We start from the raw sequence: 140,590 nt of genomic DNA on the forward strand, positions 1-140,590 counted from the left end.
GGGCCAGTCAGCCCCAGGTGGGCCACAGCCCCAGGCAAGTTAAGTAAATGTGTCACTTTAATAACCTGCAGAGGCGGCTGAAGCCATTAGTGAGAGGGGAGGATAAATATCGCTAGAAGAAGCTCCAGAATTGCTGGTTTTATCACCCGAAATTGTCCCTGTGCTATTTACTTTCAATTTAGATTTTCAGGAAAGTGGCTTTGGGTACAGTTATGTATGAAGGAGGGCGACTGGAATTGAAAAATGACCAGATTTCACCATCCAGGACCCAAATGAGCCTCGTGGTGGCTTTTGAGTCACTGCCTATGAGTCTACTGGGGACCTCACACACTGGGTGCTGAGGCTTGAAAGGCCGCTTGACATGCTCCAGCCTCAACTGGTTTGCTGGTGGGGAAACTGAGGCTCAAGGGAGGTCCCTGTGGACAGTGTCCATCTCTGTTTCTCAACCTGTGCTCACTCAAGAACATTCATGGGCTCCCATGGTCTTTGGGGAGAAACCCATTAAGGTTACAGTTTACACCCTGGGTGTGATGGGTGAATGCCTGTCATCCCAGCACTTGAGGTCAAGGCAGGAAAATTGTGAGCTCAAGCCCAGCCTGGACTATGTAGTGAGAACCTAATTCAAAATTAAAAGGGAAAATTGAAAGACAGAGCCGGGGTCTGGTGATATGGCTCAGTGGGTAAAGAACACCTGCCTGCTCTTCCAAAGGTCCAGAGTTCAAATCCCAGCAACCACATGGTGGCTCACAACCATCTTGTAACGAGATCTGACTCCCTCTTCTGGAGTGTCTGAAGACAGCTACAGTGTACTTACATATAATAAATAAATAAATCTTAAAAAAAAAAAAAAAAGAAAAGAAAAAGAAAGACAGGGCCGGGCGGTGGTGGCGCACGCCTTTAATCCCAGCACTTGGAGGCAGAGGCAGGCAGATTTCTGAGTTCGAGATCAGCCTGGTCTACAAAGTGAGTTCCAGGACAGCCAGAGCTATACAGAGAAACCCTGTTTTGAAAAAATGAAAATGAAAATGAAAGAAAGGAAGGAAGGAAGGAAGGGAGGGAGGGAGGGAGGGGGGGGAGAGAGAGAGAGAGAGAGAGAGAGAGAGAGAGAGAGAGAGAGAGAGAGAGAAAGAGAGAAAGAAAGAAAAACAGGAATAAGAACTGAGAGATGGCCCCATGCATAAAGGCATGCAACACTAAGCATAAACCCAAGTTTGATCTCCAGGGTGAACATGGAGGAAAAAGAGAAATGGGATGAGTGAGGATGAACTGGAAGCACAGGCTCACGAATAGCATCTCCAACACGAGGGGGCAAAAAAACCACCAGGGGAGGTTAGAAACACATGCACATATGACATGTGCATGCCACATCACAGTGTAGTGGCGGGCAGGAATGGTCATTTGTCAGGGAAATGGGGTTGCAGGCCACAGAGAGGGATTGCTATGCACCTGTCAACAAGCTCAGAGGAAAAACAGGGCAGACAGAAATCCTGGTGAGGAGGAAAGAAAGAATCGTCCATACAGTGGTTAGGAGATGATGCCCACAGGAAGGGTGATGTGCACAGCATGCAGGAGGAGTTGCAGGTGTGTGCTCATTGTAAGACTGGAAAAGCTCAGTCCCCAATTGGGCTCCTAGCCACCCACTGGGGCATTCTCAGTAGTGGGATATGAGAGAGGCTCACTTTGTCTGACTAGGTTGTCCTTGAACTCACAATCCTTCTCCCTCTGCTTTTCAAATGCTGTGCCTGTGCATGCACAAGAGCATGGTGTGGGGTAAAAAATGGCGTCCCTTGTCCATTCCGGGCTAGGGCTACTGCACGAGGTGGACGCGGGGAGTTTGACTGCGCAGCAGACCCCACAGAACCGCCGAGCGGGCATTGGACTGTGAGAAGTCGCAGGATCCCACTCCGGGGGTGAGGAAAGGGCACAGTCTGGGGTCCCTGCGGAACTGCTGGAGTTGAGCTCTGACTCTCGGACACCACAGACCGCTGGGCACCACGGAAGAGTCAGTTCTGGGGTCCCTGGGCCGCACAGAAGCCAGGGACAAAAGGTTCTTGCTCTCATACAGCTCAGATGCTGCTGTACGTCTTGGAAGAGCTGAGAACAAAGTGAGGACCTTCGGGCTGACTCTGGCCTGGGGCCTGAAGGAAAAAGGGCAGGAAGGAGAGCTCTGGCAGGTTACCAGGGGGAGGAGAGAGTCTGGCTAGTTCAGGCGGCTTGCTTGATGGGCAGTTTGGGTTGGTGGTGGCCATGGCTGGAGCACAGGGAGACTTCCCAGCAGTAGGTTAGATGTGCAGCTCATTAGGGGGAGACCTGTTCCATTACTCCAGCACGGCGGATCCTGATGAGAAGAGGCAGTCCATGGTTTTAAGGCATTTATTGTAGAAAGGCAGAGAGAGGGAGAGAGAAGAGAAGCAGAGGCCGGCCATGGCCACGTGGAGGTGGGGAGAAAGGAAGGGAAGAAGGAGGATGAGGGACAAGTATAAGAGCAAGAGGGTAAGAAAGGAAGCAAGAGAACGAGGAGGGGGTAAGCAGTTCCTTTTATAGTGGGCTGGGGCTATCTGGCTGTTGCCTGGTAACTGTGGGGAGGAGCATATCTGGCTGTTGCCAGGTAACTGTGGGAGTGGAGTCCGGACAGCTTACCTGACTGATGGCCACAGAATTATGGAGCTGGGGCCTCTTGTCAGTAGCCTAGTGTCTGGGAACATGGCAAATGGGCCTTCTGTTCCTTGCAGATTAATCTGCTGGGTCTCCAGGGTTTAAACCTAGCTTGACCAGAAAAGAGGCTGCCTTTCACCATCCTACAGCATAGAAGTTTTTTGTTTTGTTTTGTTTTGTTTTGTTTTCTGTTAAATTTGTGTCTCACAGCCTGACACCAGTCAGATACTCACGAGTCTCCATCAGCTTTCCATTGCTGTAGCAAAATACTTAAAACAATTAGTTTTTCTTAGAAAGAGAGAAGCTCACCTTGGGTCACATTGTGAGGTTCTAGCCCATGGTCAGACAGTCACATTGTTTTGAGTATGTGAAGAGGCCATGAATCATTACAAAAGAGTGTGATAAGGAGAGTTGATGACCTCATGAGAGCCTGAATGGGGGTGGCAGGGGGAGAGAAAAATAAAGAAATACAGGACAGACAAGAAGAAAAGGAGAGTGGAAAATAGACAAGAATGAGATTCAACAGGCTGGGAAGATGGCTCAATGCTTAAGAGCACTGACTGCTCTTCCAGAGGTCCTAAGTTCAATTCCCAGCAACTACATGGTGGCTCACAACCATCTGTAATGGGATCTGATGCCCTTTTCTGGTGTGTCTGAAGACAGCTACAGTAATACACACACACACACACACACACACACACACATTTATTTATTTATTTATTTATTTATTTATTTATTTATTTTAAAAAGAATGGGATTTGACAACTGTCTTCAAGGGCAGTGACTCAAGTTCCCGCCCATTGGCTCTCCTTAAGTAATGTTGTGGGTTGAATACCACAGCTCCAACGTTTGTATCTTGGTTGCAGTACAGCATAAGTGCCCAGTGTCATAGGTTCCACCCTTGGCCTCAATTCCTTCTATCTCGTGGCTCGGTCTTCCAGGGCACAAGAGGCCACCTTTTTCAGCAGGTGTTTGAGAATGGCAGCATGGAATAACTTCCCACCAGCAGCCACACACTGACAACAATCCCATGCCAGCTGAATTGTGGTCCTTCAAGATGTCCATATCCTAATCTCTCCAGCTCATCACATGCCTTGGAAGGAGGGAGTTTTTATACCATTTCTTGAGACAGGAAGTTATCTTGGAGTATGTGGTGGCCAAGTGACATCACAAGGAGACAGGAGGACCAGAAAGCAGCCAGAGCAGAGATCTCACCTGGGGCTGAGGTTACCTGGTAAGCAGGAGACTGTGGTTTCCCATCATAGAATAAAACATCCTGAGATCAGCCTGCTTTGGGACTCTTAACCCATTGCCATAGGCAGTAGCTCTAAGTTGGAAAATATAAGAAACATTACTCCCTTAGAGTCTCAGAAAACATCCCTCCCAACACATTTTGAAGTTTCAGCCTCCAGAAGTCTAAGATAAGAAATGTGTTATTCAAAGCCACTATGTTTGTGAGAATTGGCCTCAGCAGCTGCGGGCAATAAAGACAGATCCCACGTGGGGAAAAAACCTGCCTATGACTCTCAATCACATCCTATTGGCCAAATCATATCACATGATCACACCCACAAATAGGGAATCTTGGGAGTGCATTCGATGGCTGGCCAGCCACATTCCAGGCATTTGGACACTATGAGATGTATGGAGGAGGATTATTGGTGGGTGTTGGGCCTTCTATAGTCAAGGCTAGCCAGGGCTATGTGGTAGAGTGTGGGCTGTGAGGAGATCCTCAGGTAGGAAGAAATTGGGCTGGTGACTACAGAGAGGGTTTGGAAAACCCAGCCACACAGAGTTAGTCATGATAAGAAAAGTGAAAGAACACAGTCCAGCCACAAAGGGACACAGAGAATGGGCCTGTGCCCTTTTTCCCAGGGTAGTGCCCATATCACTCATTCCAGTCTTTGAGACCTCCTGAGCCTGGCGCAGACCCTTTCTGTAGTTTCTCCACCCGTTAGCCTTTTCCCATAACCTCTCACCTCTCTTTCTACCACCCTTTTCCCCAAAACTGTTTTTCTCAGCCCTGCCCACTCCTCCACCTGCTCATCCTGGAATTCAGCTGATTCAGTCTCTAGCTCTTGGCACCAAATCCTTGCCCACATGGTGCTCTCTGTCAAACACAGCCTCCCACTGGTCACCATTTCTTCAGCTTCCACTGCAATAAGATACGGAGGTGGAATGTGACTCAAGGACTTGTCATAGAAGAAGCTGTGGTTACGGCAGCACTGGGAGGAAGGCAATTCCAGTGCAAAGGTTTTGTGGCAAAACATGCTTGTGCATCAGAGGACAGCAGGTGTTTTGTGTGATTGGAGTGGTGGAGAAGTTTTTGTTTATGTTTCATACATGGTTTTTGAAACTGAGTCTCATGTAGCCCAGGATAGCTTCATACTTGCTACATGAACTCCTGATCTTTCTGCCTCCACTTCCCATGGGCTGGAATGACAGGTGAGCATCAGGTCTGGAGATATTTTGAAGATAAGGATGGGATCTAGGGTTTTGTATATATTGGTAAAGGGGTCTGCCTCTGAACTATGCCCCAGTCCTAGAAATTGGGGCTTAATTTAAATGCAGCAAGGGCAGTTAGAGAGTTAACCAATGGATAGAAACAGATAGGTTTCCTAGGTCCTAGCACAGGCATTGCTTACTGGTCCCCAAACCACCAAGTGCTGCCTGGTCACCTTTGATAACTAAGACTGTCTCTCCCTCTTCCTCTTTCCTGATATATCTCTCTTCCTTTCTCCCTCTTCACTCCCACCTCCCATGGGCCAAGCTCTCACTTCTGGGTTCTCTCTCAGAAACCTGTCACCTGAGCCAGTCAGCAGTGGTGGTAGTGGTTGGACCTGGCACTGTCTCTGTCTTAATACCACTCACACAGGCACACAACCAAATGACTCAACAGAGTTATTATAAAATATTAAAATTACTCACAATATAAATTATTCACATACCTCATGTTCCTCCTCGCAGGTGTTTAAGGGCTAATGAGGTTTTTATTTCAGTGCAGAATGGAGATGGGCCCTCAGGAATCAGGCATGGGAGAGCCACACCACACCACAGGGACACTGAGGCATGGAGGGAGTCAGGCAGGTGTCTGGCTTGATAATCTTCTGTGTCTTGGTGACCCACTAATCGTAACAGACTGGTGTGTGATAGCATATGTGTGTTGTGGGTCTGAGGTTTCTCCTTCCCTGTGGCTGCATCTGGGAGGGTGTGAGGCTTTGAAGGTCAGATCTGACAGACAGACAGAGAGAGATAGACAGAGATAGACAGACAGAGGCAGAAAGACCCAGGTAGAGAGGAAAATGATGAGCTGGAATGAATCACAAAGCCTGAGTGGCTGGACTGTGTCTGTTACTCCTAGGAATTTTCCTGCAGCAGCTGGGAGCTGACTTTGGGCAGGGAACACCCCTTTCAAGGCCCATGTGGAAGATAGAGGGGATTTCTGGAACCCCCAGCTACACTGCACACATCAGAGTCACTGGCTGGATGCACAGCTGTGTCCTCAGGGGTATCATGCACAGCATGCACATTTGGGTCAGGTACAACCCTTGGCATGTGTTCCCAGCCCTTCAGCATCACATGCAGCTCCTCACCATCACCCACATCAGGAAGCACAGCCTCTCCCTTTAATATTGGGTAAACTGAGGCTGGTACAGGCTTCACTACCGAACCCTGGCACCACCAGATGAACTTGGTCACATGACACTAACCTGTGAGACCTTTAGGCAGTCATTCACTTCCCTCTCTTGTCCCCAGGTCAGATTGCCATCTGATGTACCAGGGATAGGGCTCAGTCCCACACATGGCTGTGCTGCCCTTTGGCTGAGACTATAGTCCAAGGGCTTTGAGCAATTCTGGTATAGGACTCTCTGCTTGGAAAGCCACAGGCATCACTGGCCTGACTCTTCCTCTGCAGAAACATGTTCACAAGGCTCCCTCCCTTCTCCTAAAGTACAGGCAACAAGTCCCCATGAAACTGTTGGTGGTCTATTTCTAAAACATCAGGTGTCGGCTCCACACAGGCTGGACTGTCTGACCCCACTCCACCCTCTAGCTCAGGCATGCTCCCCCAAACCATGAGAGGAACCTCACTCCCACATACAATAAGCAATCCCATCCAGTTTGACAGTTCTCATGTCCAGGAAAATCCTGTCAGACTCTCAACTTGGACTTTCCTATGCACTGGGTAGCTCTACTCATCCATGGGGTAGAGTGTGAGGCAAGAACCCAGCCCCCTCCAGTCCCCCAATCCCCTCCAGCCCCCTCCAGCCCCCTCCAGCTCCTCTCCAGCTCCCCTTCAGTCCCCTCAAATCCCCTCCAGCCCCTACCAGCCCCCTCCAGTCCCCTCCATCCCCCTCCAGCTCCCCTCCAGTCCCCTCCATCCCCCTCCAGTCCCCTCCAGCCCCTCCAGTCCCCCTCCAGCCCCTCCAGCCCCCTCCAGCTTTCCTAGTCTCCCATTACCCGCCCCCCCATCTGTCTCTGGGGAGACATGAGAGCCATAGTGAGATGCTGATGGTTATGTGATGGTGACAATGGACTACTAAGAGGTTTTGCTGCCACATGAGATGCTGGCAAAGACTGACATGGAAACATTTCCCACAATCTCCTGCCTCCTCCCATCCCCCGCCATTACCTTCCTCCCTTCCAAAGCATTTAGCTTGTACATACTGTGTCCACCCTGGGCACACAGTAGGTGCTATGAAATGCATCCAAGGCAATCTCTCCTTTAGGGACTATGTATCTAAGGAAGCCTGCCATGTGAGGGAAAGTCACCCTTAGGGACAGTGCCCCCCCCCATCCCTCCCTCCTTCGGGCGTGGGTGGCAAGGGACTTCATCCCTTCATCACAGCCCTAGTCAGAAAAGCGACAACGTGGTTGCCATGGAAATGAGTAAGCACCCCCCTCCCAATGAACAGCTGTGTGATCCAGGCTCAGAGTGACCCAGGCCAGTGAGTCAGGACTGGGCGGCGGACCCACCCACACCATCCTCCCTGCCCACCTCTTACTCCAGCTGGGAAACAGCTTCATGGTGGACAGTGAGTCCATGAAAGTCCAGCCTTTGACCCACACAGCCTAGCCCCGCTGTGCCTCAGTCTCTTCATCTGGGAAGTTGGTGCAAGGAGCACACCTATTTGTGTTCATTTATATTCACACACTGGAGAAGCCGAGCTTAACCAGGCGGCAGCTGTAGGCTCAGACAGCAATTGGCGTTCCAGCTTAGACAGAAAGAGTCTGCGCCAGTGCTCCACCATGGCTGGGGTGGACTAGTGAGTCAGAGACACTTGAGAAGTGTGATGCAGGAAAGAAAACACTAGAGAGTGGGGTGGGAGGGAGGCAGGAGAGCCTGCTGCTGGGCCAGGCAGGATCTGTGTGTGGAGGGGTGAGGGAAAAGAGGCGCCTCTGAGGCATCCATCCTAGGCAGGGGATGTGGCTGTGCAAAGGTCTTATGGCTTGGTCACAGAGAGGAGGGAGCAGGGGGGGCGGGACAAGGGCAGTTGCAGGGAGGCCTTGGCTGTGACCCTGGGGCAGTGGGAGCCATGGAGGCTGTGGGCAGATGGAGTTGACTCTTCTCAGGGTTAATCCTCAAACCCCGTGGATACAGGGAGGACAGCCATGTTGAGAGGCTTGAGCAGGTCTGGGGGAGCATGTGATGGGTTGGCTTGGCTGTATTCTGTGCTGGTCACATAGACCTAATGGCATGGCCCTGTGGTTGGCCATCTGTGACTTGGCCCCATTGTAACTGAAGCCCAGGTTCTAGGACGGTCTGAAAGGGAGGCAACAACCTCCACTGACCTCCAAACATTGTCTCATCTCATCAAATTCTCTCTGCTCAAACAATGGAGAAACAGAGAAGGCAAAACACCGTCTGGCCGTCACATAGCCCTTCATACTGAGCTGAAGTTCCAGACAGACTCTGGCTATTTATGCCAGTGACAAACACTGTCTGGCTCTGCTGTGGGGGAACTTCTGTCCCCTCCAAATTACACCCACTGTGATTAGCAAGCACATCACTGTGATTGGTTCAGGAGTGGTCAAGCTAAACAGTCAAAAGGTTGACTTGTACTTTTCAATACTAGGAGGCTGAGAGGCAGGAGGGTTGCCACTACCTGAAGGATGGTCCGGGGTACACGGAGGCCTGTCCCAATACCCACTCTCATTCATAATAAGGCACATGGTGTCCTGCATGCAGTTGTTCCTAAACACAGAAACTCCTGGAAACCCTGGCTGAGGCCCTTAAGAGGGGAAATAGTGATAATTATTATCCAATTTCTTTCAATTGACTTTAAAAAAAGGTTCATTTATTTCATGTGTCACTCTCTTCAGACACACCAGAAGAGGGCATTAGATCCCATTACAGATGGTTGTGATCCACCATGTGGTTGCTGGTAACTGAACTCAGGACCACCTGACTCTTCAGAGGGGTTGAAGAGTAGCCAGTGCTCATAACCACTGAGCCATCTCTCTAGCCCTCAGTTGACTTTATTTTTACAGTCTGTGAGGCAGGTATGTAAAGGCCAGAGCTCCAGTCTCAGGCAGTTGTGAGCAGCCCAGCAAGAGTGCTGGGACTCTGAACTCAGAGTCTCTGTAAGAGCCTTGCATACTGTTAACTGCAGAGTATCTCTGCTCTCCAGCACCTTGATTTTCATGTCATTGTCACTCTGAGTCAGTCTTGGGTCATAGCCTAAGGAGACAGAGGTGAGGATCAAGAGGAGAAGACACCCACATGACTTTACTACAAAGGTGACTCTGGAAAGAGGTTGGAGAGGGGACGCCCCATAGGGTGCCCCAGTACCCCTAATCCCTGTCTGTGTGCTGCCATTAAGTAAGTCCCCCTTATGTCCCACCTTGTTCTTGGAGCCTTTGAACATGCTCTTCCCCCAGGTCTGGTGCCTTTCCTGCCACCTTGCCAGGCCTGGGCTGGGGCAGACACACAAGGTGACTAGAGCTTGTGGCTCTTGCTGCTGTGATAAGGGGAAAGGATGATTAGCACAGCCAGGAGGAGACAGATGAACAGACCAGAGGTTGTCCTGGAATTAAATGACCCGTCTGATTGTGCAGGAGAGGACTGGAGTGGTCATTAGCAAGGTTTAGCATTTAGATAGTTTGACACAGGATTTTACTTTGTAATCCCCAGGCTGGCCTGGAACTCACAGAGATTCCCCTACCTCTGCCTCCCAAGGCATGCACAATCACCTGGCTAGAGAATCCTTGAGGAGGAATCAGTGGGTGCCAGGGTGGCCCTGGCTGGGGCCTCACAGCACTTGGGGAGGTTTATAAAGGTGCTTCTGCTAGGAAGCCTTCTAGGGTTACTCCAGCTAATCCCCCAGGGTCCATAAATTTGGTCTTCTAAATCCATCCCCACCCTCCCCCTGCCAGGGACTTCCTGACATTGTCACATACCAAGTGTGGGTTTTTATTCCAAGACTGTAACCCAGAGTAGGCAGAAGGAAGTGACAGGTGTCCATGAACCTCACTTTCCCAGTCTGAGTCAAGGCAGAGATCGCCCTTCTCTGGGTATTCTAGGGGGAATGGGTGTGAGCACCCGGGTGCCCTGAGGCTGCAGAGTTGCTATGGTTACGCAGCAAGCAACCCCTCTTCCCCAGCCCCTCACCCTCAGACCAGCCTTTCCAGAGACCAGCGGCTCCTGGTATCATGGCAACCGTTTCCTCGGCACCCGCTGCGCTTCCTCATTGGCTGAGCCTGCTGCCAGCAGAGGTCAGCAGCAGGGTCATTGCTAGGGCCTGGGCACCTTTCTCCAGGTCTGGATGGGAATCCTGGCTTTAACTCCTTGGCTCCCAGGGGGCCCAGGGACCGGATAAAACTGCTTCGTGGGAGGATTCGTCTGGGAGACCCTCAGCCGCTCTCCCTAACACCACAAAACCTCTAAGGAAGAGTCTGGGCCTTCACGTGGCCTTCCTGCTTCTAGATAGAGCCTTCACTTGGGGCACAGGAGTCGGGGGTTGGGGGAGGAACCTGGCTCAGGGCTAGCCTGGACTACTTAGCCAGACTTTGTCCCCCAAAACAAGGTCAAGGAGGCCAGGGTGTGGCTCAGCCATGAAGCTGTGCAAAAGCCCAGGCTATATCTAACATGTCCAAACCACACCAGAGGGCGCTAGACTCTCGAGGTGACCTGATCCAGGCTGAGCTGTCCACAGCGGCCCTGTGGCCCGGACTGGGGGGGGGGGGGGGCGCAGCGTGGAAGGGGGGCTCTGCCTGATCATGGGGGCGTGTCACGGCGGAGACGTCATCGCTTGGCTGCCTGCCGCTGTGGCTCCTTACCAGCTGCCAGCCACACACGGTCCAGATGTTCCATCCCGGTAACAAATGTCGGGCCATGCCAGCACAGCGATCCCGGCAGGAGGTTGTCGCAGCCCAGTGGACACCACCCACACTAGACAGAAAAGCCCTCAGAAAGGGGAGTGTGTGGTGGGGAATACCTGGCCCCAAAACCTCAGCAATCCTTCTCCCTCGGCCTTTGATTCATTCAGGTATTGAGTACCAAATGTATATGAGACAAGGTCCCAGCAACCAGACAATGAAGAAAACAGCAGGAAAGTCTGGCAGCAGCTGTTGGGGACAGACAGAAAGTGAGCAGGGTGAAATGCGCTGGGGAGAATTCAGCAGCAGTGCAAATGCCCCAGGACAGGGGACACACATCACCCCAGACCCTCCCCGTCTCTCCAGCTATATTTGCTCTGTGTTTTTTGTTTGTTTGTTTGTTTTTGTTTTTTTTTGCCAAGACTTACCATAGAACCTACTGGAACCTCTTATGCTGAGCAGCCACGGCACAATGGCTCCTGCCCAGCTGAAGAGCTCTGCAATGTGTCCACAGAACAGAACTTGACAAACCAGGAGAGTAAAGGTCTTCCCATTTGGCTTTGCTTCTGAATCCAGCAGGAGGAGACCAACCTCTGTGGGAGCGTGGACTGTTTGTTGTGATGTGTAGCTGTCAGTAAAGCTGTGACAGCCTGTGTAACAAAAACACCTTCAGATCCCCAGGGCATCCTGCTTGTGGGTGCTTGCTCTCCCTCTCCTCTGAAGAAATTTCTAGAAAATGCTTCTCTCAGATTCCTTCATGGATTCCCAGTTGGTGCAACCTTGACACCGGGGAGATGGATCCGGGGTTGAAGTTCTTGCAGAGAAAGCAAGAGGAACTGAATTCCGATCCCCAGAAACCACGTGCATGCCGTCTGGTGTAGCTGGTGTCTGGAGTATCAAACCTGCAGAGGAGACAGGAAGGTGCCTGGGCCTCACAGGCCTGATGAGTGAGAGACACTGTGTCAAAATAAACCAAGGCAGGTGGGTCTCTGAGTTCAAGGCCAGCTTGGTCTAATAGTGAGTTCTAGGCTGCAGTGCCCTGCTTCCAGGCACCACTGCCAGCAGAACGTGACTTTCTGTGCACGGTTACACTGCAATCAGGATTTACAGCTCTGGAGTGCACATCTCATCTGGACAGTGTCCTCTGAAGACGGGGTTGTGACTTTCTGCTCTCACGGTGCTCATGGCGGCTTGGGTGCTGCTTAGAGGCTGTCGGAACCTGACGATCACTTGGCCAGGTGATCACACCTGCCAGGTGACCACTGAGTATATATAATGAGGTCCTAACGTGTGGGGTGACAGTTACAATGCTTCCCCTGTGAAGGAATATAGAATGGGACCATGTAAAATGTACATGCTAATCGCTTCACTAGGCCGGTTAACGGATGGTAGAGATTGATAGACGCAAATATCACCAGCCTCAGGGCACAGGGCCAGGTAAGGGCTTTCAAGGGCTGTGACCTGGCAGCCACATCTCACTCTCATCCGTCACACGAGGACACCCTAGGTTCCATGGAGGCCGACTAGAAACAAAAATGTTCCTAGAATTCCCCACCTCACCCCTGATCTATGAGGGTCTTTGAAAGCAGACACTGGCTGCAAACAACAGGGTTGTATGTCGATAAAACTTTATTTATAAAAACAAATGCTGGTGGGGCTTGGATTCATCTGAAGGCTTTGGGCCTGCTGGGTCCTGGGTGCTGCTGTGTGTGGTGAAGGTGTTCCTGGAAGTGAAAGAAGGCCAGTCTGCCCTGATGAGTTTCATTCCAAATGCAAGAACTTGCGTTCTGAGGTGGGAACTCAGAAGGAAGCCCCATGGGGAGAAGAATGGGAGTCATGGGTGGTTCTGCAGACACAGGACCCAGGATGAGTATCCTGCCTCCCTCTACCTAGCAAATCTCACACCCTCCTTACCTTTTGTGGAGGAGAAAATTCTGGAAACGCCCCCTTGCTTCTAGGCTAGCCCCCTAGGCTTCTGCAGAGCTGGGGAAGACTCCTGGGACCATGTAAGACTTCCCTATTCCCCAGCGGGCCTCCCCTTGCCCTTACAGGAACCCCCCCAAACCGGTGTCCCCATCCCCGCACAGCCCCACCTTCCTCGGCACCATTTAACCGATTACAAAGATTCTATTTTTATCTCCAAGAAAATTCAATTATAGACCACGACCTTTACATTTCTTCCCAGGCTCATGTGGGCTGGGCTGGGGTGCGAAAGGCTTACGCTTGCGCACTGAAGGTCAGCCATCAGACTGGGATAGCAGCCAGGAGAGAGGAGGCTGAAGGGGAAGGGGAGGGGAGGGGAGGGGAGGGCGATGAGGCTTGTGTGTGTGTGTGTGTGTGTGTGTGTGTGTGGTGGGGGAGGCTGAGGATGTGCAGAGGCCAAGGCAAGATGGTGAGTGCAAAGGCCAGACCTCTGTTGCTGTCAAGGGGCAGGTGTCTTGTCTTTTCAGTTTTTCTCTGACTGTTACCATTTTTGCACACAGGGGTTTTACTCCGTAGTTCAGGCTGCCCTTCAATTCACCATGTGCAGGTCTCATGGGGAGGTCTTGCCAGACATAGACTGTTCAGCACATGGGTGTGTCTCCCTTAAAATAGGTTTATTTCATGGGTGTGTGTGTGAGCATGCACACACCTAAGTACTTGAGTGCAGATGCCTGCAAGGCCTTATGAGGGCTAGCCTGGAACTGGCTTACCTGGAGACTGCCAGGCCTGCGAGTGCTCTGACCACATTGAGTCCTGCCTCAGCCCCATATATTTAGTCTTTAATGTCAGCACATGTAGGCAGAAGCCATGGGATAACGTCAGGGATCCTTGTTGCCCATTCTCTTTCTTGTTCTTTGAGGCAGAGTCTCACTGAACCCGGAACTTGTTTATTGGGTGAACCAGTCATCAAGCCTCATGGACCCTCCAGGGCTTGAGTCTCTAAGGCTGCATTACAGGGCACCACACCCATATCTTTGAGTGGTGCCTGGGATTGGAACCCAGATCTTCAGTTTTGTGAGGCAAGCACTATGGTCACTGACCCACAGCCACACCCACAGTCACAGCTACAGCCACAGCCACAGCCTCAGTCACAGCCTCAGCCTCAGCCACAGCCACAGCCACAGCCACAGCCTCTAAATCTGCTTCATTCATGAAGACTGTGTGAGAAGCCCATGGAATGTGCTAGAAGAGGAAACAAAGTCACCATAAGGACAAGTATCAGGAACAGACTAAGGGGAAATGACCCAAGAGAGTGGAGGCCATGGAGAGGCCAAGAGAAGAGTCTCTGAGCATTGACAAAGGAACCGGGAGAGGGCACAGAGGGCCCAAGGCAGCCTGAACATTGCCTGTGGGTGGAACAAAGGCAGTGGAAGCCAGAGATGGAAGAGGGCAGCATGGGGAGATCAGGCACTGCTTAAAGGGATGAGAGGAGCATTTGTGCTTTAACTCACAGGGAAGTGGAGCTGTAGCGATGTGGGCAGAGAAGGGACCAAGGATTCCCCAAGGACCTCAGATCAGAAGCAAAGGTCAGATAGGATGTGAGACTGACATAGATCAGTGGAACTAAGAATATCAACCTACATATCCTTCAAGCCACGCATTCATCCACCCATCCATCTATCAAAACATCTACCAAAACAGCCATCCATCCATCTATCCATCCAAACAGCCATCCACTGATCCATCCAACCATCCATCCATCCATCCATCCATCCATCCATCCATCCATCCATCAATCCATCCATCCATCCTCCTATCCTCCCATCCATCCATCTAAATATCTGTTCATCCATCCAAACGTCCATCCATCTACCTACCCATCTATCCACCCACCTTCCCATTCATCTATCCCTCCACCCTTATCCTCCCATCCATCCAACCAGCTCCTCGTTGGTCCATGGCCTGTGACCCTGTCATTTCTTTAGACCCTGGCTGTTTCCCCATCTCTGTCTCTCTGTCACCTCCCTCCCCCCCCGAAGCGTCAGCTGCGCCCCCCCCCCCAACCAGGTGTCCTGCACAGTTTTCCCCTGCTGCCTTCCTTGTCACTGGCTCTCCCTATCCCCCCACTTGCAGACTCCCAAGGTAATGACATCATTAGTTGCTGTCTTATAGGTACAGAATCCAATATTCAGCCCCTCCAGTCCCAACACCATTGTGACCAGACCTTTCTTGCTTCGATTTCCCTCTCTGGATAGCGGGGTTCCAGTCACTCCTTCTGAGATTCACCCTGGCATATAAGGATGCGTTACGTGATTGAATCTCACACCTCTGTGGACAGATCACTGTGTGGTGACATTGGTCAGTCTGTCTACCCTCTACCTGTGACACAGAAGCCTTTGGGCTGACATACCCAGGGTCTCGAAGTGAGACACCGGGTCAGGTCCTAAGGACTCCACTGAAACTGTTTTCTTATGATCTCCAGGAAGATTGAAAAAGAAAATGCTAAGTCTTGCTTTGACAGGTCTTGATCTAGAAGCTACGGGCCAAGGATGAAGAGCCAGGCCACCTCTGCCCTGCCTAGGACTTCTTCCTCTGTTGGGCAACAGGTTCCTCTGAGAGGCTAATTAGGAAAAGGGAGACACTTCCCCTCCCCCTCCCCTGAGCACACAGTGCCTGAAGGGTGTGCGCCTCCCTCAATCCCTCCCTCCCTCTCTCCCAAGCCAGGTGTGGTGGGAGTACCCCTGACCTGAGGGACTCAGTTTCCCCAGGTTGCGTCACCTGCTCCAAGGCTGTTCCCTGGAGAAAGGGGAGGGAGGAGAGGGAGGAAGGGGTGAGATCACCATTGAGGAGATTGTGGCTGGTGCCAAGAACTGAAAACCTGGCTCAGCCCAAAGAATGGAGTTTTTGAGGTCTTCTGGACGGGCAGGGTCAAAGAAGAAGAGCAGGCAGTCTTCCCAGCCACTCGCCATCCTGCTTTGTAGATGAGGGCAGTGGTGAGACACAGATAGAGTGACTCTCAAAAAGTCACACAGCAGATCCAAATCATAAATAGGATTTTAATCACATTTCTCTGCTGTTGTGAATTCAGAAGAACCTACATGGTGTTATGGGCCCAGTGCCCTGTCCCAGGGGCCACTGCCACAGTCCTTTGCCCCTGAGCTTCAGGGTACATGGCTGATCCTATCATGTTCTGCTGCTACTGTGTCGCCCTGTGCCCTTCTACACAATCACATATTTTTGTTGTTCTTTTGATTTTTTTTTTGAGGCAGGTTCTTTCTTTGTAGCTCTGGCTGTCCTAGAACTCACTTTGTAGACCAGGCTGGCCTTGAACTCAGAGATCTGCCAGCCTCCTCCTCCCTAGTGCTTAGACTAATGATGTGTGCCACCATGCCCAGCTCACATTCACATATTAATACACATCTTTTTTTATTTTATTGAGACAGGTGTCAGTGTGAAGTTGTGGCTGAGAAGAGTTCACTATGCAGACTTGGTCAGCCTTGAACTTGTGGAGATCCACCTGCCCCTGCCTCTTGAGTGCTGCGGTCACAGCTATGCAGTACCCATTCCGGGCTGCATTTTTTTTTCTTTCTCCTGCCTTTTTTGGACAATACCACAAGAAATAGTCCACAGAGCTGGAGCTGGGTATGGCTGCAGTTGCTTGTTATGCAAGCAATTTGGGAAACTGAGGCAGGAGGTCTGCTATGAGTTCAAGGCCAGTCTAGGCTACAGAGGCTCAAGACAAGACCACTCAGTGCCCAAACTGAGAAATGTCCCTTCTCCCTCTGCCTCAAGCAGGTCTCTGCCAAGTGCTGAAGCAGGCAATGCTGTCTGGGCCACCTGCAGACATAAACGCTGCGGTGGGACACAGGGCCAACCGCTGGAGTGTGACCAGGCATAGGCAGGGGCCATCCAGGCAAGGGACAGTGAATGGAGGGCAGGTGTGTGGACAGCCGCCCAGGACCCCTCTGCCTCCATCTCTCACAGGCTGTCACCAAGTGTGGACGTGGGGAGAGGGGGGCAGAACGCAGCTGTGTGATGTGGCTGAGGGGATCTGAGATCTCCAGAGCAGAGTTGGCCTCAGCCCTGGGGCTGGAGTTGCAAATGAATTGATTTGAGCTCTACACAGTAGCCTGGAGCAGGCACAGCAAGCCACCAATAACCCCAGACTGGCAAGGCTTCTCAGTCCTTTCTTTTTTTTTCTTTCCTCAGTCCTTTCTTAGAAGAAAAAAAAAAAAAAAAACAAAACAAGGATCAGAGACAAGAAGCAACTTAACCAGCAATCATAGGGTCCCAGGAAGCTCCACACTTACCTGTACAGACAAGGACAGCCAACAACTCTTTTAATGCTCTCCTTGGAGGTTGTAAAGTGGTTTCTATGAACAGAAACTGCCTCTTGACCCTGGGGAGCACTAACACACAGACCCCTATGTTCTAGTTGATTAATGGCAGACATCACTAATCAACAACCAAGCTCTTTCCAGGAGCCAATAAGCAGACAGCACTAGTAGATTCTAAAATTTCTTTTCCTGCAACTCTGAGACTGATGCTCATAATATTTTTGTTGGTTTTTTTTGTTTGTTTGTTTGTTTGTTTTGCTTTGCTTTGCTTTGCTTTGTTGTTGTTGTTGTTGTTGTTGTTGTTGTTGTTGTTGTTGTTTGTGTGTGTGTGTGTGTGTGTGTGTAGCCCTGGCTGTTCTAGAACTCTGTAGACCAGGATGGCCTTTAACTCAGAGATCCAATTGCCTCTGCCTCCTGAGTACTGGGATTAAAGGCTTGCGACAGCACCCCCCACCCCAGCATATTTATGTTTTAATGAGACATGGTCTCAGATATATCAGCTTGTCCCTGAGTCTTTCAGAACTTTCTTTGAAAGCTACATATGGGGTGATGCCTCCCCCACCCCCAAAGAAACAACAAAACTAAAATGCAGGATTCAGGGAGGAACCTATGTGGACCAAGCGTGACCTTGATGTGACCTTTGAGGAAAGGGTAGTCTGTGGCCTGCATAGCCTCTATCCAGCGCTGGCATGGAGCCTTGAACTCCCACCAGTGTGGAGGACCCAGTGTAGGCAGCTTTGAGGACAGGAAGTGTCCATCTTTACACCCGGGCACTCCCCAACCCTCACCAAGTTGGAACGGCGTGTCCCTTTATCCTCCTGAGAAGTGAGGATTTAAAAATAATTTTCCCTTTCGCTTTTCCACTGTCACTTGACTCCCAAGTTTGACTCTGAGGGTGCTGAGCAGATGACATGTGCCGATTGGAGAAGCCCTTGCCCCCCCTCAGCTGATCAAGTCGATGACAATCTAACAATGGAGGGCACATGGGTGTGACTCACTCCCTCCTTTCCACAGAGGGCCCTTCAACTCTGCTTTCTGGAGACCTGTGTTCTTCAGCCCCAGGGCCTTTGAACATTCTGTTCCAGCAACCACATGTTTGCCCCACATCGGGTCTTTGTGTCCCAACAAGGGGAGGTATCTAAGATTGGCCCTAGGCTGACCTGGGGACATGGGTGAGTAGGGTCACAGTGAAGCACAGGAAGAATAGCCAGAGGATAATGGGTGAGAAAACTGTGTGCAGGGCTCCAGGGTCCTTCTTTCAGAGAAATAAGAATTAAAACTGTGTAAGGCTTCGAGGGGCCCAAACCTGTCACGGCCCCTCTGCACCAGGAGCAAGACTTCGGCCCCGGGAGCAGGAACATGCAAGTCCAGTCAGTCTAGGAGCTGGGGGACTCCACTTGCTTCTTCTCAGGAACCTTTCATGCCAGGGCAAAGAGGACCCCATCTCAAGACCAAGTCCCCCTCTCGCCCAGGTTTGCCTAAACTCTATCCAGCATACAGGAACTGGGTTTACACTCCCGCCTATGCCATGTGACACCAGATTGGTCTTTGACCTCCCTGTGCCTGTTTTGTTGCACAGAACACCAACCATAGCTAGATCCTTGGAGGACAGTGTGCCAGGAATAGGGGGTTGTGGGGTGGAACAGAGACTGTCTGTAATCATTGAGTCCAGCTTTGGGGTTTCAGGCAGCTCCTTCACGTGCCAGCTACTGTAGCTACCACCAGAGGGCAGCAGTGAACACAGGGTCCGCTTTCTGCATATTGCCCTCCATAACTCCCAGGTTCCTCCACAGCACAAGCCCTTCCTGCAGCCCACTCTGCCCCACCCCTCCTGCTCCCTCCTCCTGGGAACTGCTGCAGCCACAAAGGTTTCTGGGCTCCTCCTGCTTGGGTTCTGTCCCGTCCCGGGCCTTTTCTAACAACACAGGCGTTTGTCAACGGAGAGCAAGCTTAGCCCAGAGCTTGTGTGATGGTGCACACCAGTCATTTCAGCCTTCAGGAGAATGAGACAAGAAGGTGGGAAATTTGAGGTCAACCTTGCTAAGTGTAACTCTGTCGCAAACAATCAAACAAACAAATCCTAAACATATCCCAGAGCCCCACAATGCCTCTTGTCTGGCAGCTTCAGTTTCTCCTGCTGTGACAGGGGTGTTGGGGGCTGCACTTTCTGGGCACCCTTGAATCACAGACTGTGGCCTTCCCAACCTGTACCAGCCACCCATGACAGCAAAGGCTTTGAATTGTGTTTGTAGACACGTGCTGGAGTTTCTGTCCTATGATGGCATTCGAGCCACTCTGGTATGTTTATTTTGAGAAAAAAAAATTCTTTACCTCAGGCTGACCTTAAGTTCATTCTACAGTCGAGGTTGATTCTTAAGTCCCTCATCCCCCTGTCTCTGCCTCCTGGCGGCATGAGCTCCAATCACAGAATCCCTACTCGGCTAGAAGAAGCCTTTTGTGGACACTGGACACTCGACTGGAATAGAAAAGAAAGAAAGAAAGGAAGGAAGGAAGGAAGGAAGGAAGGAAGGAAGGAAGGAAGGAAGGAAGAAAGGAAGAAAGAAAGAAAGAAAGAAAGAAAGAAAGAAAGAAAGAAAGAAAGAAAGAAAGAAAGAAAGAGAGAAAAAGAGAAAAAGAGAGGAAATAATTACCGGGTACTGGAAGTTGCCAAGAAGAGCGTGGGCATCTGGAGAGAGCCCTTCCATCCCCACAGACTCAGGAGGGAAGGAATGTTCCAGAGCGAACTTTTCACCCAACAAAGAGTCATACTGCCCTTCGTGTGTGTGCCAGGCTGGGCAGAAACCAGAAGTTTAGAGCCCACTGGGTCCCGCCCTGGGCCCAACACAGCCCCCTCAGAGAAGACCAGTTCTGCTGGTCTGCTCAAATATGGTCACTGCTCAGTACCTCCCCTTAGGGGGCTGGGTGCAACAACAGTGACAGTTAGAATATGCCGAAATCATTGTGCAAAATTAAGCGTTGACCCCGACCTTGCCGCCTGAGCCATGCCCCCAAGCCTCTCTTGGGGAATTCTAGGCTCCACCAATTTAGGTGATTGGTAGGATGGCTCACCTCACTCTTCCTACAGCCCTAAGTCACCAGCTGTTGCCACACAGAGACAGGACATCGAGGCACAACCCGAGCAAGGAGCCTGCCTCATGAGAAGCAAACTGAGGGTCATAGCATTTCTGATTGTGAGGATACCTCTTCAGCACAATATTGGGAACAGTCTGACAGGAAGTGGTTCTGGGAATGGTCGTCTCTGAACAGCGAAAAGAACATCTTACTAGGCTGAGGACCAGCATGTATGAGGGCCCTGGGGCAGGCTGGAACCTGTGTGGGAGGAGTAGGGGCAAAGGAGGAGCAGGAGGAGGCTGCTGCTCTGACTGAAGCAGAGGTAGCGATGGCCGCTCTAAGTGGCTGAACACATAACCCGCTTTGGGTTGATATATTGTTGCCTGTCTATGCTCTGTCAGCTGCGGGCCGATTGTTCTGTTTTGTTACTTCTGTGTAAATGGCATTTAACACAGCAGGGATCTAAGAGGGGATGAATGGCCACTGGAAGCTTCCAGACTCTCAGACCCGCGGTTTACATGTTCCCCTTCGCTGCACACGAGGACCGGGGGGCAGAAGCGGTTACTCAGTTCGGACAAACAAGGCAAGGCCTGGTTCCCTCCCTGATGGACGGCTGGTCTGCTCTGGCATGGCCAGTCCTGCCAGCACCCAGCTCCATAATATATGAGTACACACTGTGTGCAGACAACAGTGCCACACACCTGCAGGGACTATGCAAGGACGTGACACCCGTGTGCAACACCAGACATCTCCACGGAGTACCCAAACTTCAAGTACCTGCAGTGCACGAGAGAAACTACACTAAGGGCCCCTGAACACTATGCAAACCTCTGGCACCTTCTACACGCTCCAGTCTCGACTAGCACCAGGTACGCCAATCAGGGTCACCCCAGTCAGGCAAGAGGACAAAGCCGGCTCTGCTAAACTGGCCGCGGTGCAGGCTCTGGGAAGTCCTGTTCTTAATTTAGGCTCCTTGTCAATTATTCATGGCGCTCTCCCCCGTTTATGACCCAGTCCTTCCGCCCGGACTCTTCGGCTCCAGGCTCTTGCTCATGTCTCCAGCTCTGGGCCCGAATGAATGAATTCCAGAGGGGGAAAAACCCAGACTGTAAAACAAAATCGTTTCGTTGTTTGAGGCAGGGTCTCGGGTGCAGTCCACACTGGACTCATACTTGCAGCAATCCTCCTGCTGCTGTCAAAAAGTTATGCACCCCATGCCCGTGACTACTCTTTTCTTTAAGGTGTTTTTCAGTCTTTTGCTGCATTTCATCTGTTTGGAATGTCTAGTAACTCAGTGGACATGGGTGTGTGCATACATGTGGAGGTCAGCGCCATAGGAGTCAGATCTCTCTTCCACTGTGGGACTTTGGGGGTTGAAGTCAGGTTCTCTGGCTTGGGCTGCAAACACCTCTATGTGCCGAGCCATTTTGAGCCCCAACCCCACTTTTTTTTTTTAATGCCCAGTTCATCCTCCTTTTCCCAAGCTGGTCTCGAATTCATTGTTATCCCAGGCTGTTCAAAAACGACGTCCTCCTGCTTCAGCCTCTTCAGCCAGCAAGGCGGGCTTGATGGGAAAGATTTTAGGGAAAGGATATTTTGGCCAAAGGAAGCAGAGTGGGGAGACAGGCAGCAGGCTCAGGTCATCCTCAGTGTAACTTGAGGCCAGCATGGGCTACACCAGAACTTGAGTTTAAAAGGAATCCAGAGGAGACAGGCTGGGCCACGTGTCCCACGTCCCACGTGCTCCCCGGGCCTTCTACAGGCTCCTGAAGCACGTGACCCAACAGCGCCTCCTCACTGGGCAGGCCTCTGCGCGCAGGCGCAGTACTGTACACGGCCAGGCCCCAGGGCCGCGGCGGCGGAAGGGGTGACGTCACCGGCTGGGGGCGCGCGAGCCGCAGTGGGGTTTTGCCCCGCCCGCCAGGCAGCTCGGGCCGCGCGCACACGCGGAGCCGCCGGAGCCCGGGCCGACCCGGTGCCGGGAGCAGCATGCGGAGCCCGCAGGTACCGGGGTGCACGGGGCGCACGGGGGACACAGGGGCGGGGTGGGCGGCGCCGGCTTTGTGCTTCCAAGCTTCTCGGCCTTTGTGCTCCGAAGGGGGTCCGGGCTGCAGCCGTAATCGGATTCTGCAAGAAGGAGAGGGATGTGGAGGACCTGGAGGGATGGAGCTGGAGAAATGGGGACCTCGAGGGATGTGGACCCGGAGGGACAGAGACCCACAGAAACGGAAACCGGTAGAGACAGGGTCCAGGAGGGATGAGGACGCGCGCGGGCGACTTGGCCCGTACCCAGGGTCACCGACTGCACCAGCCGGGCGGGGACGCGGTGTGCGGTGCGCGGTGTCAGCGTCTGGAGCTGCAGACCGGGCCAGGCGCCTCAGATCACCTGGGGCTTCGGTTCCACCCTTCTGCAGTCCGGGCGCCCCCAACCCCCGACCTCCCCCAGCTCTGGGATTGGGACTCCTCATCCACCCTCATCCTCGCGATGCGGGGGCCTGTGGGGAACCCCGGGGAGCCAGCCTGCGGCCCTAAGGCCCCCGGTACACCCCAAGAGCCCCCCGACTGGCTGAGGGTGGTGACGTCACCGGGGGCGGGGACTGGGGCGCAGAAGGAAATGGGGTCCGAGAGCAGGTACCCCCGGTTGCAATGCGAGCTGGGTCAGGGCCAAGTTCTCCGCTCATCGTGGAGCCTCTTCACCCCCAAACCCCAGCACCACTATGAGCGAGGATCCTTTTGATTGCCACACCCCCCAAATCCCTGTGCGTTACCCCTTTTCCCTGCTCTCAAATCTGCCTCCATATGCCCCCGAAAACCTGCAGCAGGTGTGAGCGCCCATCTTCCCGGTCACCCCTCACCTCGTCGCTCCCTCCAGTAGAACCTCCTAACGGTCACTTCCCCGGGTGTCTCCTGGCCTGGCAGGGGTTCCCTTACGCTCACTTTCCAACCTGAGCAAGGATGTCCCTCCCCCAATAAACCGTCCTTGATGCTCACACGGAGACCTCTGAGGTGTCCCAAGCCTGGATGGGCACTCGGAGATCCAAAGAGTCTGCTACAGAGCAAGAGGGGTCCCGAGGGTGTTAGATTGGTGGACACATCTGTTCACCCATCTTTCTGCACCTGAATCCTGAGTCCTGGCTTCTGTGCCCCCCTGGGGGGTGCTGCTGTCTCTCCGGTGCAGAGAACGGCTGTCTGCTTTGTCTGGGCTAGCCTGGGACCCTCCTACTCGGGCTCTGGCCTCTCTCGCCAGCTGCGACTCCTTCCTTCATTAAAGGCCGGGTAGTGGGAGCTGCCATTTGCATAGACTCCCCTCCCCCCTGCCCGGTCTTTTCTCCTTTCTTTGTGTCCCTCCCCCTGTCAATCTCCAGCTGCCTTCTGTCCCTGCTCCTGCCTTCTGCCAGCTGATTTCTTGGCGGCTGCAGGCGGGCAGCTGGAGCTGGGGGCGGCTTCCCGCCCCGGCCAACCTCAGAGTCCCCAGCTCGGAACAGTGGGGGGACACTTAGGTCCCAGATAATGTCTGTGCCTGGCCTCCGGTCCGTCTCCCTGCCCATCGCGCCTGGGTCTCCAGAGACCCACAAACTCCTGTCCTGTCCCTTGTGGGGCCCCAAGGAGTATGGGGGGACACACCCTCACCATGACATTGCATTTCTTCTTGGGGATGGCTCTCCCACCCCCAGTCCCCCGGGGGAAACCAGCCACCCGCCACTGAGATTGCCCTGAGCATCCTCCTAATTGGGCTCAGGGCGAACGAACCGTCGCGGGAGCCCGGGCTTCCAGACGAGCTCTGCGGCCGGTATCGCGCCCTGGAGGGTGACATCCGTGTCCCCAGAGGCTTGGGGGGCTGTGGCCAGGTGCCAGTCTTGGGGCGGCGCCCGCAGGGGACAGCGATGCCGACCGGGTGTGGCCAGGAAGGCCGTGAGGTCTGTTCGCGGGTCCCATGGGATTGGGGGCTCTTGGTGTGTGGCAGGTTCACAGAAGGGGACCCCACATCCACGGTCCCCACGCTGCAGTGTGGCTGTGACCCTCCGCACACTGGATTAGTCTCAGAGCCTCTGGAGCCCTTGTCTCTACCCCAGGAAGTCGGGGTGTCTTCGCGTCCCTCGTGGACTCGCAGGGGGCCAAGTGCCTCTTGGTGACTCCGTTTCCCCTGCTGCGTTGACTCTGTGTGTCTCTCGGTGTCCGCGGACCTGTGGCTTCGCTGATGTCCCCACCTGCCGCGTGGCCCTGTCTCGCTGGCCCCGTGCTCACCTGTTCCCTGTGTCTCAGCCGCCGCGTGGGGGGAAGGAGGGCGCATCGAGAAAGTTCGGGGTGGGGGCGAGCCGGAGGAAAAGCCTAAAAATAAAGATAGATATTTATAAACCCGCCGGGTCGGGGGACACCTAGCAGCGCTGAGCCCTGTCTGTCGTCCTGAGCCCCACTCGTCTGCTTGTGACTTAGCTGGAGGGGAGAGTCTTGGGATCTGGTTGGGATAGTAGAATGTTGCGTGGTTGTGGTTTCCTTTTGGGGGTGTCCCTCAACCGAGGTCCCTCGTGAGGGAGAGATATGTGCCTAAGATAGGACTGTTCTCCGTCCGCTGTGCATCCCAGAGCACATCTCTAGCCCTCTCTGGTCCAGCGTTTGGATGAGGAAAGGCTACCAGGTCCCCGCCACTTCCTCTCCCTTGCACCTGAAGTCCCAGAATCTGGAAGTCGCGGGAGGAGGAGGTTGCCCTTCCTCTGTCCTCTGTGGCCGGTGCTGGGGGTCGTGGGGGAGACTGCACTTGACGGACAGCCACACTACGACCAAGATCCACCGGAGGGTCCTCAACGAAGACCCGGGACGCACCAACAGGGGCAGAGTCTCCCCTGAAATCGGGACAGTGGGGCTGGGGGAGGGGCAGGACTACTGGGGGAGCCAGGGCTGCAGGGCAGTGAAGAAGGGGTTGCTGGGGGGGAGGATAGAGCAGCTGGGCAGCGAGGACCACGAATTGGGAGACCTGCGTGTGAGGCGCAGGGGGCTCTTTGACCTTTGGGATTAGGAGCTGGGGTTGCGAAGAGTGACCAGAGAGGGTAATTTTGTCTGAGGTCGCACAGCACGACAGTGATGTCAGGGTCGCCCCATCTTGATTTCCGTGGCCATGCGTGGCTTCCCTGTTTTTCTTACATATAAAAAAAATAATAGCGCCTTGTCTCTGACGCCCCGAGGTGTCGTGTCGTGTCATCTTCCATGCGTTCAGGCGACAGTCGACTCCGCTTTAATTTAGTCTTTTCTTCTTCCTTCTGTGCTGCCCCGCCCCCTCCCCTCCGCCTGCCCGAGCTGCGGCCAGGGATTGACGCATTTCTCCGTGGGACCTGTAGTTGAGAGGGCTTCTATGGTCCGTGCCCTGCACTCAGTCCTTACCCGCTTCCTTAGAGCTGACTCAAGCCCCTCCCCCCTTTTGGGAGATCCCCTTTGCTTTAGGGTGACCTCACTGTTCCCCCCCCCCCCCGTGCTCTGCTGTGCCACCCCTGCTGCGTTTCCAGACTAAGCTGTGTCTCAGCTCGCTGCCACCTTATCTGTCCCAGGCTGCCCAAGGGGAAGCCACTCCGTGACCTCGCGCGGGCTGGATCGGATGTCGCCTCCGTGGGGTTGTTTCCCTGTGCGCCCCACGCCTGTGGGTGTTTAATCGAATTCAGCTGATAATTAACCCCTTGATTAGCAAATAAAAGGATGTGCGGTGAGGATGGCGCCGCTCTGACTTTCGTGGTGGCCCGGAGAGGATCCCCGTGTTCCCGTCACGCAGCCCGAGAGTGGTACTCTGGGAGTTAGAGAAGGGACCGTGCAAAGGTTCAAATCCCATGTCTGCGGTTTGCTGGCTGTGGTCTAGGGACAGCTCGACTTCTCTGTGCTATTGTGTTTTCCCCTCCTCTGTGAATAAAAGAGACATTACCCACCCCAGGGTTTGTCGGGAATGTATACATTGGGCGCTCAGCGGTTAGGACCACGGGTGTCCTGCTGCCTTGAGGTTTGTTACTGAGTTTTGCATGAGAGTTCTTGTTGAGTCTATGCTCCCTGGCATCCCCCAGCCTCATCCGCAGCCCCTCCACAGCGTCGGATGACTCAGCGCTGCAAACTGGGGCGTTCCCCGCCGCTGGCTGCCTAACCAGGCTGCCCCACTTTTGCGGGGCGGTTAGGGGCCCAAGGTGGGCGGGAATGACCTCCGCGGGGCTCTGGGATTCCCAGAGTCCTGGAGGGACCGGCTTGCCTACAGCTCCGTAGATGGGAGGCTCAGAGGTGTGAGGCTAGCCTGGACTATCACATCCAGAAAGGGGGTCAACGAAAGGGCTCAGCGGTTAAGCGCTTGTGGCCACATGCTGGAAGCCACGTCGCTAAAATGGATAAAATAAAAAGTTGATTTTAAAAAGTTCAAAGAGGAAACACTCTCGGCCGGTTTCCCAGAATTCTCCAGCGTTAGCAGGGACAACAGATCTGAGGAAAGGGTCTGGGAGGGATGGCCCAGAGAGGGAGAGGATGTCCCTGAGGCCACACCACTCAGTGTGGAGTCAGCTGGGCCAGTGCAGTAGAGTAGGCTTGGAACCTACCAGTAGTTAAAAGGGGGAAACTGAGTCAGGAAGGCACAGAAAGAGCAGCTTCTCAGTGGTCAATGTCATTCTAGCACCCAGGAGGTTGAGGCAGGAGGATCAGGAGTTCAAGGTCATCCTGGGCTACGTGGGGGGGGGGCCTGCAGTTGAGGCTAGCCTGAGCTACATGTCATCTGTGTCTCCAGTACTCAATTTGTGTCACATGTCACACCCCCCGTTGGCGTGAAATTGGGCATTTTACTCCAGTCCCCTGGTCTCTAGCTTCCAGAGGACCTAATGGAGCGAACAAAAACTCTTAAGTCTGGGAGTAGCCCCCCTCCTCAACACCGCCCTCCATAAGCCAGGACACATCTACACAGGAGTCATGCCTGTCCCTAAGTTTCCCCAGCTGTCAGTGCATTGTGTCTACATTATCCCAGGGATCCTTCAGTGACTGGAGGACAACTGGTGACGAGTGGGTGGGGGTGCCAGGAGCCTGGACCTCCGTGTCCTTCACATTCCGGTGAGCCCTGGTACAGGCACCAAGACCACAGAGAGATAAGGCCCTGCTAAGAGAGGGTTAGCAACTTTTCCATGGACACACAGCTGGCAGAACCATCAACTCTGTGACCGAGGACCAGCTTCCAGGGAGCCATGGGCACCAGGTGCTGGATGCTGGGTTCCAGAGCCCCATGAGTGGAGCCTGTGTCTTGCAGGTGGAGAAACTGATGCACAAGGAAGGGGAGAGTATTGGAAGGCTGGGGCCTTTGAGTCCTGCACAAAGTGGTTTTCGGCGACTCCATGGAGCCCGCAGAGTCCTCTTTCCTCTTTGGACAAGAGCCCAGTAGTTGGATTTTGTTCCCTCTAGCTGTGTGATCTTGGGACAGTTGCTAAGTGTCTCTGGTCAGTATGCTTTTCCAGCAGCTGAGATTCCCAGGGCATCTTCCACATCTCCCTGGCCATGCGGCCTCATGACCTTTTCCAAGAGAGGGGCTTAAGTCTGGGCTGTCATCGTCCTGGTGCCCTTCTGGCCTTGGCCAAGGGCCATGAAAGCAGGTGCAGGGGGATTGCTGGGTGGACTTCGGTGCTCATGTGACTTCTCTCAGCTGCACTCAGTGGCATCTGGCCCAGAGTGGAGCCATCCAGTGCCTGAGGGGTCAACATTGAGGTGCTGCACTGTGACCTGGTGACCTCGTGACCCTATGACCCGGGCGCTGGGAATGGGGGAGGGGCCATAGCGCACCCAATCAGCGAGCTCCAGGTTCAGGTGGGGCTCAGGGAGTCACATGAACAAGGCTCCAGATTCAAGGCCCTGGAATGTTTTATGGACTGCAGCCTCAGTTTCTCCAGTAGGAGGAAGAAGAGATGGCACCGGGGGTTCTGTGACATCAGGCAGCATGGGGAACCTCCCACCCCTCACGTGTTCCCACCCCTTCCTGTTTCCCTTAGCGCCCCCCACCCAGCCCGTCTTCCATGTCCCCCTTTCATCTTCCTCCCGCGTTCTTATCGTGTCCCTTCTCCGGCGTTCCCCCTCCCGTGTCCCCTCTCCCGTGTCCTCCCCTCTCCCTGTCCCTCCTCCCGTGTTCCCTCTCCCGTCCTGCCGACTGCGCCGCTGGAGCCTGGGGGAGGGGCTCCTTCCTGAACTCAATTAATGAGCCCGTTTAAAACTATTTATTTTCCTGACATTTGTTTACAGAGGAGAAAGAGACAAATTGTTGGCGGCGCCGGAGGGGCCAGGACGCGGCGGGTGGCTTTGGTGACCCCGCGAACGTGGACGGGGTGACAGGGTGACCGGGCCATCGCGGTCCCTGCAGGGTTTCTGGTAGTGTGAGGGGAGGCAGCTCGGAGGTGGCCGGCGGTGCTCCTGTAGCCACCTTAAGCCACCTTAAGCTCACGTTGTGAGCGTGCGAATGGGAAGCACCACCCCAAAACCTGGGGTTCTCTGGGAATGCGGTGCTCATGGGGATAAGGGTGACTGTGGACGAAGTCCCTGCGGGTGCTTGCCCAGGCCCAGGTTCCCCGCTGGGTGCTTTGAGCACAGTACTCTCAAATTCATCAAGCTGCTTTGCTTTGAGAAAACTACAGACTTTTCCATCGAGGGTCAGAGAGGGGATGCAAGTGTCCAGAGTCACACAGCTGGTACTGATGGGCCGTGCTCAGACTGACAGTGATCTTGGGGACCCCTCCCTGTTGCCAAGTCCCCACCATCCTGCCTATCAGCACCCTCAGGCCTCTCTCTAGGCTCATCTCACGGCTTGGGGCTTGCCAGGAGAAAAGCAGTTTCCAGTGTCCCCAGGCTCAGCAAAGCCCCTCCCATTGTGCGCACCCAGTTCCAGCCCCCACCCCAACTCCTCATTCAGCTCCTCCCTCTGCCCACCACCCTCCACGTCCTCCCAGCAGCCCCCAGGCCCTGCTGGTCCCTTGCCCTCAGTTCTCCCCCCTCCCCATCTCATTCCCCTCCCTCCTCTCCTTTCTCTCCCTCCTTCCCTTTCTCCCCACCCTTCTCCCCTCCCTCCCCAGCTCAGGCCTTAGCCTCCAGACAGCTCCACCTCCTCGGGAGCCTGTGCTTGGTAGCTGTATTCTCTGCTCCAACCTGCGCACAGTAGGGCCCCTCTCCACAGGGACTGACTGATCTCTCTGGCCCTGGCCAGCCCCAGGCTGCAGCCCCTCCTCCCACCCTGCTTCTCACCTTGGCCTCCAGAAATAGCCTGGTCCTGAGTTCCTCGGGGCGGGCGCTGCCCACCCACGGGTGTGAGGGATGTAGTGTGCTGGCCTGCTGCTTCAGAAATAGCTGTTGTTGGGATTGCCCGCCCCCTTGATGTTTGAGGAAGCCACAGGACCACGTGTTGCTGAGGATGTAGCTACTAATGAGTCCAGGTGGTAAGGGGTAGGGGTGGTGACCCACATCTTGTCTGGAGCCCAAGCCAGGTCTTAGTTCCTTTCTCCAGTGCTGTGTGACCTCAGGCATGCCCTGTGACCTTGGGCAAATGTTGAGCCCTCTCTGTGCTGGGAAGTTACTGGTCCGATGGCTCTAAGGCTGGGCTCCTCTTCTGCTAGCCTGGGATGAGGACAGGGCTACAGACCCTGCTCTGACCACCTGACAGCAGGTGCTGGGCGCTGCAGCAGGAGACCGCTGGGGTGGGAACATGGCTGGGGAAATGGACCCAGGGTGGGTGGCTGACTGGCCATGAAGTCTGCACATGGCGCTAACTGCAGCTTCAGCTCGGGACCTGACACCCCCTTCTGGCCTCCACAAAAGCTGCACCCACGTGCACAGACACACAAAATAAGCTTCCTTTTATAGAGGCTTCTTCCGGAGGGTTGTGAGCGTGCTGCTGGCCCAGCCTAGCAGGGGCCTGAAGCCGGCTTCCTGCTGTTTGTGTAGACGCGTGTGCGTAGACGCGTGTGCTCACAGGATCTGAGTGCCTTCCCAAGTCAGCAAAGTCCTCTGGAGACACCGGAGAAAGCTTGAGAACCGGATGGGAGGTTCAGAGGCTTCCTGAGGGAGGTGGGGCTGGCTGAAGGGCTGAGGGTTATGAGAGAAAGGTGGCCCCACCTCCATTGACAGTGAACAGCAGGCTTGTAGCTGGAGGGTGTGGCGAAGGGAGGGTGCTCTACAATAATGGTATGCTGCCCAGAGAGGCCAGGCTGCTTATCTGAGGCTGCACAGCAAGGCTTCGAACCCAGAGTCTGCCTGCTCAGTAGAAGGGCAAGTTGCACCAGTGAGGGAAGCTCAAGTTCACAGAAGGAGGTGGGAGCCCTGGAGGACCCTGGGCCGAGGGAGTTGGAGTGGTGCTCATGGGGAGGGTGGATGGTGGTGTGTGGGACAGGGGTCACTTCAGAGGCCAGGGCGGAGGCTACAAAGTGGAAGTGCCTTGAGCAGCACTCAGACTGAATTCAGAACAGCACCTGGGTCCCACAGACTGGCTGGGGAACTCTGGGCTGCTTGAGTTGGCCAGAGGCTGCACAGCACGCACACAGCACTGCTCCCTGGCCCCCTGGGCTGCCAAATCTGGCTTGTTGGTTTCCAGACTCCCCTGGCTCCAGGCCTGCCCTCATCCCACCTCCTTCAGTCTGCACCCAGGCCCGTGCCAGCTGGCCCCGCTGGCCAGGGCCCCTTGGTGGGCACCCCCCCTTCCATTCAGGGATTCTTCTGCCCCCTCCCTCTGTATTTCCCGCTAATGAGGGGAAAGAGGGAGGGAGGGAGGGAGGGAAATTATATACACACACGAACATGTAGAAATTAGTTTAGGATCTGGGCCAAGAGCCACTTGCGCTTGGCCGGGCATTGTGGGTAATTCATTGCTCATTACCATAAGGGCTGGAGCTGGGCTGACAGGCTGAGGGGCTTTTGTTTGAGATTCTTGTGAATATATGATCTCCCTTGCAGCTCAGGTCCCCACCTCCATCCTCAGCCCCCAGGACTCCCTACCGCTATCCTCAGCCCCCAGGACTCCCCACCACCATCCTCAGCCCCCCAGGACTCCCCACCTCCATTCTCAGCACCCAGGACTCCCTACCGCTATCCTCAGCCCCCAGGACTCCCCACATCCATCCTCAGCCCCCCACGACTTCCCACCTCCATCCTCAGCACCCCAGGACTCCCCACCCCATCCTCAGCACCCAGGACTCCCCACCTCCATCCTCAGCCCCCCAGGACTCCCCACCCCATCCTCAGCACCCAGGACTCCCTACCACCATCCTCAGCTCCCCAGGACTCCCCACCTCCATCCTCAGCTCCCCAGGTCTCCCCACCTCCATCCTCAGCACCCAGGACTCCCCACCTCCATCCTCAGCCCCCAGGACTCCCCACCTCCATCCTCAGCCCCCAGGACTCCCTACCCCCATCCTCAGCCCCCCCAGGTCTCCCCACCCCATCCTCAGCCCCCAGGACTCCCCACCTCCATCCTCAGCCCCCCAGGACTCCCCACCCCCATCCTCAGCCCCCCAGGACTCCCCACCTCCATCCTCAGCCCCCAGGACTCCCCACCTCCATCCTCACCCCCCCAGGACTCCCCACCTCCATCCTCAGCCCCCAGGACTCCCTACCCCCATCCTCAGCCCCCCAGGACTCCCCACCTCCATCCTCAGCCCTCCCAGGACTCCCCACCCCCATCCTCAGCCACCCCAGGTCTCCCCACCCCATCCTCAGCCCCCCAGGACTCCCTACCCCCATCCTCAGCCCCCCCAGGTCTCCCCACCCCATCCTCAGCCCCCCCAGGTCTCCCCACCCCATCCTCAGCCCCCAGGACTCCCCACCCCATCCTCAGGCCCCCCCAGGTCTCCCTACCCCCATCCTCAGCCCCCCCCAGGTCTCCCCACCCCATCCTCAGCCCCCCCCAGGACTCCCCACCCCCATTCTCAGCCCCCCAGGACTCCCCACCCCCATTCTCAGCCCCCCAGGACTCCCCACCCCATCCTCAGCCCCCAGGACTCCCCACCTCCAGCCTTAGCCCCCCAGGACTCCCCACCTCCAGCCTTAGCCCCCTAGGACTCCCCACCTCCAACCTCACCCCCCTAGGACTCCCCATCCTCATTCCCCCCCCAGGATTCCCCACCCATCCTCATCCTCCCCCAGACCTCCCCAGATGGGGTCAGTCCTGACTACTCTGGCTCTTGGTAAGGATGGATGGTGGAGTGAGGGACCAGAAGCTTCCAGCACTGCCTCTGACCCCTGAGCCTCTGTGGATCCCCATAATTATCCCCATTTTCTCCCTCCTTCCTCATGTTTTGAGGCAGGGTCTCACAGGCCTGGATTTGCTGATTGGCAAGACTGCTTCACCAGCAGGTGATCCCCATCTCAGCTTCTTTGGCGGGTGCTGGGGTGTGTTTCTTGAGTTTGCCTAGCAGACATTTCACTGTCTCCTGGCCCGGGTCCTCTGTCTTCCCTCAGTATGAATTTGGGGGTTCTGATGACATGACCTCAGGAGCACTATGGGACCCTGGCAGAGGGAGTGTTTGTTTGTCTGGGGATGGAGGTGTCTTTCAGTTTGAGTTTGTGTTTTGGCTTTCCTCCTCCTCCTCCTCCTCCTCCTCCTCCTCTTCCTCTTCCTCCTTCTTCTTCTTCTTCTTTTTTTGGCCTTGCACTGTAGCCCAGGCTGACCTCCAACTCCTGGCAATCCTCCTGCCTCAGTTCCCTGAATGCTGAGATAACTGGCATGCATCACCCAGTCTTGGGGGGAGTGGTCTCTTGCTTCCTTTCCTGGGAGCTGCCTTGAGGCTTGAAGTGTGGTTGCAACCAGAATGAACTTGTCCGGTCCTGCCTTCCATGCTCTGGCCAGCCGTGCTGATACCTGGACACGTGTTGCAGGCATCCTCCAACCCCAGGTGCCCCATGGCATCCCCCCATGCCTCCGACTGCATCTTGCACTTATTTCCCTCACTTCACCTGAAAATAGCCCCCCCTTTTTTTTTTTAACAATTTTTTAATATTTTTTTTCTTGGTTTTTTCGAGACAGGGTTTCTCTGTGTAGCCCTGGCTGTCCTGGAACTCACTCTGTAGACCAGGCTGGCCTCGAACTCAGAAATCCACCTGCCTCTGCCTCCTGAGTGCTGGGATTAAAGGCGTGCGCCACCACGCCCGGCTTTAATATTTTATTTATTTATTTATTTATTTTAAACTCCAGATTTTATTCCCCTCCTGGTCCACCCTCAGACTGTTCCACACCCCATACCTCCTCCCGCCCCCTGTCTCCATGAGGGTGTCCCCATCCCCCACCTCCCACCCCAACAGACCTCTAAACTCCCTGGGGCCTCCAGTCTCTTGAGGGTTTGATGCATCATCAGTGACTGAACCCAGACCTGGAAGTCCTTGGCTGTATGTGTGTTGGGAGCCTCATATCAGCTGGTGCATGAATCCTTGTTGGGGTCCCGTGTTTGACCTTCAGCAGAAAGTCGGGGCATCAAGTGAGGGATGGGGTTGCCATCTGCAGTCAAAACTCTGACCCATAATTGTTCCTGTCTGAAAGTACTGCAGGGATGGAAATGGAGAGAAGCCTGAGGAAAAGAAGGTCCAGCGACAGGCCCAAAGTGGGATCCAGCTTAAAGGGAGGCCCCAAGGCCTGACATTATTACTGAGTCTATGGAGCACTCACAAAAAGGGATCTATCATGACTGCCCTCGGAAAATAGCCTTTAATCCCCACTCTCAGGAGACAGGTAGGAGGATCTCTACATAGTGAGGTGGAGGCCAGCTTGGGGCTGTACCCCTCCGACCTCACCCTCTTGCCCAGGCTAGTTCCCCACTAACCCTGTCTCACCGGGATGTGGGGGCATTGCCCTCCTCTTCTTGGGGGCATGGGGGTGCATCATGGCTGCTCTGTGTCAAGAGACTGCTTTATGGTCTGTCATAGGCCTGAGGTAGCATTGCTCTGTGCTCTTAGCACTCAGAGCCTGCTATATATCAGGCCCTCTATAAATGATCATGATGGGGTGAAAGAGGACTATGATGGGGTGTGTTGTTGTTGGGGAGTTTTGTGATCACATGTGGGGAGAGTGAGGGTGGAGAGCTGCAGCCACCCAGGTGAATTCTAGTTGTTCCTGCCTCAGTTTACCCAGACTGCACAGCTAGGTTAGGAGGTTGAGAATCCTGGAAAGGCACAAATGAAATGAAATCCAGTGATGTGAGATGAAGGGTGAGGAGATGAGGATGCTCAGGCAGAGGACGCAACCTCGCCAAGGCCCTGTGGTAGGAAAGACCCCAGTATGGTGGAGAAGCAGGGAGGAAGGAGGGAGGCAGAGAAGAGGGGGGAAGGAGGCAGGGAGAAGCAGCAGCACTGGATATAACCTCGCCTCAAAGTCTTGGATTTGTCCCAAAGGAAAGCAAGATTGTGGTGCCCGCAGGTGGGGCAGACCTGGCTGGTAACAATTGTTGGCAAGCTTCAGGGTGTGCCCGCCGTGGGCCGAGTGGGTGGGGTCATGCTTCTGCCAGTCTGCACAAGCTGCTGCCCCCGGCCACACCTTCTGTGCTGGGCCTGGCAGTTGTGAGGATGCCACTCAACAGACCGGTTCCTGGGAAGGTGGAGGGGCAGGTGCCCCAGGTGTGGTGGTGTTGGGTACTGATGGGATCGGAGTCCTTCCCAGCCTCATGGTCTGCATGACCTGCAGACCCCACTCAAGCAGTTCCAGAAGTGGGAGAACCCTCTCATCCCCACACCATTGTGAGTGAGGTCACCCATCCTCAGAGGTCTCCAGCCCAAGCCATGGGGCATGGGAACTCTGTAGTGACCCTGGCCATGTTTATCATGAAGCATAAGTAGCAATGATTATTCTCAGGGACACACTGCGGCATGTGGTCTCGGAAGGGTAAACCCCAATGTCTAAAGTAAGGTGTTACTAGGTGTGGTGGTAACCTCCACCCTGTCTCTAACAGCTCTACACATAGTAGGTGCTTAGTACGTGTTCTGGGGAAAGATTTTATGATCATGGCCAGGCATGCTGTTTCTGCCCTGGCCTTGTGAATTCTGGGTAACTGTTATTTCCCCCTTTCTGCTGATGTTGGCAAGTTTTCTCCTGCATGGGACTGTTTCATAATTAGAAGAAAAGTTATTTTGAAAAAACAAAAATTATACCCCAACATCCCAGCTGCAGGAGCTGCTGATGTGATCTGTCCCCGTTCCCACCTCCAAGGGTGGTGGCATCCTGGTGGAGATGGAGGACATAGTGACAGCAGGTTCTTGAGCCCCTTGGGTCAGTGCTCATATCCCATAATAGCCAGTCCCTGGGAAGACTCACTGGGGCTTTAGAATTCTACCCAGAATCCACCTGCTCTGCCTCTGCCTGGACCAGCCTTGTGCCTTCATCCCAGGATGTAGTCTTATCCCTCCTGCCCACACCTCTGTGGCTCCTGCATCCCTTGGGGTTAAAGCTCACAGAGCTCTGCAGTACACTCTCCTACTTCAGCTCCTTGCTCCAGCCACACAGGCCTCCTGGTTGCTCTTTCAAAATGACAGGCTCTGCTACCCCAGGGTAGCTAGCTGTGCTTTTACTTGAAATGTAATTTTTCCAGCACACCTAGCCCTCCTTTCCACATGGATCTCGTTCCTACACAGCCTCTCATTTATCCACAATGCTCCCCTCCCCTCCTGCCCACCCCTTGATCTCTGGTACTCACAGAAGACTCTTGAAAACTTTGTTTTACAAATGTTGACATGCCACTGTTGTGACAAGGGCAGGAGTGGTGTGGCTCTCATCCTGACCCTGTGCTGATGTTAGAGGTGGGGCTGGAGGGGTGATAGTGACAGATCTCAGCTTCTCCATCAGAGGATGCCTGGTGTGGAGGCAGTGCTGTGATCAGCAGTTAACATGTAGGGTCACCAGTGCTGTGACAGGGTGGTTGGGTTTCCTTAGGTTAGGTTGACCTGTGGAGAAGGACACCTGGCCCAGATTTCCCTGACTTCTATGGTGTGGCTGTGTCCCTGCCCAGTGTGGTTACCATGGTGAAAAGGGGGCAGAATGTCAATTCCATATCCTTGATGGAAGAGAAGGCCTGGGCTTGCTAGCCCTTGGCTACTGCCTGCTGTGGGCTGGGCAGTCCAGAGTGTTCCGGAACTTGGGCAGGTAGATATCCTATCGAGTCCTGTGGGTTGCCTGAGCCTTTGCATTCCTGGGCCCACTCAGACAGCATTTTGTTGGGGATTGGCCAGCCTCTCACTTGCTACATGGCTGTCAGAGCAGGCACCCGCCCCAGGGTTGTCGTCTATAGGTCACTGTGTCTTGTGCCAACTGGATAGGAGGGAACTCCAGCCTAGAAAGGCTGGAGTCCCAGGTATGCCATAGGGTCTTTAAGTTTGTGATGAGCCGTCCTGCTTTTTGGAGCATAGGGGAGGGATTCCTCTATCATCCACCAGGTTTGAAGCGGGCTAGGCGGCGCGCAGAGGGAGTCGGAGGCAACATCTGTTTCCAATCTGACCCACGGCTGGGCGGGAGCATTTGGGCACCAGGTTCCCAGGATGCGGGAAATAGAGGTCTAGGCAGGCTTGGGGCTCCTGGACCATCCCGGCCCTGCCCGCATCTGTCGCTACGATGACAGCACCGCTGAGAACCCAGTCGGAGGTGCCATCCCCCCAACCCTGCTCTGGGGATTACTTCGTCTCACTTCCGGCCGGCGACCCTCCTCCCTCTAACCCCTTCCAGACCCTCAGAAGCCGGAGCCAGGCCTCTGGGAGCCACACCTCTTACGGGGCTTCGAGCCAGAAAGCCACGCCCAACCCACAAGCTCCGCCCCACAAAGCCCTACAATCCATTCGCCCAATCCTGGAGTCGCCCAGCCCCAAACATGCTCTCCGAAAGGCCACGCCCCCAGCCAGCCAATTCTCTCCCAACTCCATCGGAATCTCCGCCCCTCTCAGGTCTTGGAGCCTCAGCCCCGCCCCCCAGCTCCCTCCCTTTTGCATCTGCCCTCAGCCTGCCACCGCGAGGTTCCGCCCCCCGGCTGGTCTTCCATATAAGCACCGCCCTCAGCCCGCTTACCGTGGAGGCTCGGCCTACGGCTAAGAAGCCCTGTCCCTCAGCCAGTCTCCCTTAGAAGCCTCTCTCCCGCTCCCCATTCCTCCCGAATCTGCCTTTGCCGGCCTCTACGAGGCCCAACCCCCTAGGAGGTTTCCTTAGAAGCTATGCTTTTAGACAGGCGGACTGGGAAACCCCGCCTCTTGCCCCCTCCCTTCGGAATCTCTGGGCCCGCCCCCACAGGCCAGGCTCCGCCCCTGCCTCGACCGCCTCTCCATTGCCTGCGCCAAAGTCTACACTGTGCTGGGCGGGCATAGACGGACCCACGGACAAACGAACCGCGCAGCGAGCTGCGCAGCCTGGACCTCGCAGCCGTGGTGAGTCGATCGGGCTGGGTGCGTTCTCGCCTGGCCTTTGTCACCATACTGGTGTCCCCTGCAGAGCCTCGGAGATACTCGGGCGCGATCGGGGACGCTCGGGTGCAACCGGAGCCTCTCGGATCTACCTCGGCGTCGCGAGCACTCGGTCCCCCGGCGCTTGGCTGAGCTCGGGACCGTTATGCTCCTTGGTCCCCTCCCCCACCCGGGGGCGGAGTCCATGGACCACAGAGGAATCAGGCAGGGGAGAGTCGCCGGGAGCACAGAAACTTTCCCGCTCGCCGCGCCCGGGGGCCGCTTGCACACCCCGAGGGTCCTGGGACCCAAGGGGGTCCTGGCCCCGCCTTTGTGCACCCCACGGCTTCACGTGGTCCCCTGCCTGGGCTCCTCTTGCCCCAGGCCCCCTGCAAATGTGCAGTCCACGCTGGCTCCTCCCGTCTCCAGAGCTTGGCTCTGCAGACTCAGTTTTCTCTTCTAGAGTGTCTTGGATAAAGAATCCAGTGAGGTCCAGGTATGCAGTAAGCGTCTTCAGGCCCTGAGACTTGAGTTTCATTCTAGTTTTGCAGAGGGGAGTGAGGGGTAGGGCTGGAGATGTGTATTTGGGACAGTGTCCCGCCAGTGGCTTTGGGAATACACCCAGTATGTCCAGGTTGGGGATTTTGAAAACTGTGGGGCTGAGGTTTCATGGAGAACAGGGAAGGGCATGCAGCTTGCAAGGAACTGCATGCAGCAATGGGAGACTGGGTTATGGTGGATGTCGATGGGGGTCGCAGAGAACTCTAGAGAGGAGTTGAGATCTTGCGGGGATTGGGGGGCGGTTTAGGTCTTGAAGGATGTGTTGTTGGGGCCCAGAGCACTGAATCAGGGTGGTAGAGAGAGACTTCCAGGGAAGGTCTGCTATTTCAGCCCAGGCCTTGGGGACAACGACCCCATCTCAGTTTTCTTTCTTGACCAGTAGGTGTGATTGGCTTCTTTGTGTGGCCAGGCTTGACAGAACTTAGGCCACACCCACCCACTCCTGGCCCTCTTGTCAACTCCTCAAAAGAGCCATAATAATTAAAGCCAGTTCTGGGTGGTAAAGAGGTGTGCAGGCTTGAGAGCATTTTCTCACGGAGGGCACACAGGCCTGAGAACCTAGTTGGCTGTAGAAGTGTGCCCTGTGGGGGATTCCACTGTGTCCCTCCTGGCTAACATCCTGGGGACACTTACTTGCCCTTAGAGTCTCTGAGCCCCCTTCTAGCATCATCTATGGATCAGAGATGGGGCATGAGAGTCATGGGACTGTCTGGGAGTTTCAGCTTCCTGCATCTCCCAGGGCAGGGAGGCAATGCTTGGGCTTCAGGAGATGTCCCTTGTACTGGTGACCCAGAGCCTGTGCATCACCAGCCTGGTTATAATCACCCTTTTATGCTTCTGGGCCAAGGGGGCATCCAAAGCCTGTTCCAGGCCCCCGTGACCTGCCGTGTGGCAGCCACTTGACTGCTCCTCATGAGTGCAGTGTGGGAGCCCTCAGAGGCAGCTGGTCTGCAAAGCGCAGCCCAGCTTCCTCCCATGCTCATATCCCACCCGAGACGGTCTTAGAGAGCTCGGATAGCTCCTGAGCCTCAGTTTCCCATTCTGCAAAGCAGGTGGGACCTGCCTCTAGCCAGCTTTTAAGAACAATAGAGTTCTTGACTAATGGCTGGAAGAGTGGCCAGGCCATCAGTTTCCCCCAGCAGATAATGATAGATCACATTATATCCAGGCGTGTGTGCAAAGGGCCTAGGGCAGACAGACCAGCTTGGGCTGACACGTGGGCCCAGCCCCTCTCTTGGCAAAAGCCCTTCAAGGAGGATTGTGGTGTCACAGGCCCTGGGACTTCCTATCTGCGTGGACAGAGTGTACAGACATTTCCTTTGCTCTTTCTGCCTGTAATTCACACCCCAACACTCCTTGGGGTGGATGTGGAGACACCCTCCCATTCCCTCAGCCTGTGTCTGTTAGACCCCACCCTACCCCTACACAGTGCAAATCTGGGACCCTGAGAGGCCAAAGTGGTGAGCCACTTTGGGGACATCCCCTACACATGCCCACCTGACTGTTACCTTGGGATCCCCTCCCAAGCCTCGCAGGCTTGCGTGCTTCCTCAGTTTCAGCAGAGGCTCTCTCAAGGTTTGTCCCAGTCACCTGAGCCTGCCACTCCTGTCCTTGTTATATCTACCCATAGGCACCTCAGGTGTGGCTGGTGTGTGAGGTCAGCTGGTCCCTGGCTGTCATTGACTCTCCTTCTTCTGAGTCCCCTGGGGCTGTGGTGGGTCCCAGGCCAGAGGCTGACCCTGGGCTTTGTCTGTCTACCTGACTATTAGTAGACTGCATCTGTGGCAGTTATGTGCAATCTGACGTTGCAGGCCTGTGTTTGGTGTGAAGGGGCCTAGTGGAGGACGTGCAGTGTGCCACATCCTAACATCCTTGAAGGGTGTATGCATACTGCCTGTCACAGCCCCACTGTGTGCATCCCACTGTGGTCCTGGACATGAATCCTAGCCTCTATTTACCTCTGAGGTCTGGCTTTGTATATTGGACTTGTAGTCTGACTGTGTACAAAATTGGACTGGGTATAGAAGTGAGGGTGTCCCCACCTTGGCAGTCTGCCTGTGTGGATGTTAGGATTTGATGTTTCTCTGTGTCCACAGCCTGATTATCTCCAGATCCCCTTGTTTTATGATCAGTCCCCTGGGTCAGCTTGCAGCCTGACTGTGTGCCTGGGTCTGTCTACTGTTCGACTGGCTCTGTGTATGTCTGTGTGACTGTGGGCTGACTGTGTATACTGAGCCCCGTCTGGTTCTCCCCATCCGTGTCCTCCTGGCTCACACTGGGCCATGAGCTGGCCACTACCCTTCCTGCCCTTCCCTGGGGCTGGGTGAGGTGACCACAGCTGGGTATTTTGGGAGACACAATCATAGGATTGCCCCATCATTATGCGCCTCTCTCCTCCCCATGACCACAGCTCTCTGGCCTCTCCTTGGCCTCTCCACCCCAGTGCCCTGGCTTGAGGCAGTGTGACCTACAGGGAACTGCTGGTCCTGGATTCGAGGTGTGCCTGATGGATGCTTTGGCCTGGAACTTAGGTTCTTGTGAGTGGGGTGAGGACTGGTGCCTGTGTGGAAAACTGAGTAAATGTCTGTCTTTTCTGGGCTGGATGGTAGTGGGGGTGCAGCATTAGCTGTCCTGGGGGCCCAGGGAGCTATGGCCAGTATTAGGTCAGGATAAGGTGTTGAGGAAGGATAGGCCTGAAACAGGTATTGGGGTTTAGCTTGGGGTTTGGGGTATAGCCCACACATGCTTCTGGAGGTTAGAAGGTCAAGGTCCAGGCTTGGCAGATTCATAGTTGGGGTGGCACTTAGTATGTGGGCAGAGGCACCCATAGGGCTCTGGGTCCTGCCCCAGCACTGGGGAGCTGGAAGCCAGACTGTCCGGAGTTGAAGGTCATAGGCTGCATAGCAAATTGGTGGCCAGCCTCAGCTACAGGAGACACTAACTCAAGAAACTGCTGAATTCACTCAGGATGGGGCAGTGGACTCTGAGAGGTCCCTGTAACCTCCTGGTCCCATGTGGACCCCACCTGGGTCCCTGGGTGTGGTTTCCTCCTCCAGGGCCACCTGCAGAGAAGTCCCTGGATCCCCACTCCCCACTCACTGCTGCTCTGTTGTCTCTACAGACGCTGCCCCTCTGGACACCTCAGCCTGAGGCCTCTCCGTGAGTCACGGGGGCACCATCCCCCACCAGGGCAGAGGCTGGAGGCCGCTGCCAAGCATGGCGCCCACCTGGAGTCCCAGCGTGGTGTCTGTGGTGGGTCCTGTGGGGCTCTTCCTCGTACTGCTGGCCAGAGGATGCTTGGCTGAAGGTAAGAGGCTAGGCTGGAGTGGGTGGACCTGGCTATTCGTCTGTTCTGGGGGTTTTGTGTGCAGGTCCCTAGCCCATGGCTTCCAGGTGTGGTCTAGACAGAACTTCCATGCTCAAGGAAGTGGTTTGGTGCCTAGCTTTGGAAAAGGCTGTAGACCACAGAGGTGATGCTGGCTGGACAGTAGCTATGGTGCACTGGTATTAGGTCAGGTCCCACCAGGGAGAGAGAGGGCATGGGGACAGGGTTTTTGTAGCTGACATTCCGGGTTGGGTTGACTGAGCACAGTAAAGTCTGGAGATAAAAAAAATGTTGATGGGTCTGGATTGGCAGTACTTGGGAGAGAGGCAGAGGCAGGTATATATCGGTGAGTTTGAGACCAGCCTGGGATAATTGGTGAGACCCTGTCTTAAAAAAATTTTTTTTTTCAAAACAAACCCTGGAAGAGGTAGGTAGTACTGGAGAGATGTCTCAGCATTTCAATTTCCAGAGTACCCAGGTTCAATTCCAGCCCCCACCCACCAGGGGATTTAACAACCTCTTCTGGCCTCCAAGAGCACTGCATGCACACACAAAAATAAAGTAAATGAAAATTAAAATGAATCTATTAAAAGGTGATTGGTATAGTTTAGAACTAAGGATTGCATTTTGCTTACTGCTAAAGATGTATATGGGGCCTCAGTTTTGTCCTGACGCCAAGATCCATCATTGCATGGGAGACCCTCTTATAAGGGACCTTGGGGGGAGAGTTAAGGCAGGGCAAACCCCGCTCCTCATAGGAAGCAAGGAGCAGCAGAGCTGGCCCTGGTGGGCTGCAGAGAAGACCCCCTCTGCTGACTCCATGTGGCTGTGGGGGATGAATACTGGGACCTGGGCAGGCTGGTCAAGGCGGTGTCGAGGAAGGCTAGTCCAGAGAAGTCTTAGCCTGGGCTTGGGCATTTATTCATCAGCCGTGTGTTTGACAGATGCAGACTGAGTCTTGTCTCCATGTGGTGTCTGGAGTCCAGGATGTGCTCTATCTAACTGGAGTCCTCTCACCTGACGCCTAGCAGGGTCATAGGCACCGTATCCAGCACTAAAGTGTTCTGTCGGCCAGGATGATTGATTTCTGGTATAAAAATGGCTCTGGGTCCAGGGAGCCTTCCAGGCTGCCAAAGGGCTGTGGTGAGGTTCATGAGAGATCCAGGGAGGATCAGCCCTGATTCTCGCGTAGACAGAAATGGAAAACCCGAGCCAGATACAGAGCCAGAGCCTCTGTAGGATCCTGTCTCCACTCTGGACCTTAGTCTTTTCCAAGGGATGGGGCTCGGGGAGAATGGGGCCTCTTTATGTCGGAGTTGCTGTTTTCCCAGATCTTTTCAGCCAGGTTAGACCCTAACTGCCCAGCATGAGCTGGTGGAACAGGAAGGTGGCATATCCTTTCTAGGCCTCTGTACAAATGAGGGTGAAACTCATGGTGAGCCTGTTTAGGCCTGGGGCTCAGGGGACTTCACCCCTCAGAGCTGTGGGTCTGCCCTCGAAGGCCCACAGTGGGTTTCTTTTTCTTGGAAAATAGAGGAGTGTGTGTGTGCCAAACAGAGACGGCAGGAACCCTCAAGATCCTGTCTACCACAACAGAGCAAGCTCCGCGGGGTTGGCTTGGGGCCCAGAGTCCAATGGACTGACGGATGTCCACAGTACCAGGGACCAGCAGGCAAGGGGGTAGGGACCCATGTTCTTAAGGATCAACAGGCATAGAAGGGAAGAGAGGGAATGTGGAGACTTGGGCTCCCGGGAAGGGGGTGGTGGGAGGGGACACTCTGCAGGGTTGCCTGGATTGGACAGTGTGAGGGCTTTGTCTCACCTCTGAGGGGTCCGACCTGGCCAGTGCTACACTCCCTCCACATCCTTGGCTAAGAACATGTGACCCCAGATATCATTTCAGTGGGCAGTGGAGGAGGCCAGTTTCCCTCCATCAACTCATGGAGGGGAAGCAGAGATCTAGGTTTAAGTCTTGATTGTCATTTCTGAGTTCTCTGGGGAACCTCATGAAAACCCATTAATACGCTCAGATCTGTAGCAGGGGACACACAAGCATCTAATGAGGCTTCAAGGCTGCATGTACCTGGACACTAGAGGCTGCAAGCTCAGGAGCAGGCCTTGGGTAGGAGGAGGGGAGACTGGCCAGTCTCCCAAGCAGTGACCCCTGAAGATAACAGTGTGACCCATGAATGAAAGTAGCTGGGGTCTGTGAGGATCCAGACTTGTAAACAGAGGGTTCCAGAAGTCTCTACAGAATCCGCCAGGCCAGTGCGCCCCTCTCCCTCCTCCTGCTCACTTTGACGCTTGGACAGCCAGTGTTGGGAGGTTTGAGTGCTCATCCTGCCTCCCAATTCCCCTGTTGTTGGGTGCTTACATTATGTCCCCAGCTTTGAGGGACAGCTCTGGGTGCTGGCATCCAGGGAAGGCATTGCAGCATATCTCTGATTGATGTGTTCAGTCCTAGGGTGACTGGCTGCTACCGAACATCCAGCCAGTGGAAGGGAAGTGGCAGAGATACCCACCATAGAGCCCTAGGCAGGCATCAAAGCTGGGTGGACTCCTGAGCCTTCCTCTGAGGCAGAGCCATGGGGATTGTAGAGTGGGTCTGAACAAGGCCCAGTGGATCAAAGCCAAGCCCCTCCCCAGCATGCGCCCCTGGCTTATGGCACTCTTGGGCTCTGTACTCAAATACCAACTCTGCTCATCTTCTATGTTTTTATCTGGATAGTCACATAACATTAATTATTGTGTGTGCATGTGCTTGCCTGGGTGTATGTAGCAGTCAGAAGACAACACATGAGAGTCACATATTCCCTTCCTGTGGACCTGAGGGTTGAACTAGAGTTGGAGGGAGGCTTAGTGGCAAGCGCCTGTACCTGTAGGCCCTTCTTGCTAGCCCCTGACTCTCATCTGTGGTCACCTTTGGCCTCCCTGCTCAGCACCCTAGTTTCTCCATAAGTCCCATTAAAGATTAGAGCATGTTTTGTTTCTTTTGGGGGTGAGTCTGTGGTAGCAGGTTATCACTGAGGCATATCTAGGGGCTCAGTGTTGGGACTACAGAGTCTCCAATGGAGTGCTTGTGTGAGCCTGTGGGGAGGTCTGGACACCCTCAGACCTCCTCTCTCCTTGCTGAACCCCCAGAGCCACCCAGGTTTATCAGAGAGCCCAAGGATCAGATTGGAGTGTCGGGAGGCGTGGCCTCCTTCGTGTGCCAGGCCACGGGTGATCCTAAGCCACGGGTGACCTGGAACAAGAAGGGCAAGAAAGTGAACTCACAGCGCTTCGAGGTGAGCGGGGCAGCAGGGCGGGGCGGGGGTGCCCTCAGCCACATACTCCTTCCTCTCCAAACGGGCAGTGGCCAAGCCTCAGGATGCCACAAGGCAGCCACAGCCCTGTTTCTGGCACTGCAGGGTTTCCCAAGTCTACCACTCTGTCTTGTGAGTCCTCAAACCAGGCCCTGCCTTCTCTTGAGTCTTAACTCACAGTTCCAGCACACATGGGAGGAAATACCCATATCACGACACACGTGTTCATGTTCTGTGCTCAGTGCTGAGTCTGGGGGCTTAAGGGTGTGCTCCATTCAGAGGGCTCAGAGTGTGTCTCTTAGCTTCTCTTCTTTCACTGTGACTGATCCTTGGTGGTCTCCTGTGTGCACACGTGTGCCCCCAGCCACATACACTGGACACCCTTGGCTCAGGGACACCATGTGCCTGGGACAGCTACTGCCTGCATCCCAGCCCACAGGTCGGCTGGGTGGAACCCACCATGGTCTCACCTGCTTACCTGTTCCACCTCGTCTTCCTTTCCCCTTCCCAGACCATTGACTTTGACGAGAGCTCTGGGGCGGTCCTGAGGATCCAGCCACTTCGGACGCCTCGGGATGAGAACGTGTACGAGTGTGTGGCCCAGAACTCGGTGGGCGAAATCACAATTCACGCAAAGCTCACCGTCCTTCGAGGTACACACCGCAGGGTACAGAGGAAGTGCCAAACTGCAGATCTTGCCCCCAAGCTTAGAGCCCTCCTGTGCTGGCTCTTGCTTTTTCCTTTAGGAACTAGGATTTCTCTGCTCCCAGCCCAGGCCCCTTGGTTTGTGTGGTTTAAATGTCTGTGCAGTTGGTAGACTTCAAGCTCAGCTTGATCTAGGCGCTCAGTTAGTGCTTTCTGGACTCTGTCCCTGGGTCTTTTGTGACCATCTGTCCTCAGTCAGCTTGGGTCGCAAGTGCCCTCCCCAGCTAATCCCTAGCACTCCAGAGTAGGTAGCCATGGTGCCTGGAGCCACAGCTGGTTCGGCCCCACAATGGAACTTAATGGAGGGTGGGTGCCTAAAGGCAGAATGACGTAAGCCCCCGCTACCCCTGTGCCCTGGCTTTGTGTAAGGGCACTGAATACTGGGACCAGACAATTGAATTCAAATCCCAAGGCAGCAGCTTTAGCGCTGTGATCTGGGCAGGGTTAATCAACTTGTCAGAGCCGGGGTGTCCTGTCCCTTGGGGACATTTCATATATGGCTATGAGCCACTGCTCTGGGCATTACAGGTCCCTACAGACACCCTCATGAATCTGGGACACAGGGCCAGTGCCATTGGAGGGAGTTCTGAGCTGCCCCAGGGTCAGTAGTCCGGGAATTCTGTCATCTCTAACAAGGAGCCCCAACAGAGTGCTCTGTGATTGCCAGAGCAGGGATGGAGCTGCGGAGTCCACACACCCTAGGCTCCTCCTCTCTCCTCTCTCTGGGATATTTTTTGCCTTGACCTTTCCCAGCACAGCCTCAGCAGCCAGCCTCCCACTGCCCTGTGCCAGCCTTGTTGTCAACACTAGCAGAGTTGGGACTGCAACCATCACATGCTAATGAACTGAGCGCTGAGAGACTGGAAAGATTCTCCTGCCTCTTTGAGCTGCAGACGCCCCAGCCATGTCCTTTGTTCTTTGACCATTGTCTGTGCCACTGAGGTCCCCCAACTCTAGGCAAGCTTGAGCTATGCCTCCTGTCCCATGTGGGTTGCCAGAGCCATTGCCATTGCACTTGCCTCCCTTCTTCCTCTCCTCCATGTGATTGTGACCCAGGGTGTGTGAACCCCAAGCAGCCAGGCATAGTGCTGTGTGGGGATAGCAGGCAGTGGTGCCTGTCCCCAGCCCTGTACTCCGCTGCTACTGCACACATACATGCATAGGACCCTTCAAGGCTGCATGGACATGCGTAGGAGCCTGCTACATCTTGGGCTGCATTTCCTACCAGGTTAGGGGTTTTTGTCCACTTCTGTCCCCAGCCACCTTCACTGCCATCCCTTCTGGTATAGTATCCCATGCATGTGACTGTTACCTCCCCACCACCCCCAGCAGCCCTGTTGCTCCTGAAGTGACAGGCATTTCCCTCCAAACACTTTCAACCATGAGCCAAAATGTTCCAGTTAGAAACACAGGCAGGAGGACATGCCCCTGTGTGCAAGACTGGCCTGGCACACTGTTAATATGGCAAGCAGAGCCCGAGCCCCTGGGCCTGGGTTAGCCTATCCTTCTTTTTGAATACAGCCAGTTAAACACATGTTGGGCGACCTTCATTCTAGCTCCAGTGTCCTGCTCATCTGCATGCTGCATAGGCCCCTTGCAGAATCTCATTTCTACTCGGCTCTCCTGGGGAGCAGCAGATATTCCTGGGGCTCAGCTGGCTCTGTATTCCCTCCTTGCTGCTCTCCTGGTGGCCCAGGCTGGTCTCAGATTCATGCTGCTCCTGTGTCTTGGTCCTAGGCAACAGGTGTTGAGCTGGGATGTCCCAGTCGGGTTGATTTCTCTAAAAGACTTAGGTTTTGAGTTCTGGAAGGGTCTAGAATGAGTCCATTTGTTCCAAGGGATGTTTAATGGAGGCAGAGGCATGAGCATGGGGTTGAGTGTGGGAAGAGGGGACTGCAGTCACTGAGGGCATTTGCCACAATAACTGGACTCCTGTTCCATTTTTCCCCCGCTCCACATTCCCAGAGGACCAGCTGCCTCCTGGCTTCCCCAACATTGACATGGGCCCCCAGTTGAAGGTTGTAGAGCGCACGCGCACAGCCACCATGCTCTGTGCTGCCAGCGGGAACCCGGACCCTGAGATCACCTGGTTTAAGGACTTCCTGCCTGTGGACCCCAGTGCCAGCAACGGGCGGATCAAGCAGCTTCGATCAGGTGGGCACAGGTGGCCAACAGGATGAGAGTGCTATCGAGGGCAGCAGAGGGCCCATACTTTGGGCCTGATGAGGGGAATAGGCTGGTACATGGTACACTTGGAGCCACATAGGAGCAGAGCTCAGGCCCTGCACCCAAACCGTAGAGAGCTGCAGAGGTCCACAGTGGGAGAAGGGCTCTAGGACTTGATAGTGTGCTTTGTGGGTAAAGATGGCTGTAATCAGTGGATAACTGCTTAGCACCAGCCATGAGGACAAGTTGGAAGGGTCATGGGGACCCTAGTTCCAGAGGATGTTATAGGCTGTGGTTGGTCGAGGTAATGGGGAACCATAGAAGGTGGTAGAGAGAGAGACACACACACAGTGACAAAGCAATCAGTGGGGCTCGGGTGTGAGGAGCAGAGGGGAGCTGGATGTGGTGGTGACCAAAGGTTTGCAGCACCAGAGGAGATGAAGGGCCACAGAGGCCCTTGGGACAGTGTCCTTGGAAGGCATCAGAACTAAGCAGTGTAGATGGCCATCTGTGCTGGTTCCAGCTGGTCTGGGGAGGCCCAGGATGGAGGCTAGGCATTGGGACCAGTGAGGCTGGGTGGTTTGCAGTGGTGTCTTAGTGGAGACCCCATTCCGTCTAATTGATGTGTTTATGTGTCCTTTTGGGGTACCATGTGTTCCTTGTCACTTGTCTGTGTCCGTGTGCATGTGACTCCTTAAGTGGCTAGCCCTGTCTCTTGTTTGTGGGCAAAATGCTGGAACTGGGCTTTCTACCACATGTGTGCCTGCCACACGTCCCTCCCATGCCCCAAGTGCACATGGCTCTTCTTGTCCCTCCCTGGAGACATTCATGTGCCTGCTGGTCCTCAAGTGCTGGCTCTGTCCTGCCTATATTTCCTCATCTCCCCAGCACCCCCTACCAACCTCTTCACACTCTTGTCCTACTCTGCTGCCCTCCCTCAGCCTCCCTCTTACTGCCAAAGCCCTGCTCTGCCTATTGCTGTCTGTGGGGTGTCCATTTCACCCCCACAAGTCCACTGAGATGCAGCTCAGCTGCAGGAGTCTGCATAGGAGAGGCCCCAGCCCATGGTGGAGTCCTCAAACCCTGAGGTGCCTCCTGGCCATCACATGGCCAACATCCAGGGGTAATAGCTAGGCATTTTATAAACACGTGGTCCTGGGAGCTGCCTTGCACCCCATGGTCCTCCTCCTCCTCCTCCTCCTCCTCCCTCATGCCCATGAACAGCCAGGATGTCTAGTGGCCATCCTTTAACCTTCTTCTCTCTTCTCCTTCCTCTGTGTAACGCTCAGAAAGCTTTGGTAAGTTCTCACTTCTTTGCCACACCAACCACTAACAGTCCTGCCACCCTCTCTGCCCACACTAACAGCCACCGTGACAGTAACTGACCCACTGCGTGTGGCATGTGTACTAACGCCCTGTCACCTGCTCCCCATGGTGGGCTGCATAAGACCCCACCCACAAGGAAAAGAGGAAAAATGCCACCTGACCTCAGTTTGGGGGACGTCACATCTCACGAGCATCCCTTCCGCTCTGAGCTTCCCTTCCTCCTGGGCTTCTCCAGTGGAGACAGGATGGAACATTCGAGATGCTGTGTCTAACTAGAGCATTCTGCTACTTAATTCTTGCTAATGTGACACTGACTGATACAAGCACTCTTGAGGCTCTGGGTGTTGTCCCCAGCACCACCAAACTAAAGGTGGAAAAGCAACTGGGTTCTTTGTCCTTACGGCAATATGAGCAACCAACCCCCTTGGGCCCCCTGACACTATAATTCAGGCAGAGTTAGAGTTATATCATGCCATCCTGACTTCTGCCACACAGATGACATGTTCCCATTGGCTCCTTCTGACAGTGTGTGGGGAAGGCCTGTGATATCTCTGCTGGGCATGATTAATGGCTGTGCCTTAACCCTAGCACACAGGAGGCAGAGGCAGGAGGATTGCTATGCATTAGAGGCCAGTCTGGTCTACATAGTGAGTTCCAGGGCCACATAGATGCATATGGGGTGTGGAGGAAGGAGGTGCAGGTCCACAGAGCAGAAGTGACTGCCGGCTAGTATGGAAGCAGTCTGTTGAGACTCACCCTGCCTGCCTTTGGCCTCAGTTTACCCAACCATGCTGCGGACCTGGGCTATCTCTTACAGCTGTGGCTGAGAGAAACTGGCTTTGGTTCCAGCAAACAAGCAGCATCAGAGACCCCAGCCTGGAGCCTTCTCTTCCTTTGGTGTGACCGACCCACAGATGGCCTTTGTCCTCTTTTCCTTCACAGTTGAAGGAGGCCACGAGGTTCCCTCTGCCCTCAGCTCCTTTCCCAAGCCTCCCTCTCAACCTTGGTGACACCCAACCCTGTCGCACCAGTGCCCAGCCCTCTAGCGCTAACTCCTGTCCCTTCCTGGTCACTAACAAGACTCCTGGGACCCTGCCGCTACCTGCCCCTCCTGGTCTAGATGTCAAAGACCACCAAAATCACCAGAGGGAGGAGGCGTGGTCTCTCTGGGACCCATACCAGACCCAGGGAGGCTGTCTGCAGGAAACACCAACCCGAAGGCCCACAGTCCCAGCCCAGAGCCCTGATGAGGCTGGCTGTGGCTCCACTGCCCGGCACAGGGACAGGCGTGGCTCCTGGCCCTGAAGCCCCTGCCCTGTGACATTCACCTGTGTCTCTCTGTTTCCCTTACAGAAAGCACCCCCATCCGAGGTAAGAGGTCCACCTATCACCATCTGACCCTGAGCTTTCTCTAGCTCCCCACAGCCTGCCACAGTGCCCCACCCTGGTGTTTGTGTCTCTCTCTGTCTGTGGCTTAGGCCAAGTGTGGCTGCAAGAAATGGTGTGGGCATCAGTTGTGGGACAGGCACCACTTCTTGTGCCTACCTGAACTCCCCTCTTTCCTCCCCCTGTCCCCGCAATCACGACCATCTGCAGTGAGCTGCAAAAGGGCCTTTTGAGATTTGGGGACATTCAACCTGGAGGGATCAGAGAAAGGAATTCTCCAAAGCCAGGTGTGACATACCTATTTTCCCAGAGCCCATGAGAACAGACCAGTGCCTGACAGGCTGTGCATCCTCAAACAGGTCTCCCATCCTTTCTGGTCTCTGCAGTGGTCTTGAAGTCAGTAGAAGCATTCTATGGTGACCAACCTTTACCACTATTCAAGAGAGGGAGCACAGGGGCCCTGGGCCCTGTCATAACTGGGGCATAGCTGTCAACAAAACCAGAGAATGTGGACAGAAAGTCTGGAACAGTGGGATTTGGGAGTCCGGGGTTTCTGCACTCGGCTGTCACTGCTTTGTGCTTAGTTAATGCCGGGATGCAGGCCTGAGATGTGATATTCTGAGCCAGGTTCTCTTGCCCTTGCTCTACTCTATGTGAGGGTTGGGAGGCAGGCCTGTGTGGCAGGCCCACATGGCAAGCATGAGGGCCTACACCTCACTCTTTATTTTTAAGTTGTAAATACTAAGCTGTTTCAACAGGGCTGAGACGTGTCCCTGCCTTCACTGTGAAGTGGAGAATACCTAGCTTGTAGCTTGTTTGAAATGTTCTTGGGGGAAGTGTGGCCTCCTTCAGGGTCCATGAGTGCAGGTGCCTGCAGCTCTCTCATCGTATTCTCTGGGTTTGCTTTGGGTTTGTTTTTTGTTGGATTTGGGACAAGGCCTCCCATAGGCCAGGCTGCAACACCAGCATGACTCAGAGAGCCATGGCCTCAAATTCAGGTCACCCTGGGCTCCAGGACCTGGGATGAGGTGCCTGTGTCCTGCTGCTAATGTCCCCACACTGCACCCTGGGCGTCAGACATGGGGTCTGACTGTGTGTGTGGCCCCTATGTCCTTCACCCAGCAACTGTTAACCTCTGCCCCTGAGGAAAGGCTTCCCACTGACTGGCAGCTGCCTGCCCTGGGGGAAAAGCCTAGCTCACTGCCGCCACAGGCAAGTCTGGGCTGGTCTGTTAGTCCACAGCCTCCACCTTCCCCACCAACCTCCAGGAGTGGCAACGTCTTGGGTACCCTGCTATGCTGTGCTCATGGCTCTCCCTTTGTCAGTGAGCAGTACAGATGTGATGGTGGGAGTGTTTGTCAGGCCCAGCTCTGTGCTGGTGCTGGCCATCATGGCCAAGGTCCCATTCCTGTCCCCGCAGGTGCCCTGCAGATTGAGAGCAGCGAGGAGACAGACCAGGGCAAGTACGAGTGTGTGGCCACCAACAGCGCTGGAGTGCGCTACTCATCACCTGCCAACCTCTACGTGCGAGGTAGGGAACTCCGCCAGGCAGAGGCAGGGACCCACTGTCCCACCCTGTCCCACCTTATAACTGGGCTCATGGCCTCCTGGCTCCCCTGTCCTGTGCAGTCCCGAGCAGGAAGGCCCTGACCCCATCCAAGGGGTCATTGGAATGACAGTCACCACACCGTGGGCCATGGGACTCTGAGGGTTGCACTGATGGCAGCATGGGTGGAAACAGAGTGGGGTGGGAGGCCAGTCTCGGGCCTACAGGGCTGGGGGAGCCTGAGGGCCACCGCCCCCCCACCACATCCCCACCCCCAAGTTGGCTTGTGTGGTGTCTGTGTCTCCTGTGTCCTGCTGGCTTTGCTTTTCTGAACCCGTGGCCTCGTGGCTCCCTGCTTCCCTACCTGGTCCATTGTCTCTAGCGAAGACTGTGGGGAATGGGGTTTCCGAGCTATCCTCCCATCCAGCATCCCAAAACCCAGTGCTCAATCTAGAAGGAATATACCCAGGCTGTAAAAGGCCAGGGCCACAGCTCACTCGCCCGTGTGCCTGTGGCTCAATGGCAGGACATGCCTCCTAGTCCTGGGGACCCCAAGTAGGTCTCAGAATCCCAGACTTACTCAGCTGTGATTGGAAGCCTGGGGTTCTTGACAGCTGCCTCCCATGCCTCCAGCCCCAGGAGGGTTCCTGCAGGACCCTTGGTGTACCCTCCTCCTCCGTATCCCGTGGACATACTGGGAACCCCCGTCTGCTTATCTCAGTTGACCTGCTCACCTTCCTCCCCAGCCTCAGTTTTCCTGAAGCACCCCTGATCTTCATCCCTCTCTACCCAGGGAGGCCAGCAAGCTGCCCCTCTCTCTCCAGCCCTAACCTTCCCCAGCCCCTAGTTAACTCCTCTGGGTCCTGGCCTGTGGGTTTTACATCTTGGCTTCAAGCAGGAGGCCTCGTGGAGGGAGGGTATGAGAGGGTGGGAAGTGGGCCAGTGTGATCTTCTGCCACCATGGCGCCCTGGTGAGTTGCAGTCCCTGCAGGACTCCAGCGACCGACCGGCCTTCATCTAACTTGTGTGTTTCTTTGTGGACACCGGGGATTGGGGGGTTGTGAGTCTGACAGGGTTCAGGAGAGAGGGGACAGCAGGGATGGAGTAGGGGAGGGGGGATCACTTAGCAAGGGTGAGAGGAGGGTGGAAGGCCCTGTGTGTTCCGGCCCACCCCTGCCTGGGGGCCGCAGGTGAGGGTCGGGAGAGTGTTGGCTCTGCTGGCTGTGCCCAGCGCGCTGATGGAGGAAAGGGCAGGAGGTTTATGTTCTTTTTCTTTTTTGATTTTAATTTTTTTAATTTTTTTGGTTTAAAGAAAAAAAGCAAACGATTGCAGCTTTAGCCGTGGGAAGTCCTCTTTTTACTCTCTGTATCTCCCCTATTTTTTCTCTTCTCCCCATGTCATTGTGCGCATCAAACCCCCTTTACATCCCTCAGAGCTTCGAGAAGGTTGGTGTGGCTTTTTTCTTTTTTACTTTCTTTACCCACATTTTTACATTCTGAAAAAAAAAAAAAAAGAAAACAAAAAAACACTGATACGTGCTCACACACACAAGAAACAGGCAGACACCGCGCAGGACACACGCACACATGCACACAGAAAATGAATAGCAAAACAGATGTAAAGTGGAATCAGGTATCGAGCCTAAAGCAAGCAACCCAGAAAGACACACAGAACCTAATGTCAGCCACTGGCCAGCGCGGCCGGACGGCACACGCGATGCTTGCATTGTGGTCGCCTCTGCATCCCTTGGTAATGTTGTTGCTAAGTTTTTTGCACTCCTCGTCGTCATGGTAACTTGGGCCTGATGCATGCTGGGAGAATGTAAAAAAAAAATTCTCTGCATGCCACTCTTGTCATTGGTGGATCCCCAGCCTCTGTTGGAGTGTTTGTCTCCTGTTTCATTTTTTTGTTTCTTTTTTTCTTTTTCTTGTTTTCTTTCTTTTTCTTATTTGTTTCAAAACTTTTTTATAAGTTTTGTTTTGGGGGATCAATTGGTTCTTCAAACACATTTCTGCTCTGCCTCCCCCCACTGGACACCCTCCCCCACCCCCCAAAGCTATGTCTTTGGTTCTGTCTTGTTCTGTGCTGTTTGGGTTTTGGTTTTCTTGGGCTGAGCTGTTGTGGTTGTTATCAAATGCATTGTGAGTTTAAAGCCAGTGTTCCTGTCCCAGCTGTCACCAGAGGGTGGAAGGGGTCCCACAGCTGGGATGCTATGACAAAAAGTGACCACTTAGGCATCATATGACCAAGGGCACAAATGGTGGTGGGGCGCCCAGGTTAACCATGCTTCCTTCTCCACTGCCCTCTACGCACCTGGCAGGAAACAGTCCCCAAGCCCATTCTCCTGCCTCAGTATATTTAAAACCTTGTCCTCCCAAAGTACACAGCCAGGGTCTGCCAGTGCCCCCCCCACCAATTTTCTGCTCGGTATTGGCCAACCTAAAAAGGAGTGGGGTGCCACAGCTCAAGGGTCTCGAGAGCTTGGTAGAAAGGACACAGTGTGGCAGCTGGAAGTGGCTCATGCAGCTAGGCTTACCTAGCATTGCCCATGGGGTGGGTGAGTGATGTGACAGCCTCTGAGAGAATACCTGGCCAGCAGCAGTGCGCCTCCAGGTGCAAGCACAGATGTGCTGTCCCACAATGTGGTCACTTTCTGGGTCTCCTGAGCATCAGGGCTGTGGAACTCCGGAGAAAACCAGGGGCATTTGGGGCGTGGCCTCTCCCCGACTCTCTGCCCTTCCCTCTTTCTAAACGTTCTTTTTTCCTCTCTTAGTTCTTGTTCTTTCTGTGTGTTTCTCTCTCTCTCTCTCTCTCTCTCTCTCTCTCTCCTGAGATTCACACATCCACCATCTGCCCTATCCACCTTAAAGAATGAAAACCCCTTTAATTTCCAGTCTGCTCTGCACCTCACTGCTCCCAGGGATAACTGAGAGCCAAGCTCCCCTAGGCAGGTCGCCCACCCACAGCCTCTTCTGTACCTTCCCAGTTATTAAATCCAGAGCCTGATCAGGAAAGTTCTCTAGATGCACCAGGAAGGGATACTGTTGCCTCTGCTCTCAGTTGGTATAGAAGCTGCCAGCCTGAGCCACAGGCAGACTCCCAGGTCCCTCCGCAAAGCAGGTGCTGGGGTCAGGGAATCCCCACGGACCGCCTAACCTTGGAGATCACTCCTGTCCAGGCCTGGGGCACAGGCTCAACCTTGGCAGGTACTGATTTCCAGGTGTGTGAACTTGGGCTTCTCATTTGACCTCTTACGAGTTTTCAGTCCTCAAGTGAACAACTGTGAAGTTCTTAGTGCTTGCTGGCCCTAAAAGCTGACAGCATCACACACCCTGGACGAAGATGATCCTGGGCACCCACATGAATTGAAAAGGGAGGAAGGAAGGGGCCTCTAGCCTTAGGTGGCCAGGTGTCTCCAGTGTCCTCTGTTTAAATGTGGCAGTCTAAGGGACAGTGGTGAGACTTGCTAAGCATACTCATAGCCCTGAGTTCAGATCCAGAACCACATAAAAATAAGATGGCCTGTGGGGGCTGCGGCCGGTGGGAGCTGGCTCAGAGAGTACCACAGTGCAGAAGTGAATCTGCAAGCCCGCCTGGATCATTTGTTCTTTATTGGTGTTTTTCTGAGGCCTATCCTCTGGAGACAGGTGGCTCCTCTGGGGCCAGTGATGTCATTTTCCCCCTTGTGGTTTTCTCTGAGGAAGTCCTGGGGCCCAAGAGAGGCAGATGAGGGCACCCTGGAGCGCTAAGGCCCCCTTGGCACACAAGAACCCACCAGGTGAGCAGGGCAGGCCTGTGAGACCTACAGTGACATGGAAACTCCCTCACTGCAAAGTCAGCAGCCCTAGAGACAGGCAGACAGACAGCCCCGGCTGCCCCCCAACTAGCAGGCTCAGCTTTTGAGGAAGCCCCAAGAGCTGCCCTACCCTTGGCCTTTGGGGACTCAATGGCCAGAGCCCGATAGAAGGTTGTTTTTAAATGCATATTCTGCCCCTCTCTGGGATTTCCTGAGGGAAGCCGGTATCAGGAGACAGCCAGATGATGTCATTGAAGGCTCTTCACATTTTTCCTCGTCAGTAGTTTAAAGCTGTAAGCCTTTTAAGAGGTTTGCAGGTTAACCTTCACCAGAGTTGAGGTGTTGGAGATCTGAGCCTCTAATGCTGGCTTCCTATTACACTGTACAGCCAGCGAGGCCGAGGAGACCCCAGTCCCTACATGATTTCTGAGCTCAGCTTGCTCTCAGACCCTCAGAGGCTGACCTGCTCCTGTCGCCTGGAGAGATAGGTTGGCCTTCAGTGACATTTCTGTACCCAAATCCTGGAATTTGTCACCTGACTTATTAGGTCCCCCATTCTCATGTCCCCAGAATGGGGACTGTGAGAGATCTGGAGCCTGGAACTGCTCTCACTTCCCCAGATGCTCTGTGGGATCTGCTGGTCAGCTCCCCCTTCCCATTGGCTGTGCCCTTGACAGTACACGAACTCCCCATCACCCTGTCCTGTACTGAAGGAGAGGGGTCTCAGGGCGGGGAGACTCCAGTGGGGTCTGGTGGAAGTGGGGAGGGCGTCCCACAGGAACACTGAGCACTGACTGACATGTCGCCTGCTGCCTGCCTCACCCTCTGCATCTGTGTCCCTTGTGGGCCGGGTCGGTCAGGACATTAGATTACACCTGGTCCTTGGGAGAAGCCACAGTCTCCCATGGCCACAGTGTCGGATGGGGATGGGGAAAACAAATTGGCAAGAATGTAAGGGAAATCAAAGAGGGAGACAGGGCTCCCCCTCACAGACACATGGAATGCCTGGGAAATGACTGGTGGGCTATAGACCCAAACAGCCTGCCAAGACCACTTGCTTAGCTGCCCCGGCCAGGGCTTGGGGCCCTCTGGGCCTTCATATGGCAGCTTCCTGGCCAAGGGAGCCAGGGGTGGGACTGGAGGCAGGCGGGAGGGGAAGGGACGGGGAATAGGCTTTGAGCTTGGGCCTCTGCCTGCCCCCTGTGACAGGTGTAATCTAAAAACCTTACTCAACTCCCACCCCAGAGGCTGCACAAGTCCTTGGCACATCCCCACCCCAGCTCGCATCTACATATTCATTTTGGAGTTTAGAGAACCCGCCACATTTTTCTCTCACTCCAAAATGCCCAGCAGAGCCCCGCCCCCCCATCTGCGGCTTGCTTGATCCTTAGTTGTGCAACACTGTTGGGACCCTTTACCTAGCGCTTCAACCAGGCCACCTCACATTTTGAGTTTTTTCCCCACTCACCCCTCCTGCCCTCCCCACCTACCCCTCACCCTCAAACCCCCACATTGAAGTTTTGGTTTCTGCCTCTTCCTGCTTGGGGGAGGGGCTGTCTCCTAGTTCTGATGCTTTTTCAGTTGGTTTGATTTTTTTGTTTTTGTTTTTGGCCATGTGAATCGGGGTTTGAAGCGACCATCCCCTCCTAACCTGCCACCACCATCCCCCACCCCTGCCACCCAACCCTCCTGACCCCACTCACCCACTCGGGTTCCCCCTGCTGGGACCCTCCCCGGCTACTCGGTGACCAGAAGAGCTGGGGACCAGAGCCAGCTGGAGCGTGCCGAGGACCAAGGCTGGTGTTGCCCCTTATAACCCGCCTGGACCCTCCTTTCAGGTCGGTAATTTGGGGCGGGGGTCCCTCGGGGCCTGTCCATCCTGTGGGCTCTGCGCCCACCTTATTTCCTAATGTGCACCTCAAGCCTGCAGCCAAGGGGTGGAGGAACAAAGCGGGTGGGCGACTGCCCAGAAGTGGGCAGAACACAGCATCAGCCATCACGCCCACTGGCTGGGAGGAGATGAGAGCCACCTCCTGCCTGCAGCACCCTCCCCTGCATACTCTGGCAAACCAGCCCACTTCCCACAGGACACAGAAACCAACAAAGAGCCCTGAAGGCCAGTGGGCAACATTTCTTGGATGCCCTAGACACCTTTGCAGCTGATGGGAGCTGACATTGAACTGATCGGGGCTGGCCATTCAACATCAGAACCAATGACCATTGAGATGACATGTAGTCCCACCCAGCATTTCATGAACATAGCTCTGGATGGAAACTGCATATTCAGGTCACCTATAGCTTCTATGTTTTGAAAGCTGAGGTCATTTGCACACAGCAGCACCCTTGACGATAAATATAAACTAAAGTTGGGTCAGACATGAGCAAGGCCTGTAGAACCAGATACCTGGTCATCAGTGACCAAGTGAGCTCTGTAAGCTTTGGGCTTTGTCCCTTTAGTGTTCCACACATTGCACTAGTGGCCTCAGGATATAGCATGTGTGACAATTGCCAGTAAGGCTCAGCTAGGGCCCATGACTCACATGACTGGGGACGTTCATTCTCTGCATCCCCCAGGAAAGATGAACACACTTAAAAGAACTGAGATGGTGAAAAGGGGACACTCAGCTGTCATTGCTGCTCACCTGTGATTGGGAGAGTGGCAGGCGTGGCTTTGAGGTTGGCAACTCTTCATTCTCCTTAGCTTCGTCACCTCTCTGGCTGGCTGTGTCCTCTGCTGCAGACTGGGCTTATTAGAGCAGTCAAATGAGGCAGCTCTCTAGCTCAGACCTCCAGGTCACAGAGAGTGACAATGAGTTGGAGGCCAGCCTGGGCAACAGAGCAAGACCCTGTCTCCACAGATAGCTGTTGATTGATTGATAGAAATAGAAGATAGGCAGTGGCTACTGTGGATGAGATGGCAGAGATGAGTGGCTGAGAGGTAACCAGTTGAGTCTTTTGTCACAGAGGGTGTTGGGGGAAGGGGCTGATAACAGTGTTGGCAACACCCTGACTGGGCTGGATATGGACCTAGGCTCTGTCCACTCAGAGCCTGTTCCCTGCAGGTCACTGGATAGCCTGGACTTACATATAAGGAGCCTTGGATCCCAGGCTGAGGGTCTTAGCCTCTAGGTTGTAGTATACAGTACCCAAGTGAGGTTCAGGGGTATCTAGGGAGACCGTGTTCTGGGTCTGGGTTGTCTGTCCTGAGGATGCCTTCTCTGGGGGCTTTTATCCCTTGGGTGCCTCACTGTCTAGCCAAGACCCTTGGTTACTGGGTGGCGAGGCCAGATGCTGTGTTCTGCTGGCGGGGAGGGGTCCGGGCGTATCCCTGGAACAGCCACAGCCCTCCTCTGTTCAGACCCCGATTTTCAACCCCACGCCCATTCCATGTTTCTCTTCTTGCTTTTGAGTGTTGGTTCCTTTCAGGGTGCTTTTGTTTGGCCTTTAAATTTCTGTTTTTGCTTTTTTATTTTTTTTTTTAATTTGTTGCCTCCCCCAACCCCTCCTGGTTTTGGTTTGGACGTCAAATGCCGTTTTCTGTCCTTGATTAATTAGCCTCCACACTCATTCCCACTCATTCTGTTTCCATGACAATGCAGCCTCAGCATCTCCCCCCCCCCCAGCCTCGCTGTGGATGCTGGCAGCAGGTGACTGGCTGGACCCTGGTACCGCCTCCCCTGCTCCTCACCCTCCACCCAGCCCTGTCGGAACTGTGCTCCCATCTCTGCCCCATGTCCCCTCCAGCCTGCAAGGGCTCACGTTTTCCCTAGCCCTCCCCTCCATCCTGTGCCCTCCATGACTCTGGACGTTTTGTGGGGCTGCGTTTTCCGAAGGACTCCAGCCTGCAGACTTTCACTCCCAGTGGCTCCTCTGTCCCTGTCTTCTATGACTTTCCCCTGGATTCGGGAAACAGCTTGGGGTGTCCACCTAGAAAACTAGACTAGAAGGAATGGGCAAGGGCTGGCTTCTCTGTATCTGAGGCCCCTTCAGTAAAGCAGATGAGCCTTTAACAAGCAGTTAATGCCTGTGCACCTAGAACTGTGTGACAGGGGTGGCTATGGAGCCATAATGTGGCCTCTCATGCTGATTCAACCTGTCAGACAGTCTTCACCTACCCAAGGCCATGCTCTTGCCCCTTAGCTTCTTAGGTCCCTGGTTAGGTGTCACTTTGAGCCTCGCCCCTGGGAAGGCTACTCTTTGAGGCTCGGGTTTCCATGAGTGTCCCATACCCACCCCAGAACCCACTCAGCTTCTGAAAACGGAGCCCTGGAAATGTCCTGCTGCCTTCCTAGCCCACAAGACCCCTGCAGAAGGTGGCATCCATCCCTACCCACTAAGGAGCACAGCAAACATGCCCCTGCCCCTAATGCTCCAGCTCGTCGGCTCCTTACTGTTAATAATCCTCAATTATGAATTGTTATTGAATATCCTGTTTATGGTTCTGCCAGGGCTGATGTGACAATGTGTCTGGTCGCATTGCATCACATCTGCTAGAGTACCATGCAGCACTGAAGCGGGCCCTTCCCTTCTGCTGTCTCTCTCTGTCCCCGTCCCATCTCTCTTCTTCTCTCTCTATCCTTTCTTCTCTCTCTCCCTCATCTCTCCATCTCGGCTCTCTCACCCATGCTGAGACCAATACTCTCCTTTCATAAGCACCTCTCTCTCCCTCTTCCCTTCTTCCCTCCCTCTCCCCTTCTCTCTCTCTCTCTCTCTCTCTCTCTCTCTCTCTCTCTTTTCTTCTGCATGATGTTTGTGATTTTTAAGAGCTGCATCTATTGATGGAAACTTGTCCAATCCGACAGAAGCTTTTAGAAGGGTTTCTAACACCCTAAAACCACAAAAATTTCATTAGCATTTCTCATCTTTCCCTTGGGGGTTTGGATCCGGAGGCCATAGAGTTCCTTGGTCCTTCTACCTCGCGGGCTCCTATCTTTTATGAATGGTTCTGTCCTCATTTCCCAGGAAGGTGGCAAGTTGCATCCCCACAACACAACCTCTTTGTGTATCCCCAGCCTCAGCCCTTGGCACCAGAGCCTTTAGAACTTTTCATGGTAGGTGCCCTTCTCAGGAGCCCCCAGAGGGGCTGCCCACTGGAGCCATGTCTGTCCACAAAGATGAGAAACTGCTGATAAATTTTTGTGTGTACTTCCATGCTGCGACCAGCAACCGCTGGCCGGGGAACCCTTTGCTATGAGAGCGCTTCGTGTCTCACTCTTGGTAGATCTATACTGTTTGTGAAGTTCCTGCCTTTGAAGTTTCCTTTGTGTTTTTATGATTTGTTTGGTTTGATTTTTTTTTTTTTGGTTGTTCTGTTTTCATTTGGGGGAATGAATGATCTGGGGGCTGTAATGGCCCTGTTTATATTTAAATGGCTTTCTGCCCTTTTCCCTCTTTTTTTCTCTTTCCTCCTCATCCTGTCCATTCCCCACTCCTGCCAAAACCGCCGCCTGCCCCCCCCAGTCCGCCGTGTGGCCCCACGCTTCTCCATCCTGCCCATGAGCCACGAGATCATGCCCGGTGGGAATGTGAATATCACTTGTGTGGCCGTGGGCTCACCCATGCCCTACGTGAAATGGATGCAGGGGGCCGAGGACCTGACGCCTGAGGATGACATGCCCGTGGGTCGGAATGTTCTAGAACTCACGGATGTCAAGGATTCAGCTAACTACACTTGTGTGGCCATGTCCAGCCTGGGTGTGATCGAGGCCGTGGCTCAGATCACTGTAAAATGTAAGTCAGGTTCACAAGGGGGATGGGGAGGGGATGGACGGGATACATCCCTGACCCTGGTGCAGGTATAGGCAGAGCTAGGAAGTGGGTGTAGCCAACTAGAACAGTGGTTATCAACCTGTTGGTCGAGACCCCACTTGGAGTTGAATGACCCTTTTACAGGCATAGCCTAAAACTATCAGGAAACACAGATGTCTACATTACCATTTTCAACAGTAGCAAAAGTTACAGTTATGAAGTAGCACTGACAGTCACTTTGGCTGGGTGTTCACTACAACATGAGGAACTGAATTAAAGGGTTGCGGCATTAGGAAGGCTGAGAATTGCTGAGCTAGAGAGTCTGGGTCAGATTCTGGGGATGGTAGGTCAGGCCTATGATCCCCGTACTTTGGAAACTGAGGCAGGAGGATCAGGGATTTGGAGTCAGCTTGGGCTACACAGCAAGCTTTGAGACCCCAGGGTGAAGCTCTCAGTTTCCCAGCAGGGTCATGTCCAGGGAGGGAGTGGGTTTGGTGGGAAGTCTAAAATTTAAACAGGTAATTCAGACAGTAGGATGAGGGTAGCCTGTGTCAAGGCCCTAGGGCTCCGGGGGAGGGTATTAAAGACTGCTGCTGGCTTGAGTTCCAAGTGAGAATCCAAGACCAGGCTTTAGGAGGAGGACCCATGAACTCTGGCCCTCCTCTTCCTCAGATGAAATGAAGTATTTGGAAGTAGCCTCACATTTATCTTTGACAACTTGGCAATAAGGTAGCATTGAACTCAAACACTGGGGAAGTGCACAGTGAGCCTCAGCTGCAGCTGACCCATTGGTTGTGCTGAATATTAAATATATCAGTGCCAAGCCTTGCCCTATGTGGGTATAACAGCTGGGTATAAAACCCAGGCTAGTCTGATGGGGAAAACAGAGGGAATGAGAGGGATACAGGTGATACTGCCTATCTAGGAGAGGTTTGGAGGTGTGGAGAAAGCTAGTGTAGAGTGACAGATGAAAGATAGAAGCCCTGTGTGGCTGAAAGAATGAACCACAGACACAGGCCAGGGTCTGTGTAACTGTAACTGCATAGACAATTCCTAACAGCAGACACTTCTCCTTTGTAAATGTCTTCTGTTTCACAGAGTAGGGGCAGGAAAGAGCCTTACTGTTTAGCCCATGATAGCCTGGAGTTTGCCATCCTCCTAAGTCAGCCTCTGAAGTTCTGAGGTCACAGATGAGCTCCACTGCACCTGCCTGAAAATACTGTTCTGATGGCACATGCAGTACAATACAAGGCCAGCCTCAGCTACATAGTGAGTTCACCACTAGCCTAGGCTACGTGAGGCCTTGTGTTTTTTTAAGTAAATATTTTCAGCCCTAAGTTACTTCTGGTTTGCCCTGTGTTCACTCCTCTCTGCCATGGTAGTGTGACAGTCAGCTGTTGACAGTGTGGTAGTTGTGTTCTAATCAAGTTTTGTTTTTTTAACAACTTTGACACTGAGTGATGGAGCAGGATGAGTGGGGTCACTGGGCTGTGTGTTTGCTGAGGGAACTGAGGCTGAAGTGAACCAACATGTGGTCTTGAGTCACCCCACCTCCCTCCTGCAGCTCTCCCCAAAGCCCCTGGGACTCCTGTGGTGACGGAGAACACTGCCACCAGTATCACTGTCACATGGGACTCGGGCAACCCTGACCCTGTGTCCTACTACGTAATTGAGTATAAGTCCAAAAGCCAGGATGGGCCGTATCAGATCAAAGAAGACATCACCACCACGCGCTACAGCATCGGAGGTCTGAGCCCCAATTCTGAGTATGAGATCTGGGTGTCAGCTGTCAACTCCATCGGCCAGGGCCCTCCCAGTGAGTCAGTGGTGACCCGCACAGGTGAGCAGGCACCAGCCAGCGCTCCCAGGAATGTTCAGGCCCGCATGCTCAGCGCCACCACCATGATCGTGCAGTGGGAGGAGCCTGTGGAGCCCAATGGCCTGATCCGTGGCTACCGTGTCTACTATACCATGGAGCCGGAACACCCAGTGGGCAACTGGCAGAAACACAATGTGGACGACAGTCTCCTGACCACTGTGGGCAGCCTGCTGGAAGACGAGACCTACACCGTGCGCGTGCTCGCCTTCACGTCGGTGGGCGATGGGCCACTGTCAGACCCCATCCAGGTCAAGACCCAGCAGGGAGGTGAGGTCTGGGGAGCAGGTGCTCACACGTCTGCCAGGGGCATTGTTCTAGAGTCAAGAAGGACAGAGTTATCCCAGCCAATCAGAGCACCCGGCTTCCCATAGGCCAGCTCAGACGCTCAGCCATTGACTGCCAGCTAACCCCTTCCCCTGTAGTCACTGGGAGACACACATGTGCGAGCACGCGCCCTGCCATTGTCGTGTCACTTCCTAGACGATAAGTGTGTACACCACAGACCCCGTCACTGGGGGAAGGGGCAGCAGTTCGGAGTGAGTTTGAGGCCAGCCTGGGATACACAGTGAAACCCCATCAAAAGTAAAGAATGGGTGAGAATAATTGCCCAGCCCTGGCTATTCCATTGACCCTTTCCCTGCAGTGATTAGAGAGGGACAGGTGACACCAGGGGATGGCCACCCATGAGCAGACAAGGTGGCTGACTGGCTGGAAGACTTCTGAAGTGTCTGAGAGCTATGCAGGCTGCAGTGTCAGGAGCCTTGCTTGCAGCTGGAGCTCCCTTGAGGGGTCAGGTAGCTGTGAGGACACTGACCTTGCTCCATCTTGTCCATCCCTCATGTGTGCTTCTCCCCTAGTGCCTGGCCAGCCCATGAACTTGCGGGCTGAGGCCAAGTCAGAGACCAGCATTGGGCTCTCATGGAGTGCACCACGGCAGGAGAGTGTCATTAAGTATGAACTGCTCTTCCGGGAGGGCGACCGAGGCCGAGAGGTACCTGGGCTGGATGGGTGGCTGGGGATGAGCTGGGTGGGGCCTGCCAGGCAGGCCCCCATGGCCTCTCGTCAGTGCTGGCTTGTTACTCACCCCTGCCTCCTCATCCTTCCCATCCATCCTCTCTGCCCACCTTGCCTCATTCTGCTCCTATGCCCTGTCTCTGTCTCTCATGGAACTCTCTATCTACTCCTCTGTCTTGGCTCCTCTGTCTTCATCCATCACTGTCTCTATGCCTCCCTCTTTGTCTCTTTGTCCCTGTGTCTGTCCACCTGCTCCTGGCCCATCCGTTCTCAGGTGGGGCGAACCTTCGACCCAACCACAGCCTTTGTGGTGGAGGACCTCAAGCCCAATACGGAGTATGCGTTCCGGCTGGCGGCGCGCTCGCCGCAGGGCCTGGGCGCCTTCACCGCGGTCGTGCGCCAGCGCACGCTGCAGGCCAGTACGTGTCTCTCAGCGCCTTGTCCTTGGGGGAGGGGGGCTGCAGTGGCCACTAACCCAGCCTGAGCCCCTGGGTGGGGGCGTGGGGAGGGGGTGCTTCCCGCCTGGCCTGCCTCAGCCTTGGCCATGTCTGCCTGCCGTGCCTCAGTTTCCCCAGAGCAGGGTGGGTCTTCCCGCGGGGATGAGACTGGCACAGAATGGCCACTTGGCCACTGGTTCCTTCCTTCTCCTCCTGGGCCTGGGACTAGTCCTGTCCCCAGGATGTCCCTGAGGGCCTGGGATGACCCCTGGGTAACCCTGGAGTTTCCACACTTACCAGGTCCCCTTCAGCTCTTCTCACCTCACAAGGGACATGGCTCTGGAACCCTAAGGACAGAGTTCCCAGTGGCCCAGTTATTAACTAAGCGGCATCAGTTTTGGGGGCATGTGTGGCCCTTGATACAGGGTCCTGGTCCCTAAAGCAGCTTGCTGTGCCTGCCCAGCTCCTGTCTCAGGTTTCTGTTTCTGGGGCACACGGTGGCCCCAATGTCCTCACCACCATTCCCACACCTCAGCTCAGCTTTCATGACCCCTTTGGGGCCGCCTCACACCCTGCCTGCTCTGCTCAGCTTGGTCAGCGCAGCCTTTGCCACTGTGGTTCCTTGCACCTCCCCTACTCCCTCAGCCAGTCACCAAGTGGTTCCAAAAGCAACTGTAGTCGGTGACTTCACTCCCCATGTGTGAGAACACAGTGGGTCTCAGGTCCCTCAAGGGTGATGTAGACTTGCTTGGGCCAGGGTTTCTCTGAGGGCAAGGGCCACAGAGATCTGGTTCCCTGCCCAGCCCTCCCACCCCACCCCCTGCTGCTTCCTGCCCTATCCCCCTCCCCAGCACTGAGCCCCAGGTGGCTCCAAGGTGGCAATTGTCAGGTGGAGGTCAGTGAGGGTGGCCTGTGGCCTGGGGCCACCGAGCGGCCGGTAAAGGTGGCCCACAGGTGAGTATCAGCCAGTCTCAAGCGACTCACAAACACGGCCCACCCTGCGTGTCCCTTGCCTGCCCTGGGCATCACATGGCCCAGAGGAATCTCCAAACGACCCCAACTAGACATAAGACATGTTTGTCAGGCTTCAGCGCGGTCCCATCCGAGACACCACGCAGGTTGGGCTGGATTGTGATGGTCGTGACCTCTGAGGTCACCCAGCCATGTGCGCTCCAGGGCGGCCCAAGACAGGGAGTTGGGGGGAGAGGGCTCCCCTTCTCATCCGAGACCCAGGGCCAGGCGTGTTCCCAGGTCTGTGGGCTCATTAGGCCCTGTCAAGGGTAGGTGCAGGTCTACCCGCTGGCCACTGCGGGTGTCCTCAGACCCCACCACCCCCCACTGCCCAGGGAGCTGCAGAATGGCTCTCCCGGCGTGGGTCACCAAGAGCTCATAGCCTTGTAGCCGGCGCCGTTCCCTCTCGTTAAGAAAGTCTGTTAAGTTAGCGCTTGAAGGAGTGGAAGGTAGGTAAAGACTGGGCGTCTCTGTGAGGCGTCTGTCTGTCTGTCTTTCTTTTATGATTTTTTTTTCCATCATCGCCACTGTCACTTCGCTTCTTGTTTTATTATTGTTTGGTTTAGTTTTATCACTCTACCTTCCTCCTGTTTCACAGCGGAAGCCCCCTTCCAGCACATTCCCCAGTGGCTTATTTTGTTTCCATCACTCCTGCCTGACCCCCCCAACCCCACCCCCGGGCACTTTGGATCGGGGTGACTGGTCAAGAAATGGGCCCCAATCCATCCTGTGGCTACTGTCCAGTTTCCAGGAAGGAGAGCTGGGAGAGCAACCATTCCCCAGGGCCCACAGCAGCCACTGTCTTTGAATACGAAGCCATTGTCAATTTTAGGTCCTTGCATGGAAAGTCAGGGACTGCACACAGTCAACATTGACTAGATGCCAGACCCACAAGGGCATGGCAGGTTAGAGGACCAGGGTTGTAGTCCTGCCTAACGAGCCCAGGTCTGTGGTCCCCCAGCTGAAGGCCAGATGCCCATAACTGATGGCTGAGCCTGAGGCCTGCTGCGTGCTCGGAGTGGGCACCTGCTATTGCTGAGACTCCGTTTTACTGCCTGCAGAATGAGGTCTGCCCCTGGGCTTCGGGAGTGCTTGAGAGCACACAGAGTGGGGTCTGGCACTGCTTAGCACGTGCACAACTAATCCCCACAGCCAGACCAATGAGCTTTGGAGCTGAGTTTCCCCTCCGGCTTGAGGCAGGGCTCAGGATCAATGACTGAGTGGCTATGCGTCACATGTGGAAGCCCCCCCCCCATGCCCAGCAGGCAGGGCTACAGAGAGCCAGTGTCATGACCGAAAAGGGAAGTGGGTGCTGGGCCACATCCACATATTATCAGTAATTTCCATAGGCTAGCCTCTGGTCCATAGTAGGGCTATAAATGTTTCATAGTAGGCATGCCATTGTGAGCAGGGTCCTGCTGTTTGGCCCAGCACACAGTTGGTGCCCCTTAAATGTTGTTTGAAGTTTAACTACAGATCAGGACATACATCATAAATGGAAGCCATTGGCCATTGGTGACAAGCTAAATGATGTCAGTGCACAGAGGTCCCGAGATCACACAGGGCTCTGACAGTTCTGCAAGCCTCTTCAGATACAGTAAACATTTAGTGCTACTTGCTATAAGGAAGTTGGCTTGGTGTTTGATGCCCAGCAGGTGCTCAGGTCTGTACCGTAAGCTTCCTGCAGCTCAGGGTTTGTTCAGTACACAGTCAGTTCCTGCCAAGTCCCCAGCACCGTGTACAGACAGTATGGGCTCAGTTATAAGCACTACAACCACTCTAGTGTCAGGTCATGACACCTGACACATAGTAGGTGCTTCATATATGAAAACTAGAACTCAGTTTAATAAAGGTCCTACAGCCTGGGCTGGCATACCATAAGTGCTTGATCTAAAACTACTAACAGCACCTGGCACGCAGTGCTTTTCTAAGAGATGAGAACTCTTGTTTCCCAGGGTATAGTTGCCCAGTACCTGACAGAAGTAGGTATTTAATATAGGAAGACAATTACTCTCCAGTGTCTGGTATACTGTGGGCATTTACTATATGGAGGCTATCAGTCCAATGCCTACCTAACACCAGTAGATATTTAATGTGTGGAGAGTATTTTTAGTCAGTAAATCTCCTGATGTAATACCTGACACACAATAGGCACTTAATCTGTGATCACTATTAGCCCAGTCACTGCCTGGCATGCGTGCAGTATGTGTTTAACATTCAAGGACTGTTGGTCCAGTACCTGGTATGCAGTGTTTGATATATGGGTGCTTCTAGCCCAGTACCGATACACAGTAGGTATTTAATATATGTAGCCTATCAGCTTAATACCCTGCACACAGTAGGGCTTAATATTGCAGGAACTGTTAGCCTAGTGTCTGGAGCACAGAATGTGCTTAATATGTGAGCACTGTTAGCTCAATACCTAGCTCACAGTAGGTACTTAATATGTGTGTTCTTGATGCTCTGTGGAGTTCATAGTCCATTGCCTAACACATAATAGGTGTTTAGAATATGGAGCCTTGTTCTTCAGTAGAACCCCTAATCTAACTTTCTTATATAGCCAATAGCATAATACCTAGCACATAGTAAGTGCTTACTCTGTAAGAGCTTCTAGCTTGTTGCCCTTGCACACAGTAGGTGCTCAGTATGCAGGGACTTTGCCCAGCACACAGCAGGTGTCTCATAGGATGTGTCCAGCACTAGTCTGGTTTCGCTACAGTAGATGTCTGATGAATTAGCACCTCAATTTTTACTTTTAAAAACACCTGGCATGCGGGTTTGGCTCGGTGGTAGAGTGCTTGCTTAGCAAGCACAAAGCCCTGGGTTTGGTCCTCAGCTCTGGGGAAAAAAAAAAGACAAAATAACAAAACATCTGGCATGCTCACACACACACAGTAAGGCCAAGAGCACAGTGGTGTCTGGAGTTGGTTGTTGGGGTCCCTGTGGCTCAACTATTCAGTAAACAGATGAACCCTAAGCATATTTAATCACTATATTTTTTTTACCCCAAATTACCGGGAAATCTTCATGCCAGGTCTCATATTAGTTAGATGTTTAATACTGTTGGCTGAGATACCTTGTACATAGTAAGACTTGTTTCCTGACTGCTAATCCTCTTTGCAAATATCCATCACATGGTAGGCCTTCAACAGCACATGGCTCTAGCTTTATTCTATGAAGCCTTTGTCAAGTAGCTTGCACATAGTATGTACCTGTATGTATGGCTTCTCTCGTTCTCCCCGCTTGGCATGGTAACCAGAACATAGTAGGCACAGAGGTGGTACGTGATTTTGCTCCCATTCTTTGGAGCCCTTGGGGGTGTTTGGCACATAGTAGCTACTCAGTTTCTGGAGCTTCATTTTCAGTCCTTATCATGGTGCCTGGCACATAGCACATGCACAGTTAAGTGCATCTCTTTGTATATTAACGTATGTAGTTCCTGGCATGTGCCTGGCCCATAGTAGGTATGCAAGACACAGGCTTCTCTCCTGCCATTTTCTGAAGGTCATGACAAGTGTTCTAGCAATGAGCAGGTGCTTAAGCATGGTTGCCTTGTGGTGCTGGGCACATAGATGCAGTGTGGGTCCTGCCAGACACAAAGGAGATACTCAGTAGTTGCTTTCTGTATTCCATGAAGCCTTTATCACATTCTTAACACACAGTAGGTATCTCATGACATACTCAGGCACATAGTGGAGCCCAGTGGCAAGAGTGTTTACCACCACCACCACTTGTTCCAGTGCCTGAGTCACAGCAACTGCCCCATGCACATGGCAGTCACTATCCCACAGCAAGCTCAGCAGTTCTTGGCCAGCCCTCCCGGACCCGCCCACCCGCCCATCTCACCTTTGATTGACACCCACTTCTTTTGGGTTCGACTTCTCTTTGGTTCGTTCTGTTTTGTTATCATCTTTTTATTTTCTCTTTCCCATCTTCTGTCCCTGCCTTCCCCGCCCATCCCACCTCCCCGCCCCCACGCTCTCCCCAATAGAACCGTCAGCCCCCCCTCAAGACGTTAAGTGCACCAGCTTGCGCTCCACGGCCATATTGGTAAGTTGGCGCCCGCCACCGCCAGAAACTCACAACGGGGCCCTCGTGGGCTACAGCGTCCGCTACCGACCGCTGGGCTCAGAGGACCCGGACCCCAAGGAGGTGAACAACATACCCCCGACCACCACTCAGATCCTTCTGGAAGCTTTGGAGAAATGGACGGAGTACCGTGTCACCGCCGTGGCTTACACAGAGGTGGGACCAGGGCCCGAGAGCTCGCCCGTGGTCGTCCGCACCGATGAGGACGGTAAGCACCAGCCCAAGCCATACCCGGGCTGCGCCAGCCCCTGGCAGCTCCAGCTCTGGGACGGGACTGGGGTCAGCGGGAGCCAGGAAGCCAGTGCAAGCTGGCCTCGAGGTTGGGTACCCTCCTCCCAGGGTATGCCTGTAGGTGGCCTCCTGAGTCTTAGGTGCTCTGGGGCCCTGCACCATCCTGCCTGGAGGCAGGCAGCCACCTCCACCAACATACACCCACAGCGGCCTGTTAGAGGCCAGATAGCTTCCAGTGAAGAGCTAGTGTGAGCTACAGGCCAGGGCTGGGAGCCAAGCACCATGGGAAGAAGAAGTGCTGTTAGTGTCAGTGCAGGTAGAGGGAGGGTTTGGACCTGATGAAATCAGGGCAGTTGTTCTGCTGGCCTACTAGACCAGGAGATGATGGCGTTTGGGGAACTCCTACCTGACTGCCTAGTCCCAGCTTTGGGGTCACGGATTCCATTTTCCAAGCCTTAGTTTCCCCATCTGTAGACTGCAGGGATGTGTATCAGTTCAGATGGGGCCATGGAGAAGGGCCACGGGCTCTGGGGACCGTGGTGGTCATTATGTGGTGCTGCAGCAGGTCCTGGGAACATAGGGGATAGAGGAGGGCCATGCTTTTCCCAGGCCAGCAGCTATCCAACACCCTGGCCAGGGGCAGGGCCTGGCGCCCTGGTAACAGCCCCGCTGCCCCCCTCCTGCCCGCCAGTGCCCAGCGCGCCCCCGCGGAAGGTGGAGGCGGAGGCGCTCAACGCCACAGCCATCCGAGTGCTGTGGCGCTCGCCCACGCCCGGCCGGCAGCACGGGCAGATCCGCGGCTACCAGGTCCACTATGTGCGCATGGAGGGTGCCGAGGCCCGCGGGCCACCGCGCATCAAGGACATCATGCTGGCGGATGCCCAGGTGGGCAGGCACGACTGGGGTGGCAGGGGTGCTTGGGCACTGTCTCCTCTCTTCTCCCCACTCTGCTGCTGGCTCCTCTCTCACTTCCCTCCTCTCTCTCCCTCCACCGCCTCCCGCTCAGTGGGAGATGGACGACACTGCCGAATATGTAAGTAGTTTTCCAGGCCATTCTGCTGTCCTCTCTGTGCACTCTGCATGCCTGTGGTCTCCCCACCTGTGTCCCTGCGTGCCCTCCATAGCTTCTGATGGACCTAGGGTCGGGAAGGACAGCTGTCAGAGGTGGCTCTAGAGCAGGGTGAATTTGCTCTGTGTCCTCAAGCAAGACACTGCCTGTCTCTCTGCTGCTCTGAGTCTGTTTGACAGGAGACACGGGGGCTCTGTACAAGGTCCAGAGCTGCCACTAACCTGGCCTGTGCCCTACAGGGGTTTCATGCCCCAAAGGAGACTCTCTTTCTTTCCTACCTGTTTCTGTCTCCGATCCCCACTCCTGTGTTCCTGAGAATTTCTGTACTGCCAGGCACGAGCGCGCATGTGTGTGTGTGTGTGTGTGTGTGTGTGTGCGCGCGCATGTTGACCAGAGCCACCCAGGAGGGCATCAGGACCTAGTGTGCTTGAACATCTGCTGCCTGGGGCACAGTGTAAACAAACTGTACCCCAACATGGAGTCGCACTATTACCTGTATAGGGGCAAGCACCAAGCATGGGGTGGTCAGCACAGTAGGAAGGCAGAGGCTTATTGCTGCGGGATTTGATCGGAGACAGGATTAGCCTGACACCCCAATCTTCACCTTAGAATTTCAGGGCTGGCTTGAGTCGTGGCCCGCACCTCTCCATCCTGCCTCTCTTCTCAGAGTTATTCCATTTTAAGTTTGCAGTTTGCATCTTAACATTAGATGGCTGTTTCATAACTGGCTTTCAGATTCCAGATAGAGTTAACTGTTGAATTTCTCAAGTTGGTTGTGGGCAGCTCTGATAATCCAGTGGGGTCAGGGGGAAGCCAAGCCCTGGGGTAGGATGGGGCCTGGGATGTTAGAGAAACACCCAGGATCCCCCCTGTAGCTGGAGTGCAGTACCTTTGAGAGGCAGAGAGGGAGGAAGGAGAGCGGGGCAGCAGATGAGCAGGACCTGGTGGACTATAGAGAATTGACCTGAAGAGAAGGTGGGCGGGCGCCTTGGAGGAATGATTCTGATCAGGATGCTCTCTGATGGCTATTGCCCTGAGGACCTGGTGGTGGCTATGTGCCCAGCTTGTGTGTTTCTGACAGGAGTGTGGACACTGCATGTTGCAGCCTGTGCATGATCTCACCAGCATGTTGCCTGTGGAGGCATCATCTCTTGTGACTGTCTTAGGGGAGAAGGTGAGCAGGGCTGGCACCATTGCTGACCTTGCCCACCCATCCCACCCACAGGAAATGGTGATCACGAACCTCCAGCCTGAGACTGCTTACTCTATCACAGTAGCCGCGTATACCATGAAAGGCGATGGCGCTCGCAGCAAACCGAAGGTGGTGGTGACCAAGGGAGCAGGTAGATACCTATCCACTGCACAGCCTCTGGCTCCACAAGGCCAAGAGCAGTTCCCATGATTCTCAAGCCAGAGTGGTTTTAAGATGCACCAACCAGGTGGACCCAAAACAGGAAAGACATGGGCCCTTTTTAGAGGTTCCAGAGGCCAGGCACTACTGGCCCTGATGTCCATCTCTGCCCAAGTCACTCCCTCTCGCCAGACACTATACTCATTTGGCTGTCTCCTCTCAGCTGCAAAGTGGGAGTCAAGCTTAAAGGTAGCCCAAAATAGGTCCATGTGCCTCACATGGAATCCAAGCCTTTGCTTAAAGGAAGTCCTTCCTAAAATGTACCTTTAAAAACTAGACCTTAAGGACTGGGAGTGTGGTCAGGGGTGGGTCCCTGCGCAGAAATCCCCCAGTGAGGGGCTGCAGTTGGGGTTGGAGAAATGTGGCAGGGCAGCTGTTTCTCCCTCCACAGTGCTGGGCCGCCCCACCCTGTCGGTGCAGCAGACCCCCGAGGGCAGCCTGCTGGCGCGCTGGGAGCCCCCCGCGGACGCGGCCGAGGACCCGGTGCTTGGCTACCGCCTGCAGTTTGGGCGCGAAGACGCGGCCCCGGCCACGTTGGAGCTGGCTGCGTGGGAGCGGCGGTTCGCGGCGCCTGCACACAAGGGCGCCACCTATGTGTTCCGACTGGCAGCGCGGGGCCGCGCGGGATTGGGCGAGGAGGCCGCAGCGGCTCTGAGCATCCCCGAGGACGCTCCGCGCGGCTTCCCGCAGATCTTGGGTGCCGCGGGCAACGTGTCCGCGGGCTCCGTGCTACTGCGCTGGCTGCCACCCGTGCCCGCCGAGCGCAACGGCGCCATCATCAAGTACACGGTGTCCGTGCGGGAGGCCGGCGCCCCGGGGCCCGCGACCGAGACGGAGCTGGCGGCGGCCGCCCAGCCGGGGGCCGAGACAGCGCTCACGCTGCGAGGGCTGCGGCCGGAGACGGCCTACGAGCTACGCGTGCGCGCGCACACGCGTCGCGGCCCGGGCCCCTTCTCACCCCCGCTGCGCTACAGGCTCGCGCGGGACCCAGGTAGGCGCCGCCCCGGGCCCCGGCCTGCCCCTCCCCGCAGGTAAGTCTCGGCCTCCAGACTCAGCCCAGGCGCCCGAGGCTCCAGTCGGTCGGTCGGCAGGCACAGGTGGGATGCGGCTTGGAGGCCACGCCCATTGCTACGCCCCTCCCGCTTTTCTCCGCAGCCGCGCCGTCTCTGCAGCAGCAGCAGGCACTGGGGACAGGGCAGGCAGGGCCGGGCCAGGCAGGAAGGCCGAGGGCACAGCGGACCACAGGGACAACAGGGGCCGCCCCACGCGCCCCTTAGCCAGTGCCCGGTTCTTACTGGGCCATCTCTTCTCTCTCTTCCTGCTTGCTGCCGCCCTCAGTCTCCCCCAAGAACTTCAAGGTGAAGATGATCATGAAGACTTCAGTGCTGCTGAGCTGGGAGTTCCCTGACAACTATAACTCACCCACGCCCTACAAGGTACTACAACAGTGGAGGAAGGGGCGGGGCGGGGGGGGGTAAAATCTGGGAGCCTGGGAGAGATTGGGCACAGTCAAGGCCACCCGAGATCAGGATTGGATGATACTTAGACTTCACAGTTTGGTCTGAGATTGAGGCACAGTCTTTTCAATCACAGCTGGGTCACTGCCTGCGATCAGGGTCTGTCAGGGTTGCTGCTGAACCTGGGATCAAGGCTCAGTGAAGTTGAAGCCTAGTCAAGACTGGCACTCAGTTGGGGTTCTGGCTAAAGCCAGGATTTAGTATGTTGTTCAGGCTTAGTCAGGAACTAGTTAAGGGACCTCCTCGAACAGTCAGTTGGTCCTGAGCCTGACTCCAGGGTTTTGCCATGTTTGAAGGTCAACCAAGGATCAAGGCTTAGTTGGACCTGAAGGTTATTTTTGGACTGGGGCTCAGTCAGCTCTGTACTGAATTAGAACTCAGGAGCTAAGTTTGGGTTTAGGTTCAGTCAGATGGTTCATCCGGAAGTGAGGCTCAGTCAGGATTGGTCCAGGACAGGCAGCCTGAGGTTGCAGCTCTGCTGGGGTTGCTAGGCCCCGGCCCGTTTCTTGCTGAGCCAGCTCTGCCCACAGATTCAGTACAATGGGCTCACACTGGATGTGGACGGCCGCACGACCAAGAAGCTGATCACGCACCTCAAGCCACACACATTCTATAATTTCGTGCTCACCAACCGTGGCAGCAGCCTGGGGGGCCTGCAGCAGACAGTCACTGCCAGGACCGCCTTTAACATGCTCAGCGGCAAGCCCAGCGTCGCCCCAAAGCCCGACAACGACGGTTTCATCGTGGTCTACCTGCCTGATGGCCAGAGTCCTGTGACCGTGCAGTATGCCAACCCTTACCCCCATGCCTGACCCTGTAGCTGTCAACCCACTATGTGACTGCATCGAGCCACCCATCCCTTCTGTGACCCCATTTGCACACTTAGTGAGATAAGGGTCACGTGAGCCTGCCTCATGCAACTGTCCCCACAAAGCCTGACCCTTCACTGGGCGACCTTTAGCCCCCAGAAAATTCTGGTCTGTGCTTCAGGCTAGCTGGGAGGCCTAGCTAGGAGTCTGCAGTGAGGACCTCAAGGGGCTTCCTGGGAGTTGGGGAAAGGGCGTAAGATCATGTGAGCTTTGAGGAATGCACAGGACACTGAGATCTGGCACACCATGAAGTAGGCAGAAGGCTGATAGCTAAGAACTGGGATGTGGAGGCGTGGTACTGCATGGAGTTGGGATTGGGACACAGGTGTCACTGAAGATCTACCCACAGGAACTACTTCATTGTGATGGTCCCACTTCGGAAGTCTCGAGGTGGCCAGTTCCCTGTCCTACTAGGTAGTCCAGAGGACATGGATCTGGAGGAGGTGAGGCCACACCCATCCCCATGGGGCCTGCACACAGCCAGGCTGTGATGCCCGTCTCCCCTAGGAGCCCTGAGCCCTGTGACACTCTTTCTGCAGCTCATCCAGGACATCTCCCGGCTGCAGAGGCGCAGCCTGCGCCACTCCAGACAGCTGGAGGTGCCTCGGCCCTACATCGCCGCTCGATTCTCCATCCTGCCAGCTGTCTTCCATCCTGGGAACCAGAAGCAATATGGTGGCTTTGACAACAGGGGCTTGGAGCCAGGCCACCGCTATGTCCTCTTTGTGCTTGCTGTGTTGCAGAAGAATGAGCCTGTAAGTCCTTGGCAGCATCCACCTACATCCTAGCTAGGCTTCCCCACCAGCGTGGAAATAGGTATAGAAATGGAGGCACAGAGGTCACCTGGTGTCTTACTATGGGTATGTGGACCTCTCTGGGAGGTTGACCCAAATCGATCCCCAAAGCCAAGCATAGACGTTGTAAGCTCACAGGAGGCCAGGACTGGACACGGGGTGGGGTGAGGGTCCCAAGGGTTCATCCTTTAGAGGAAAACACCTTAGCTGGGTCCGAGAAGGATCAGCAGGAACTCAACAGAAAAGGTTCCCCCCCACACATGTATCCCAGGAGAGAAGCCTGGGGGCGGCCTGGCAGCGGGCATAGACAGCTAGAGGGCGTTAGGCCAGCTGGGGGTCCAGATGTGGCCAGCACTGATGACGGCCCCTCCTCTGCCTCTGTCCTGCAGACATTTGCAGCCAGTCCCTTCTCAGACCCCTTCCAGCTGGATAACCCGGACCCTCAGCCCATTGTGGACGGCGAGGAGGGCCTCATCTGGGTGATTGGGCCTGTGCTGGCCGTGGTCTTCATTATCTGCATCGTGATTGCCATCCTGCTGTACAAGAAGTGAGTGAGCCCAAGGGCGGGAGGAGGACACTGAGCTAGGGGGCTGTGCTTGACCATAAGGGTGTAGCTGCTTAAGTGAGGGACCGTCACACCTGTGCCAGAGAAAACTGAAGTGACCTCCTTGGAACGGGGTCCAGGCATAGAGGGAAAGCACCAAATGACAGAAACTGGGAGTCGGCAAGATTGGGAAGCCACCGACATCACAGAAGGGGCTCTGTCTGACCTGCACGGTCTCACTTGGCATTCTCTTTTTCTCCTCTCACCTGAATCCGGTCTGGGGACAGCAAACCTGACAGGTGAGGACTGGCCTGAGGCAAGAGGATGACAGGTGGTTGGAGCTGGGCTGGGCTCATGGGACATGGCTACTTCAGTTCTCCAGATGGCATATGTGTTTATACAAGGGTCTGGGATCAAGGCTCAGTATAGGATTGGAATTTAGGTGAGATTGAGGCTCAGTCAGCTTGGAGCTTAATCTGAGATAAGGGCTTGTCCTGGATTGTAGTCCAGTCTAAAACTGAAGCTTAGTCTATAGGACGAATGATCCATCTGGATTTGGGGCTCAGCTAAGGCCGAGAACCCAATCTGAGGTTGATGCTAGTCTAGGATCCAAGGGTCTTTGTAGGATTGAGGTTCCATAAATTAGGGTTCAGTGTGTAATTGGCCCATTCCCTACCTCGTGTTTGTAGGCCCTGGGCCATGTGTCCCTGAGTGTGTGCACACACTTTGGGGCATATGCTAAAACATTGGCTGTCTGTCCCTTCCCTCTTTGTCCTTGAAGCAAACGCAAGGACTCAGAGCCCCGCACCAAATGCTTACTGAACAACGCCGACCTTGCCCCCCATCACCCCAAGGACCCTGTGGAAATGCGACGCATCAACTTCCAGACACCAGGTATGAGCTGACTGTGGGGGCCAGAAGCAGCTGGGGTGGGCCTTCTGCACCCCCTAAATGAGCCAGGCTCTGATCACCAAAGCAGCAGGTCGCATGACTGCCACCTTCTCCAAGAACTTAAAACGTCAAAAACAAAATGAATCAGGCAGAAAGGCAGGAGTTTCTTTTTTTTTTTTTTTTTTTTTTTTTTTTTTTGAGACAGGGTTTCTCTGTGTAGCTCTGGCTGTCCTGGAGCTCACTTTGTAGACCAGGCTGGCCTCGAACTCAGAAATCTGCCTGCCTCTGCCTCCCGAGTGCTGGGATTAAAGGCTGCAGGCAGGGGTTTCATGTCACACCCCCCACCCCGTGTCCTCCATCCCTCAGTCCGTTCCCTGTTCCCTCGGGGTGGAGCTGAGGGTCACCCTGGTTTGTGTTTTCACACTGGCCTTGGAATGTGCCTGTGCCTAGTCTCCACCCATCAGCTCATCAGGGCTCATTGTATCTTCACGAGGAAGGCTCCCCAAATGCCCCATCCCCACCATGGGCTTCAGCTGCTTCCTTCCAAGTAGCAGGCTTCATACATAACTGACGGCCATGCCCTGTGGGTTCCACATAGTTTTCCCTCTCCTTCATCTCTGGTCAGCCAGATGTTCACCCCATGGGGGCTCTGTAGCCTGTGGGTTTAACTCCTGGTGCTATCCTGAGAACGCCAGCCTCACAAGCCCTGACTTGTGTCCCGCTCGAGCTGGTTCATCAGCTTGTCTTTGAGTGCCAGCTGCTCCCTCTTAGAGGGCTGTGCTTCACAGCCCTCTCTGCTTTTTCCACCTATTTGTGTGGCTGCCACTCTCCTCCAAGACGGTGGCCACCGGCCTGCAGCACACTCTCCAAGACGGTGGCCACCGGCCTGCAGCGCACTCTGGATGTTGGTTCCATGTCATCTCTGCTGTGTGCTCGTGATTTATTCCACCCGCGTGGATTGCTTGCTTAGCTGCCATTTTGAGAATGAGGTGTTTGTTGTATTGTCCTGGTTACCCAGAGTCACCTGTCACCCTAAGGTCCAGCTCTGACCTGGCTCATAGCGGACCTTCACATTCTAGTGAGAATTCCCAGCATTTAACTGGTATTTCTTAGTCCTTAAAGCTCCTGGCGTGGGCCCATAAGTCCCCCCCCTACTTTTAGCATCTACCTCTTCCAGGTCCCTTCTGCCTTCCCACTGGGGACCATGGCCAGGTCGATGTAGGGGAGGAGTTGAGCCTGACTTTTCTCAGTCTCAGAATCAGAGCTGAAAGAAGGGCCTCTTATGGCTGCCCTGGTGGCCTCCTGGGGACAGTTTGCCTGTGGTTTGCTGTCTTCACTGGTTTGGGCCCCTTCAGGCCAGCCGGGGTGTAGCTTGGGTCATCCCCATCTCAGTTCCTGCTGCTTCTCGCCCTGGCTGAGGTCATTTGCTCTCTCTGTTTTGCCGCCTGCCTGTGCATCCACTGACCGTTGCCCGCCTGGCTCTGGGTGGCTGTGGCCACACCCTGCTGGATGACAGGCAACCATGAAGGAGTGCTGTAGACCATCAGGAGTTGAAGGGTCTCTGGGGGGCTCAGAGCACCTGGCGGGGCCTGAGGCTCAGGTTCAGGTCTGATGTATCAACATGAGGGTGAGAGACCCCAGCCACCTTCAGCTGTAACAGTCAGGACACATGGAAACTGGGGACAGTTGGGGAGAGGCCATCACACATGCACACAGCACCCAGGTGCCATCACTCACACATGCACACAGCACCCATGTGCCATCACTCACACATGCACACAGCACCCATGTGCCATCACTCATGCATGCACACAGCACGCATCAAACCCACTTGGAGAGCTGTTCGGTCCCCTGGTCTTGGGAAGGGCAGTACCCCTTGCACCATGTTTCTGAGCTACACTGGCTGCCTCTGCTTCTCCATCTTTGCCACAAGACATTGGGACCATGGAGCCCTGAGCAGCGTGGGGTCCGGGGCCACAGAGGCCTGACTTCCTCCCCATGCTCCAGCTGCGCAGCAGGTGGCACTCTCCCAGTCCTGTCCACCTGTCGTGTCCTTTAACCACAGTGCCTCCATGGCCACAGCAGCCTCGTCTGCTGACCCCATGCCCACTCCTCTCCTCACAGGTATGCTCAGCCACCCGCCCATCCCCATCACAGACATGGCGGAGCACATGGAGAGACTCAAAGCCAACGACAGCCTGAAGCTCTCCCAGGAATACGAGGTGAGCCAAGGCCGCTGTGGGATGTTGCTTGATGCCCCAGCCCTGGTGATCCAGCACTGCACCCCTCCCCACCATGCCTGAACCTACCCTTTCCCTGCAGTCCATTGACCCTGGGCAGCAATTCACGTGGGAACATTCGAACCTGGAGGCCAACAAGCCCAAGAACCGCTATGCCAACGTCATCGCCTATGACCACTCACGGGTCATCCTGCAGCCCCTAGAAGGTAACAAGGACCCAGGCTGCACATGTGTGGTGCACTCTGCCTTGTCTGTGTCATTAGCCATTGTCTGGGCAGCTCTGATCCCCAAGGGTTAGCTCTGGGCTGTCACGGTTTGTAGGAGAGGTGTCATTGCAGCAGGAGTATGGCCAGTGGGTGTCTGACTGCCACAGTGGGCCCAGTAGAGATGTGGCCCCAGATGACTGCAGGGCCATGCAGCAGAGCCATAGAGCCATCCCCACAGTGGCCATGGGCATGTGTCAGAGGACAAGTTGAACAACCCCACAAAACTGTCTCTGGCCCCCTGCCCGGCTGCAGGCATCATGGGTAGTGATTACATCAATGCCAACTATGTGGACGGCTACCGGCGGCAGAACGCATACATTGCCACGCAGGGGCCCCTGCCTGAGACCTTTGGGGACTTCTGGCGGATGGTGTGGGAGCAGCGATCGGCCACTGTGGTCATGATGACGCGATTGGAGGAGAAATCGCGGGTGAGGCGCTGTGGGCACGGCTTGGCCCCGAGGCTTTCAAGGCGTTGCCTGACCCTGACCTCATCTCCCTCTCTGGCAGATCAAATGTGACCAATACTGGCCTAACCGAGGCACTGAGACGTACGGCTTCATCCAGGTCACCCTACTAGATACCATGGAGCTGGCTACCTTCTGCGTCAGGACCTTTTCTCTACACAAGGTATGGCCTGGGTGGGGGACGCATTGCGCAGAATAAATATGTCTGAGGCTGACAGCACTTCTGAGAGGCCACTTGAGGATTGGGGGTTCAAAGCTCAGAGTTGGCTGGCATGAGCAGCCACAGTGGGAACAAGGCCAGCGCAGGACCCAAATTGGCGCCATGCCACACTCTGACCCCACGAGCAGTGTCTGTGGTGGAGCACATGTGTAACCACGCCTGCTCGTGATGTCGCCGTTTCTGAGAGTGACCCCATCCTGCTGGGGAGGGACAAGGTCATCCTGTGCAGACGGGCGGGGCTGACGAGCCCCTGCAGTACATCTGGTGTGTGGCAGTGTCTGGCCCAAGTTCTGACGGCAGGCAGTCTAGTGTACGTTCATTACAGAAGGGAGAAGGGGGTGCACAGGGCCCAGCACATCGCCCTGCATTTGAGTGGGCCTGTGGCAGGAAGGAGTGCTGAGCTCAGTGACACATGACATGACTGAGTCAGTCACACCCTGACTGGACCACCCGTCATCATAGGGCAGAGTGAGCGAGCACACAGCATCCTGCCTCTGTGGGGTGACTAGAGAGTATGGGGAAGAAATAGACATGGGGCAAGGAAATGGGGAGCAGGCCTGGGAGGGGCGAGCAGGAGGGGAAGGCAGGGCTGGGATACTGGGAGCAGAGGGAGAGGGACGGTCTTTGGAGGAGCTGCAGGACCCCAGAGAAGGATGGGGTAACTCCTCCGGAATTAGGGAGTGAGGGTGCGGGGAGGGGAAGCTGATGTGTCCCCGGGCTGTGGTACAGAACAAAGGCACATCTCAGGGCTTCAGTTGATGAGATGGGGAACAATGTGGGCACGGTGGTGACACCCAATAAAACCCCCTAAATCAGGGTAGTGCCAGCTGAGGTGTCCTGGACACTTAAACCACAGTGACAGATGCTGTCCCTCTGGTCCTCAGAATGGCTCTAGCGAGAAGCGTGAGGTGCGACATTTCCAGTTCACGGCATGGCCCGACCATGGGGTACCTGAGTATCCCACGCCCTTCCTGGCATTCCTGCGAAGAGTCAAGACCTGCAACCCGCCTGATGCTGGCCCCATTGTGGTCCACTGCAGGTGTGCACAGCCCTGACCTGTCTTGTCCCTGTCTCTCTGCATCCCTGTCCCCTGACCATGGTGTCCGTCCTCACAGCGCGGGTGTGGGGCGCACTGGCTGCTTCATCGTAATTGATGCCATGCTAGAGCGCATCAAGACAGAGAAAACCGTGGACGTGTATGGGCATGTGACACTCATGCGGTCGCAGCGCAACTACATGGTGCAGACAGAGGATCAGTATGGCTTCATCCACGAGGCGCTGCTAGAGGCTGTGGGCTGCGGCAATACCGAGGTCCCTGCTCGAAGCCTCTATACCTACATCCAGAAGCTGGCCCAGGTGGAGCCTGGCGAGCATGTCACGGGCATGGAGCTTGAGTTCAAGGTGACTGCGGGCCCACGGTGGGGTGGGCTTGAAAACTGACTCCCACAGTTGTCCTCTGACCTCCATACATGCATGATAAATAAAACACGTGCCAGTGATTTTGTTGCACTGGCCCCAGCCCTTTTGCCCTGACCAACCGCCTCCCCGCCCCCTCATCCCCACAGAGGCTCGCCAGTTCCAAGGCACACACTTCGCGCTTCATCACCGCCAGCCTGCCTTGCAACAAGTTTAAGAACCGCCTGGTGAACATCCTGCCATACGAGAGCTCGCGTGTCTGCCTGCAGCCCATCCGCGGTGTGGAGGGCTCTGATTACATCAATGCCAGCTTCATCGATGGCTATAGGTACCTTGGTCCTGCCCTTCAGAGGTCTACACACAAACACACACACACACCGTCCTCAGTTCTCTGCTCTGGATAAGGCTACCTTGAGGATGTGAACAGTGGTCAGTCCTGTGAATAGACCCCAGGTCCTAGCACTTGCTGGGCAAGGACTCAGCCCCACTGCACTCCCAGTCCTTGGTTTTGTGAGATTAGGTTTTGAGTAAGCTAGCCTGGCTCTTTTGTTGTTGTTTGACTGGGGAAAGTGCACGTGAGCCTGTGCATTTGCGTGCAGGTCTGTGTTGGGTACGTGCATGTGTGTGTGTGTAGATGTGCATGAAGGCCAGCGATCAGATCAGGTTTTCCTCGGAATCATGGACATTGTTTTAATGAGCCTGGGTGTCTCACTGGCCTGAAACTTGCTAAATAAGACCAGCTGCCATAGTTTCTGTCTATTGCTGTGACGAGACATGTACGTGTCCAGTACTACATACAGAAGAGAGATTTTTTTTCAGGACTCATGGTTGGCAGGCAGGAGTTTCAGTCCATGAATGTCAGTGGCAGGCAGGCATGGTGCTGGAGCAGTAGCTGAAAACTTAAAACTTGTCTGCAAGTTAGAAGGAGGCAGACCTGGACCTGCTGTAAACTTTTGAATCCTTGAAGCCCAACCCAGGGGACACACTGCCCCCAAGAAGACCACATCTCCTGATCCTTCTCAAACAGTTTCACCAACTGGGAACCAAGCACCCAGACAAATGAGCCTGTGGGAGCTCTCTCAGACACCACACTGCTGAGCAATGAGCCCAGGGCTGGGCATGGAATGTAGTACCCGACCTTTGATATTTAAGTTCCTGGATGAAAGACACAGCCTTTATATTTACAATTAGCCTTAAACAACATAAGAGCTGGGCAGCTGCCTACCCTCCATGCTGTTAGAATCTAGTTTCCTATTGATAACCCCGAGTTATTACTTACTGTGTTTCATCTGGCCTGCTCTTAGCGCCAGTTGAGCAGCCCTCGGGGCCATGCTCTCTTGACTCCTAACCCATGGCAGCTTCTCCTTCCTCCTTCTCTACTCTCCTTATCTTCCTCATATGGTCTTCCTCTCCTCTCAAGCCTGTGAAACTTAAACCCTACCTATGTCTCTTCTGCCCAGCTATTGGCTGTTGGCATCTTTAGTTACCAATCAGAATTAACTTCCAGACATCACAGGCTCTACTGTGCAGACCCCAGGTCTTAGGCCTGCAGTTAGCGTTACAATAGACAGGAAAAGATGAAACCTTGACAACTGAACTCAGGACCTCACACTTGCCAGCCAAGCTCTCTGCCCACTGAGCCTTCCCAGTGCCCCATGCCTAGCCTTGTCATCATGGGAGTTACAGGAGGAACCCAGACACCTCAGTGACACTGAACTGAAAGCAAAGTCTCAATGGGGAGTTGGGGAACTGCACAGCGGTTATAGCACTGGCTGCACTCGCAGAGGACCTGGGTTTGGTACACTGCATTCACAAAGTCTGTAACTAGTTACTAGGAGACAGTGCCTTCCCATGGCCTCTGCACATGTGTTCATAGGCATACTCATGACTTCTAGAAGCGTGCGTGTGTACATACATACGTATATATGTATGTCTGTATGTGGAGTTCTGGTGGGGCAAGTGTCTGTGCCAGGGCCCTGGGGTAAGAAACCTAGCTGAGCGTGGTCTGATGGCTTTGGAGGGTGGATGGAAGATGTGTGTTTCACAATGTCCCCAAGAGGTTTAAATTTGGCTTGGAGGCTGAGGGACTTGGGCAGGGCATTCTGGGGAGTGTGGCTCTGAGCCCATGCTTGTGCCCCCTCCCTTCTGCAGACAGCAGAAAGCCTACATTGCAACACAGGGGCCACTGGCAGAGACCACAGAGGACTTCTGGCGAGCTCTGTGGGAGAACAACTCTACTATTGTTGTAATGCTCACCAAGCTCCGAGAAATGGGCAGGGTGAGTGTGTGCCAGGTGGGACGGGGGTGGGGGGGGCACACTCAGGGCCATGGTGCTGACCCCACTCTGCCCTACAGGAGAAGTGCCACCAGTACTGGCCAGCCGAGCGCTCTGCCCGCTACCAGTACTTTGTGGTTGACCCGATGGCAGAGTATAACATGCCACAGTACATTCTGCGTGAGTTTAAGGTCACAGATGCCCGGGTGAGTGCTGGCTATGGGAGGGGCTGGGTCTTCTGGGAGGGTAAAGTACCTAATGACTTGGGTTGGAAGTGGGTTTGGCTACTGCACTTGTTGCCTTAGCCCTGTGGCCCTGGAGACAGGAGGATAGGCAAATGTGGCTTGCTGGTTGCCAGCTCAGTGAGCGACACTATGGTGAGAGCAAAAAGCGTAGAGGAACTAGTATGGTCGCCAGTCAATGCCAGAGTTGCCGTGGGTGACAGGAGACCAGAGCCTGGACAGGATAGTGGGATGAGGGGCTAAAGCCTTGGGTGGCTGAGGACTGATGCTCACAGGGCCAGGGTGTGGGGCAGGGTGGGCAGAAGCGGAACATGGTCACAAGAGGCCTGCAGTGGGTAGTGGGAGCAGCTTGACACCTCTGGGAGCTGTGGTGGGGTTTGACAATGACAGGGACAAACCCAGCAGCACTGGGGGTTATGGCATAGTCAGATGAATGGGCAGCCAGCATCAGTGGAAAGTGGTACCTTGGATGACAAAGGGCCCTGGCAAAGACCACATGGTCTGTGTGGAAGACACCATTAGACCGTGGACAGGGATGGTGACCCAGCTATCCTCCTAGGATGGCCAGTCCCGGACCGTCCGACAGTTCCAGTTCACGGACTGGCCAGAGCAGGGTGCACCCAAGTCAGGGGAAGGCTTCATTGACTTCATCGGCCAAGTGCATAAGACCAAGGAGCAGTTCGGCCAGGACGGACCCATCTCAGTGCACTGCAGGTGAGTGCCACACCTGGGCTCCTGATGGTCCTGGGGCCATGGAGAGGCCTTCACCCACGTGACCGCACATCACCCTCCTCTCACAGTGCCGGAGTGGGCAGGACCGGAGTGTTCATCACCCTGAGCATCGTGCTTGAGCGGATGCGCTACGAGGGTGTGGTGGACATTTTCCAGACAGTGAAGGTGCTTCGGACCCAGAGGCCTGCCATGGTGCAGACAGAGGTATGGGGGGTGATGGGCAAGAAGTCCCTGCCGCTGAGACTCAGTTTCCCTCCTGGAAACCTATAGGCTGATTGTAGGTGTGCCTCAAACATCCCCCGTGGTTGAGGAGGGGGTGAGCCAAAGTCCCTGCATGGAAACTCGGGCTCTGGCAAAGGGGCCCCTCACCCCTGCAGGTTTGGGGTCTGTCAGAGATCTTAACCTCCTGGGTTGGAAGATTGAGGCCAGGGCAGAACTGGGCTGGCTGGGAGAAGGGGCTGTGGGCTCTGAGCGGGGAGGACTGCTGCCACCGTGGGAACCTCCCAGGAATATGTGCCTGTGTCTCCTCTGCCCTGCAGGACGAGTACCAGTTCTGCTTCCAGGCGGCTTTGGAATACCTGGGCAGTTTTGATCATTATGCAACATAAGCCATGGGCCCCGCCCGACACCTCAGCCCTGCGCCAAGTGCCCTGGATGTGAGCCTAGGTCCGCCACTGGGCAGGAGGCGGCCCAGGGAGACCTCCTCTTCGCGGAGACAGGCGCTGCCTTCCTCATTCCCTTCTGATTCCAAAACGAGGTTCCAGGGTGGGGGGTTGGGGTGGAGAGAGAAGGAGCCACTGCTCCCCACGGCTGGGGTCACACAGGGACCGAACTCTGCTTCCGCACTCCCCTGCCTGCCTGTTGGCAACATTTTTTTTCTTATTTTTTTTAATAGTGTATATTTTTTTTCTTCATTTTTTTTTTTAAGAAAAAACAAAATCGTGCCGGTCAAAACTTTGAAAAAGGAACAAGATCACTGTTTGTGCCTCTGTGGGAGGCCTATTTTTTCATAGTTAGCGTGCCGTGTGGCGGCTATGTGTGGCCACTTCGACGGCTTCTGTGTGTGCATCTTTCCCACATGCCCGACACTGCCCCCATCCCCATGTGAATGGTGCGCTTAGTTTTTATTTTTAACCTTTTTACTTTTTTTTTAATCAATCTTCAGACATATCAGATATGGAGGGTGAGGCGCTGGGGGCACTCGGGCCAGACTACAGGGACATGGCCACCAAGGACACAGTGGCTGGCCTCACTGCCCCAGTCCCTGGCACACCAGGGAGGGTCCTCGTCTACTCATGACCTCTGTGCCCCGCATGGAGGACCCGGGACTACGGGACACTTGGGGGATATCCGACCCCCTGGAGCAACTGAGGTCTCTCTTTGTAGGAGAGTGGGTCAGCACTCGTCCCCGCTGTTTTTTGGGCAGAAGCAGCAGGTGACGCCCCTGTATGTAGATAAACCAACTTTGTATTAAAGAAAGATTCGTCCGACCTAGTGCATGGACTGCTCCTTAATGCTGCCACTGTTGGGGAAAAGGCAGGACCAGACACTGGTGACCAGTGGGCTCAGAGAAGAAGTATTTTGGCCTCTGAGGTCACACAGTGGCTCTGGGCTTCAGAAACAGCTTAGAGGACTCAAATGATGTCCCGAGCTCAAATCCTAGCACCCAGGCAAAGAGCCAAGCATGGTGGATATACTTGTCATTCCAACCCTGACGTTTCTGGGGCTCACCAGCCAGCAAAGCCTGATGAGGGACCCTGGCAATGATGGCAGAGTTGGCGAAGGGTAGGAAGCGACAGTAAGGCAGGTAAAAGAATTGGGGTGAGCTCTGGAGTGGAGGAGACCCCTTCATAAATTACCAGAGCCTCGAGTCCATCCCTCTGGAGAGAGACTGAGGCCGAAGTGTCTGAGCTGGGGTAGGGGTGGCCCAGCATCCCTTACGACCTGATTCTCTTTCAGGGCTGTGTAATATTCCCTTGTGTGATAGTACCAGCTCTGGCTCTGGGTTAAAGCCGGAGCTCTGTGAGATCCTTACACAGAGGCTGGAATTACTGTGGGATGTGCTCTGGTGTCGTGTCTGAAGCATAAAAGATACTCAGGCTTGTCCCAACCTTGACAAGCAGTGACAGCATGCACCAAGTACCCTGGGCCAAGCGACAGTATCCACTTCCTTAATGGCCTTATGTTCACTTTGGGGTTTGAATCCCTACTGAGGTTGACCTTGAACTCAAAACCCTCTGCCTCCACTCCCCTCAGTGGGCTTATCAGCACGAGCCACAGGTCCTGGCTAACTGTTTTCAACCGACAGTGGTTTTACACTGCTATGACTTCATCCCAAGGGCTGCGCTCCTGAGTTACATAGGAATAAAGGAGCAGAGGGCCTGGCTAACTGACCCTGCTTGTCTCCCCAGTGTTTTATTTCAAAATTAATCTTTAATTTTCCATGTGAGCGTGGCACCTGTCCATGGTGGCCGTAGGAGCTGGGTTCCTCGATCTGGCTTCAGGCAGCTGTGAGCGGCAGGACTCCTCCCTCCAGGTCCCAAAGTCCAGGTCCACAGAAGCAAACTCCCACTGTCAATACCTGTCAAAACCACAAGAGACTCAAGGGCCGTACATAGCCTGGAGACAAAGCAGAGAATCTGATTCTCACATTGCATTTCAGTTGGGTGGACAAAGGTTCCAGCTCTGGCCACTCTCGCCCCAAAGCTATGAGTATCTGCTCCTCACAGAAGTGGCTTCTTCCCTGCTTTGCCTGCCTCAGCCTCCCATTTCGAGCCTAGCTGTGCTCAGCTGTGTGTGTGTGTGTGGCGGGGGGCGGGGGGGGGGGGGCATCCTGACTGTGAAGCTGGCTGGAAGACAGGAGGGAACAGGGAGAGTTACCCTGTAAGTCACCGAGGGATACCTGTACCCTCATTTTGGCACAGACCTCCACAGCCCCATGCTGTCCTCAGGCAGAAGTGGGGCCCACATCACAACTGGCCATTTACAGCCTGGGCTTCCAGAAGACCTGAGTTTGGTTCCCAGCACCCACCAGGAGGCTCCTGGGACTTTCTCCAGGCGTCCGACATCCCTGGCTTCCTAGGGTAGTAGTGGCTTTCCTATGTAATATATACCTCCACACAGACACACATTTTTTTAAACTAATTTTTTTAAAAGATTTTTCAGAAATACCCTCCCTCTATCATTCTGTACAGGTTGACTGTAACACACACACACACACACACACACCAGTCAGCAGCCCTCCTGACTGTAACACACACACACACACACACACCAGTCAGCAGCCCTCCCTTATTTGGCCAGAGGACCAGCTACACTGAGATACTCTTTAACCAACCCACCATCTTGTATTTGGGGAAATGTAACAATTAGCCCAAATAGATGGTAAATATCTACAGAAAACGAATCCTGGTGTGCTGTTTGGCCAAGGGATGAAAAGGTGGTCTGCAAGGACTCCAGGCTATGGAGTGGAGGGGTGGAATAAACTGACAGGTTGTGGCTGCGCAGCCTTGAGGCTGGGGTCTTAGCATCAATTAGAGGTGAAGTCAGGAATAAAACAAGCCTTGGGAATGAAACCACATGGCTAAGGACAGGAGGTTGGGGTAACAAGAACCCAGACACCAGACAAGGTAAGGTGCAAGGGAAGAGGTGGAGATCCTGGGGGCGTGGTCAGGGTGGAGCCCCCCCCCTAGAAACCCCAGGGAGGGGCTGGAGGTCTGGTCAGGGCTAAAGGAACACAGCCTCAAGGCTGCGCAGCCACAACCTGTCAGTTTATCCCACCCCTCCACTCTATAGCCTGGAGCCCTTGCAGACCACCTTTTCACTCCTTGGCCAAACAGCACACAAGGATGGTTAGTTTTCTGTAATATTTGATTCAAGTAATTAGCCCTCACATATCAGCCTTTGCTGGGAGGGAGGGAGGGAGACAGATAAATCCCCGCTGTCCTCACTTGGTCTTTTAAAGGCAATTAACTCCTCATTATTAGCTTTTAATTAGGATGATTATGTCCTCATCAATATGTGTTATTGCAGCTTTTAGCAGACAGCTGTTGAGACAGACAATATATCAGATGTCCGTTTGCACCCCATCCTGTCCCCTCTCTCAGTCACCTCCAGTCCCATCAACAAAAACCACTGCGCCCTGCTCATGGCTTCTCCGAGATCACAAGGGGCGTCCTCTGCTGTTGTTGTGGGAGTTTCCTTTAGAAAAGCTTCAGGAATGCACGGAGAAACGAGAGGGGGAGGGGAGGAAACAGAGAGAGAGAGAGAGAGAGAGAGAGAGAGAATATGACTAGGCAGGCTGAGGCAGGAGGATCAGGCTACATAGTAGCACAAGTGTGTATCTTACACAGAGCAAGTGAGGCGGGTGAGCAGGGCTGATGGTAGACTGCACTGGTCACTCCAGAGACCTCGGATCACAGCACTGCCCAGGCCCAGGCCTGGCGAGGTCAGCCTGGCTCTTCCCAGCTCAGATATCCCAATGTGAGGCTCCTCATGGATACTCTCCCTGATGATTCTTGGTCTTGTCACATCACCCATCAGAACAAGGGAATAAATAAAACATCCCCAAATGATCCCCAAAGCCCTTGGTTGCATGTGTGATATCACGGCTGCTTGCTCATCACTTGGTAAGGTAGACTCCCCACAGCCAGGATGTGGGTCGAGCCAGCACTCACGATGGAGTCCACGTGTCTTCCTGAGCAGCAGTGAACCAGTATGAAGTCCTGGAACCACCAACTGCAGGAACGCTGCCTGGAAATGCACTGAATGTCGACTTCTAGAAAAAATGTCCTGTCGCATTTTGTTGTAATCACTCGGCAGCATGCATTAGTCAAACTTATCAGCAAATAAAGGGCACGTGTCAGTCAGGACTCCACTGAGATTTTCTAAAGCAAGAAGATGCTATTAAATGTGGGACAAGGGTAACTAGTGACAAAAACTGTCCACAGTTACACTCAAACAGAAAATGTCACAACCTTATTTTTTAGGAAAAATAACTGCAGGGAATCCATTACCTAATGGTGGATAACAAATTATTTCAAAACATACTGCTTTAAACTAATATGTGGGTATTACCTCTCAAGACCCTGGATATCAGTGGGATTCCTGGCCTGAGAATTTCTACACATAGTCCCTAATAGTTAAGGGAGTGCTTCAATGATAAAACCCTATTCACAATCCCCCAGTGAGGATTCCCTACGTAGAATCCCCTAGTAGGGCTGGGGGTGTGGTCATGGTGGGTCCCCACCTAGAATCCTCCAGTGAGGGGGGCTGGGGCTGTGGTCGGGCAAGTTGTCACTCTATGAAATGGGGATGGAACAATGACAGTTGGGCTTCTTGTTAACCATGGGGCTAGCGAGCTCACACCCCTGACTAAAGTTCCTGGGTCAGGCTGTGATCCTGACTCTTGATAGTTTGTTTGCTTGTTTTTAATCTATGTTTGACATGGCAGAGGTTTCCCATATACACATTACTGAAGCAGGACACCTGGGGTCACCATGCTCAGTTTACATGCTGTGCTGGGGACAGGAGAGTGACCTGTGTGCTCTATATGGCTACCTACAGCCACAAATATAGTTGCATTGTTTTGTTGGTGTTTTGTTTCATATTTTTGAGACAGGGTTTCTCTGTGTAGCCCTGGCTGTCCTGGAACTCTGTAGACCAGGCTAGCTTTGAACCCAGAAATGGGCCTGCCTCTGCCTCCTGAGTGCTGGGGGTAAAGGCGTGCCCTCCAGCCTGTGGGTTGCCAGCTCCGAGGCCTCAGTGCAGCCGCCTGCCTGGTCTCAGGGCTGAGAGGCTCTGTGCACATGTGTGCCTGTCTGTGTAGAGGTCACTGTTGAGTGTCTCCTTTAGTTGCTCCCCACCCTGCTTTTGGACTCAGGGTTTCACTGAACCTGGTGCTGGTCAATTAGGACAGGCTGTCTGGCCAATGAGCCCAGAGGACACTTGTGTCTCCAGAACTGCGGTTCTAGTGCACAGTGCCATGCCCTGGTGCCTTTTCTGCTGTGAGCCAGGTTCTGAGGCCCTGGGCTTGCACCTCTGCAGTGCAGTCTCTTGTCATAACCTGCATCTTCTTTGCTGTGGGTCCAGACAGACACAAGGCCAGATAGACACAGAACTAGTGTGGGGCCGTGGGTGTAGGGGAAGAGGGGGTAGAGAGAGAGCCTGGGTCCAGCCAGAGTTCCGGTGCTCTGGCAGGAGGACTGCAGGATGCTTTCCACATGGCCCCTGGTGAGCATCTAGCTGTGTGAAGCCACTGACCCCACACGGCAGGAGGTGGACAAGGAGCAGCACCCAGTACCAGGTTCTCAGTCTCCGGAATCTCACGCTGGACAATGGCAGAGGAGCTGAGAACAGAATAGGGGCCCCGGGGCGGCACTTGGCCCAGGAGATACAGGAAGAGAGGGCAGGGGGAAAGAAGGGCACTGGGTGGTTCCCATGCAGGCGAGTGTCTTTAGTCTGGGCCTTGATGAACAGAGACAGTTTATGGTTTTAGAGCTTTATTGTAGAAAGGCAGGGGGAAAGAGAGAAGATAAAAAGAGAGAGAGAGACCGGCTGTGGCCAAAAGGAAAGAAGGGGGAAGGGAAAGAAAGAGTGAGAGAGTAAGAAAGGTGAGGGCTTAGAGAGAGAATGGTAAAAGCTTAGAGTAAGAGGGTGAGGAGGGGCCAAACAGCCCCTCTTATAATGGGCTTGTTATCGTGCTGTTGCTAGGTAACTGTGGGGAGGAGTCTAGCCAGAAGGCCAGAAGCCTGGGATATTGTCTACATGATTATTAGCCTAACACGCCTCTCTTGTGGGGGCTGTGGGGGTGGTAACTTCAACAGGAGCCAGGGGTCCAGGAGACACGATCAAACGCCTTCCATCCTGTGTAAGTGGAAATTACCACCACCGGGTTCCACTGGGGTTCAAGATCTCAGCTCAACTGGGGACTAGGCTGTCTGTGCATAGCCTGTTGCCCCACAAACTAGCTCTACCCAGGTCTTGATAAGGAAAATTGTGTGGGGGTTCATACTTAAGCAGCATCTCCTCCTGGTATCCTCAGCTGTTCCCACTCTGCTCTTCCTAAGATGCGCTGTGGCTGCTAAAACAAGGGTGGATAAGGACTAGTCATGGTCAACAGAAGCCCTCACTGCAGTCTCTGGCCACCTTCTACACAGAAGACAGAAAACCATAATTACTTGCAGGGCTGCTTGGCCAGGCTCCATGGACACAGTTCTGGGAAACAAAGCATAAGTGGCTGGGGAATCTAGAGACATTGCTGTCTCCTCTCACCCCAAAGAACAGACCGCGAGGAGCTGCCACCCATTTCTGTCATTTGCTAATTCCCCCTTTTCCTGTAGGCGGTGAGGTGTGATGGCTGGAGTCAGAGTAACCTTCAGTAGTCGAGAGGGGGGCCAAGGGTTCATGGTGTCACTTCTGAGTTGATGGTGTAAACCATGCCATCACAGCCAATCTCAGGCTACTAGTATGATGTTACAAAACCATAGGGGTTAGAGAAGTGTTGTGAGTGCCCGACAATGGCTGTCCAGTAAAGACACCAATGAGAGATGTGTTCCAGATCCTTTGGGAATCATCCACTTGAAAGCTGATTACATTTGATTTTTCTTTACATATCACAACCGGTATGCAAAATGCCTGCCGAATGTATATGGTGGTTGAATTTATGCGGCCGTGACACCTGATTGGTGGCCTGAAGGCTGTGTGGCACAGCCTCTGTGGGCAGCAGCTCAACCAGACACCAGCAGGAAGTCTGTTGGTAGCTATCAGAGTTGCTTCTGCTCGATTGGGTTCAGAGGTGACATCAACACATCACAGCCAGAGCCCTGACCAAAGTGAATCTCTGGGTTGGTTGTCACCTTTAGTGCTGGTGTCTACTTGGATGCCCCACAGCTGACAGAGGGAGACTCCAGCTTCACCATGCTCAGACCTGGTGAGTGAGGCTCACAGCATGAGACTAAGCTGGGCCATTTGCCTCCTGATTCTGAGTGGGTTGCTGCCACACCTGAGTGAGCCCCTCCTAGCCACAAAGCCACTATTTATTGTTTGGTTTTCTAAGACAGGATTTCTCTGGGTAGCTCTGGCTGTCCTCTTAAGACTAGGTTGGCCTCGAACTCAGAGATCTACCTGCCTCTACCTCCCAAATGCTAAGGTTAAAGGTGTGTGCCACCACATACCACTCTAAAAAGTGAGTCTTAAAAGTAGTTTTTAAATGTTACTGACAGGCCTGTTGGCACAGGCCCATCATCGCAGCATCAGCAAGTGGAAGCGGAGGATCAGGAGCCCAGAGTCAGTTAACTATTCCAGTGTCACAGAGGTCACAGTCAGATCAAAGGTCACATCAGCCTAAAGGTACAATGTCCCGGGTACCCCAATGCCAGTGTTGCCTCAAGTTATGCAGACAAGGGGGCACTGTCACTGACATGCCAGCATGTGCTGGCTAGTCTTAAGTCAATTTGCTACAAACTAGAATCTGAGAGGAGAAAACCCCCCGCTGAGAAAATGGCTTTACACAAGCCTGTGGGGCATTTTCTAAATTAGTCATTGATGTGGGAGAGCCTAGCCCACTGTGGGTGGGGCCATCCCTGGGCTGGTGGCCCTAGGTTTTAGAAGAAAGCAGGCTGAGCAAGCCACAAGAGCAAGCCAGTAAGCAACATCCCTCCACGGCCTCTGCAACAGCTCTTGGCTCCAGGTTCCTGTCCTGTTTGCATTTCTGTCCCAGCTTCCTTCAGTGATGGATGCAGAAATGTAGATCAAATAATCTGGATCCTTTCCAAGTTGCTCTGGTCACAGTGTTTCCTTACAGCAAGAGAAACTCTAAGAAACTGACGTGAGAACCAGAACACTCACTGCTGCCAAGGGATTCCAGATTGCGGTGGCTTGGGACCTCCTGAGGAGTTGTGAGCTAGGCAAGCCCTAAGCTTGGTCTTCAAGCCTCCATCTTGCAAGGACTATCCCATATCAACCAAGTCCCTTCTTTTTAGCCCCAAGTCCCAGAAAATAAATAAAATCAATAAAGACATGATCTGGCTGCCAACATGGACTCAGGATGGCTATGTGACACATTCAGTCAGAGCTAGGGTCCTGTCTCTTCTTTTTCTTTTTTAAAAGATTTTATATGTAAGTACACTGTAGCTTTCTTCAGACACACCAGAAGAGGGCATCAGATCTCATTACAGATCTCATTACAGATGGTTGTGAGACACCGTGTGGTTGTTGGGAATTGAACTCGGGACCTCTGTGCTCTTAACCACTGAGCCATCTCTCCAGAACTAGTGTCCTGTTTCTCGTACATGGCACTGGGACTACGCAGGAAATGAAATGGATTTTAGTCTCCACTCTGTTCAACTGTTAGAAGCGGGGGACATTTGTCATGGCAGGACCCCTCTGCAGCCACTGCATTACCCGGCAGCAGCCATTTCTTGTTTTCTCCAGGCACAGGGCCAGTGACACCATAGATCACATTCACTTCCAGCACAGGGGGTAGGACCCTGAGACATATCTCCCTTGTGTCTGCTTTGGTGATGTTCCTGGGATCTGAAACTTGGGTCTTCCGAATGGTTCTCTATAGGATGTCCAAATGGCCAGCGTTTGGAAGGGTTGGGGTTGAGGTGCAGAGAGCAGTGTGGAGAGGGAGAAACATGGCTTTTAAGATTGTCCAGGAAGCTGTGAGCTGTGACCATGTGGGGCCCAGGGCTGCATGCTTATGTGGAACACACAGGCTGGACAAGCATGGAGACCTGGGCTCTTGGGCTGAGGGGCAACTGTGGCAATCAGATCATGGTTTCCAAACCTGAGAGCCAATGAGTAACAGAAACAGAGGGAGCAGGGCAGGGCTGGCCTGGCTTCAAGTAGGGCTTGGGGAAGGTGGTGCCTCCTCTGCAGGAGGAGGTGGCGGCCAGGCCAGGGCCTGCAGAGCGGGCAGCCCAGGGTATTATTTCCTGTTAGTTGTAGGACCATGCTAGGTTCAGCATCCCAGCCAGGTAATCACCAAGTCACTCTGAGGTTGGGCCAAATGGCTGCCAATGACGTCACAGTGGACCATGTACAAGTAAAACTTTATTGATAAACAGGTCCACCGCTGGATGTGGCCCAGGGCTGCAGGCTGCACATGTGAGCTTGGCAAGATGTGCCAGGCAGGTTCAGAGCTAGTTCAATGCCCCTCCTAGCACAGTGCTCCACTCCCACAGGGCCCTGGCTATATCTCTGGCAGGGCCGCCTTCCCTTCCCTTCCTAGAGGAAAGATCTGCCCCAATGTCTTACGGGGGAACAGAAAGAGGAATAGAAAAACAGGCCCCTGCCCTGCCCAGGGGCCTGCCACTGACCTCCTGCTGTAAGCACCTGGTAGGCTCCTCCCTCTTCTGCCCATAGCCTTCTGAGCTTCCACCCTCCTCCCTCCTCCAGGGAAAACCCAAGTCTTCTCTTTGGCCCATCAGGCTGGGCAGGGCTTCCCTCCTCCAGTCCTCCCTCTACTGCACCAGGCCATGATCTGCCCAACCCCAGGGCCTCTGCTCATCTGTGGCCCCACCTAGTGTAGAAGTAGGCTGAGGCTGGGCAGCTGACAAGCAGAGAGTCAGAGAACACAGACATCCAGGGGAGACATGCTGCCTCAGCTCCATGCCACTGGGGTGAGACTAAAAGTCTTGGGGATGGTATCCCACCTCCTTGGCAGCCCCTACATCCAGACCAGGACACACTGCACCCATCATGCCTGCCAAGGACACCCCATCCGGAGCCGATCTTGTCCTGGCCAGAAATGAAGACACAGGCATGACCAGGTGGGAATAGGAAGCGCTCAGCTCATGGGCTTTAATTGATACTGAACCGGAGGCCAGAGAATGAGGCAAAAATATGAAGTCCTTCATCTGGGGTGGGGAGAGGAGGAAGGGCATGGTTCTGCTTTTGCACAAAAACCCGGACCTCTCTGTGTGGGGCCACCTGCAGCCGCTGCAGAGCCCACAAGGGGCACAGCCTGAGACTCCTGTGGTCTGGCCTCTCCCTCCAGGCCCAAGCTTAGGTCCTTTTTTATTCTCTTTACAATATAAATAGAATTTCCAAGTACACATGGGCACGGCTGCCATCGGGCGCTCAGCAGAGGCCCAGTCCCTAAGTTCCAAGCTGGTCCACAGGCCCAGGGCCCTCAGTCCAGTCCTTTGTCATTTAAGATCAGCTGTCTATCCTGGGCCTGATGCCCTAGGGTGGCCGTGGCTTCTAAAGAGACAGAGCCCATAGCCAACCCGTGGGCGGTGGCGGGTAGTGCAGACTGGGCTGTGAAGTCTGTGTCCTGTGTCACCTGACCAGGGCTTCAAGTGAAAGTGTCACCTGCTTTCTCCTGCCCTCAGCCACACAGAGGCCCTGGTCCAAGGGTGAAGGCTCATGGGACCCCAGGCAGCAAAGGCAGAGTGAAGCAGACTCTGCACAGAGCAGGGACATGGTGGGGGCATGGCAGGGGCCACTCCTGCAGGCCCACCTCCCAGAGCAGGAAGCATGAGGGATCACAAGCGGCCATCACACAGGTCACTGCACACTGGACGTTGCTGTCCCTTCCAGGGATACAAAAGTGCCTTTCCACCTGCTCAGTAGACAAACATCTGCAGGTGTCAAACACAGATGAAACTTGTGTCTCTTCGCATCCTGGTTTAGAGGAAAAAGAATGTGCCTGCTGTCAGTTTTTAAAGCCACAAATCTAGAAAACAGGTTGGGGCTGTGCCCCAGTGTCCTTGGCTAGCATCTGTCACAGGAGGCTCTGGGATGCCCCTTAGCACCTTTAGGAGAAGAGCAGAGCCAGGCCAGGCCCCATGGAGTCACTGTAGTCCAGGGGTGCTGGTCCCACTCCCTGAGTCTGGCCAAGTTGGATCCTGCTGGTCCTGTTACCAGTTCCATACAGTGGGACAGGAGTGGGCAGGATCTAGAAGGGTGCTCCAGGCCGGCCCTGTGCCTGCAGCAGGCTCTCCATGAAGGACAGGTATTCTGGGCTATGCCCTGTGTCCTCAGTGGTGGTGGCCAGCACTGAGGCCACCCGTGGGCGCTTGGCAGCCTTCACATCATCTCCAGAGAAGCCGGGCTCCTGTGGTGTGCCAGTGCTCAGTGACTGTAGATATCAGAGATAGATCAGATTGTCTCCCTGGCAAAGCCCCTTGGGACCATACCCTGACTCACACCCAGGGCGTGGCTCCCATCTGCCCCTGTTCCTTGGCTGAGTGGGGAGTCTTGACAACTGTGGACAGTGCCAGGGTGACACTCATGGCCAAGGAGGAAAGGACAACATGTTATGAGACATGTGTCTTCAATGCCGCAAATGGAGTTGCCAGGGACACTCACCAGCCGGGAACGCACCCTCTTGGGCAGTTCCTCTTCCAGTGTGAAGATGTCCCCACGCTTCACAGTCAGCTGAGACCCATCCTCAAACTCTACCTGCATTGAGATAGAGGAGTCTAAGCATGGGGCTTGCCACGGGATCCTGGGTCACAGGGCCTCTGGACACCTGCCCAAGTCTGGGGCTGGCCTACTTCCCAAGCAGGCCCTGTGTGGCATATGGCCAATACAGAATAAGATGAGGCTAGGCAGCAGGCCTGCAGCCTCTAGGGTGAAAAGCCAGAAGGCCCTGGACGGGAGGCTAAGGGGCTTCCCCAGGGCCCTCCAGACCTGGGACCTGTTTCCCTAAACTCAGAATGTCAGCTATGGGAAGTCACCCCAAACAGGCTTCCTGTTCCATAATGGATACCCAGTGCTAGGATGGCTCAGGCTGCCCGGCTGGGAGGTAGACATCGTGGGTGCTTGGGGACCTGACTATCTTCTCTGGGGACAACAGTGAAGATAGTAAATGACCAGGGCCTGGGAGCCAGCCTAGGTGAAGTAAAGGGGTAGAGGTCAAGGCCCCTTTTGATGCCTTTGAGGGTATACTGCTGTCAGGCCAGCAACAGTGCCATACACATGGAGTCAGGTTCCCCAGGAGGAAGGAGTTCTGGAAGTCACCCACTATCTCCCAGCTCTGCTTCAGCTGTGATACTCCATGAGGCCACTCTGTATCCATGCCCCTAACACTCAGACACCAGCACCCTAGTTGTCTGAATGCCCTGCTGGCTCTCAGTCCAGGCTACCCTATCCGGGCTCACATAGGCTTCTGGAAACATCCTGAGTGATATGAGTGTACCTATCCCCTGGGCTACAGGGTGGCATGTCCTGGCTGGCCTCCTGGGCTGTGCTGGCACCATGCTTGCCCACACTGTCTGCAGGGACAGGAATAGCTGGGCTGGACCTGTCCCTTCCCCTCTTCATCTGCTGAGGTGGGAGCACAGTTAGGCTGCAGTTGACTCCCTGTTATTTGTCTCTGTGCTTCATGTTGCCGAGACAAGGTGGTGTAGTCACAGTGCAGGCTGGGCCACTCTGCCCCGGGCTGCACCCCACCTCGCACTCCCACTGTAGCTTGTCCCCAGCCCTGGCCTGCCTATCCTTTAGTCTGTATGACATAGGGTAGGCTGGTAGAGGCTGGGTGTCTGCCAGAGGGGCCCGCACATGCACACGAAGGCCTCTGTGAGGCTCCTTACCTGGTAGATGAGGCTGGTGGCCATGGAGATAAACCTGGCTCTGTACAGATTACCGTCTGTCCACCGCAGCTCCACCAGCTCGCCCTCAGAGGGTGGCCCTAGCCGTAGGCAGTCTCTGCTCTACAGGGAGGGAATGGTGAGGCCCTGTACAGCATTCCCCTGCCGCCCCTGCTGCCCCTGCTGCCCCTGCTGCCCCTGCTGCCCTGCCCCTCACCGTGATGCTCTCTGGGTACAGGTTGTCACTGTAGGAGCCATCGTCAAAGTTGACCTCGTAGAATGTCTGCGCAGTGGTGCCAATGACCCGGCAGCGATAGTAGAGCCCGTTGCGGTTCTTGGTGATGACAATCTGGCCCAGGGACACCGTGCGCAGGAGCTGGCCCTGGGTGGGGCGATGGTACATGAAGTCCGGGCTTTGTCCACATGGCTAAGTGGGAAGAACTAGCCCACAAGGACCGAGCCCAGTCATGTGGGCAGGGCTATTGGTGGTATGGGCGGGGCTATGGCCACTGCACTTACCCCTGCTCCGCTGGCCCGGTGCTTGAGGCAGGTGATGGACACCACATAGGGCCAGTCATCCGGTTCCATGAGGACACCAGCAGCATGCGCACAGGTCACATGGAAGGATGTGGAGCAGTGCTCATAGGAGCACTGGATGCAGGCACCCGACACCCTCTTCATACGCTTGCGGCAGTAAACGCATTTCTGCAGAGGGTGGAGAACAAGGTTACCAGCAAAGCCAGAGAGGAACCTTCCAGAACAGGTCAGGGGGGCAGGGATGGGGAGCAATGCGACACAGGACTGGACAGGACAGGACTGGAGCTTAATAGCATCTGAACCCAGCCCTTCTCAGGTCTCCTCCCTGATGCCAAGTCCCCACCCTCCCTGCAGCTCAGAGGACAGGATGGTGTCACAGCATTTCCTAGTGCAGAGCCACTGGGGGACCACAACTCCAGAGGCCATGTGCACAGAGGGGCAGGACTTGCTGTCAGCATACTACCCTCCTGAGCCATGATGCTCTTTCTCAGAGCTACCCTGGCTTCATCAGACCACCCAGCAGTGAACCCCTGCTTCTGAAGGGGTCTCTGAGACCACCCACTAGGCCTGGGGAGCCACTGTGCTGGGAGCCAGCCCAGGTCCCACAGAACTCCGCAGCAGCCCTCCACCCAGTGTGGCCTGGCAGCAGTAGAAATGAACCAGGCAAAACCAATGCAAGGCATTGTCCACGGCCAACACTGAGGGCCTAGCCTCCAGCATTCCGACACCACCACAGCCAGTGTGCTAAGTGTCCTGAGCAGGGCCTGGCCGAGGTCTGAGCTGAGCCATCTCCATTCCCCACCCCCTGGCTAGGCCACCTCCCAGATGTAAGAAGCCCCTTGCCCCATGCCTGGGACACAGGGTCGGAGCAATTGGGCCGCACTCAGGCACCACTCAGCTGACACAGAGGGTGGGGGTGGGAGGCAGGAGAGTGATTGGGAGTGTCTGTAGCAAGCTAGGCCTAGGGAACAGATACTCTGCAGACAGCCATGACAGTCTACATGGGAAGGGCCGGGAAAGCTGAAGCCCAGAGAAGTCAAGGGGCCTGTCTAGAGGCACACAGCACCTGGACAAGCAAACTGGAGTCTGAGACCTCCTCCACTAACCTGCTGAAGAGGGGTGTGTGCGTGTGCGTGTGTGTGTCCACGCTCACACAAGAGCCTCAGTATGCAGCACCATGCAGTGCCTTCAATTTAACTGAGACTTCAACTGTGTGATCTGAATGGAAACAAGTCAAGGTGGGGACAACAGTTCTCAAAGGTGGCAGATCTGAAAAGGTGCCCTCCCTGTGTGCAGTCACCATGGAGAAGGGCTGCATGGTGCAGGAAGGGACAGAGATGAAGGAAAGGTTCCTTGGGGAGTTTCATAACAGTGACAACCAACTGTGCTTATGGCATGCGTGCAAAGACCAGATCCATTTCTGCATCTGCCTCTGTCTTGGCCATACCCATGAGTGTCAAAGATGCAGAGTGTTCCAAGATGCAGAGTCAGGTAGGTGAGGGAAGTGAACCAGCAGTCTGGCCACTCAGTGGAGTATTACTTGGGCATGAAAAAGGAAGAAGGCTGGAGAGATGGCTCAGTGGGAAAGCATTTATCATCCAACTGTAAGGATGTGGATTCGAATCCTCAGAACCCACATAAAGCCAGATGCAGATTATTTAAATGCCAGTGTTAGAGCATGATGGGAGCCAGAGCTGGGGAACCCCTGGAAGCTGACCAGCCAGGTAGTTGGACATACACATGGAAAGACTCTATGTTAAGCAAGATGGATGCAGAGGACTGACACTTGAGGTTGTCCTCTGGCTCTACACACACACCACACACCACACACACACACACTCACTCACCCGTGCACACAGACAACACAACTAGAAAATGAAGCTTGGGAACGCTACTCTGAGGTTAACAGTTGCAGGCAGCATGGAGGGGAGGGGCAGGCTGGCTCTCACTGGGTGCAAGTCTTGCATGAGGACAGCAAGTACCATTGAACTGAGGCACTGACAGGCCCTGGCAGTCTCTAGACAGAGCCTGAGAGTTGGGACACTTGGACCAGGGGGGCTGGCTGCCCCTGGAGCACTGCCACTGTGTCCTATGCATAGCTCCCCACCCTGCAATAGGTCTGAGGTCAGCGGCAGCAGTCCTGGGGACCTACCAGTTTCCATCGCTGCTCAGGGATGGCACTGACGTCCACTGGGTTGCGTTCAATCACATTGAGGAATCGTACCTCGGGGACTGCAATGGCGCAGATCACGTGAATCCACCTGAGAGGTCAGGACAAAGTCACAGGAGCAGTGCAGGTCCCAGGCTGTCCCCAAGAGGCCAGTCAGGCTGGGTGCAGGGAGGGCGGGGAGGGCAGCACACAGGTGAGGTTACAGGGCAGCTAGGGCACACACCTGTGCTCTGTGGTCCTCTGTAGAGCTCCCCCCCGCAGGTTGCACAAACAGCATTCCTGAGGGACAGATCAGTGTGGTGAGGTGCGGCCACCTCCACCATGTGCCACCCAACCCCAGCCTGTACAGCTAAGATCAAGGCCAGTGGTACACGGGCCCAGGACCTCCCAAGCTCTAGGAGCCAGCCAGCACAGGTGAGTTACCGCAGTCCAAGCGTGGGCCGCACACCGGGAACATGTCCAGCCCTCTTTGGCCAGCTCAGGCCGGACACCATAGCAACCTGGAAGACAGTGGAGCGCTGAGAGCAGCCCAAATATGTCACCTGGAACAACTGCATGTAGCCCTGCACACCTGTAGTTCCCCATATCTGCATGGTACAGCCATCCAGGCCAGAACCCTGGACAGTGTCCCCCCACATGAAAACACACTAGGTTCTCCCTCTCCCCAGAGCCCTTCACACTGAGGCGGGGCGGCTGTCGACACTCACTGGCATGGACCTGCAGGCAGCAGTGGGCGCAGGAGATGAGCGGGCTGGTGCCGTCCTCACCGACGTAGGAGTTGGCAGGCAGCGGCTCTGTGTTCTCCCCACTTGAAGTGAAGCACATCTCAGGGATCAATGGCCGTGTCCTCTGGCCACTTTTGGAGGGAGGCTGGACACCACTGTCCCGCTCTGTCTGTACTGACTGCAGAGTCACAGCACTCAGCGCAGGGCCACAGTAGGCCAGGCTGCACTGGGGCTGAGTGGGACAGGTGACAGTGGGTGCCATCAATGTGGGGAGACCACTGAGGCAGCTCACCTGGCTGTAGGGGTAGAAGAGAGTACAGATGGCACAGTAGGGCTCACTGAGGGCGGCTGCTGCGTTGAACTTCCTCTCGGCTTGGAAGCTAGCCGCCTTGTTCTTCCACTGCAGGGACAGCAGCGATCTCAAGGCCTCAGGGTCACTGACATCATCCTCTCCTGAGAACAGGAAGGCTTCTGGGATGGATCAGGGGGGTGAGCTGCAGGACAGGTCCTGCAGCAGTGCCACCCTACTGGGCACTTTCACAGCACCAGTCCTGGCTTCTGTCAGGGAGGGGACACTGGTTTCCTGCCCTGAGTCTCCCTGAGCCTAAAGCCCAGACACTTCAAACATGCTAACCTCAGACACATCCTCCTGTCTATGAAGGAACCTCAGGCATAGGCTGTTAAAGGCTGACTCTCCAGTGCAGCCACAGCTGGACAGAAGGACAGAGGGAGCAGGAGGTGTCAGCTGTCCCCTGGGATTGCTGGAGTCCACTCCATTCGCATCACCTTCGACCTTCCAGCCCTAGGAACTCCTTGCATGAAGTCTGGGGTGACCTGCCTGCTGTCCAACCTGCTCAGCCTGAGAAAGTCCCACATAATCTCAAGGGACCCAGAGACCCCATGACTGCTGGGTCTGGGGCATGGAGCTTGGCGGATCTGCCAGTCCAGGACTCCCCAGAAAGCATTCTTGGAAGAGCCCAGCCAGGAGTCAAGAATCTAGGGGTCTGGGTCTCAACTGCTACCCAGGTTTTGTCACTCCTGTGGCAAGGTCATGGGTGGAAGGACTGCCAGACTGCTCCTAGATCCTGCCAGAAGCTTAGAAGGAGCCAAACCCACCATGACCTGCACACAGGTGCAGCCCTACCTGCCTTGTTAGCTAGCCGGAGACCTCTGTACCCAAGGCTCAACCCACTGGGAAGTCCCTTCCTGAGGCTATCAGTAACCCTCATAGTCACACCATGCAATGGGGAAGACACTTAGGATACCTAGCTCTGCAAGCCCTGCCTAGAAGGTCCTGTGCAACAATGAGAGCAGTTGCCACTGCTGCCCACAACCATGGCCCCAAGCACAGCCTACACATCACAACCTCTGGCGCCTCAGCCGCCTGCCACAGGCTGAATGTTGCAGCCCACTGTTCAGATGGATGAAAGTATCAACGGCAACAGTGGCCTGGTCTGGCTAGAATCTGGGCCCTCAATGGTCTAATGACATTTGAGGTGTTGGGTCGTGGCCAGTGTGAATGGGAAGCAGGGTGGAGTGGAGGCCCTGCAAGCAGCAAGGACTGTGAGTGATACAAGGCATGGGGACATGGACAGTTGGGCCTACAGATGTGAGGGGACAGAGGAGGCTGTGCTGAGCCTCACAGAGCATGGTGGCTGGATGGGTGGACACTGGCACCTGTGGAGGGGTTAGTCTGGGCCCCATGCAACTGGAAAGAACGTTGCATGGTGGCTGGGCCTATGCTCACCTTCATCACTTGAGGCCTCCTGCTTGACCACAGACAGCGGGGATCGAGTGGGTGGCCGACCCAAGGGGTGACGCCGGCTCTTCTTGATCTCCACCTTCAGCTTAGAGAAAGGGGTTGTTCCCTGAAACAGAACTCTGTGAGTCCTGGGACCTGTCGCCCACAGCACGCAGGCACACACACTCACACACACTCACACACACACCTGTCCCCCAGTGCACATGCACACTCACACAGTCATCCACAGCACCACACCCCACACTCCTGTGCCCCATACCATGTGCGTGCGCACAGACACACACACTCCTGTCATCCACAGCATACACTCACACACATTCCTGTCATCCACATTACACACATCCACATCACACACACACACATGCACACACACACACATTCTTGTCCCCCACTGCACATGAACATTCACACACTTCTGTCCCCCAGTGCATACACATACCAGCGCCCCCAATATACTCAACACACATTAATATATACACACTTCTGTTAGCCACAGCACACACTCACATACTCCTGTTGACCATTGTATATATGCACACAAACCTACTCCTCACAACACACATGCACACACATTCACTCCTGTCTCCCACAGTGCGTGTACACACACACACACACACACACACACACACACACACACACCACACACCCAGAGTTGCCGCCCTGTGTGGCAGAACTACCAATGTACCCAGTTGCCCTTAATCACCCACCTGTGAGTCACCAGCCTGGGCCTGGTCTTCCTCTTCTGGCCCCAGCTCCATAGGTGCCAACTGTGCGTGGGCAGAGTGCTCCCTGTCCCCATCGGTGCTGCTGGTGCGGGGTAGCACGTACAGCATTGGGATAATGGGCCGTGGCCGCACCTCTGCTTCCTCAACTGGCGCCCCAGGAGGCACGACATTGAGGGGTGTTGGTGGAGGACCCCCCTCTGCAGCCATGGGGCCCATAGCTGGCCCTGGAGACTTGGGTTGGGGTGGTGGCCTCAGGACCTCCTCAGTGGGGAATAGGGCTGGTGGGGCAGACAGCAATGGGGGTGACAGCGGGCTGGGAGTCTTCTTCTTATTTCTGGCCTTAGTAGGCCGAGGCTTGCCTCTGCCATCCTCTGGGGAGAGAAAGAGCCATTCAGAACCAAGTGGAAGCAGATGGAAGTGCTGGAGATGATTCGGTGTCCCCAAACACTTGGACAAGTTCAACCTCTGCAATTGCCCAGTACTGGACTGCTGTACTTAGAGACTCTGATTCCTGACCTGGTAGAGAGCTGAGACCTGCCATCCCAGCACTCAGAGTGTGGTGGGAAGAGCAAAGAGCTAGCCTGGGCTGATGATGCCAGCTCAAAACCAAACCAAACAAACCCCAGAGCCTTTGGACTTAGGTGTGGGAGGGAGCTGGGCTCTCAGGAAGGCTGCCCACGGCCAAGGGGCCTGCCAAGCCAGCACACATGTAAGAGAAGCCACTCTTCTTATAAACACACTACTCCATGCTTCTGCTGTCACTGCAGACAACACACCACACAGCCTGGAGGGATCCAGCGGCAGATGGGCCTGGGGACAATCCTGCCAGGTGACATAAAGGAGAGAGCAAATGGGGCTTGCCTTTGGTGCCATGGTGTCTGTATAGTACATCATTAACCAGGGACAGGTGACAGGGACAGAAGATTAGGGTTTGGTCACTCCTAACATGCTCTTTAGGGAGAGCCACCTAATCCTGTGTGACCTGGAACCTAGCCCTCTACACTGGGCTCCAGGGATTCACTCCTGCTGTGCGTGGCCTGGGCTGCGGAATCCAGGCCTGGAACTTGGCACCTGCCCCGCTCAGCCAGGCCGCTGATGGGAGGGAAGCATCCTGTCCCTTCCTCACACCGGAGTCAGGTACCGGGAGTAGGCCAAAGGTAAGGACTCACTATCCAGATGACAGATTGCACTCTGTCTCCAGTATGTTAGGATGGCACCTCCAACCCTAGACACTCAGCTTCCCACCCTGCAATGGAGCATGGGTGCAAGCAGGTGGGTACCCCTCAGCCCTGATTCACTCTATACCAGGGTTGCTTGGACCAGGATGAACCCTCATAGGATGTGTCCTGGGGTGCACTGTTGTGCACTGACTGTGGTGAACTCAGCCTCTTCACGGCCCCTGATCCCGACCCCCAGGGCACTCTCCTGGTTTTCCTATGACCTAAGAGATGTGGATGCCTTGGCATCTCTAGGCTCTGTATGGCCATGAGATAGAGGGAGCCCTTAGCAGAAGCCCAGGAGGGAGTGCCTCAAAGCTCACTGTCTCAGCACAGACCCCCAGGGGCGCATGAGCATGAGCACTACTGCAGCCCTGCACCTTGGGAGCCAGGGGTGGACTGAGAGTCTCAATCTGGTTCCTCTGGAGTGTCGGGGTAGACAACCTGGTGGACAGGTCCTCCAGGGGTGGCCAGGAGATATGGCCAGGTGCCCCCAACATATCTGCATTGGTCTGACTGGTTCAGGGTCACAGGCCACGGGAGGCCAGGGGGTGTGGTAGGCCACATATCTATAGGTATGATCTCTGTCCCAGTTCCTAAGGTTGGGCACACTTGGGAAGATGCAGGTAGTTCTGTCTCCTGGGTTGCTGAGCCAGAGTTGGCCAACCACAGCTCTGTCAATGGCCACTCTGGCAGCTCAGGCCTATCATGGAACCAAGGTCCACCTGTGCTATTGGGAGAGTCTCAAACCATTACCTGTCACTGCCCAGGAAGACAGGTTGTGGGATAGGAGGGCGGTGCCTAGGACACTGCCTTCTGACCAACCATTCTGTGTTAGTGTTCTGTCCTGCTAGAAAGTCTGGCTCCCTTCTGTGGCACACCAAGCCTCAGGCCTCAGAGCAGCGGAGGCCCTACTGTGTCATAGCCACTGTGACTATTTCCATCCCTCAAGTGGCAGCCAGGCCTCCAGGTATGTGGCTCAACACCACAGGTAAAGAGGTGGAGGTGCAGCTCTCCCCACACAGAAGGTGGGAAGAGAAGACTCACAGGGAACAGTTAATTCAGCCCTTACTGCACTCCCAAGTGACTGAGCGTCCTGTGTGCTTGGGAGGCCTGGAGACAGGGTGGGTTAGGGAGACAACCTCTTGGGGAGACTGGGGTGGATTGAAGCTTTTGTCACTGTGCCACCCTATAGCACGGGCACAGAAATATGAGCTGTCACCCCCCCCACACACACACAGGCTTCCCAGCCTTAACACACTGGGGTCCCCACCTCTGCACAGAGGTCCCTCTAGGTTCATATCATGCCCCAGAATTGACATCTTGAGAGTAGCTACCAACAGCACAAATGATATGATGATCTGAGGGTGGCTCTGGTCTTCACAGTTAGCACTCCTTCCAGCTTTGGGACACACCACTCCTGAATCTTATATGCTGGCCAAATGTTAGCTGCAGTCTGCGGACCTTTGGATCCCTCAGCCTAGGAGATGTCACCCAAAGGCCCACACATATGCCACATCTTCAGAACTGACCGATGGTTGTGATCTTGCCACACATGGTCACAGCAGGTACCTGTGACACACAGGGCTCTGGTGGCAATACACCTGTGAAGCTAGTGACGCTAGCTGCTTCCTCACACCCATCAGAGAGGACATCCTGAGTGTCATTTGAGTTCTTTTCCAAGAGGCACACCAATCCTGCCAGTCTGTCGCCGTCCTTGGTGGTCCCAAGTCTACTGGAATGCCCTGGCAACCCTAGCCGAGAAGCTCCTGTTCAGAGTGGAGGCAGCCCATCCTCCATCCCAGAAGTGGGCAGCAGCCCCTGAAAATGGAGGGCCAAGCATGTGGCAAGCTGAGCTATGTGGCAATGGCCTGGTGTGGTTCTTGTGGACACCTTTGACTGCTGGGGTACATCAGGAACCTGGCCATTTCCATCTGTTCCAGTAACCACCTGCCTGGTGGCTGCTCTTTCTGCTCTCTGAGGAGGAGGCCTCAGATACCATCATCCATGTCCTCAGAAAAATGCCGCCTGCTACAGGGAAGGACACTGCTTCCACTTAAAACTGACAAGGTCGAGGTCAAGGAGAATCTTAAGTCAGCAGCAGACAGTGGGGGCCCCCAACAACAGCCACGTCTTGCCCCTGGGGCCTGAGGCTTTGTCACCTCCCACAGCAGAAGAGACCGTATAAATAGAGCCAAGGACTCTGAGGTCACATGGGATCCTCAGAGGAAGCAGGATGAGAAGCAGACAGACTGGGAGAGTCGAGGAGACACTTTGCTCCCTCACACCATAGTCAGGAAGGAGGAAGGGCTTTACCTGACACCAGTTCCAAGGGAATAAACATACTTCAAGGTACCAAGATCCCGTAGCTGGTCACACGGCAACAGGAAGCTCACAAGCCAGTGTGGGAGGCAAAAGCAGGGAGCCCAGGCTAGACCCTCAGTATGCCACCTACTTCCTATGGCTTCTCTGTATGCTTGTGGATATTGGCATCATTCCTGCCCGCAGCTCCTATGGATCCACTTATACCATGATGACCTCAGGGCCTTCTGCATGTCAGCAGGCACCTGACCTCCACACTCCAGCCCCACTCAAGCATCCAGTTTGGAGCTCCCTGGAGCTGTGGCCATCAGTTTCTCCTTGGCTGTTATCTGTCTGAACTCACTGTATAGCTGGCTCTGACTGGCTGGTGGGAGCTGCTGTTCACCCGTGGCTGGCTTATCCACAGCACTTACAGGCCCTGAGTCTCTGGACATGTGTGGCCTTGCCCTCAGCCACAGGAGTCACTCTGTCTCTGGTCACATTATATCGTGGCCACCCTGCTTTCCATCATTTGGCATTTCTGGGCAGGAAGACCCTGTCATGGTGTACTGTGGACAGTTCTCTTGTCTGTAACTCCCCTTAGCTGCCAGTGCAAATCTGAGATGTTGTGGCCTCTTACCACTGCCTCACACTGCAGAAAGGCCAAAGAGGGAAGCCCCACCCTACCTGGGCACAAGGCTACAACTGAGTGGACACTAGCAGCAGGAGTAAGGCATGCCTGTGCAGCACAAGAAAGCTGGGACACGGTGCCAGACTGCAGCTCAAGGTCCCCATGTGCATAGGCGCCTCACGGTGTAACCTGGCCAGCAGGAGCAAGACCGAAGGGACCCAAACTTCATGCTGCAAGTACCCAGCACCGACCTTCCACAGCCTCTGCCTCGTGGCCCTGTGAAGGTACCAGCTCTTCCTCCTCCTCGTCCTCAGGCATGGCCTCTCCTCGGGAACAGCCTCTGGCCTCATCCAGAGTAGCTACCCCAGCCGCGGCTTCCCCTGGAGACCTGGACTCTTCAGGTTTTGACTTCTTGGGCTGGCTCCGTCTCCGGTGTGACCTGGAGGAGGGCACTGGTCAGGCAGGAGAGGAAACAGACGCAGTCTAGGGTGGGCAGGGTGAGGAGCTGGGCTGGGGTGAAGCAGGTGATGGTGGCACAGGATGGGCAGAATGCTGGGGGCGATGCGAGGGAGATCACTTACGCCGGCCCTGGCCTCCTGGTCGGCTCCCGCCTCCTCTCCTCCTCAGCCTTTCTCCAGGGTCTGCTCTCCTTCACACTAATTTGTCTAGAATGTAAATTTTAGGGTTTTCCTCTGGCTCCCGTGCCCTCTCTATACCCTCCTCATAGGGCTCTCAAGCCCTGAACTCAGCCTGAGCATAGCAAGGTGCCACCCTCCTGGCAGCAAGGATGGTCCCTGGCACCAACAAACCAGCCCTGACACAGGATACAACTCAAGGCTGCGGGGCTTAGCCTCACTGAATGAGGCGATAGGCTCAGCAGGTGCAACAAGGGCACAGGCAGGACCTCCCCTAAAGCTATTTCAACTGGTAAGGGAGAATGACGTCCTGCAGCTGTGTCCCTGGCAGCCCCAGCCCATAGCCCTCACCCATCCCAGCCCCTCCGTGGCCCAGAAGAGCTGGAATGCTTTGCAGCATATCTGGCCCTAGGCATTGGCCTCTGTGGTTCTGGCCATGGTATGCCCTCCTCTCCCTCACGTCTGTGGCTGAAACACCCCTGACCAGGGCAGGATCCCTCGGTGAATGTATGAGCCCCACAAGATGACCAGCAGGCAAGCAGGTAGCATTCCAAGGACGAAGACAGAGGTAAGGTGTGCACACACAGTGGCTGCAGGAGGATGGGCTACAGAACAGGCAGGAGGGGTGGGAAGCATTGACAGAGGAGAGAAAGAAGGGGCTGGGGACATAGGGCCTCGGATCCAGGGACAGTCTATGCCTTGGGGTAGGCAGCCCCAGCAACAGGGTGACTGGAATACACCAAGTCAGGAAGTTTGGTGGCTCAGCCTCCAACTGTTCCCCCAAGGTCTAAGGTTGCTTTCAATGGCTCCAGCTCCTGACAATGCTCACAGGCTGCACCAACTCTCCTGGCTACAGCTTCCTGAGTAACCCTGACTCAGTCACTGTCCTGACCCTATTATGAGCTGGGACTGGAGGCTGCATCAGGGGCCTGCCCAGCCCTTGCACAAGCAGACTGGGACAGCTGGGGCTGTGCACAGCACCATTTACAGCTGAACACGCCAGCTAGTCTGCCAGGTTCCCACAATCACAGGGAAGCCATCTTAAGGGCCCATCTGTGCCCCATACCAGAAAATAAGGAACTTGGGACTCACACAAATATGCTGCACCCATCCAGAGCAGAGAGGGCAACTATACATCAAAAAATAGCCTTGCTGATGCTGTTATGAGAACAAGCCCAGCCCAGTCCTGTCACACCCCCACATTAACACCTCTTCCCGAGGCCAGACACAGACATGGCCACTCTTCTACAGCAGCTTCTCTTCAGGCAGCCAGAGCGCTCTATGCCCTTGCATCTGTGTGTCCCATAGCTGGGGCAGGGCTCTTGGGTGATTATTGGATGATTTACTGCTTCCTGCCATCTCCAGGTGCTCTTGCCCCACTCCTACCCATTAAGCAGGTTGTTAACAGTTCCACACTGATGACCCTAGCAACCCTGGCCCTGTTCCAGGTGGCACACATCACGATGCCTCTAGCAAGGTGAGCCTTCCGTGAGCCTTCCATGTGTCCTGAGGAGCTGCAAGCCTATCTTTCTTCCCCTGAGTCCAGTCTGGCTGGGGGACCCTGGGAGGAGATCCTGGGGCGGGATCACAGGCCACAAAGGCTTGCTCTGCAGCCTTTAGCTGGGTGCCTGCTCTCTCTGGAAGCTCTGAGGATTGCCTACTGAAGCCAGGTGAGGACCCATGGGCATGTACCACATCTCGGGCCATCAAAACCAGGCCGCACAGAGCCACTCCTGCAAGTGCCTTTGCCTATCTTAGAACTTGAGCAATGAAGACACTGAAGAATGATCAAGAACCAGAGACTGCTCACCAGGAGAAGACATAAAGCAGGTAACAGTGGGTAAGACTGCAGCACATGCAACAGTGTGGAAGAGAACGTGGTGAGGAAGGAAGGTTGTAGACCACAGTCTGACTGTCCTAGACAGTGCCCATGGCCTGCCTGCAGAGCAGGACCCTATGGCCAGGGCCAAGGACCAGCCAGTACCGACCCCTGGGCTAGACAAAGAACCCCTGAACTCGTCAGGAATGGAAGGTGGCAGGCTGCCTGGCACAGCCAATGTAGGCTAAGGCTGCAGCTGGTTCCAGAAGATACTACAGATCCTGCAATATTTGAAAGCCATCGGGATCCTAACAGTAGTGTCTACAGGTCAAGGCAGCAGGTACGTTCCTATGCAAGGTCTTGTCAACACTGTTGGCTTCTGAGTGGTGGTCATAGCCTGGCCTGCTGGGTGCAGAGTTCTTGGACCTCCCTGGTCCTTCACGGGCAGACACCTGAGTTTGTTTGTTTGTTTGTTTGTTTGTTTTCTGGTTTTTTGAGACAGGGTTTCTCTGTATAGCCCTGGCTGTCCTAGAACTCACTTTGTAGACCAGGTTGGCCTCAAACTCAGAAATCCGCCTGCCTCTGCCTCCCAAGTGCTGGGATTAAAGGCGTGCACCACCACGCCCAGCCAACACCTGAGTTCTATGCGGTCTCATAGCTGTGGCTCATGTTCAGCTCTGAGGGCTATCCTTGACCTATCAGAATCTCAAACCCTGAGGAGTTGCAGGAGGCAAGGAGTAGGATGGACACCTGGAATGAGGGGCTGAGCCTAGCCATGTAGGTCTCCCTCTTAGAAAATGGAGTCAGGGGGCTGGTGAGATGGCTCAGTGGGTAAGAGCACCCGACTGCTCTTCTGAAGGTCCAGAGTTCAAATCCCAGCAACCACATGGTGGCTCACAACCATCCGTAACGAGATCTGGCGCCCTCTTCTGGAGTGTCTGAAGACAGCTACAGTGTACTTACATATAATAAATAAATAAATCTTAAAAAAAAAAAAAAAGAAAATGGAGTCAGGTTCCTCCCCAACCCTGTTACCTACACTACCACCTCTAACTAGGGACATGGGCACTATGGGTGATCGATCACACTACTGTAAGGAGCAGGGCAGTATGGTCCACTCATCCTTAGGAGCAGGGCATCTGGTATTAGCTTTGGCCCTATGAATGCTTGCAGGGGACCTGCCAGCTCTCTGAAATGCAAGGGTATCAGGATTACATCACCAAGTAAGTAGCAGCAAGCATTCAGATGCCCGGGGAAAGGGTCTGAGACTCTGCCTGAGATGACCAGACAACTCCTGTTATAGAAGCAGAAATAAGTAAGAGAGTGGAGGGAGAGGGAGGGCACTGGGGGCGGCTACTCACCTGCGCAGGAGCTTGGCCTTGATGGAGGTGCGCGAGGCACTCCAGGAGCTGAGCTCAGGACTGCTCAGGGCTGTGGGCCTCGTGTGGTCCAGCACTGTGAGGTCACGGCCTTGCTTCCATTGCTCATAGCGTTCGGGCTGCAGGATGCGTACAAACACGTCCATGGAGATCTTGACCATGTCCTTTCGACATGTACACTGTGGAAACACACAGAGGCACTGAGTCTCACACCCGGCACCTGCCTCCCATGCTGCGGACACAGCCCAGTATGAGGATGAGACTGCTAGTTCAGCCCCCTCTCTGGCCTCACCACAGGTAGGCCAGACCAAAAGACCCCCAGAGGGAATGCCCACCGATGAGTGGATGCCCAGCCTTGCCCAGTGAGAAGAGAGGGAAGATGGACATGGCATCATTCCCAGAAGGCAACATGGTCTTTATACATCAATCACCCAGGACCAGGCAGTCTGGCTGCCATCTAAAGGGCCTACCTAGAAGATGCAAGCCTGGGTCTGGCAAATCCAGACAAGCTAGGGAGCAGTCAGTGCCTTGTGTTCACCACCTAGGTTGGACACTCCTGAGCCAGTCTCCCTCCTGGCCTGGAGGGCACAGGCCTCTCAAGCAGCATGACAACTGTGTCACAGAACAAGTTGGGCCAGAGTGACATGGTGGCTGAGATACTCTTGCGTCTCTTCTCCTGAGGGGGCTGCAGGCTGTGATGCTGCAGATAGGGTGGTATGCTCCTAAGCCCACTGTGAGCTCGCTGCTCCCATTCTACAGCAGCTATGACTCCATCTAGAATGCCCTTAATGGAGAGGAAGAAAACAGAGGTGGGTATGAGGAGCCCTTCCTGGCTTCCCCATTCTACTGAGGAAGCCTCAGCAAGGCTGGTCCTGGTACATGAGGGAATGTCCTGTGGCTCCCACCCTTCTTTACTGGAGGGGAAGGCACTGGGAATCTGTCTGGGTTCAGTATACTGAGTGAGAGGGAGTATTTATGGGTGAGCGATTTCCAGCAAACTCAACTTGCTTAATGGGAATGTGCAAGATAGCGTCTGTGCAGGGACTTGGTCAGTCAGCAGTGGCCGCAGATGGTGCCCAAGTTGTGTGTTCCTGAGCCTGGCCTCACTGAGCCCTCATCAACTGCAGATTAAGGGATCTGTGCCAAGTGGCTCAGCCATGACTTTGCTGTCAGTAATTAGCAAAAGCACCTGAGTGCTCCCATGGGCCCCACACTGCTGAAGCCAGCACCAGTGGCCAGGACAGAGCTGCCAGTACCAGCTGGCCTTGCAATGACAGTGGCCTTTACATACCCCATGTGAGCTCTGCAGACATGGGGAGTGTGTGGCCAAAAGCAAATGTTTTGGGCAAGGTCTGGGAGCAGCAGCCTGGTGGATCTAACACATGGTCCGGAGGAGGGTGGTAAGGTGATCTGACAGCTCAGCCACAGGGAGGGCTTGGTCCATCTTCTAGGTAAGGCCCAAGCAGCTGCCCAGGACTCTGCATCTGGCTACAGCAGCTTAGTAGCACCAGCACAGGAGATAGCAGGCAGTTCTCCACTGTGGAGTCACTCTTTTCCTAAGGGGTAAAGATTTATCTCTGCAGAGGATCTGACTTGACCCTTGCATGCTGGAGCCTTCTCAGGGCTGGGTATCACCCCACCGTTACAGAACGAAGTCACACCCTAAGCCACAAAGAAGGAAAGCAGTCGGGCCACTAAGGCCAAGGCCCTCCAGAGGAGGTGCTGCCTCAGACTTCATTATTTCTTGAGGACAGAGCTTCTTGAGGGCTCACCCGTCAGTGCAATTTAGACTCCCTCCTTGGTGGGCAGCTGTCACTTAGGTGTCCTACTGCCACCTGGGATTCTGAGGTGGTCACGGCCCTTTCTAGTGAGCCCAGCCTGTGATGGAAAGGTGTTATCCCCACTGGGGATTAGTGAGCTCTGAAGATGCCTGATAGCAAAGGGGGGTCCTTGAGGGGCCAGGGTGGCACCCTCACCGAAGTCGCTGGCACTAGCTTAGCTCATCAGCAGATAGGCTTGAGGGTGTCCTGGGACAAATGACGAACAATGCAATGGCACAGACACCTCACACTTCCACTGAGGCTGCCAAGAGAACCTGTACCAACCACCTATAAGGCCCTGCACCCTGAACCCTCACTCCAATGGCCTGACACCCAGGGTTCTGACCTCAAGTGCCATGGTGGCAGCACATTTGCAAGTCCATGGTGGCACTGCCCAGCACAGCCTAGGGACTGCAGCTGCACCCCAGGAGCCCATACTCAGTGCAGTTTGCTGAGAACCTTCCAGAACTGAGGCATAGGAACTTCCGCCTGCGGCAGCTTTTTTTTTTTTTTTTTTTGGTTTTTCGAGACAGGGTTTCTCTGTGTAGCCCTGGCTGTCCTGGAACTCACTCTGTAGACCAGGCTGGCCTTGAACTCAGAAATTCGCCTGCCTCTGCCTCCCAAGTGCTGGGATTAAAGGTGTGCAACACCACGCCTGGCAGCAGCTTCCTTTTTACACCATCCCTGAATGCCAGCCTACCAATAGGACACCCAGGTGACAATAAGACAGTCCTACCAAGGCATACATACCATCAAGCACCTCTGGGAAGGCCAGGATTACTCCCCAGCCACTGACCTGGACATGTCCACCTGCTGAGTCTGCCTCAGAATGGGGCTTGGGGACAATGCAAGGGAAGGCTCCCCTTGGGCTCCTCCCACGAGGCTGCAATGGAGTCTTAAGCAGGGTCTATAGTCTGTCACAGACCTATAGAAATAGCCTAGGCTGAGCATAAGCTGGGACAGCTGTCACACATGACTAGCTGGAGTTATGGCAAGGCATAGGTTACCATCAGTACTTGCCACTGTCTTAGGGTGATCAACACAGCAAGTGACGGCAGAGCTGGTGCTATCCATGGCGTACAGAACAGCTGCAGCTGGGATGACTGAGTTCTCCCCAAGGGGAGAGTGCACGGCACAGAATTGCATCCAGCTTAAGACGTGGCACAGGCATTAGCAGTGCAAAGCCAAGAGCCTGCCTGAATGCCTTGAGAGGCCCAGCACAGGTCAGAGGTCACAGGAGTGTGGCATTGTCCACAAAGGTTGCAATTACCACCCCTCCTGTGTGCTGGGGTCTGGAGCAGGGAAGCAGGGACAGAGCCAGGAATACTTCCTGCCTGCAAGACCCCAAAGCCACCTGCAGGGCCCCAGTCCTCTAAAGGCTGATGTCTTGTGGCCTCGTGCCAACTCTGGGGGAGGGGCTTCCACACTCACACTGAAACACAGGACACAGCAGTGCCTTCAGTTGGGAATGCAGGGAAGGCTGCTCTCCTGCTGCTGGGTCATGAAAGAGAGGGAACCTCACTTCTGCTTCCTGTCCCTCTCCGTCATCACCAGGAAGTAGCCAGAAAGAAGTGACACTGTATCTGCAGCTGCCAACCCTACTACTCTCAGCTCCACTCTGAGAAGCCTCTGTAACTACCCAGGAGAAAGTGGACACAGCAGGCAGAGCTTTGGTGAGCCCTGGCCTGTGCTTTCCAGGCATGCAGAGCTGTGCTGCTCTCCTGACCACCCAACACGGTGGCCCATCAAGGACTGTGAGCCACAGTAGCCTAGCGTAGTGCCCAAGGGGCTCGTAGCTGCCCCTTGGCTAGCAGTCCGGTCTTTCTTGCCCAGCAGAACTCACAGGCAAAGAAGAGTTAGAATCTGCAGTGTGCACACTAAGCATAGACTGACCCAGAGGAATGAGCTGCCACCTGCTTCCCAACCTGGAGCCAAGCTTGGACAGCCCACCTGGACTAGCTTGCAATTCTGCATACAGAGGCTAGGGAGTCCATGGCGCCCACCTCCCTACACAGCTACCTTGTCTTACTTTGTGAACAGATGGCATCCTGCAGCCATCACTCTGTGTCCTGCTGCAGCCATGGAGTCACTCTGCAGCCTAAGGTAATGCATAATACCTCCTTGGGCTGTGTGGAGGTCCAGAGCTTAGTGTGTCTGCACATGGTGCAGACACCTCTAATGTGCTTCTGTGTAAGAGACCCCACCTGTGTTGACAGCAGCAGCTTGCTTCCTTGGGTGGCCCTCACTCCTGGGCACTGGTACTCCTCAAAGCATGTGACCTACTCCTGCCTGTCTGTGTCATTACCCACTTCCCTACACAGATCCTGATGGAGACCAATTGTCCATCTCAGATCCTTCTCGGCCACTGACTATCAGGAGCCTAGCCAGGTCAGTGAGATCCTCAGAGACACGAAGGTGACATGTCGTCCAAGGCTACCCAAGTCACGAAAGTGTTTGTCTAATGAAGTTGAAACACTGGAGTGTGGCTAGCAAACATGGGACAAGGGCCCCATACTTCCCTTGTGGTGCTGGACCAGGGCTCTGTGCCTAGCTAAACCTTGCCCCAATGCCCCTGGGCCCAGGGTCATCCCTATTAACAGACTCTGCCTGTATACCATGCATTTCTATCGACTGAAGACTGTTGGAGGTGTCTCATCTGTAGTAGGGTGCATGCATGCTTATTCCAGCCCTGCTGAGAGTTGCAGGCCCTTGACTTCCTGGCTCCTTTAGGGCTGTGTCAGGCACAAAGGTTCTGCCTCAATTGCGACCCTGTCCCCGGGGCTCCCACATCCTCACACTTTGAATCTGTTCCTACTGCCTCACTCAGAGTCAGGCTGGGTGCACAGCAGTGAGGCCACCTGGGTTCCCGGGATCTTCTGTGAGCTCTGAGCTCTGAGCTCTGGTTGGAGGCTGTGTTCTTTTGACAGGCTTGGTTACACCAGAACCCGCTCATGCGAAACAGTGAGCTGGGGGAGGCAATAGCTGGAGAGGAGATGATTAAAACACAGCTCAATAAAAGCACCAACCCGGAGAGCATGTTACTGCAGGGACTCTCCTGCTCTCACCAGTGTGGCAGGACACCTCTCAGTCACGGCGTAGGAACCAGGGCGGAACACAGCCTGTTGCTGGGGCGGCTGGGATTTGCTGAGGGTAGGGCATGTAGGACATGGCAGCCCTAAAAAGCATCAGTCCTAGAGGGGACAACAACATTGTCCCCAGCTCACCAACATGGTCACCCGTGGCTGGACATATTCAGATATGACTGCCCCTACACCCAGGTCTGCACCACATCCCTTCTATGTAGACATGACCAGGCCTGGGGTCTAGGAGCCAGGGTAGGGGCACACTACAGGCTGCAGGAGGGGTGCTGATCACCCCCGCTGACCTGATGAAGACTGGGCCACAGTGGGTCCTCTGGATGCCTGGCTCAGGCCTGGTTTGTCAGTTCTTGAAAGTGGACCTTGCTAAACCACAGTACCACACCAGCTGGCTGTGGCTAGGCACACCCTTTTTCAATGCTACCATAGCCTTCCAGGTCAGAAATACCTTTTTAAAAGGCTGACCTCAAACTTGGGGCAATCTTCCTGTCTCAGTTTCCTGAGTGTTAGGGTGACAGAAGTGCACCAGTCCCATAGCAGAGAAAGGCACGCTCAATGATTGAAGGGACACTTTTGCAGAGTCATCTGTTTGAGGGAGACACTCTGGCCCACTAAGGGTTACAGCACAGAACTCTGGCTGCAGCTTGGCCCATTTATGCTACGATTGCCAGCGCTGCAACAGCAGCCAGTTCATTAGGGAGCCAGAGGGACCTGTGCACAGGATGATTAGGCGCCAGCTCATAGTGCTGCCTGGTGGGGCCTGTGCCCCTCAGCAGTCTCTGATGTCATGATGCCCCTTGTGTGGCACTGTACCCATGACAACACCCACCTCACCCCCTCTTGGCACAGAAGCCACTTGTCCTAAGTGGCAGGGAGCTGGCAGCACTAGCCTGTCTTCTCCCCCAATGGTGCTCTTTGTCTGGGTTCTGTCAGTCCCTGCTTTGTGCAAACCTCAGTGTGACCATCATGGCCTTCTGGGGCAGCCCACAACTTCCCAGCACCCCTTACCATGGGAACCCCTGGAGTCCCCAGTTTACTCATAGGGAAATTGGGACAAGATTGTAATGCACAGGCTACATAATGTGGGGTGTCCAGGTCTGTGTCCATGATCTACTCTTCTCTTAACCTACTGGGGAGTCAGTGGCTGGGGCAGGGGTTTATCAGCATGCTCCTCCTCTGCCAAAGCCCTTACATGATACTTAAGAACACTGTTGCCACCAGGGCTGTTGGAGCTTCTGACATGGGGTACAGGCTAGGATACCCCACAGAGAATGCCAAGACCATGTACTGTGCTGGGAAGCTCATGCTAGGCCACCTTTCTAGATCTTCCCTCTACCTAACAGTGGCCAGCTGTACCACAAGAAGGCTGTGTCAGCCTTACACAGGACCCTCTGTGCTACCACTGGCCTTCTGGGACTCATAGCACAGAAGTCATGTGACAGGGATGAAGGAAGAACACACTTCACAACAGCCTTCATGTGCATACAGCTCTGCCACAGCACAGATCAGGGGCCAGTGGAGCAGAATGGCCAGCTGGTGGCACGACCTCAGACCCTGTGATTGCAGTTTCAGGCCAGCCTTATGCCTCTCAGCCTGCAACTAACTGTCACCCACAGCAGGAAACAAGGCTGTCAGTTCTTACCTGGTCATTAATCTGTGCTTTCTGCCCAGGGCCTGCTGCTATCAGTCCACCACAAGGGCATGACGATATGCAAAGAGGAAGCTACCTCCAGAATTTCCCTCCAGCTCCAGTGTCTACCCCTCAGGTTTGCCAAGTATTTCTGGGAAGACTGGCATCTGGCCACAGAAATGGCAAAAGGGACAGAGAAGCTGCTGAATGTGCAGCTAGAGCCAGGCTCTCAATCATACCCCTGGTCTCACCACAGCTCAGCCTGGTGGGGTCGTGATGAGACCCTCTAGAGAAGAACCCCTCCCCTGCAGTGTGGACTAGGGCTGAGCTTCCCACACTGTGTGTGTGGCCTGTGACTTGCAAAGGCTGATGCAGCAGCTGGTGACAGGCAGGGCTGTACAGGAGGCACCCCCTCGCTAAGAGAACCCCTTTGATCTAGTTAGTGACCTGTGGAGAGTTGCTCCAGCCTGTGAAAAGCAGGCTGGTGGGCAGGCTGGCAGACTGTGCCTCAAGCCCGCCCATGTTATCACACATGGACAACTCTTAAGAAGGAAGGGCTGACCTGGTGCATTCCCAGAAGCTCACACCACATCTGCACATAAGTCTACTGAACAGGCCAAGAACCTGGAGGGCATGCTGGACATGACACCTGCTGGGTACCACTGGCAAAGCTGCTTGGCCTCTCTGTTCCTGTGTGTCAGCCCAGAGTTACCATTCCACAGAGCAAGGAATGAACCATGTCTACAGGGATCATGTGGGACTGCCTGAGACTTAAGAGTGTTCACCCTAGCTAGCCCCAAGCTCATTCAAGGCCCTTGCTATACATGTGGGATGGAAAGTGACACAGCTGGGTGGCTGAATTTTCTGGATTTCTCATCTCTGATTCTTTTGCTTCTGAGATAGGATCATGCCTGCTGTAGCCTAGGCTGTGACCAACCTTGCAGCAACCCTGCCTTAGCTTCTTGGATACTTCTTGCACTACGCACAGCTCAGGAAACTCTGTAAGGACAAATGCTGTCAAGAGAGGAGAAGAGCCCATGAGGGGCCCAAGTCTGACACAGGTCTGAGGGGCTTTGTTTTGTTTTGAGGTAACCCGGCGGGCTGCCCTCAAACGCAAGGATACCTGTAACCAAAGATGGTCCTGAATTCCTGATCCTCCTGCCATTTGGTTGGCCTTAACTCTCATCTCAAAACTGAACCAACAAGACTGTTGGCAACAACTGGTGCTGCACATGGACAAGACACCCACATGAGCAAGGCCACTCTCAACTGCCCTACTGTGATCACAGAAGGAAAAGCCAGAAGAGGGGGTGAGAGAAGCTAGCATGAGCATCTCAGGTGTCCTCATCTCTCTACACAGCCAAATTAGAAAAGGACACTCCCTTCCCCATCACAAGCAGGAGCTGAAGCTCATGGCCCATAATCTGCTCTTTAACTGCGGTCACCTCTCCCTGCCAGTAAAGACAGAACAAATCCCAAGAAAGAACTCTTTTAATGGCTGTGTAATATTCCCTTAGCACATGTTACTTTACTGGGGAGGTCTGTGAGACCATACTGCACCTGTCCCAAAAACATAGTTGCCAAGGCCAAAGGTCAGAGCAGACATGGCTCATAAGACAGCCTTCTGCAAAGGGTCCATGAGTTACTGCAGTTGACTTGAGGATTCTGGGGTCTGTGCCCTGGGGTGACCTAGATGCCCCAGTACCACATCTCTCCCCTGAGCTGAGCCTCCCACAAAGTCTGTGCTCACATGTGAACAATCTAGAAAAATTCCTGTACCCTATAGCCTCCCTAGAGATTCTGGTGCCTTCAGTATGGGCTGTTTCCTGGCCCAGAGGTCAGCCTATAGCTCCAGTGCGTTTGAGTTCTGCCTCCCACTGCCAGGGCCAGAGGTATGCTGGCTCAGCTCAATGCCTGGTCTCTTATGAAGGAGGCGGTGTAGGCGTGGGGATGCATGCACACAGTGCTGGCTAGGGCTAATGTTTTCACCTCCACAGCCAGCAAGTACCTTCCTGGGAGACTCAAAGAGTGTCAGGCTGCAGAGAGGACCTAGCTTGGCACTGTGTGACTCTATGCTGGTAGCTCCTCTGTTCCTTAGGGACATGCAGGTGGAACTCCAGTGCCTACCATTTACTGTGGGCTCCTCTGCACCCTCTTTAGCCATTAAAAATGCAAAGTAGCACCTGTCCTGCCCTGGTCAGAGAGGAGTACGGCTTGCAGCTCCCTGATACTGCTGTGGACTTGGTAGGGCAGGTGAGGGACCAGGGGAATGGAGAGAAGCCAAAAAGGACACAGCCTATGCATGCAGGCTGGGGAGGATGGTGGGGAATTGTGACCACCACGTGGGAGCGGCTGGCGGGGAAGAGAAAGACAGGCACTCACCCCGGGACTCAGACCCCATCTTGCCTTGCGTGGCATGGCACCCCTCACAGCTTCTCTGTCCACACCTGCTGGGGAGCAGCAATCCTGGTCCCCAGTCCCCACTATGAGGCCCCACCCTCAGCTGGCCATGCATCCCCCTGACTGGTGGGCACACCTGGGAGAGCGCTGTGCTGGCCACTCTGCCCTTTCACTGGCTGGTCTATGATGCCTCGGACCACTTGTCACCTAATTTGACGTTATGCTGCCTGACAGTGGAGAATGGTGCCATCATGGACCACAATCCCCAAATGTTGCTTGTTTGTGCACATGTGGTTGAGCCTGAAATTGCTTTTACTGTCTGGGCAGTTCCTGTCATGGCTGCGGCTGAAAGAGCCCTGCCTTCACAGCTCAATTTGCAGGTGCCAGCCCTCCCAGCTCTAGCCATGCAAGGTGTCTACTCAATCAAAACTGGACATGGGTCTCAACCCTGGCTCATGCCACCTTCCCACATCATGCCAGACTTGATGTTTCATTTAGACTGAAGACAGGCCCCAATGACCCCAGAGTGGATCAGCAGGCCCATACTACATCCTTAATGAGTTAGCCCAGAGCTTCATAGCTCTGGTATCATGTCCAGTCACAAAAGGAGAAAACTGCCCCAGGAAGCAGAGTGAGGACAGCAAGCAAGAAGCAAGGGGGGGAGGGAGACCAGGAATGGCCCAGTAGACAAAGCAGGCAATGATCTGAATTCCCACCTTCTGAACCCACATAAAGGTGGGTGTGCTAGTTGTGAATGAAAGTGAGATGGGAGGCTGATGGGGCACCCCAGAAGCCATAGGCAGGAGACCATGCCTCACATAGGAAGATGACGGACAGTGGGTTACATGTGCACACAGGTGCACATGAACACACACGAATAGTAGCAACACTAATAAAAAGGTAAATGGTGACCCAGTCCTGGGCATGGCCATCCTGTGGGCCCATCATTAGGAAGGCCAAGGCAGGATCAGGCAAGTCCATGATTGATGTCTCAAAAACTGAAATGGAACTAGTAAATAACTTGGCTCAACAACAAAGGCCAGGTTCCCTGAGCAGCACTACCAGGGAGAGACAGTCGTCCCCCCACCCCCCACCCCGCTGAGATCCCTAAGAAAAACCAAAGATAGGGCTCCTTAAAGACAGAACCACCAAATGCCCAACTTTTTGAGTACCACCAGCAGGTGGGGTGCACCCAGGTGCAGGACTGTCCCTACCCATCCATCCACTGAACCTGAGGTGACTGTTGCACCTACCTGCGTGGCCACTTTGCCATAGTCGATCCAACGCAGTGTGGCGAAGTTAGTGGACTCAGCGCAGTTAAAGCCATGGTTGAAGCCCGCATGGTAACCATAGGGGAACGTGATCATGAACTCCCCAGCTTCCTGTGTAATCTATGGAAGAGAGTGATAAACTAAGCGGGTGATGGATGTGGACCTAAGGATGCCCATAGCTGCTGAAGCCCTTTCATGACCTGGTGGGTTTAGTAGGGCCACAGGGTAGCTCAGAAACCTGTGAGATCCTGCCAGGTTCAAAAAGAATGTGGCTGAGGGCTGGTGAGACTCATCAACACTAAAAGCATTTGCTGCCAAGCCTGACAACCTGGGTTCAATCCCCAGGTCCCAGGACAGAACTTATACCTGACTTCTGTCAGCTATCCTCTGACCTCAGCATGCATGCTGTAGTACTCACATCCATATAAATACATAAGCAGTTTTGTAAAAAGGAAGAGCTAGACATGCTGGTACATGTCTTTAATCCCAGCACTTGGAGGCCTCTCTGAGTTAGTTTCAGGCTAGTTTGGTCTACACAATGAAACCCTGTCTTCAAAAAACAAGCAAGCATGGGCCAAAGATGCTGTGGAGGTGCAGTCATGTTAGCCCTTGGTGACTAAGGCAGGAGAATCATGAATTGAGACTAGCCTGGACTACATGAGAAGACTTGGTTCCAGCACTGAGCACCAGAGGACACAGGGCAGGAAGCCTACACTCTGCACCATGCCATCTCACCCAGCTAAAGGGGACAGTCATCCATCCAGTGTGGCACTGGGCCACTGGCTGCTAAAGCCAACCCTCAGAGGCCAGGCCAGAATACATGCAAGCAGTGTCCTCTTGTGCAGAGTTGCCCTGATGACACTACTGTCATATGAGGAAGTACAGACACAGCCCTTTGTGCTGGGGACAGCACTGACACCTCCAAGAACACTCTGGAACAGCTCCAGACACATGCTCCCAAGGGGAGGGATGGAGTCCCATCTGTAATGACAACTGAGGTCCCATGAGGAACAGGATCTCCTCCGAGGCTGCTGGATCCTCACTGTCCACTGAGCAGACAGGAAGGCTTGAAGACAAGTGTCTGTGGTTCTGAGCTTGGCCCACACCAACCAAGGAAGAAGGTTCCAGAATCCCAAGGAGGCCCTGGCCCTCAGCCTGGCTCATTCTGTGACCCTGGTCACCCTGGCTTCTTGAAACATGGGCTCTGATGCTGGCTTCTCAAGCACACAGGAGATTCACTGACCCAAGGCTTCTGAGCCTCTCTTTACAGATGGTCCAGCTGGATGGCATCCCTGTGCGCCTGTCACAGTGAGTCACTGTGACATAAACAGTATTGAGAGGGTCTTCTCTCTCTGAGCACTCTAAGTCACAATGATCTCCACCCTTCCTCTCAGCACCTTATTCTGGGTGGCTGGGCTGTGTGTCCCCCACAGGCCACCTAGCCCATGTCACTGGATTTCTCTTAGTGACACAGGAGAGGGAGAGTGGATGCCAAGGTATACGGTGTACATCAGTCATTCGTCAAAAATCCACTAAAACCAACATGGCCTGCAGCACAGCATGCCCTGGAGAACGTGCCAGTATTTTTCTTTTCACATAATTAATTGCACCAATCATGGAAAGTCAGTGACAGCAGCATTATGTTTTAAATTCCTACCCATGTGACAGTTGCTTATGAAGGCTGGTGAAGTGTGACACAAGTGTGTCCCTGGGTCCTGGCAGTCATAGCACTGCAAAGGAAAGGAAGGCCTGGAGCTTTAATGCTGTCTCTGTGGACAGTGGCGGTGACAGCAGCTCAGTGCTGTCCTCTCCATGCCGTCCAGCATTCATGGTGCAGCACATGCCAGGAGCCAGCATCCTTGGCCTTCTTGGGTGCAGCACACCACACACACTGGGGTCAGTGGTGAGGATGTAGGCATGGCCACACAACAGACAAGACAAAGTCTTGCTCAGGGTAGCAAAAGAACGATGCTCCTGTCACAGCCACTGTGCCCCAGCCTCTGCTAAGCCGCTGAAGCTGCTTTCCCCTCACTGCTCTCAACAGAGCCCAGGGATAAATTAGGAAGCGTCAGATGACGGATGGCTGTGCAGCAGAGCCACAGTGGCCAGGGCCAGGGCAAGCCAGGGAGAAAGCTGGAGACGCTTCAAGAGGGACAGATGAGGAAGTCGATGGCAGATTACAGAAATACACACTCTTAATTATTAACGAGCCAGCTATTGATCAGCTTTCCCTTCTAAAAGTAAATACCATTACAGACTCACAAGTGCAGTGTGCAGCTGCTCATCTGAAGGGTGACAGGAATTCTGATGAGGGGATCCACGCCTCATTTGCAGGAGGACATGCTTATTTCTTGCCTGTCTTTAGCCCCATCCCAAAGCAGCTGATGCCAGACAAGGGCCTTCACCCACAAGCCTTTAGGGCTGGCCAGCCAGAACACCCAACACAACAGTGTACAGAGCGTGGCTCTCATGTCAGCAGCCTCTTTGAGTCTGGAGGCAAGCCGGCTGCCTTGGGGCTGGGTACCATATGTGCAATCTACACCACTATTGAGACACTGACTAGGAGGAAAGGACCAGGCAGTGACTCTGTCCATGGGGGTCTCAGTGCATGAAGCACCGGCCTGGAAAACATTCTCCATGAGCCACTTACAAAGCAGACACTTCTCACTTCCACAAGTGATGATCTGCCATCTGGCAGTGGGATCTATGCTTCTCAGAGCCATAGCCGGGAGCAGCCTCTGGGCTGCAACCGCAGGAAGAACACAGCCGGATAACACGGGTGCCTTGATTGAAATGTCAGGAACAATTTCTAACTCACTGACACCGATGTGAGCACGGAGCAAGGGCTCTGAATCTATGAACGAGCCCTGGGTTGACAAATTGCTCTTCAAAGACCTTTCAGAAACGGTTGTCCTAAGGCCCCTCTCCCTTCTTGGTCCCCAGAGCACCCAGGATTGTACTCCTCTGCAGACACAAGCCCAATTGGGCTAGCCTTCCCTGCTAGGATGTGGCCCACATGGCATGGAGAAACCTAAGGTCCTGGTCTGCAAACTTAAAGTACTTGTCAACCCGCTTCCACTCCCCAGCAGGTGCCACAGGCTGGCTCTCCCACCTCAGACCTTATCCGTCACAGCCTTTACAGTAGCACACAGGACGAGCTCAGGCTCCATGCGCAGGAGTGCTGAGCCACTAACTGCTAAGCAAGACATCTTCACTCAGAGGCCAGCCACCCTGTTGACTTTGAGCAGTTAATACCAGGTGTGGCCTGAGCAGTAGGGATCTGTACTTGAGCAAAGGACTCTGTGTGGTTTGGGGACAGTGAAGACCCTGCCAAACCCACACTTGCCCTGTGCCCTCACCCATTTCACCTTCAAAAGAACAAGGTCATGTCCCAAGACCAGTTGGTCCCCACCACAGAACCATCCCTAGTGGTACATACCCGGCTGAAGGGGATGCCATACTTCTTCAGGATGATGGGCGAGATGAGCGTCATCTTATGCCTTAGGAAGGCATCACAGCCCTGTGAGCTCCCAGGGAAGAAGCCTGGGGTGGAGGAAAGCCGTGTCAGAGTGGGTGTCAGTGTGGGAGACAGGAGCAGCTGTCACTCCTGTGACTGACAGCTGCCCAGCAGACAGCTCTCCTGCAAGCTCTTAGGCTGATTCCACCCTGTTCACTAGGACAATCATCAAGGTGTCCTAAGCACACAGCCTCTAGGAGGCAGCATCCCAGGACCATATGGATAGGTTCAGTGAGCTGGCAGCATTTAACTCCTCCCTGAATGGCATGGGAAACTACAAAGAGCAAAGTTGAGAACTACCAAGAAACAAGACGGCTGTAGCTGCTATGTGTAGCCTCTGGGTCCCAGCACCTTAGTAATCCACAGAGGAGAAATGAGGCCCCAGGACACAGCTGACCTCAGGACAGGGAGCAGCCTATGTTCCCACCAGGGCCCCCTCACCTCCCCAGGCAGATGGTCTGTTTGCCTTAGAACAAGACAGTCGTCTCAAGGCTCAGCCATGTCCTGGGATCCCAACATAGATTCTGCCCTTGTGCTCCTTGAGGAGCAGTTCCCACTACAGACAGATGATCCTTTCAGAGGCCCAGGGCAGGCTGGGCTCAGCTCTACCCTCTCAGAAGCAGCACTGCAGCAGCCAAGATGGGCGCATAGGAAGCAAGTGAGGCAGGGGACACCTAGTTCTTAGACTAACTGCTCACCACACAACACTGTCCTGTGTATACTCAGAGAATGCCTACACATCATCATCCCTATACAGTGAGGGTCACAGAAGTCTGCTGTGGGCAAAGCAGGGGACAGGAGGAGAACTGACCCAGCCTCAGAGTCTAAGGACCCTTCCAGAATCCCACAGACACTTGCCCAGCTTCTAAGCTAGCATGTCCCTGCTAGGTCTCTGCTTCCAGAGCACATGTTTGAGTGTATGCACACCCACAGACATGTGCACAGGGCACATGGCAAGCAGGGATTTAGAGGCCCTGGCTGTTGGCAGGAGGCTGAGCTGGAAGAGCAGGCACCAGAGGGGATGACGGCCGAGTCCTCAACTTTCCTTCCTTGGTGCTAAAAGCGCCTTAGTTAAAATTATGACTGCAGCTTCCAGCAGCACGTCTCCCTCCTAAGCACGGCTTAAGTGGCTCTCATTAGGGCCCTAATAAAGGCTCAAATCTGAAGTGATTAGCGCCCCCACATCAGTGCTCTCCTGCGGGCGGGTGCCTCTCCCCATAAGCCCATTTATGGCTCAGCTATTCGTTCTCTGTGAGTTAGCAGAGAACTCTGTGAGCCTGCTCCACTCAGCTCTGCTGTGGGTGGCATCAGTGGCACATGCCCAAAGAAGGTCTTGGGGCTGCCGAAGCTGGAGCCACAGGGGAGCTGCATGGAGCCTCCTGATGTGTCCTGCCTCCCAGTCTTATCCCCACCCTACCCTGGGCAAACTGTTCGGTCCTTCCTCTGGTTCCAGGGAACTTCCCCACCCAGCTGTCGGGACTATGTGGACAGGGCAGATTGTTCTTGTTGGAGGCAGGGTCTTACTATGTGGTTTTGAATAGCCTGGAAATCACTATGTGGACCAGGAGGACCTTAAACCTAGAGATCCACCTGCCTCTGCCTCCTGAGTGTTGGGACTGGACGCCTGCACCACCATACCCTGAAGTTAGGTGTTTGAAGCAGCCAGCCTGGAGGTTCAGAACTGAAATCCTGCTGAGCTTCTGTACATCCCTGCTGCCACCTTCGTCCCCTGCTGGCCCTCGGAATGCTGATGTGACTAGTGGGGTGGATGGAGGGTGCTGACATTCTGACCATGGCTCGCCTATCATTCTGAGGTCAGCCTCCCTGTCTCCAGAAGCCACAAAGCAAGAACTACCTGAGCCTCACTCACTGAACAGCATCACACTGTCAGCAGAGGCTGGGCAGCAACTGTGAGCTAGTGCCCAGGTCCTGAGGTGTTAGCTGAAGAGCATTTCCTTTGTGTTTTATAAATGACATCAGCTCACTCAGGGCACCTACAAGGTATCCACAACCTAACCCCCAGGACCTGTGTGTCGTGACTTCCAGGGCAGAAAAGACTATGCAGATGTCTCAAGCTAAGGAGCCTGAGCTGGATCACCCTGCCCAGTGTCCTCATGGGTCCTCCTCAGAGAGAGGCAGGAGGAGGAGGAGAGGCTGAGAGCCTGGGAGATGTACTGCTGGCACTAGGCTAGGAAAAAGGGGTGGAGAGCTGAAGGCTGCATGGTGGGCTGAAGGACTCCCAGGACACCCTGCTGCATCTGTGGCCTTAGCATCTGAGCTGTGTGGGCACCATCTAGGCTGCTCACAGCCACTGAGGCTGTGCATGGGCACAGTGGGGCAGGGAAGCAGGTATGTGGCTAGCACTGCCTTAGTGGCCTTGCTCAAGGCCACACTGTGAACACTGCAGAGGGCAATGTCTGTATGAAGCTGTATGAAGCGCTGTATGAAGCTGTGGGTTTCCTGCAGCTGGGCCCTGCAGGAGCCAGGTTAGTCTTCCTGTGTCAGGGCTGCTCTGGGGATGACTGAGTCTAGGCAGACCTTTCAGGTAGTCAGGACTCGCAGTGCTCTCAATGTGTGTGTCCCTAGATTCCCACATACAAACTTACACCTTACAAAGAAATAGCTGAGCTGGGCATGGTGACATGGACCTGTCATCCCAGCACTTGTGAGGTTGAGGCAGGAGGATTATAAATTCAAGGCTGGCTTAGGCTACAAAGTGAATTCAAGATAAGTCAGGGTTCAATGTAGCTAAACCCTGTCTTTAAAAGCTAGCAAAAGAAAAACCAACACGGCTAGGACAGCTGTCCTGCCCTCATGAGGCCCTAGGTGCCATCCCAAGCATCAGAGTGCAGTGAGAAAAAGGAAAAGCCAGATATCGTAGCACACACTCTTCACCCAGACATCCTAGACCCAGGCAGGAGGATGGTGAACTCCCTACCAGCTTGGGCTACAGGTGAAGCCCTGTATTATAAAGCCAGGCTCGGGCCATGGAGACCAGGGTTTCTGACAGAGCTTGCTGTGCCCTTATCTGAGGGCATAGGGGTCACAGATGGCAAACTGAGTGCACTTGCACTGACCTCAGAGACCAGGCTAGGGCATGCTGTCACTCAGCCCACCATACCCACCCGGGGCCTCTAGCTGGGACCTCTCTGCACCTTGAGCTCTGGCTGCTTGGTTCCTTCCTGACAGGCAGCATCCAAAGCTCTGCCATCACTCTAGGGAGAGGCCACAGAAGGCTGAGTGCAGGGGGTCATATACATCCAATGAGTGATCAGCTGACAGGCACAGCAACATTCACCTACCAGGCCACCTCCCATCTCACCTTTGTCCCTGTCCCACCTCAGCTGAGCAGGGGCTCAGATACCTACCTATGGCCAGGCGCTCCAGGCGCTTGCCGTGCTCCGGTGGTATGGCGTACCTATGAGAGAGGAGGCACATTAGAGCCAAGGACCTTTGGCTAGTGTAGTGAACACCCACAGATAGCAGGCAGGGAGTCACACTGGACAATGAACAGCGGAGCTGTCACACTGGGGGAGAAGGAAGGTGAGGGTATACAGCTCAGCACCTTGCAGGGCACAGAGGCAAGAAGAGGATGCAGGAGCCATGGCTGAGGACGCTTACTACATCCGCAATACAACAGCTGAGAACTGAGGAGTTTTCAAGTGAAATAAAAAGGTGGTAAGAGACTCAGCTACCACCCTGTCATCAGATCTACAGAGAACACAATAAGGAGTTTCCAGGTGCTCGGGACCCCATCCAAGAAAAGCCGGCACCCTCAGCTCTAGGGTTACCCCAGACTTTTCATGTCTGGACAAACTGAGGTCACACTTCCTTCCATGGTCTCTCATCACTCATGCAGGGGTGCTGAGTCCCTCACAGCCCAGAGCACTGTGATGGAGGCCAGCAGCCCCCACCCCCACCTCTGGGGGCTGCTGGGAAGACACCCAAGGCCTGAAAGGAACCAATTCCCAGCTCTGGCCACAATGATGAATGCGGCATCCCCAGGACACAGCATCTTCCACTTAATTAGTGCCTGTAATTGGGACTTGTAAAGATAAGATTAATTGAATCTGGTGGCTGCTGAAGTTTAATATGTTGGAACATGCCTGGCATTATCAGGAAGTGCAGCCTGCAGGCTGCTGGCCATGGGTGCAGAAGGGTAGCCCTAGGGAGATAAGCCTATGGACACATGGTAGGGAACAGCGGACTGGAAACCTCTGTGCTTTGCGGCAACCAAATGAGGCCACAGAGACTGCCTATGTACCACCCTGCCACGGGCCATGGCCAGTGAGCACCTTGATTCCCCAGATGAGGCAGCCAGGGTAAGGGCCCAGTGCTGAGCCTGGAGAAAGCTGCATGAGCCAGGGCAGGGTGGCCAGGCCCATCTGGAAGGGCAGCTCTGGGTGGCTGCAGCCAAATGCACAGCCAACCTTCCCAAGGATCCTATGGGGCTCCCAGAGCAGAGCTTCAAGGATCCTATGCGGCTCCTCCTAGGAGATGCAAAGGTCTGAGACCACATGTCAGACACAAGAACTAAATCACAGGCCTTTATCAAAGCCCTGCACGATGCTAGGGCATCACTGACATCAATTCAGCCTTGGGTTGGGAACAGTGCAACAGAACTACAGAGGATCAGGAGCCACCAGCCGGCACTATGACTCCATCTTTGAGCTTCAGGGAAGGCAGGTCCCTCCACCTCCCTCCAGCATCAACCTCCCATGCCATGGCAGCTGTGCCCAAACAGCACCCACGCTGGTCCTAGCCAGTGGCCACTGTTGCAGACTGCTCACGGCTCTCCTGTGACAGCTCTGGTCACTGCTTGCACATGTCCTCCCTCCCACCCATACCAATGTACACAAACACGCACACATCTCCCACCGTGTGCTCAGCAGGACCCAGTGCCTTGTCCCTGCTCCTCTAAGATTGTCCCTGATAACAGCTGAGAAGCCTATCCTGCCACTCCAGTCCACGTGTTCCAAGCCATCCTGGGTGACTCAGCATGGCAGAGAAGTTTCCAGCAGGTCAGGCTCTGTGTGGACACTGGGATGCCCTAGGCTGTGCACAGGTCCAGGAAGACCCTTTGGGTGCTATAGGAAGCCTTCGATATGATCACCAAGCAGGCCACTCAAGGTCTAGGGTTCTGAGGTTCAGCCAACTCCTCCTAGAAGATGCATAGGCTAGAGACCCCACGTCAGGCACGATGCATCCTTCTGAAAAGTCCCCATAATCCCCTGGCATTTGCCTCTATGTTCTAAATCATCTGCTCTCCACAAAGTACCTCCAGGAGGTCTACAGAAGAGGCAGCCCTGTCCTGTCTCCAGCATGTTCCATGGATTTGGTCTCCCTGACTGACAAGCCTATGGGGAACTCTGCATTGGCTAGTGGGAAGACAGCAGCCCTGTACCTGCCTGGGAGGTATGCCAAGGGATGGGGACTACTGCAGATGTGGCCCTGACTCCTCTACATGTTAGTGGTTCACGAAGCCTTGAGAAACAAGCACAAGTAAGGGCTAGGGTAGCTGGGGTCTCCAGGAAGAACAGGATAGCTTAAATGGCTCCTGCCTTCCCCCAAACCCAAAGCTGAACCCACAAATTTGTGCCAGGGACAAGAGCTATGACTCATCCCTGTCTGCAGCCACCACAGCAAGGACCCTAACGCCTCACATCACCAAGTCCAGACCACATGGCTGACCCTGGGGAGTGACCAAGCCATGTGGGGAGGGTAGAAGGTCCATGTGGGGAAGTTGGTCTGAAGCAAACTGGAGACACGGGGACCCCAGGTACTTCAACATGAGGCAAGGAGGTGTGAACTCTGTGCCAGGCTACAGTGTTGAGTGGTGCTAAGCAGCCCAGGATCATCTGAGGGACACGGGCATGAGGCCTTGATGGTATAGTACAGGTTTCAAGTAAGGGGGCAATCTCAAGGCCTCAGGGTACCATGGGTCCAGCCCTGTGGGTAGACAGCCAGCTGAGCCCTGGTGCAATGGGATGAACAGGGCTCTTTGGACACACCAGTCTCTTCCTGCCCTCCTGCCTGTCTCCCGCCCACAGAGGAGGCCGCTATTAATAGTGCAATTTCTGCGGTGTTCTGTTTATCCCCCGGAAGGGCTGATGGATGTGAATAATTACCAGACTATAAAAGCCAGCGTATGTGCTGCTCTCTATTGCTCTAAATCATCAAACAAATAAAGCAAGAAACAGTGTTTCTGAATATAATTTTCCCCTCTAATGGCTCAGAATTATTATCAAGAACAATGAAAATAAATAAGCAAAGCCTTGCCAGTTAAAAACTAAACAACTGTGTCAGGAAGGGGAATACAGGCTTGGGGGAGCAAGCCTCACACAGGACTGTGTCAGTAAGGGGCCACAGGCTTGGGGGAGGGGCAGGCTCACACAGGACTGTGTCAGGAAGGGGAATATAGGCTTGGGGGAGCAAGCCTCACACAGGACTGTGTCAGGAAGGGGTCACAGGCTGGGGGGTACAGGCTCACACAGGACTGTGTCAGGAAGGGACACATGGACCTGGGGGCAGGCCAGCACAGAAGCCTGCCAGCTGGTGAGGGTGAGCCATGCCATGAACCCAACTGCCCTCATGTGCCCAAAGCTTTGGACTTTGGTGGCCTCTGTCTGGCTCCCACAGGCAAGGTGCCTTGCCAGGCCTTTAGCCACATTTGTGCCCCAAGCTCCAAGGACCTGCTGAGGACCATGGTGCCCAGTCCTCAATGAGGAGACCATCATCTAGCTGAGCTCAAGTCAATGACAACATTGAGGCCAAGCAATGAGGGAGCCTTGTATAATGTCCACAGCTAAGGATGAGGGAGGTGATTCCAACAGTGCCTATACAGTGCCTGGCAGGAAACAACTCATACAGACCCAGGAAGAGAGCAGAATATTCTCCCCCTGCCACAGAGGCCAGGCCACGTGCCACGTGAAGGCCCCTGGTAGGGACATGCATACATACGCCTCTCCACCCCAACTCATACACACCATAGCCTAGGATGCCACTGTAGGTTCAACTGCAGTGGCTCTCCTGAGCCCCAAGAGCCAACTTGTCATGGCTATCCTCAGATACAAAGCCCCTGGGCTAAGACCAACAGGGCAGCTCCTGAGCTAAGGTCCACACAGCCCTGTAGGATGGTCACTGCTCCCCATGAGCCAGCAGCTTCCCAGGCCCTGGTGGGAATAGTCCAGAGTGGCCCTCTGCTTGGACCATGAGGCGGCAGAGGCTGAGACAGTGGAGATGTATCTGACGACCACAGGACGACACATCAAGTCCTCATGTGGTTCCTGCACACAGTACCCCCCTCAGAAGAGCTATTTAAACAGCTTAGCTCTGAGGATGAGGCCAGTGCATTGGCCACTGCAGAGAACACCTCAAACAGTGAGACGCCTCTCTCTGCAAAAGGCCATGGGCCCTGGCTGTTCTCCTGGGAGTCCTCCACGCCCTTCCCACTAAAGACGCAGTGCCACAAGCCCACAGCCGTGGCTTAGGGGAGAAGTTTAGGCTGGCAGAGATTTCTTAGTGGCAGAAAAAGGAAGGCAAGCAGAAAACCATGTCCAAAACAGGAGCATAATATCAAGTAACAGGCCAGCCTCTCACAGTGCGGAAAACAGACCAAGGAACTGACCCCACCCCCCACCCCCCCAGGGCTACCAAAAACATGCTGCAGACGAAATCTATACAAAACACCTAGCCCAAGTTTGGTGGACATGCCTATAACCCCAGTATTCAGGGGGCAGAGACAGGTAGATAGATCTCTGAATTCAAAGTCAGACTGGTCTACAGAGTGAGTTCCAGGACAGCCACCAGGGCTATACAGAGAATCCCTGTCTCGAAAAACCAAAAAAAAAAAAAAACCCAAAAACCAAAAAAAAAAAAAAAAAAAAAAAAAGAAGAAGAAGAAGAAAGAAAGAAAGAAAACCACATAAAGTCTTTGGCCAACCAGGACAGGAAAGTCACTGTTCCCGAGTGTCCCTACAGCAGTAAAGGGCAACACTGAAGAGGTGATCCAGAGCAGGTGACCAAGAGCAGAGTAAGTGGCCTTCACAGACACCTTCTCTAGCTAGCTCCACACTGGAAACACTAGGCAATGAAATACACCAGGAACACGTCAGGAGTGCTCAAGGAATAGTCAACGACCGACCGGAGGGAACAGGCTGAGAGCTAGCCAGCACCTTGCAAACCTGAGCCATGTCCCAGCACATGGAGACTCCCAACAGCAGAAGGGACTCAGCACAGAGTTACAAGAAATACCCGGGATCTAAAGTAAGGCACTCAGAAGGAAAGCTACACTGTGTCAGGTCCAAGGGACACCTGTTCTGTGTCCCCAGCAACAAGAATGTAGACAAGAATGGTAGATACACTCCCTCCCACAGGGTCTCATTGAGGCCTATGGTCATACCACTGGCAAAGAGCAAGTGATGGTGGCTCCCACAGCCCTGGCCACAGTCTGGGAGACCTTGGAAAGAGAGCATATGGGACTGCAGATAACTTCCTGGTGTAACCAAACAGGAGGCCTCTGCAGCTGAGTCTCAAAAGGAGGGATTCCACAGGTCAGATCAAAACCTGGACAGACAGGAGTTGAATGAAGGAGCCCTTGAACCCAGGTATCCGGGGCAGGCTGCCAAACAGACTGTCAACACCCACTGCCCACCCAATGGAGAGGAGGCCACAGATGTCACACACATGGGAAAGACACATGGGGCTGTGAGCAGCTCCATATGAGGGACCAGGCTTCTATGTACCCCAATTTGATCACTCCCACAAAAAGTGCTTCAGTTTGCCTAACCCAAAAGGGATTTCCAGTAAGGAACCACCTGACCTGGCTGGCACTGAGTGAGGTCTGCCCATTCCCACCAGGGAATCCCCATGTCTTATCGCTTGTGCAGGTGGGACAGACAATACAAACTGCAGCAAAGATAGCAGCAGCCAGAATGGGAGAGGCTGCTCCCAGGATGGAGACTATTGAGCCACTGGCTTTATCTCTAATGGATCGTTTTCTGGGACAATGGGCGGTAGAATTTGGTGTCACACACCAGCAGTGTCAATAGCTTCTAGTAATGACATTTTTATTGAAACACACAGGGGATCAAGAGAGCTAGCTTGGAGAACACAGAGACTCAGAGATAGGAGGACCAACCACCCACAGGGAAGCTGGTGGTATGGGGAAGAACAGTGTCTGGGTAGCCGGGGAGGGGTGGATGGATATCTGTGACTGTCACATCTCCCTGGGGACCCAGGAAGGAGGTTAGACACTGTCACATTTATGTCCAACAATCTCAGATGAGGCAGAGGCTGCATGCTCAGATGAGGTGTGGGGTCCCACCCCACTCCCACCCCCACCCCCATGGATTTTTAGTGAAGGACAAAGACCAAAACTTAAATGTCACCTATTCTGCACTGCCCAAAGTCTGGGAAAGGTTCACAGGAGAGAGTCCGAGAGGCAGGTCCTGGTGATGGTGCAGAGCTGGTAAGGGCCTAGTGGTGGACATGAGTGGGGTACAGAAAAGGCACCATTTTGGACTTGGGGCTGTGGACATGCAGAGGCTTCCAATACCCTGGACCATGTCCCAGACAACAGCTCAAGTCCTCAAGCCAGGACAGCCATCGGCCTGGACTCACAGTCCAATGCAGTAACCCTGTGTCAGTAGTCTCCTAAGCCAGGCTCAGGATTCTGCTCAATCACTGTGTTCAAACTTAAAAACAAAGAATCAAGGACAGGTCCTCTGAGAACAAGGAGGGGGGCTGCTCAGAACAAAGAGAATGTGGGTGGAGACAGGAGACACTTCCAGGACCTATGTGCTATACACTGTGGCCTGCATGGTAGGCAGCATGGACAGCAGGTCTGTGGTCACCCAGGTCTCTCTGAGGTATGTCCACCTGAAGGAGGTGTGACCTATACGTGGACATCCCAAAAGTCACCAGCAGAGCCTGAGACAGCCTGCAAAGATGAATTCCCAACAGGAAGTATGCCAATCATTGCCTCCCCTGACAGAGCCAGCTTTTACATATGGTTGGAGACAAGACTGAACCGTTTATACAAAGTTCAGCAATGGCCTTTCCCAGGCCACGCAGGGACATGGAGTGTATGGAGTTCAAAGACAAATGGGGCAGCTCAAGTCCTCAAGCCAGGACAGCAGCACTGTGTGCAAAGAGGGCAATGGGACTTCAAGGGCTCCTGCAGAGCACAGCAGTTCACAGCACACATGGAGAGTACACATGAACACACACCTAGGCCCCCAGACAATACATCCTTCGTCCCACAGTAAGAAAGAGGGGGTTCCGTGGCCTACCTGGAGCCTGCAAAAAATTCAGTGGCTCAGGGATAAAGAGATGGCCCAGCAGTTAAGAGCACTGGCTGCTCTTCCAAAGTACCTAGATTCAATTCCCAGCACCCCTATGACAGCTCACTCCAGTTCCAGGGATTGGACAGACATATATGCAGGCAAAACACCAATGTGCATAAAATAAAAATAAGTCATTATTAAAAACTCGTTGGGGTGAGCCTGGCCTCATCAGGAGATGGCCCCTCCAAGGTCAGGGCTGCAGAAAGCAAGGGTGTTCCCACACAGCCTGAAGGCAAGGGGCTACTGTAGGCTGCCTAGAGAGCCCAAAGGGTTCACACACTCCACTTCTGAGCCACAGAGCCCCAGGCACACAGATACCACAGAGCCCACGCTCCATCTGTGATTCCTCTCCAGGAAGAAGGAAAGGAACCAGGCACCCTGAAAAAGAGACAGTGCTGGGTCCAACTGTCGGCCTAGCACAGGGCCACCCTGCTTCTTCCTCTCTTGACGTCTCTGATAATTAAAACATTTAATTTTAGAGTTCATCTCACCTCAAAGTACAGTGTGGCAGACATTAAAGAATGCCCTGTTGGGAGAGAATACCCAGGAGATGGCCTGAGCCACACAGTCAAGGTCAGCATTAGCATGGCCAGTCTGTGATGGAGGGGACCACAAGACACTATACACAAGACACATCACCAAGGCCATTGAGCAAGAAGGAAAGTGAGAAGTCAGATAACAGGCTGCCCAGAGGAGCTAGGAGGACTGTGTAAGACACTGAAAACTCTGCATAGGGCATGGTCCACTCCTGGGAAAGCTGCAGTGCTGGCTCATCATAGACAGATCCACCTGCACTATCAGGCAAAAGAGGCAGGAACAGGAAGAGGGAGGAAGAGGACAGAGTCAGGGAGGAAGAGAACAAAGAGGGGGAAGACAGAAAGTAAAAGAAGTAGACAGAGAGAGGAAGAGGAAGACAAAAAGGGAGGGGAGGGGGCAGGGAGAGGAAGACAGAGGAGAGAGGAAGAGGAGGACAGAAAGAAGAAAGGGGACAGAGAGAGGAAGGAAAAGGATGGTGGAAGGGAGAGGAATCCCCAACCAAAAAAGTAGGCCATATAAAAACCAAAGAGAAAGACCTACGGGCCACCACCCCAGCTCACCGTTTGGCTCAAGAGTCCAACTCAGCTCCAATTCCCCAAGTCTGTGGGGCGGGGAGGGGCTCCTCACAACCTGCTGCAAGCTAACAGCCCTGATTCAGGCAAAGAATACAGAAGGCTTCCTGCTCAGCATTGCTTACAGAGCTCTGAAGCCCAGAAGCAAACTCTTTAAGTGAAGACAGAAAGGCAGGGGAGAGTCAAGTGGGACCCTGAACGAGCCCCAACATGCAAATGGTGTGCTGGCTGCTCTGACCCTCAGATCCTGGGGACACAGCTGCGAGGCAGGGCCTGCCACAGCCAAGTCTTCAGCAGGCCTGGTTGTGGAAAGGACGAAGCAGGACGGCTCATCGAGCTAATGGGCACAGGCTGTGACTCAGAGCTGCACCCTGCCGTGTGCACCAGATTCCCTGAAATTGCCCGTCATCATCAGAGCATCGTGGTGGCTAATGACACAGGGCTCATCTTGCATGCCAGGGGCCCAATGCCCCAGTTCAAGCTCAGGCACATCACAAGTCTCAGTTAATTATCTGGCTGCAGTGGTGGCTGAGATGTACAGCAGTCTCAACAAGCGGAAGGCCAGAGCCATGGCATTAGGGTGACAGAGCAGCTGTGGCCAGAGTGAGGCCAAGGACCCAATGACAAGGCAGCAAGGGGCACTGGGCCAGGAATAACACAATTGTCCCTTGCTAGCTTCTGTGTGTCTGGACCAAGTGGTTTTGATGGCTGGAGAGCCAAGCCCCACAGGACAGAGCTTTGATTCCAGCTGGAGGATACCCCTGGCTGGCTCTCAATCACCTTACATTTGGGGTCTCCTGGCTTCTAGTAGTCCTGAGGGAGGGAACACACAGTAGCCTGTGGACTGACTTCACATGCTTGCAATGTCTGAGACAACATAGGTCAGGGGACATGGAGTGATTGCATCCTTGGGACAGAGGCCAAGGCCATCATGGAGATGTGGACTGGGTAGAGAAAGATCCTGCCACAGCCATACTTGGTACACTAGCAACACAGCCACAGAGCCTGCTGTTAGGCTCTACAGCACAGGGCAGCTACCTGGGACAAATGTCACCCTTAGAGGAGGTTCCTTCTACAGAGAGCTCTGCCATCTCATAAAACCCCAAGGACAGCTGAGGACAAGCACCATGGCCAGGTGCTCTAGAGAGGACAGAGTGGCAGTGCAGGGACCAGGAAGGAGTCCCCCATCCTCACTCCCACCCCCCCAATGGCAATGTCCCCACACCAAGAGACCATCACAGTCACTGGCTTCAGGTCAGAGCAGGGACAGCAGCAGCTCACAGACTTGCACACATCAGTTCAACTCAGATATTGTGGAGCACCTGCCTTTCCAAAGCACTGCAGGGAATACTTGGCACATGGAAAGCATCCACCTCCCAGGTGTCTACCACACAGTAGAGGCAGGACAAGGAAGGGACCAGCAATGTGAGCCAGGTAAGAGACAACCACTCCAAGCTGAGCTGCCTCCTGATGGCTTCATCATCAGAGGGATCTGGCAGCCCAGCTGACAACTGGAAGGAACCACCCTCACAGGTGCAGAGAGTTAGGGTAGGGCACAAGAACCATCTTTGCTCCCTCAGTATGGGGGCTGCAAGGCACTCAGAAGCCAGTGCCATACCAGCTGATAGAGATCCAAGCCAGGGCAGCTCTCCAGCAGATCCAGCCGTCCTTTGGGGTCTTAGAGGGCAATTGATGTAGGCTACCTTCGCTAGGCTAGGCTAAAGGGTATGACTAACCATAGTGGTCATAGCAGATTACACAGGGAGGAGGGGGAAGCACAATTGAGAGACCTTCAAATACAGGCCTCCTCATTTCCCATACAAGGCACTGTCCTTGGAAGTCTTACAATAGCTGCACAGTGTGCCCACTCCTCCAGAGACCCCAGTGCAAGAACAGCTTTCTATAGAGAGCATGAGAGCCCACCACTCCTTCAAGTGCCACGTGCTTGGGCAGCTTCTGGAAGACTAGACAGAACCTGCCCAGGGAAGCACACACCCCCACCTTCAGATTCCTTGACCCTCAAATCACACCAGTCAAAGCTGCAACAGATGCAGAGAAGCTTGAGAAAATACTGCAACCTGCAGATATCCTCATGTATCCAAAACCCAGCATGGGGCTGAACCAGAACACAAAACATAGACTGTACTAGAGGATCTGATGGAGGAGGGGTTGCAACAGTTCCCTCTGAGAGTAAAGCATTCCATTTTGCAGAGATGCTCTTTAAACAGGAAGGTAAGCAACTAAAAACAGTTTCAGGAAGTCCCTGAAACCAACCAGCTTCACTAGGTCTCTCCCTGCCAGAGTGAGCACTAATAAAAGCTGAGCTCAGGAAACCAGTCTGCCTGGAAGATGCTCAGACCATCTGAGGCACTGGAAAGGACAGTCTGCATCCCGACATCCTCCCTGCAGGCTGTGCAGTGAGCATCAGGTTCCCAGCTTTCTGAGCTGTCACTCATGCCTTGGTGATGCAGCTGTCTGTGAGTCATTTCTGCTCTGGTATGTGACCCCTCACGCATATGCCTGTCAGCGACCCCAATAAAACTCATGGCACCACGCTGGACTTTGGTGGTGCCCATACTAGGAACTGTCATAGGCTCTGTTAGCATTCCTTCTAGGCTTTGCCCAACAGTCACCTGGCAACAGCCAAGTAGCCTGGCTTCCTATAAAAGGGGTTGTGTGTAATTGAGGAAAATATGTAATAAAAATATTAAAAATCAAAAAAAAAAAAGGGGTTGTGTGGCCTCTTCTTGATCTCTCTGACTATCTTTTCTCCCTGACCACTTTCTCTCTCTCTCCCCGTGT

The 140,590-nt window shown here is 54.4% G+C and overlaps 2 protein-coding genes and 1 long non-coding RNA gene across 14 annotated transcripts in view; 1 reads left to right on the forward strand and 2 right to left on the reverse strand.

Annotated features, from left to right (window-relative positions):
• Window positions 1-9,044: 9,044 nt before the first annotated feature.
• On the reverse strand, window positions 9,045-10,252 carry LOC110284398 (uncharacterized). Its single transcript, XR_002376926.2, has 3 exons — window positions 10,057-10,252; window positions 9,501-9,617; window positions 9,045-9,337 (listed from the first exon to the last, which is right to left on the reverse strand). It is a non-coding gene; the product is annotated as an uncharacterized LOC110284398 (long non-coding RNA).
• Window positions 10,253-22,148: 11,896 nt separating this feature from the next.
• On the forward strand, window positions 22,149-86,649 carry Ptprs (protein tyrosine phosphatase receptor type S). Of its 7 annotated transcripts, XM_085833038.1 has the most exons (34): window positions 22,149-22,310; window positions 41,362-41,547; window positions 44,707-44,852; window positions 45,382-45,523; window positions 47,541-47,729; window positions 51,874-51,984; window positions 61,257-61,526; window positions 63,109-63,690; window positions 64,281-64,414; window positions 64,712-64,856; window positions 69,877-69,935; window positions 70,068-70,182; window positions 70,897-71,090; window positions 71,212-71,238; window positions 72,500-72,617; window positions 73,077-73,676; window positions 74,024-74,121; window positions 74,733-74,986; window positions 75,421-75,514; window positions 75,611-75,826; window positions 76,255-76,412; window positions 77,191-77,303; window positions 79,425-79,522; window positions 79,623-79,746; window positions 80,059-80,234; window positions 80,314-80,433; window positions 81,375-81,529; window positions 81,606-81,891; window positions 82,056-82,234; window positions 84,058-84,184; window positions 84,262-84,387; window positions 84,983-85,137; window positions 85,224-85,359; window positions 85,695-86,649. In XM_085833038.1, the coding sequence occupies exons 2-34, from the start codon at window positions 41,457-41,459 to the stop codon at window positions 85,761-85,763; spliced, it is 5,607 nt and encodes a 1,868-aa protein (XP_085689164.1). In that variant the 5' UTR covers window positions 22,149-22,310; window positions 41,362-41,456; the 3' UTR covers window positions 85,764-86,649. The 7 variants fall into 7 exon arrangements, with proteins under 7 accessions (XP_085689164.1, XP_085689160.1, XP_085689165.1 ...); XM_085833034.1 differs by having other exon boundaries at window positions 69,877-70,182; XM_085833039.1 differs by lacking the exon at window positions 71,212-71,238.
• Window positions 86,650-95,935: 9,286 nt separating this feature from the next.
• Window positions 95,936-140,590, reverse strand: part of Kdm4b (lysine demethylase 4B) — a 77,663-nt gene continuing 33,008 nt past the window's right edge. For 2 of the 6 annotated variants that reach the window (XM_021186540.3, XM_021186539.3), the window contains 18 exons: window positions 129,702-129,751; window positions 126,256-126,359; window positions 122,799-122,936; window positions 112,580-112,776; window positions 109,346-109,429; window positions 109,016-109,203; window positions 104,598-104,986; window positions 103,876-103,996; window positions 102,421-102,599; window positions 102,111-102,306; window positions 101,827-101,903; window positions 101,627-101,682; window positions 101,386-101,494; window positions 99,216-99,401; window positions 98,914-99,078; window positions 98,700-98,819; window positions 97,474-97,566; window positions 95,936-97,243 (listed from right to left, as the gene is read on the reverse strand). In XM_021186540.3, coding sequence (XP_021042199.1) covers window positions 97,061-97,243; window positions 97,474-97,566; window positions 98,700-98,819; window positions 98,914-99,078; window positions 99,216-99,401; window positions 101,386-101,494; window positions 101,627-101,682; window positions 101,827-101,903; window positions 102,111-102,306; window positions 102,421-102,599; window positions 103,876-103,996; window positions 104,598-104,986; window positions 109,016-109,203; window positions 109,346-109,429; window positions 112,580-112,776; window positions 122,799-122,936; window positions 126,256-126,359; window positions 129,702-129,751 — 2,635 coding nt within the window. In that variant the 3' untranslated portion in view covers window positions 95,936-97,060. The remainder of the gene's footprint in view (window positions 97,244-97,473; window positions 97,567-98,699; window positions 98,820-98,913; window positions 99,079-99,215; window positions 99,402-101,385; window positions 101,495-101,626; window positions 101,683-101,826; window positions 101,904-102,110; window positions 102,307-102,420; window positions 102,600-103,875; window positions 103,997-104,597; window positions 104,987-109,015; window positions 109,204-109,345; window positions 109,430-112,579; window positions 112,777-122,798; window positions 122,937-126,255; window positions 126,360-129,701; window positions 129,752-140,590) is intronic. The other 4 variants (XM_085833227.1, XM_029471258.2, XM_021186541.3 and 1 more) reach the window with 4 other exon arrangements.

This window comes from Mus caroli, unplaced genomic scaffold (assembly GCF_978045245.1).
Source record: "Mus caroli unplaced genomic scaffold, Mus_caroli_1 scaffold_18, whole genome shotgun sequence".
Lineage (NCBI taxonomy): Eukaryota > Metazoa > Chordata > Mammalia > Rodentia > Muridae > Mus > Mus caroli.

Bases quoted from the DNA above. Each gene is read 5' to 3' on its own strand.
- Ptprs (XM_085833034.1), top strand. From the start codon at position 41,457: ATGGCGCCCACCTGGAGTCCCAGCGTGGTGTCTGTGGTGGGTCCTGTG. The intron at 51,985-61,256 runs GTAGGGAACTCC...TGCCCCCCCCAG, and splicing joins TGCCAACCTCTACGTGCGAG to TCCGCCGTGTGGCCCCACGC. The intron at 61,527-63,108 runs GTAAGTCAGGTT...TCCCTCCTGCAG, and splicing joins GGCTCAGATCACTGTAAAAT to CTCTCCCCAAAGCCCCTGGG.